This window comes from Cuculus canorus, chromosome Z, assembly GCF_017976375.1.
Source record: "Cuculus canorus isolate bCucCan1 chromosome Z, bCucCan1.pri, whole genome shotgun sequence".
Classification (NCBI taxonomy): domain Eukaryota; kingdom Metazoa; phylum Chordata; class Aves; order Cuculiformes; family Cuculidae; genus Cuculus; species Cuculus canorus.
The window spans coordinates 57,776,677-57,920,855 of NC_071441.1; the positions used below are offsets into that span (position 1 = coordinate 57,776,677).

General features: G+C 38.6%; 1 long non-coding RNA gene across 1 annotated transcript; it reads right to left on the reverse strand.

Annotated features, from left to right (window-relative positions):
- Nucleotides 1–21,995: 21,995 nt before the first annotated feature.
- LOC128850420 (uncharacterized) lies at nt 21,996–121,488 on the reverse strand. The gene is made up of 3 exons (XR_008447846.1): nt 121,350–121,488; nt 42,643–42,951; nt 21,996–24,322 (listed from the first exon to the last, which is right to left on the reverse strand). It is a non-coding gene; the product is annotated as an uncharacterized LOC128850420 (long non-coding RNA).
- Between the last annotated feature and the right edge of the window lie 22,691 nt (nt 121,489–144,179).

Genomic DNA, 144,179 nt, shown 5'->3' on the forward strand with positions numbered 1-144,179 from the left:
AATGGCATCATTGATACGGTGATTTTCTTGGGAAGGTCTTGCAGTAGGTTAGCAAGTCAGACAGAAGCTGTAGCTAGCAATCATTTGAGCAACAAATAATATCTTTAATGTCCAGAAATGCCAGTGCTTGATGATTCAGGAGTAGCTTTTGTCATTCTGTACACCACCTACCTACCTACCTTAGGTGAGAGTGTTAGCTGTTCTTTCCTGTTGAAATGCAAAAATAAATGTCTCACTGTAGTTTAGAGACTCTTCAAACAGATATTTTTGCATTGTGAAATCTGTGCCATCTTTAAAATGAAAAGCTTTCTGAAACAGAAGAGAGAGTGGACACAATTAACATTTGACATCACTTCCTAGTCAGTCAAAGTCTATAATCATAGCCACATTGTGCCATCTGACAAGCTTCATTTTATGTGACCTAACTTAAAGCTTGCAAGGCAACTGTCCCTGTATTCCTCCAGACAATAGAATAAGGAGTAGTGTAAAATGAAAGTGCAAAGGGATATATCGGTCACTGCATGTTCTCAGTTACCAAAGTTTGAACTACAATATTCATACGAACTGCATCAGAAATATCAAGTGGTCTGATCACACTGAGGCAAACAGATGTTGATCTTTTAGACCAGATTCCTTCTTTTCCATCAGTGGAAAGGTGACACTGGATGATTTACTAATCCCCTAATGATCCATGATCTTTTGTGCACCAGGGAAGGGGAAAGAAAGAGTAGAAATATTTTCCCAGAAAGGCTTCTAAAAGTATTTCCTTCACTCCAATTAGATCTTGCGGTATTTCATGTGATTTCACACTAGTTTGGCTAAAGATGAAACACATATTTGCGAGATTCACCTGTAGCCTACGAAGATGGGAACTGAGTCCCTGTGTTAGAGCTTGAGCAACAGATCAAATTCAGACTTCAGGACTTCATAGATGTGAGCTAACTGCAACACAAAAGTGTCACGAAGATCCTAACAACCAGAAGAAATCAGCGATTTGTTCTGTCAACATAAGCATAAGTAAAGGAATTGCAGCTTCTACTACTTTACATTGTGCTCCATTTGAAAGGCCATAAGAAAATGAATGCCCATTCAAATATCACTATGTAGATCTTTGACACACGACTCTCTAAAGCAATTTGCCCAATTCCCTCTTGTGTATTTTCCAACTGTACCTCAGACTACTCACAGCCACAATCTATGCTCCGAATTTATCACATCATGTGGTTCTGTGATGTTGTAAGTTAAGTACTTGCTAATGTAAGTTCTCCTAAATGAGGTCTCAAAAAGATAGGAGTCACTTCCTTAAAAGTCCTGATACTTTCCTCGAGTGTTATAGTGCTGTCCATGTATAAAATGTGCATCCGTGTTTCCTAATTTATTTTACATTTATTTTATTAGGATGATGCAAATGCTTCCTGTGTACTTTCAGATAAACTTATTCTGGATTTATGCTAATTTGTGAAACATAATTAAATACTAAGTTTTGCTAGATTTTTATCTAAAGAAATATGATCTTAATAAGCCTATTAACTGATAAATTATTTTTTAAATGGCAATTGCAGCAGTGCACCTTTTGTTTAATGTAAGACAAGATCCAAGTTAGGATACTTCTAGAATGTCAAATGGAAGCAATGAAATGCATATCCATTACCAAATTATCCCTTAGTTTTTTTTATCACAACTGTCTCTGTGTTAGACATTGCTATATTGTTTACCATAGAATAAGTGCATTCAGAGTGCAAAAGGTGGAAGTGTGTCTTTCTCAAATTCCTGTGCAATAATTCCTGTGTAAACTCTGAAAATGTAACCGATAATATGTCAATGATTGCTATACAAAGAAGTTAAATATTACAGCTAATTTTCTCACTGAAATCCAATCCAGGGATTAGCAACAATGGGGAATCTGTTTTATTTGCATTTAATTTGTACCTTCACACTATTATCTCCCATGTTTTAGTTTCAGGAAATGTGGTCTCAGGCTATTATAACCACATTTCATGCTGCAGTTGCATTGTTATTTGAGCTCTATGCTTGGAAATGACTTACTGAAAAAATAAAGCCAGCATACTTTATTTTAATTATACTGGAGCTGTGTCTAAATACAAAAAAATACTACAGTATATATTTAATATGGAGCACAGATTAACAGTTTTATGAGACATAAAATCTATCTATATCATTTCTATTTACAAATCAGTTATATATCTTTCAACAAAACTAATGCCTATAGTGTAAAAATGAATAAGGAGAGCGTCAAACTAGCAATCATATAAGCAGTAAATAACATCTTAATTGGCCTGGAATGTCGGAGTTTGATTTTTTGGGGACTAGATTTTATTCATTGATCTACATGGCATATTTATCTTTCTGGTGATTTGTACAAGTCTATACTCTTTCCTCAATATCGGATCCATGTATGGTTTTATATTGCAAATCCCATCAGGGGAAATAGCCAAGTAAAGAGAAGCACTGTTGCTTCTGGAAAAGCCATCCATTTAAAAGCTTTCACTGAGGCAAGGATACCTTTGCAGTTTTTACACTTTGTCTTCTGATAAAAAAGAAGGGGATAGAGGGAGAGGGAAGAAATGCTGCTATTATGCAGTTGCCACTCAATGCATGCTTCAGCAGTCCTTTACTCTTCACTGGTTTGGCAGCAGCGAGGAAGGATCCCGTGTATACTGGGAAATGTCTTTTAAATGCTCCTGCTATGTTCCATTTACCAGAAAGGCTAGCAGACAGAAATGGATAAGGTGGGCTTTATACATTGTGTGCAATCTCCTGATTTGGTTCTTCTCAGGAGCATTTTTGCAGACTTTTCCTTTGAACTCCTATCGTATTTTAAGCCAAGTGGCACTTCAGCCTGTGCCTTGTGCTCCGCTGTGCAGCTGAGAACTGGCAAACTCAATCATCCTCAGATGAGGGCACTGGCAGGGCATTCTTTTCTTTTCTCTTCTCTTCTAAAACATAGGTGTCTACTGCTGAAGTCAGCATTGGAAGAAGAGGGAAATCTATCAATGACTCTCTTGTTCCTTAAAAAAGTGTTGCTGGAAATGTCACCCTGGAGACATTGCATACTTGTTCTGCTTAGGACTGCTAAAGGCTGGCTCTGAAAAGCACTTCTGCTGTTGGCGCTGGAGGAGAAAGTTTACAAACAGCAGTGTTGCACTTGCCTGACTTCTGCTTTTGTGAAAGTGATTTTATAAACACAGAAATGCTCCGATAGCTGTCATTGCTCTGGTATAACCTTAGCTGTCTGGAAATGAGCTAATGAAAAATTTTGGTGTGTCTTTTAGAGAATACATTTGCATTTGACATAATTAGTGGTAGGCAGATCCAGCTACATCCAGGGGGAATCTCAAGACAACTGCTTTGCCGACTATTAGTGCCTAATTTCTGAATGTCAAACCCTGCACATCTTAATTTCTAGAGAATAAGCTCAATTGAACTCGCTCCCCAGTTATGCAAAAACTGCTCAGATAAAACCAAGTGGACACCAATGTAATGAATGTGGTTATTAAATTGTTTCAATTGAAAGAACCCTATTCTTACACCATCATAATGGGAACAATTTATCCCCACTGATCGGCCTGTCTCTTTTTTCTGAGCTCTCTTTGATCTTGAAGCATATTGCAGTGGTGTGTCCTATTGAAAAGCAAAACTGGGGCAATTTTAATGCTTTTGTACCTTACCAGTGCTCTATTTTTTCGCTGTTTAAAAATAGCTGTTAATTATAAGTGCAGTTTAAATGTCTCAAGTGACCCAGAAATGCAGGTTGGAATGAGACAGATTGTGTGTCTCATATAAAACAGATGTACTTTCACAGAGCAGTCTGAATTCAACCCTCAATATGTATCTTTCTCTAAGGTTATTTCAGTCAGGTATTGAGCTTGTCTGGCACTAAGCTATAAAATCCCACACATTTTGAACAATGAAGAGAAAACTGGATCTATATTTACCTCAAGAATAAAAAGCCTCTTTTTCTGTGTGGGTGTATTTTGCTGGTAGTGGTTGATGGGATGAGGGCATTTCCCTTCGACTTGGGAGACCCAGGAGACCAGACTCCTCGTTTAATCTCCACCTCTTCTGCCTCTTGACGTAATAAGCCATGCTTTTAAAGAACATTTACTGGTAATAAACTTTCAGGAGCTCCTCTTATTTCAGCTGGATTAAGCACTGCATGAGTACCAGTATACCTTGCAGATAGGAAATTTCAAGCTTTTTCCAGCGTTTGAGTGGCTTGAAGAAGTGGCTTTTTTTCTACACTTCTGTCAACCATCTCCTTTAATTTCTGTCTGTGATGAGGTTCATCAAGAGGAGTCTGAAAAGTAGCATGCAAATTAAATTAAGGCATGTTAGTGATTTACTGGAGGGCCTGAACAAATCAGTTATTTATATGTCTATTTATTTGTATGTTGTTAAACAGCAATTTGTAGACATTTCAATTCGGCAGCAAGACTCTGTTTCAACTTTCCGATTAGAATAGACTGTCGAGTGCAATGAGTTTGATGAGCTCTCCCCTGTCCCCAAAGCTCTGCAGTGCACATCCCAAAGCCACCACCACTTCAGGAAACTGAATGGTTTAATGGCAAAGGAAGCCAAGGGTCAGTCGAACTTAGATCGTACATTCAGATCTCCCTCGTTAAGAGAGACTGACATCCAGTTATGGGGTGGATGAGGCAGGAAGAACTAGTCAGAGAGTGTGGAAGGACCTACTCAGTGGAGCAGGAAACCTGAGCTAAAACATCCTTTGAAACATTTCCCTCTCTGCTTGGTTATTAAACATCACACACCTTTTCTTCTCCATGGCACCCAAGAATAAGGAAAAAGGGAGATACGTCCACACCTCTCCCCACCTCTCCCCACCCCCCAGTATGTTTGATTATTTGGTTTACTAAACATTTTGCTTAAAAAGCAGAATGTTGCTGTTCCTGCTCAGACATTTACATATTCACATGATTAGATACTCATGTGAAGAACAAAGAAATATGTTCATTCGACAGTGGGAGTAAGTGCAGTACTTTGTTTTCGATACTACTGAAAATAATTTTCAATAAAAGAGATTTTTAGGAATGAATTTTTACTTTTTTACTGTTTTCAATGCTTAGAAAATATCTCTTGAATCTCAGAGGATGTTGAAATTAAAAATTGGCTATGATGTATTGCAATACTCTAAGTCCAACTTCAAGAGAAGCCATAGGCCTCACTAGTTTCAAACATCAGTCCCCAAAAGACCACAGTGATTACCTCTGCCTTTGGGAACTTTCTAATTGTGGAAACAAAAGCGCTTCCTTTAACTATTCCCACATTAACACTTAACGCTATCACAATGGAAAACACAGATTTGGTAATAGCTGAAACAATAGCACATCTATATTTGAAACAAGAAAACTAGCATTTGGAAAAAATATTCATCAGCTATTGCTATCTTTCCACCTCTTGGGACTATATTTTCGTGCATAAAGGATTTCTCAAGACAGTGATGTCAAGAGAAAATTTTCTACTATGTCGCCATGGGCTTTGATTTAGCCTGTAAATTTTTGCGTTATTATTCAGTGAAACACCAGGACTGAACCTCAGTTTAAACATGTGCGTGAGTTAACCACCTCTTTGACAAAAGCAGTGCAAACCCAAGCTGAAACATATACTTAGAATTGAGATTTATTAGACATGGGATGGACATGCACTTATAAATTCTGCAGCACTGAGACCCCTTAATTTGAATTTAGGTAAAGCATATTAATTTCATTCATAAGAATCCATTCTAAACTGAGTTAAGAACTGTACTTCTAGGAGAATTTTGGTGGGTGCAAGAAAGCCTCATTGCAGTAGTGGTTTTGGCCCATTTTACTTTTTGTGTTTTAATTTTAAGTTTCCCTTCCCTACTGGGTGGCAGTGTCTAGGTTACTATCACAACATCAATGAAATAGATGATTGGATTGAGTGCACTCTCAGCAAGCCTGTGAATGAGACCAAGCTGAGTGCTGAGGTTGACACCACTGAGGGACGGGAAGGATATTGACAAGCTGGAGAAATGGGACTCTGCAAACCTCATGCGGTTCTGCAAGGTCAAGTGCAAGGTCCTGCACCTGGGCTGGGGCAATCCTCAACAACAATACAGGCTGGGGGATGAAGAGATTTGGAGCAGCCCTGCAGAGAAGGACCTGGTGTTCCTAGTGGATGAGAAGCTGGACATGAGCCATCAATGTGCACTTGCGCCCAGAAAGCCAATTATGTCCTGGGCTGCACCAAAAGAAGCATGGCCAGCAGGCAAGGGAGGGAATTCTGACCCTCTACTGCGCTCTTGTGAGAACTCACCTGGAGGTCCGCATGCAGCTCAGTAGCCTTCAGCAGAGGAAAGACATGGATCTGTTAGAGAAAGTTCAGGTTCTGTCCTTGCACTCAGCACCGGTGAGGATGCACCTCGAATACTCTGTTCAGTTTTGGGCCCCTTCCTATAAGGAAGATGTTGAGGTCCTGAAGCATGTCCAGAGAAGAGTGATGAAGCTGGTGAAGGGGCTCGAAGACAAGTCTTATGAGGAGTGACTGAGGGAAATGGAGCTGTTCAGCCTGGAGAAGAGGCGGCTGAAGGGAGACCTTATCGCTCTCTACAACTGCCTGAAAGGAGTCACTCTTCTCCCAAGTGACAGGCAATAGGACCAGAGGGAATGGCCTCAAGCTGCTTCAGGAGAAGTTTAGATTGGACATTAGGAAAAATGTCTTCACAGAAAGGGTTATCAAGCACTGGCAGAGGCTGCCCAGGGAAGCAGCTAAGTCACCATACTTGGAGTTGTTTAAAAGGTGGGTAGATGAGGTGTCTGGGGACATGATTTAGTAGTGGACAAGTATGGTTGGAGTTGACGATATCTAAGGTCCTTTCCCACCTAACGATTCTATGATTCTGTGATTCTGAAATCATCAGGAAAGACTGTACAGATCGTGTAAACAATAAATAGGTAGTAAAGGAGAGCAGGCTGCAAGGTTAACAGGCAACAGCAATATAGGACTTTGTTACTTTAGGTCTCCCTTCATGGCAACATTTCTCTGTGGAAAGTCGTGGCCTCTGTTGAACAGCTAAACAGTTTTTATGGGCTAGTAGTTATATGCAGACTTGGAAAAGTTCATGCAAGCATGCTGACTTTTTGTGTTGGTAACATTAATTAGACTGACTTTTTTTTTTTTTCAAAGTCTGATAAACAATCTTTTAATAAATTCCTGTTTGTCAAGGAAAAACCTACTGTGTCAGGGAATTCATTATGCTTGCTGGGAGTAGCTCTGTTATGATTTCTCCCCTTATTTCAGACATAAAACAGAACAGCTGTATGTTGCATATCAGACAGAACATACACATGCATATAAATGCTTTCTATCTTCAGCTTTTGTATTTCCTGTCATGAATTGTAATGAATGAACCTCAAATGTTTGGAGAGACAGTTTCAGGAAGGGACTCAATGATTTAACTATGATCCCTCCCATGAAGCTGTCTTTCCCCTCAGCATTAATGAAGCTTGTGCTGTCTTTCTTCATCTCATTTCAGATGCTACATGACTAAGGGCCTTTGGAGAAAGTCCAGAGGAGAGGAGCAAGAACAAGATCAGGGAAATATGATCCATGAAGAAAGCCCTAACTGAGGGTGTTCAGTCTACAGAAATGAAGACCGACAAGGGATGTCATCACAGTCTTACCCTACTGAAGAGTCTGATGCCAAAGAGCAGAGAGAATTGTCCTCCCACAACACAGAGGAGAGAACACTTATCAGCTGCAGCTGTGTAACCAAGCAGGGTACTGGGAAAAGGCCAGAATTTTGTGGATGGCTATGAGAACATACTATTAATACAGCCATAACATGGTGAAGTGGGCTAGACAGAAATAGAAGAGACATAATTTGTGCTACTTTGAGAACGCAATGCAATGTGTTTGCAAACCCTTTGACTTCATTCTCTTTCAACTGCTCTTTCCACTTCCCTCCCCAGTAATCTGTGATCTGTTTAATTGCTTCCTACTATAAGATTTCTAAATAAATGTTTCTTGCTTTCCATAAAAATGCATTTGCCAGCATGCTGCTCCTTCCCTCTCCTTCCTCTTCCATTTTGCAGTTTTCATCTTCCCATTGCAGCTATCCATGAAGATCTAATAAACAAACCAAAATAAACTGGAAAAACACGAAGTGAGGAGCTGAATGGAATTTTTGGTGACCCGCCAGCATCTCTCCGTATCTGTATTTACAATTTTTTCATAGTAAGCAAATTTATGATTTATGTTTTTTGTTTAAATCCAGATTGATGGTCCTAAAGTCTGTGCCAATCTTTCAGCTGAAGCTAGATGAATTCGAGTTTTGTAATTGTAGCTGCTCTAGTTATATTTTCCTAATGAGACTAATATTTTGCTTTCATTTTTGCCTGCAAGTTCCTCGGCGTTTACAGTGATGAGGAGCTTGCAGCCAATTTCACGCTTATGTTATAGTAATCCCAAAACTGTTTCATGTAAACTAAATAAGCTGTTCTTACAGGAGGGACAGAACCAGACAATGTCCTAATGGGCAAGCTTCTTTCGGCTGTCTCTAATTTTTCCTTTTTGCTTTCTTTGTCACACTTTGCCTCTTACTTACTCTCTGTTTTGATTAATTTTGTCCTGGTTGATAAACCTACTTCAACAAGAACAGATTAAATATTCTGAAAAAGTATTTGCATGAAAGATAAGGCACTTTTTCAGGGAAAAGGGCTTTGAATACAAGAGTCAGAAGACAGATTTTGCAGGGGGTAGGCTCTTCCACCACCAATTTATTGTAAAGAGAGAAGAGAAAACGAACTCTTCTCTGCCTGTGATTTAAAGGAAGAGATAAACACACATTACACTTCTGTTTTTTATTCAGATTTAGTTCCAAATCTGAGATACTTTTGCTAGTAAGTCCCATTCATAGAAATTTTAGGAACTGTAGCTAGAGAAAACCCCTTTCAGGAGAAACAGAGTGGGTGATTACTTGGTCCTCAGGAATCGCTGTCTTAGGCGTTGGATGGAGGCCAAGTCAATGAATCTGTAATATGCTATAATTCTGGACCATACCAAACAACATCTGGGGTTTGATTAAAAATATATTTAGTTACATGCACACTTTCAAATTCTTCTATGCAATGGATTTGTCATAAATAGCTCAGTCTCATCTCCCAGAGATCATGCTTTCTGCTCCCACTTGTTGCATCACATGGCTGCTACCAGCACTAATACCCAATTATAGTGCCCTCAGCCCCATGTTTATCAGGTGTTGCCTGTCACGGTGGAGAGTGCTGGGGGCAGAATTCCAAACAGATGCTGATCTTTTGCTGTATTTGCTCTATATGTGAGCAAACCTAAGGAAGGAAAACTTCAATAATCTGCATAATGGTTCTTTAAATTATATTCCATTCAAAACAGCCAAGCAATTTTTGTGCCATGTTGTCCTTTGAGACAAACTGGTGTAAAGCTAAGGATGTTTTACCAGGTGCTAAGTCTCCACTAATCACTGAGGGGGTGGGAAAGAAGAAATCTGAATTTCCATGATTCCTGACCCTTTACTCCAAATCCATTAACACACACGGATTTAGCATGATTAGACCTGCTGGCAGACAACTAATGGACTGACTCTGTAGTTGGTGATAAGCAAAACCATTCCACTACGATTCAAGCATTTCATTACCTCCTGCCCAAAGCCCACATTATAGATATTTGCTAAATGTTGAGATTGAAAAGATGTATCCAAACTAAAGACAAAGGCTTTATGCACATCTCTGTACCATGAAAATTGTAATACACTCCTTGATTTTTTAATGTACACTGAAATTAGAGGACAGTTTTCTTCTGTCACAATTCCTTGCTGCCACAGTTTCACAGGGAAAACCCACTGTATGTTTGAGGGGAGGAGGAGCCCAGTCTCAGATGTCAGTTTAATTAGTATATCATTGTACATTAATCTAGTTGATTTAGCAAAGTGTATAATTTGTGCTTTTTACCTATAAAGTGGGGAAGAAAAAGGAAATTTAGTTAAGTTTTTAAAAGAGTAGAGAAGAAGTAAGTCTGATGCAGTGCATTTTTTCCTATTTGATTTACCGACTTGCAGAGAAACTTTGGATCAATCCTATAACTCTTCTGTGCCTGAATTTCTTTTCTCTGAAATTATGATAATAAAACCCCAGAATATCTTGGAAAGGGTTCAGACAGAGAGCAAAATAAAAGCAAAGTGATATTTCTTCCATCAAATAAGCTGGGATTGGATTACTGAACCCCTACAATGTATAAATGGGGATTTTTTTTTTCTACTAATCACAGAGGCAGCTAATTACAACAAAGCTGTGGTGAAAATAATGAGAAGTTTGGGAAGATCTAAAGTGACAGTGTGAGGGGAGACTGAAAAGATCAATTAGATGAGAGGGAAAATGAATTAAAGTTTGATCTTGTTCTCCCTGGAGTCAATGGTAAAATTCTCATTGAATTTATGAAGCATAAAGATCCAAATGCAGAGGATGACCAGAAAGTACAAACGTGTATACATAAATAAACAGTGCAGAGGCATTCAATCCCTTGAGGTAAAGAAGCAGCCTGCCAGAGAAACTACAATACAGAAAACTTAGAGCAAACAAATAAATTCCTGACATTGTGCAAAACTTCTTACAGTTCAGTGCTGCAGAAAGACCAACAGATCAAAAAGGGAATAAAACTTTTAAAGGTAACAATATCCACTATAACATTAAATAAAAATGCTGAGAACATCAGCATAGTGTAGGACATGACTGAAGTCTAGAATGCTGTAGAAACAGCTGAGAATTTCATAAAAATTACTCTAGAGTTAATTGAGAGTTCATGAAACTTTAGCTGTCTTGTCACTATCAAGGGCTGAACAGACAACTTAATTTACCTCTTGTTTTCGTGCATCCTTGAAGTCAGTGGACAGTGATGTTCTTTTCTGTCCTTTTAAGACTGTTAATGTATAATGAATTTATTCCGCCTTAAGGAGAGCACAAGGTATGGTAGATACCAGAGTTAGGAATATCATAATGGGGATACTTACTATTTTGTTACTTTCTATGCATCACTGTTTGGCTTCTACAAAAATTTTTCAATTTTAAACTGAATCTTGAAAGCCATTGGTTTGTTCTGCCATCATGGGAATCTGGATCTTATATGTGCTTACAACCTCCCAAAGTGTATAGCACTGCCACACAACCAGGTGTTCCTATACAACCACCATTACATCTTTTCCCCATCATAAGGATAATAACAGCTGAATCAGACACTTGAGTCAGAGCACAGGAAAACAGATGTATCCTCTAAAACATTTTGTCTTTGGATTTTTCCTTTTTTAAATTGCTCAATAAAGTTTTAAAATATTTTTTTCCCTAAAGCATTTAACAAAAAGGAATGTTTTTCACATGTAATTTGTACATTGAAGAGGATCAAAAAAAGATATGTTTTGATGACACATAAAAGGGTGGTGATAATGCTTTGGAATTATATTTGTAAAAACCTTACCGTGAAAGTTTTTGAATTGTTTGTGTGGGAGGAGAAAGGAAGAATAGTAAAATTATTAGTTAAAGTGAAACTACTCAAGCATTCAAACTGTACATTATTTATCTTTATAACAAAATTGTGGAACTCATTGCCACTGAATGTTTTGTAGTTCAAAGTTATAAGAGAAACTAGAGAGGAATTGGATAAATTTTTTTGGATGCACTTGACAAGGGTTGAAATATACAGGTCTGAGAGTCACCCAGGTGATCCTGAAGGTGTATCCTGTGTGCACATGATTAACCAGCTGATGAGACATAAAATCTCTTCTTTAGCTGGAGATAAAGGCCAGTATTCTTACTGTTTCATCCAGTATGCTTAAAGTATGCATTCAGTCCTAGAACATGTAAAACAAAAGCAAAAGCAATGTTTTCCAGAGAGAGAGCATAGCAGCTAGAAGACAAGATCTTTGTATAATCAAAAAAAGTATAGACTGAAAATAATGTTATAAAAGTTGTCTTATTTTAACTGGCCCTATGGGAAATGATGGTAATAATCAGGAGTTTTTGACAACTGGAACAAATCACTGCCTCGTTTTGTAGTTTAGGTAGAGTGTTAACTTAGATCCTCCTAAATATGCTGAGGTAACCAACCGAGCATCCAAAAATACATGTTCTGAAAGTGAAAGCACTGCTTAAAAGTGATTCTATTATCTGCAATGCTAAATGATTTGTTTACAGAACTTTGCTTATGAACAAAAAGAGAGCAAACCCCACCTAGAAAAAATGGAATGCAGTAGGCACCAGGGGACAGATTTGGCACTTTTTGTGAAACAGACTTCTTTGTAAAGCCATGTGAATATGTGGAAGATTGCAAGTCTGGGTCCTTAGGGAGAATTTGAAAAGTAAGGGAGATCCATATGTAAAGGGTCCTCAGTGCAGTTCTCAAGCCAGAAAAATGGTGGCAAAAGAATTCATAACCTTTTTACAAATAATACCAAAGGAATTTCCTGGTTTAAGATTTAAACCGAGAGCCAGAATGAATATGATAGCTAGCCTGTACAAACCTGCTGAAATTCTGCTTAGTCCAATTGTTAGCCATTACACCTGATGAACTGTAGGATGCTTCACTCAGAAAAATGTATGGGCCTAATTCTGACGCAGAAAAAGAGTGAATTTCAGGGTTCTCAGGTTGTTTCTAAGGTTTATGTATGAGAAGAATGCCGTCAAAACTGTGGGGAGAAAAGATCTGTGTTATTTATGAGAGAACAGGTGAAGAAAGATGAACTCATCACACAATGGAACTTATGTCTCTCTGCTATGTCATTTCTCTTTTTCTTTGATAAGAGCACCTCTTCGACTGAAATATTGGCTCTGACTCTCAAGCACCTTGCTGCTATTCTGGCACACGGGTGTGAGTCGTCTGGGTTAGCCTGAGATCAAAGCTGGCCTCCTGACCTATCTTTTCTTCTATCTATTAAAACGAGCTGTTTGCAACTTAGACTTAAACATTGTAAGATTTGATAAATGAGCTTTAACCTGAGGTCTCTTGTTAATTGGGGTGTCTGAAACTTGTTGTTTCAGTTGAAGCAGCCATCTTCTGAGGGTATTTGGGGACCAAGTCTCATTCTGGGAAATATTAATTAATTTGGTGCCTAACTACTTGGAGGGTAGAGGCCCACTGGCCATACCATGGAAGTACAATAACTCATAAAAAAAAAAATCCCTGCTCTTTGGCACAGTAGAAGCCAACTCAAACTCTTAATGAATGTACTCTTTTATCACTACATTTCTTTACAAATTCTTGCTACCATTCAAATTGCAGTATTGCTCAGAAATGCTGTAGTTAAGGACATGGTTTTCCACAAGATGTGCTGGACAAAGGCTGGATCCATGCTGGGAGGAGGGAGGACCTTGTGCAGGGCCTAGGGAACCTTGTGGGTGGTAGCTTACTTTTCAGGGGACATCTGGGGCAAGGGACGACAAGTGATGTTGACAGCAGAATCCTGGCTACAGGGCAAAGTTTAGGATTAGGCAGAGACTCCATCTTGACTGTGGTGCTAAACATTGCCTCTGGATCTCCACTCTTACCCAGCAGTAAATGTGAGGGTGAAGGGTTCTCTTTCTTTGCTGGATAAGAACCAACTCAAATCACCCTGTATTTTATTCTGAGCACGTACAAATGTAGTTGTGATGGAGTGGTTGCTGCACTGGAAATTCACAGGAAAGTATACCTGGTGATAATTTATTCATACACTCAGGTCTTCAGTTGTCGGCATCCTGAAGGTGAAGATCAAAACATCTTAACACTGTAAATGTAATGTTTCAGACAAGTTAAAGGTGCATTTTGGGTTGTGTAAGATCCTTGCTTTATTTATTTGCTTATTTACCTAGCCACTGTTGTTTAGTATTATCAAGTAAATTAACAGACTTAATTCAACAGAGAAAAAATCCAAATGCTTCCTGTGAGATGGTCATTTAAACAAAAATTCAAGACTAGAAATCAGAAAAACAGTACTTTCTTTTATCCCTTTTTAGGAAATTTTAATTCCTTTTGGCTTTTGAAATGAAAGCCAAAATGGAACTGCTTGAAACAATATGAAACACAATTTGTTTCAAAGCTCTACACTTTCAAAGACACACTTTTCCAGTTCTATCTATGAGGAATTCTCCTCTTCAGAAATCTCTCGTTTTTGTCCAGAATTGTTGAATTTATTGCCAAGTGACCTGTAACTTTGTTAAGGATATGAAGGTAATTGGATAATACATTTACCATTCAATAAATTGAGAAGTGTATTTTAGCTACATAAATATAGCTGACTCAGCAGTTTCCTTCCCAGTTTAATAGCCTTTTCACTTGCAGTAAAAAAAAAGGAAGCCCTGGTTTCATATTATACCACAACAGACTTCTTGCAATTGATTTGAAAACATGAACCAGTGAGCCTGTTGCTGCAGGGAATGAGCACCATCAGCCCGTGTCCCCACTGCACGGGGATGCCAGGAATGCCAGCCACGCAATGAATGTGATTTACTGAGCCAGACCTGCCCCCAGACTGCTGTCCAGATGAAACACATCTGGAAGCCTGCCCACTGGAAAGACAGGAATGGGCATTATTTAATGCTTGAGATTTTTTGGGAACGGGACCAAAACCCTCTTCTGTGGGAGGAAATGAGAGAGGAAATGGCTTGTTATTCAGAAAAAGAGAGACAAAAAGAGAGAGAAGTGAGCTGTGAAGGTGAGGATAGGGTTGGCGAGGAAAAGAAGGTTCGTGCCCAATATTCTGGGAGGAAAAGATCTGCTGGAGTCAGAAGTATTAATGAACCAGCACAGATAAGGAAGAAACCTACCTGTTTGGAAGGTAATCAGCTCTTGATAGAAAAGTGCAGCCTTGCCAAGAATTATAATTTACAGATAATTAGGGGAAAGGGCTAACATAAATATGAGAAAAACTACAAAATCCTCAAAGCAGACTTAAAAAAAACTGTTAACCTTACAATTCAGCATATTACAGCTGACAGCAAACAGGAAGAGGAAATATAGGCATTACATAATTAAATCCGAGACAACATACCTTTTAATAAGGGTAATCAGTCAAATTTTTATGTTGACTCAGGCAGTAGAGGTTGCTTTCAGCCTAGAACTATATCACAAATTGTTCAGTGCTGGAAACTGCCCTTACCAGGAGAAGCTGCCGAATACCACTTGTTCCAAGGACCTGCATTCAGGGAATCAGCAAAGTACATCAAAACCCTCACAATTTTACACAAAAGAGATGAAATCACCGAGGTACTAAGGGAAGACAGATCTTTCCCAGAAGCATGTGTTCTGGGTCAATACTACAGTACTGTCAGAAAGCTTATAATATTGTATCCGATCTGTAGATGAAAGTTGTAGGATTTTATTCTCTAGTGCCCCTCCTCAAACACTGAAAATTGCAAAAATTGCAAGCAGGAAAAAAATAGGTTTTCATCAAAACAATCTGAAAAAGGCTGAAATGGAAGGGAGGAGTGTCAGGAAGCAAGTAAGAGAGCTTTGTATGTCTCAATACTCTCTACACTCTGTGATATCTGCTCTATAGGAAAATAAAGCTTTTACTATAACAAGTGGAATAAAACATGGTGCTTGGACTCAACACTGCTCCTCCGTCACTGCCTAGTGGCCAAGCCCTGTTCTTTTGCATCTAGAAAGTCTCCCGGAAGAAATAAATATTATCACACATGATTCCCTTAGGATGCTAACAGAACTAAACAGAATCGTTTTCCTTTCCAGCAAGAGAATTTTCTGTTGTTCACTGAAATAGCAGGAGAATGTGCATCCTTACAGCATTTTAACGGAAATAATGACAGAGGCAATTTCTGTTAATATTTCAATATACTGCAGGGTAACAAAAATCTGCAAAGGTTTGTGAGGCTGAATATATACATATATAATTTTTTTTAACATAACTTTTGACATGGAAAATATACTATTAGCAAATGGGTCTTTCTTCCTACACTTTGAGATTTCATTGGTGCTTAAAGGAAGGTTTAATTCTTTTATCTCTGGGGGATGAGGATAAAACCATTTCCTGACACATACATCATTTTTTGTGACATCTTAAAAAAACTAATGGAAGAAAATGTGAGAGTGTGGGCATTTCAGTGTCTTACCTGGCATGCCCCAAACCCCAATGTAATTGATAATTTCATATTAAAATAACTTGATAAAACCACTTATTTTTTGTGTGTTGCGGAGGGAAGGTTTGGTTTCATTAATATTTTTCTACTACTGGTCTATACATGCTTGAGTTGTTTCACAGCCTTCTTGCCTGTTCACTGGGATGATAGCTAGAGGCAATCAAACGGGGGCCAGTAGTACAATGCTCCTTTGAACAATGTTTCACAGAAAAGACATCTGTTGTGCATACAATCAGTCTTTCAAGGACTAAAAGAGGTGTTACCTACATTTCACTTCCTCATACAAATCTCTAGGTTCCTTAAATTCCACATATATGCCATCACAAGTAGTGTAGTTTTCTTTGTGAAGACACACAGCTTGATTTGGATATTAAAGGCATCTTGGAATTCATACATCCGGACTGGATAAGACATTTCTTCATCTGTAGGGCCTATATAAATATTGTTCTAGGGGAGATTCAGCTGAACCAGCAATCAGAAAAATGGAGTCCTCTGAAGGCAAATGTATTTCTTATTTCTTGGCTATGATATTAATAAGTGAGGTGTGAAATTCCCTTTTCATGACATGGTATTTGCAAGTAACTCAAAGCAAAATATTTGTGCTACATTCTGTTCACCTTATTCACTCCATTAGTCCTACCACCTTCAAGAAGGCTTGTGCTGTGCATACAGCAAGTGGGATTTGGCTCTTTATTCTACTTCAGCCCACTGCAGTTTGCTTTTGCACAATGACAGACCAGGGAGACAGATGCATGCATTAAATTTAAGTTTCATTAACTTCCCTTAGTCCTAACTGCTGCTGACGTTCAGGTTCAGGTTTCATGGGGCTGCAGGCTTGTACAGCGGTTTTGGCTTTGTGGTTACAGCTGGCTTTCTGCTCCTGAAACACAGAGGCATTGGAGGAGTCCTACTTTTCAACCATCTTTGGGTTCACGTTGTTATGGAGACAAAACCTGACTGCCTGGTTTCTGTGTGGACAGTGGTAAGATAGTGTGACAGTGATATTTAGGGGTCTGAAGGCTGAGCTAGACAGTAGTGCAAGAGAAATCAGAGAAGCACCCTCATTTAAATGGGCAGGAGGGAAAATGGCAACCACATACATAGCCTGGTAATGACAAAAAAATATATGTTTCCAAATGCAATGGTGACCACTGCCCACCCAGTCAGTCCCGCTGCTAAGAAGCACCCAATGGCAGCTGTTAACACAAACCTTGTGCAGAGAAAGGTAAGCGTTATTGTGAAGGCTGAAAGCACTCAACTATGTGTCTTGTGAGGAAGGAGTACTTATTTTGGAAAGGCTAGAGCCTTCTTATTAAATAATAATTTTAAAAAAGTTTTTAACCCCTGTGGGGTTTTGCAGCATCTCGACATAAGTTGCCAAAGATTTCTTTTATTAAGGCGCTTTCCAATACTAATCTACTTATTCAATATCTTACAGTTCTGCATATGTATGTGAGGGTTTGTAATTTCAGCTTTAAATACATATAAAATTTATTCTGATTTTCCTATCGCAATGTTCCTCTCTTCAATTTTCTGCAGAGTGACTGTGGTGGGTAACTACTGCTGGGGCATGCTGTGATAAGAACAACTGCTGCTGAGCCTTTCAGTGGCAAGAGCCTCTAAGCTGGAGCTGCACAGAGCAGCAGCCTGGATAGGCCAAGGCAGCTGATTCAGGCAACACAACTTGAAATATCATTATAATAATGAATTCACATCTTGAGCGGGCTGACAGTGCTTGGATTTACAGATTCCTTCTAAAACACACAAGATTGATGCTGTACTTTAATTAACAGCCTGGCTGATCCCGGACTTCCAAAATCGGTGATGCTGCAGCATGCACAGACGTTGCTGAATAAACAGCACCTTTGAAAGAGCCGCTTTTCAGCCTGGTGAACCTCCTTCAGGTTTCCAGGTTGGCTGTTTGTCAAGCTCACAGCATTTGGTGGCTGCTGGTAATTGATTTTTTGTTTGTTTTATGAAGAGTTTCATTCAAATGCTTTGAAGAACCTTGGCAGCACTTAAGTGATTGCAGCTAGTGGTGGAAAATGTAAGTCAGAGCAAGAAATGGTCAGGGTATGCCAACAACCCATGAGTTTGGAGGATTCAAAACTCCAAGGCAATACTTTGGTTGGTTCACTGTAATAAGAAATAATTCTGCAGATGTAATCCGAATGAAACATACTGAAATGCAAATGTGCCTTTGGGTCTGAAGAACTCACAAAAGAGTGATGCTGGCATTATGTCAGCATGACATTACCTACATTATGATTTTCACAAACACATCCAGGGGAAAAGAGAAAAAAATGATGAATTGATTCTTCTTTTTAGACAGGAACGGGCTGTACTTACTTACTACAAGTCTATAGGCATGTGAATAATCTTCCTCCTCTGATTCCTTATGCAATTTAGTAATCCTCATCTCCCCTGCCCCTTGAGCTGGCTGATCTGGTGCACTGTGAGCAGACTATATACCCTACCCCCACCCCTGTTTCCCAAATGTGCATGTCAAAACCAGCCACCTAAATTAATATTTAGACATCTAGTTTCCAAAGCCTTGGAGCCTCTGAAACATAATTCTGCAAGCCCAACACCAAATTGCATGTTTGACACTCTTCAACATAGAAATAATAATTAGAAGTTCACCCCATAGTTGAGGTAGAAATGCAAACTTGCCTGGCAATAGTTGTCAACGCTGACTACCAGCTGTTTCATGGTGAGAAAAAATAACATAAAGATGACAAAAATTGTTAGAAGTATCTACGATGTGGATTTTAATTATTAATTCAAGTTGATCATTGACCACATCCTCCTTAAACACCACCATTGACAGGAATATGTGCAATAACGGGGCACAAGCAGAGGTGGTTTTGGATACCACCCCATCCTAGGTGGTGCTCCCTATTACTAGGAGAGCAATTAATCAGAAGGTGATGCCTAAGGAACCCCTGCTGCATGTGGGGTTTCCTCTTCACAAACGTTTCTTTATCAGGGCTGCCACCTTAAAAGTTAGCAAAAGGACCAGTGAAGAACAGGGACTTTTTGCCAGAAAACTGCCTTCTTTCTTAATATATACACACGGCCCTTGACAGGGTGATGTGCTCCCCTCCAAAGGAGTTTCCGTTGTGTAAGCTCTTTCAGAAGTTTTTGAATAGGGAGGAAAATAGAGTCTGCTTGTCAAACAACAACTGGACCCACATAAAATACACTCAGAATTCTTTATATATTCACTGTATTTTATAAAGGATTTAGTTTCACACACTCCAAGAGGTCAAAAAGCAACATCAAAAGAGAAAACTCCTTCTGGGATCATGTCTTCTGCACTGAGCATTACCACACGCAGGCAAATAGTGGGTGACTCATACCTGCTGTTTCTTGACTCTGGGTTAAACTTGGAACATAAATTATGTCAATCTGCTCATGTAAATTTTCCACAAATCATGGCTGGCTTGAGTTATATGACACACTTTATTTTCCCCAACTGCAGGTATATTTGAATTCAAGTAGGCTGTCAAGTAAATATTTAAAGGTGAAACATATAAATGAGGACAAAGCACAGCCACTAAATGCTGATGATATGGTCCTTTTTCACGGCATGAGTGCTGGAAGATTATCCTGCAAATATAAAAAGATATCTTGATTAAAAATAGCATGTGCTACCTTAGAGTGTCTTGAGCAGTGAATAAAGATCTCACATTTGGAGAAGTTATACTTTTCAAATTTAAAATAAAACTTTTTTTAATTAGAGATTGTCTTCTTTTCTTCCAGGCCATGATTATATCATTATTGTTCAGGATATTACGAATGCCAGGAGAAACAAAAGAATTAAGAATCAATTAATTATTAATAAATTGTAATCATATTTGAAGATAGTGGATTATTGAATGTATAGAATAAGATTTTTGCTAAGAATAATGGTGGAGAAGAAATTGTTAAAAAATAAAATGCTTTTTTTTGCGACTATTTCTTTTTTTCTTTTTGATCATAGGCTAAGTTGCAGCCATCTGTCTGTTTCTGCACCTATCTAAATATATGCCTGAATATATTTTGGGGGGTTATGTCTAATTTACCAGGCCAGCAGAAAGCCACATCCACTCTAGACGCATTCTCTTCTTAAAGCTTCAGATAAAGGGGTCAAGGTCATAGCTGAGCCAGCTTGTAGAATAGGAATTGAATCACAGTAACTTTCCTAGGTTGAGAAATGTAGGCAAGAGTTTTGCTCTGTGATTCATTTCCTTTTAAGTGTATTCAGTTCCATTTCTCAAGCTTTAGAATATTTTTAAGCTATCCCTTTGTTTTAGATCTTCCTTAGCACAACTTTGTGCTAGTGCTGAGAAAACAAGAATAGGTCGGGTTTAAAAGTTCCTTGTTCTGTAGTTCGGGTGATCCAGGGAAAAATTCTCTCAACAGATTCTTGGAGGAGTGATGCTCATTCCAATTACAAATAAATCAGCTGTGCTTCCCAAGGAAGAGTGACTCTTAGTGCGTAGAGCTCAAAAGTCAAACATAAACAAGGAGTTTGGAAAAACACGTTCCACCAAACTGGTAGCCAAATGGTTCTTTTTGCATACTGTGTGATATAAAATAAAGATCAATTCTCAGTTAGGAAACCATATCATTTAATATTACTGTCTTTCATGACTAAAAATGAAGTACTGAGGTTCTCATGCCAGCTTCATTTGTAATTTAGTCAAATATATTACTTTAAATTGGAAATATAATTATGGAGATTAAAATTTCTCTTTTCTTGAAGCATGCTGGTTGGAAGTCATTCCAGGTGTGTGACTTAGTATCCAAACCTGATTTCATTAAAGAAAATGCCTGCACTATAAAGCTTCAACCATAACTAACATGGTGCTCCACGTCGTTAGTGATGGAAAAATTGCACAAGGCACAATTTAATTAGTAAGACATTCTTCTTCAATAGTTACAGGCAGACCACTGAGAATGAATAAAGTTGTTTTTGACTTCACAGGAGGATAGTATAAAGGACTGGGCACCAGAAGGTTGTGGGACATACAGATAAAACAAGCAATCAGGAGAATTTACAGGGCACATGTTATGGTATGGGAAACTCATGAAAACTCCTTGTTTGTAAAATCCGCAGTTTAGAGGCAGCCAGACCCCTAAATCTACCCTATCTGACTGTGGCAAATTTGCCAGAAGAAGAGTGTTGTAATGCCAAATGCCATAAGACACAACAACCTCCAAGAGGAGGCATCCTAAGGGTTGTGTGATTATTGTGGTGTACAATTTCTGGTCATTTGCTAGTGAAATTTGGCCATAGGCAAGCCAGTGGATTTTGAAACCTCAGTCCAGTGTTGGTAGAAGTGCACCTTAAAAATGAAGTAAGAGAGTAATCAGCTCATCTACAAAGCTCTTTGTTCACTGACTACTACATAATAGCATCTCCTCTTAAAAGAAATCATAGCAACTGAGTGTAAGAAGCTATTTTTATTTTGAAAAATGAAACATAATTATTTAGAACATTTTCTAAAAGAGCACTTTGTAACGTAAGAAGAATATAGTGCAGTAACAACATAATATCTTAAGATATTCTCTTATTCTGAGTAGTGCTGCCTCTGTGTATATTCAGAATAATATTAAGCAGAAATACAAGCGACTTGCAATTGTGTTTCTGGGAGGTAAAAAGACTCAGGGACCTATGAAAGAGCAGAAAGTACTCCAGAATTCATCCTGTTACTCCTGTGAGGCTTTTGGGTATGGGATGTTAGTTTGAGACTCCATTACCTTGCTTTATAACTGTTTTATAGCCCACATGCCAAAACAGCACTAGTTTAGTTTTGATATACATGTTTATGTATCTCTTTGGGAGTTATTACTACTTTTATTTGCTAAATTGGGGAGAATTCCAAATCATGTGACATTTGTTTCATATGTTCAACCTCTGCCTGAGTTGAGTACTTATATTTACAGTCTGTGTTTCACAGTGTGTGCTGTTGCTTCAACATTTTACTTAGCAAAATAGAAATAGAGGAACAAATAAAGGCACCAAATGTGAAGTATAGCCAGAAGGCTTTGACAGAAATAACAGCAGGGCTACTTCATCTTTACAGCATTTGATTCAGTGACATTGCAACTGACAAGGTTTCTGCTTTGAGCATTTAATTCTGTAATTTAAAGTACACTTCAATACAACATAAAAAGGAGGAACGTCCAATTCAGCTGCATACAAGAATCCAAAAGTTTAAAGTGATATAAACACTAGTGTACACGATCATATTTTTCATTTGATTATTTTATACACAAACCTGCTAACTTTGGGTAAAAAATAGTAGTAATCAGACACTAATATACTCTGCAGATGCCTGAAACTTAACTAGTACTTCATAGAACAATTGTTTGTTCACAGAATAGGGTAACTGCAATTTTAAATGAATGAAAACTTCATCAATTATATTGAATTTAAGAAACAGATAAAAGCATAAAAGTGAAATTCAAAAGTCATTCACAAATAGAAATATCTGTTTGGTCAAAGAATCTTTGTCCGGTGTATCACAATATTTGGTTTCATAAATTACATTGTAACCTTATAGAGGGAAATATCAAATTAGATAAACCAAACTAGTTTGAATGTAAGAGGTCAAAATTTCTGAATGACTTTTTGAATAAAGAGAGAACTATGACCTTCTTGTTGTTATCTATGTTTCTCTTCAGGGATACAACATTTTGTCACATTAGCTTCTGATTAGTTACACATATGGTGAAAAATTATTACCCTCAACCAACATTACAGTCCCCACCCCCTTGCAGAAGACATTATTATTATTATCATTATTACATGTGGTTTCACTTACCAACTCTGATAACATACAACCTGATGCTATAAAACCAAAATGCCTGGACAGTTTTAAAAGGTTTGCCTGCAGCATATTATGAATAAAGAGACAGAGATGATTGACTGGAAATAACAACTCAACAACTTGACTCCGCAGTAATAGGAATGGCAGTCATGAAGGAAGAGAATGGGGCAATATTTCTAGCCTGTTGCGCCCTGTGGTGTCTGCAGTGACATCTAATTGCCCTGTTTTGCTAGGTCTATTGTAACATAGTTTTAAAAATCAGAATAATTGGATTTGGTCATAGCTGAAGCTGGTACAGGATAAAAGTAAAATCCGGGTTGCATAGGTGCTATTTGGGGAAGATACAGTGGACATACAGGGAGTATCAGTTTCACTCTTTGTTGGGATGTCCTGGCTGTCCAATTCTGTATTCCCCAAGCAACAGACTATCTAAGCATTGCAAGTGCCTGAGCTGTGGAAAATAAATGCTTTTGCCAGAGGTGAATTGGTTATATCCACTGGGTACACCTACTCTGTGTCAGCTGCTCTGTGGGAGTTTATTTGTTATTAAATTCCTCCACCTTTCTGATATGGGAAGTAGGCATGGTCATGTTCAGTTGATCATAAAAACGATACTCAGGATTACAAGGCAACTTGGAAAAAAATCTTGCTTTGGAGTATGAAAATATTTCAGGCTGTTTACCTTAGAAATGAGAGACGCGAGAAGAGACACTGTACAAAAAAACAATGCAATAAATGTAGATCCATAAGTTTCCTAGCTCACCGGGAGAGTGTGAAGGGCATTTAATAAAACCAAAAGGTGGAAAATTAACTAATGATAAATTAGAAAAAAAATCTTTCACACAAGATGTATAAAAACTGTGAAACTCCTTATCATAGAGGCTCTTGGAGGACAAGAAAGTAATAGGATTTAAAAAGGATTAGACATTTATATGAATATCTGGAAGAGTCATGGGTATAATTAAAGATACCAAACATTTCAGAAGGGCTATTAAGCCTTGCATTCAAGCCTTACACTGGATGCTATTAATGAAGGTATTTCTACATGGATGTTTGCAGGCAGACATGGGCTGACTCTGCTGGTATTCTCCTGCCACTGGAGATGAAACATCTTCAGCTGCTGACCCTCAGTTAGAGCAGCATGGAGCCAAGTGAGGGAGATTGAGCAAATCTGTCAGCTTGCAAAAGGTGGTAAAACCTGGAGATCTGGCAGCTCTGACCACCTGCAAGACGTATGAAGACCACGGTTCTGAACTGCTGTAGCAACAACGATGTTCCTGAGTGCTACTATTCCGCTTCCCATTTGCATCTTTACGCAGACATCACTCCCATGACATTTGGTTTCAGCACCTGTGCAAGGTAAGTGCAAAAGTAGTGTTACCCCACACTTTAAGAAAACACACAATATGAAAGGTACAGAGCACCTGCCATATTTTATTTATTTTTCTCTTTATGCTTTAGCAAATTTATTAATGCCCCTTTTGTATGTGGCTGCAATAGTAAAACAGCTGCTACAGTAAACTACAACTTCAAAAGTTGGCTTGAATTTCTCAAAATTAAATTAATATTTACTTGCTTCAGTAATTTATTCTCAGAGGGATTTTTCATGGCTATTGTGTATTCAAGAAAGGCTTTTCCTCTCTCCTACTCACTTAAGTTTGACAATATGACTTTTGATACCCTTTCCAGCTGACTATTGTAGCAGCACACAGAGGATAAACACAGTTTTGTTGCTTTGTAGGTGGTGGGGAGTGATTATTTGTTTCTTTCCACCATCTATGTCTCATCACTGGGACTCAACACGACAATGGCTGAGCTGGGACAAGGAGGAACCATGTTTTCTCATGCAGTGCTCTTAAGGGTATGATAACCCATTGCAGAAGAAAGGAACTTATTGTAATATCTGTGCTGCACTTGTCTGAAGATATTGGACAAGACTGGTGGTTCAGATGTAGGATCTGGAGTTTTAGTTAAGGTGGACTGACTTATAAAAGCTGGAAGCAGAGTGAAAGACAATTTTTTATGGCACCTGTAATGTAGTTCTTGATTGTATTTTCAAAAGCAATTGCAAAAACTGGGATTTTTTTCATCTCTGGTAATTTTTGTGAATATGCTTTAGGTTTCTACACTGTCTCGGTTCCTTGGCAAGATGAGCTGACCAACTGGATGTTGCACACTCTCGTTAAAATGTGACCAATTCCTCGTTCACTCTGACTTTGACATACACAAGAAATATATATTACTCTGATCTCAGGTCTATTGTACCATGCTGAGAACACATGGCATGATGCTGTTGCTTGAGCACCTTGTCATTTTCATGATCATTCTGTATTGCAGTATTACATTATTTCATTCCATCACTGAAGACAGAGTATACACTTGATGAAGAAAGTGCTTTTTAAGAATTGCGCAATAACTATGCATTGAAATAGATGAGAGTTTTAATACAGGTGTCTGAATATACAAAGGATATAATAAAACATAAGGGCTTCTTCAGTGGGAACTATTTTTGGAGATAATAAGCCAGAAGCTGAGCTAGTGAATTAATGTGATATATTGAATTTTTGCCCGTTTACACTGCATTCAGTTAGACGTTCCAGCTTTAAACTGCCTAGGTTAGGATAGCCCAGTGGTTATGATATTAAAGTAGTCTTTTCGATTCAGTTCCTGGAATTGCTACAACTTCCGTGGTTTACCTTGGGCAAATCTCTTAGCTTTTCTGTGTTTCATTTCTCCATCTAGAATGTAGGAGTAATAATACCTTCTTGCTTCACAGAGATACTCTGTAAATGACTGTATGAGCATGCATATAAAAATGACCATGTATCATTTGAATACTGCACTGTATTCAAATGTTGGCAGCGAACCAACTGCTGGAGACATATTCACTCAAGTCTGCAGTGGTTGGTTGGCCACGACAGGAAATCAGTTAGCAAGACTTGAATAACTCAGCACAGAAAGATACCAGAAAAAAAAGACTTATTAGCGCTGTTTTCACAGGGAATGGTGATGGAAGAAGGCAAGGGACTTTCTCCCTGCAATTGAGCTAATATTTATATGTAATTCAAAAGAAGGCCAGAGCTGTGCTAGTAAAAAGTTCTGTAATGTTGAGCTGGTGATGGTTCTTCCATGCCTACCTGGATGACCTCAGCCTTCAAAGCTGCCAAAGATGAGACCTTTCATGAACAAGAACCATTCTATTTATTTTCCAGAACAGTCATATTTGATGAAGTTTTTCAGATTTTGCTTCCGGTGTGGATGTGATTAAACACTTTGCTTGTAGGTGAGGGTTACTGGAGGAACATGTTCACAATGAAGGTCCTCAGTGCTCTCCCAGGTGCCAGACCAGACATAGCCATACAGAGGAGTTCTAATCAGCACAGGTTAGAACCACTTGACATTTCAATCCATCAGCCTATGTTGAGTGCAACACAGCTATAGGAAATGATGGACTAAGTTCAAATTTTATGTGGGCCTCTGCCACTTGGTAAAGACAAAAAGGAGTCTAAAAGACGACGGAAGAAATTCGTACCAGTTACATAAACATCCCACCTGGAAATACTTAGCTTTAACAGCCCTCACCATGCTTCCACCACGAACGAATCTTGATGCTAAGGCCTGTGATTCCCATCTATCTTCTTACATATGAGTGTGTAACTACCGCTGTTGCACTGGGGGCCTCCCACAGCAACTGGGCAGAATTTGTTCATTCTCTTACCACGCTGGTTTTGTCTGTCTGTATTTTTACTGGATGACAGGTAAGCAAACAGCATGCCCATGCAGGTTAGCTTCTTACAGAGCAGTAAATACTTGCTGAAACAGTGGTGGCCAAGGCAGGCACAGCTAACAACAGCCTCTGATCCAGGTGACGAGTCCTTCATGCCAATTACCTCTTGTGGAGGTCTAAACTTCACTTCCTCCACGTGTACACCCGCTGCCAAAATTAGCAAGAGCTACTTGCATACAGCGATAGGCAATCTTTTAGTGGATTGGGAGGGTGATCCAGTTTACAGATGGAAAAGGAAAAGTGACAGAAACCCCAGAAAATCCTCAGATTGCTTAAGAAATCCCTTTTCTCCCTTTCAGAGTACTTATTCGTTTCTCACGGGTTGGTGTTTTTCTTCCTACTGATGCTGAATGCTGATAAGAGTGTTCTTGGTACAGCCTTCAGAACTCACTCAGCTGCTGAACAAACTCAGGGACTTTCCCTTACACTAGACAATAGCAAATTGCCTGATTTATACACACCTCTGGCCAAATACCTCCTCACTAACACCAGTATAAATCCAAAATAATTCCACTTACCTTGCCAAAACCAGCACAAATTTGGAGGTGGAGTGGCAGCACTAAAATAAACTGAGTTTACTATTTTAACATCATATTTAAAAATAAACTTGCTTTCTATTACTGCCTATGTTTCTGTTGCCCTCTATAGCATCAGTCATAAGTAACAGAAAGGTTCCTATATCTGCTTTTAATTAACATTCAATAAAGCAGATCTTGTGTGCCATAGCTGCAGCTACCTGAACTTAAGTCTGCCATCAGGCAGATCTATTACATGAAATTATTGTGTAATAATTATTAAAATATTTCCCTGAGTTTTACTATTCATTCATTAATTCTTGCATTAAATGCAAGCAAGAATTATGGCAGTTGTGAGGTGCTAAAGTTTTATGCAGGTTGGTAGTGGGAAAGTCTGCAAAAGCCTGGTGTTTAAAGGGGATTGGAAGACGTGCAGTCTCTGACTGCGTGGGATAGAGGCACTGCTTGCCCAAGGTCCAATAAAACTCTACATAAGCTGTGAATGAATCATACATTCGATTTAAGTAGAGACACCATTTTTCAGATACAAAAGGATTTACTACATCCTGATTTTGTACTGATCAAGACTTTACTGGCTTCTGTCAGAGTAAGACAGGGGATCTGAACAAGAGAAACCCACATAAAAGTAAATCTATCAGAGAGAATACATAAAATAAATGGCATGTTAGCTGAGTACAGTCCTTCAAAACGGATTAAAGGATCAGGTCACCCAGTGCCTCAGGACAGCTTCTCAACTCTGAAATACCCTGGTGTTCACTGTCAGTAAATGTCCGGATGGAGGCTTCTTAAAAAGCAGGAACCCTAACTGATCATCCCCTCTGGAAATGCACGTAAAAGTCACAGAAACAGTTAAAAAAATAATAGAATAACAGGTTATTTACAAACCAGTGTTTGACCAAAGGCCAAATCTCCATCTACTGATTTGGAGTGGCAGTTCTTTAAACCTTAGGCTAACATGTTGCTGTATTCCCAAGTTTTAAATAATTTTCCTTTGAAATGGGGATTTTAAAACACTCAGTAAAGTATGCATGTGCAGCCTTCTCACTGAAAACCCAAAATGAAGTGCTTGCTCTGCAAAGCATTTTGTATTACACATTTGGGGCATAACATACATAAAAGTCTCTATATGATTCACCTCACCTCCAAGCATAACCTTGTATTTTTTAAATTTTTTCATTTAGTGAGAACAGAAAGATCACTTGTAAAGATTACAGAAAAAAATTACAGAATCTGGAAAATGGCATGTTTTTTTGCTATAGGAGTAAACAGGGGGTGGTTAAATCTGATCGTTTATCTCAAACTTTACACCAGCTTTGCCATGAGCTTGTTGACAGATCTTCTTTCTGTCATCAAGTCAACCCAAAGATAGGTCCTCGCAAATAATGTCCCAGACACTGTAAATAGGACTAAATAGCAAAAGAATCTGACTCAAACTGATACAGGTAAGATATCAAACAGAGAACTGGAGAACAGGATAGACAATTTTCTACACAGACAGCTGATATCCTTTCCCAACTTAGAGCTAATGCTCATTGATCCTAAGAAAACCCTGTTGATGTGCAATTCATTTTGAACAGATATATACAATTTAATGTGGTTTGTTCTTTGCATTCAGTAGCAAATCTTTTTGGCAACTAGTTGCTTGTTAATGCACAGGTCCCTTTAGGTCCAGTAGCTATTAAGGGAACAAATAACAAAACTTTATTTTTCAACTGATGAAAAATATCCAAGTAAATAATGTTTTATCAGTAGAAGAATAAGTTATCACCTTTTAAAAAGGTAAGTGCATACTCTAGGGCATTCTTCACCTACACTTCAATTGTCAATAGGCATTTTTCCCAGTCTGCAGCTGTGCTATGATCAGTCCACAAAGTTGAAAACAGAAGGGGTGGTTATTGTCCTCCTCCCACTGCACGCAATGCTGTTGAGATGCCTTGTAGTAGAGAAACTTCAAGGCTGATTGTACAGTTGCCTTGTACAGTCATGTCAAATAAATAAATGAAATCAAGACCTGATATCACATCTTGTCTCTAACTCTGTTTCTAGTTACAGAAGGCACTGCATGGGCTCAGCCTTGTACAACACAATGTTGTACAAGTAAACTGAGGTTTCAGGGTGTGGTGCATGTGGATGAGTGGATATCAGAAATTCAGAATGCTGTTTATTTCATCCCGGGTTATTCTGCCCACGGCATTCTTTGCCAGTGGTACAGAAATTCTCCTACTCCTGGCAGCACTAGCACTGGGAATATTCCCCGTGCCTGGTAATGTTGCACAAAGTATTAAGAAAAAAAGCCCGAAAGGGGTTTTATATCCTTTGGCATTCCCTGCCAATGAGCTGCAAATTAATTTAAAAAGCAGAGACATGAGAAAAAAGACAAGCAACAGGCTGTGACCGACTGGAATTCAGTGAGGCTCAGGGGTGGGAATGAGATAGCTGTAAACTACCTTTGCTCCTCTCTTAATTTAGTGCTGATATTTTTCCAGTTTAAATTTTAGAATCCTGACGGCTGCTCTGAGTTATAGGAGTTGCCAGTGTTCTCAGGAGGTTTTCTTCTTTCTGCTGTTTGTGAAGTGAAAGTCACGCAAGGAAAGTATCTCGTGTCAATCACAGGCTGGGATTCCTTTGATGTCGGCATTTACTTAAACTTTCAGACTACTTTAATATTTCACAGCTAACTTGTGACAAGGGCAATAACAATTAAATCAAAGCAAATAAACTGGTTGGCTTTAGATGTACCTTATCAATCCCAGTCCTTCCACATATCTCTTAATGATTTTGCCACCGAACTGTCAAAGACATGATTAAAAAAAGTGCCTGCTAAAAGTCTTTATGCTGATGAATTTGATCCTCAGCGCTCTGTTACTACTCAAGACAATTAATTCTTGGCCATGACTTACACCCCTGACAATTAAAGTAGGGTCTGGCACAAGAATTTTTGTGAATAAAAAAAATACAGTGTCTCGTGGTGTGTCACCACACTGAGCTGTTTTTTGACCCAATAAAAATAGAACGCATTTAAGTGAAATGGGTGAGGAAAGGGAAGAAGAATAGATGTGAAGTTTAAGGAGGCAGTTGGTCAGCACGCTTTTCTGGTGACTTCTGTGTTATTTTTTTCAGATGACATACAATTTGCCCACTTGGTGCCCTAAGCTGTTAATGTGATCATCGGTGGTGCATGCAGACAAAACACAGCTTCCCCTTTGCTTATGCTATCCTGTGCCTTTTCTCAGCAATGAAATCAGTTGGTTATCCAGTTTCATGATTACACTGTAATTCAAAAAATCATGTAAGCAAGCACCTAATTACATCCCTTGTCAGAAAAGTCTTAACACCTCTGTGGTTTTAAGCATATTCAAAACACAATGATTTCAGTGTGGTTTACAAATGTAGTCCATGAAGTCTGAAGATCAGGGATGCCATCAGGACTATGACAGCTCCCAAATGGCATTGATGTGATGCTGGAGTAGCTGGGCACCAGCATACCCTCTAGTCAAAATATCAGTCCTGACTTCTAGACTTTTGACTGTTGACATGAAAATTGGATTACAGGATTTACCTTCAGTGCTACTGGTGATTCCATATTTTTTGCTAGATCAGGATTTCATCAAATCACAAGAAATATTATTTTTTAATTTCACAATTATTTTTGTCTTTCACAGTTAGGAACATTTGTGGAGACGGGGTGAGGCAGGAATCAGTTCCTCATTTGCGTGGTTGTTTTCTTTTAGAGATTAAAAAAGCACTTAATTCATCCTCACCAAACCCTTGTGAAAGGCTCTAAGAGTCATTCTTCTGGAACTTCTGTTCATATCTCTTAAAGAAATAATCATACTTTACACTTATATAGCACCCTGAATGTGAGGAAGTCAGAAAAGGCAAAGAAGAGCAGATTCCCGAGATTTTGACAGAAGAAACCAGAGAAATTCTCGTGGGACTCGGAGAGTTGCCGAGCAGGGATAGAAAATAAAAAGAGTGAGAAGATATTTTTTCAGGTTCTGCATCTTAGCGAAAATAGAAGTTCTCTTGGGGACTTCTCTGAAACTTGTCACAAAACTGCAATCTAGCCATCCTAGGCTAATGACAGTCATCAATGAAACTCGATTTTCTTTCAACTGTCAGGTTGAAGAAATAGCTAAAAGAAAGAGTGGAAAGATATATTCTTTTTTTATTTTCAGATTTTTGGGTTACTATTATCTGACGACGATCATTTTGTGGAAGATATTCAATTGATGCTATAACAGAATTTGCAAGGGCGACCAATCTGTCATGATTATGGTAGTTTCAGGCAAATCTATGAAGTTGCACAAAGAAATAACAATAATTTTTAGGATTCCTGCCTAGATGGTTAGGGGAGTTCTTTAATTACGGGAAACTCATGGCTTCTTGGATGTATTAGCTCTATTTTGACCCCACTACAAATGTAACTTCTACACTGACATAAAATAACATAACAAAATATTTTCCCTTTCCTAATGTTTTTATTTCAAAAAAATTCAGAGTTTACATATGCTAAGGAGGTTTTCAAATATTTTGAACCGTATGATTGTTATTGTGAGTATAATAGATTAAATTTCCTTAATTAGCCATCACTCTAAAGAGTTTACCATTCCCAAAACTATTTTATTTTAACATCACTCTTTTTTTTAACAGATGCCACAATTAAAAAAAAATCTATAAATAAATACACTGAGCAATTTAAAACTGAACATTTTTCTGAACCACCTGGTTGCAAAATAATATTTACGTACAAATGTGCAATTAATACAAAAATATTATCTTGCAGTCACGTTTTGTGTCATATAAAAGTTAAATTAGCACAATAAATTTTCTTTGTAAGACATTTTAATTCTGAACTTAAAAGAAAATGATAAATTATTTTAGCAATTCTATAACTTGCTGTATATAATGCAAAACATATGGCTCCTTAAAAACAAAGAGGCTGCCCCTGCGAAACACAGACGCACTGCTTGATTCTTCCAGTGTTAGCAGTGCTGGGAGTTGGGATTCGGCTCCAGCTGATCTAGCGCTAAACATAAGTTGAAATCGGACTCAGGCTGTTGGTTCAGAGCCCTGCAAAAAATTGTGTTTGGGACATTGGCATCCACAGCCAGAGTCACCGAGGGGGACTTCGATGCCTGCTGTGTACCGAAGTTGGTGTAAAATCACTGCGATACACCACTTGTAGGGAGCCTGGCCTGTCAGGATAGGCACAGAGCGCTGTGGAAGCACTCTTTGATTTGCTTCGACACATTAACTCCCTTTCTATATTTCTATAAAGGGGGATGAGACTTGATCTAGAACCTTGCAAACAATGCCAAGACAGACACGCACACCTTCATCCCAACAGTGGGAATAAATGGAAACAAAGCAGGGATGCATACCTCCAGTACAGCGTAAAGCATGTTTTCTTCAACACTGTTCCTTTGCTGTCTTTTTTTCCTTCTTGCCATTTTAGCAAACTGTCCCTCTTAATTCCTTTTCCCCGTACTAAACTCAAACATCAGTAACAACAGAGTGTCAGTCAGCCAAGGGAACTGGCTTTCAGCTCTACTGAAGTGCTGAACTGCCTTCTCACCCATTTCTGCTGGGCCTTTGTGGCCTCTGGAGGTGTGAGCTGTCATGGGACAGAAAGGCTGACGTGCTCTTAGATTTTACCAGTGGTCTGCTTGGAGACTCTCAAGTGAGTTTTCACACATACTGCATCACGCAGATTGGTGTAAGGAACAAATGGTCATTTCCCCCTCCATGACTGCTGTCTTTTTCAGTTGCTTTACTCCCAGGCCTTTGCCTTTGATGGGCGTACACTTTCAGCCTGCTTGCACAGTTGTCTTTGTCTCTTTCCATGTGTAACCCCATTGCAAAGAACACCCAGGCTTGTCCCCAGAGCTGTGAAAGAGGTCTTCCATCCTGGTGCACAGATCACTACCGTATGACCAAGGAACACAGATCTCAGCACATCCTTCATGTTGATTCATTACCACATTCCTCCCTCTCTCCAACACACCTGTGTCTAAAAGCCCTCAACTCCCATGACTCAGGGAGCTGATGATGCCAGGACTGTAATTTGTATCAACTTCTTCCTGATCAAATCACAGCTGGGCAAGACCACTGTGCTGCTAACAACTTAATAGATAAAAAATACTTGTTGCACCTACATGTAGTGCACTAAGAAATAAGAAAAACAGTTCAAGACCATGTTGAATGGGGCCTTGGGCAGCCTGATCTGGTGGGATGTGTCCCTGCCCATCACAAGGTGGTTGGAACTAGATGATCTTTAAGGTCTCTTCCAACCCAAACTATTCTATGATACTATGAAAAGTGACAAGTGTTGCTGCTCTGATACTGTTATTACTACTCTACCTGCTGCTGCTGCTACTACTGGTCCTGCTTTGGCTGTTTGGAGTACCAGGTACTCACAGACACCTCTGAATCTCATCCGACTTTCCATACCACAGCAACAGGACATTATTTGCATGAAGTTGAAGTTCAGAGACCAAGAAAATTCAGTTTGCAATGGTGGTTCTCAAAACTTTCATTCATTTATGTTTAAAATGGGAAATAGCTGAAAACTCAAAAGCTCTGACTTAGGTATGTACAAACAGACTCGCCTACTCCTTTTCTGAAAGGACAAGGCTGAAATGTAGCCAATGAATATAATGTCAAGCTTCAAAAGGACAATGAGGAACTTTAAGGGCAGTCAGTTTTTCTCTGCAAAGCACAGGTACCCTGGCTCTGAGCACAATCCGCTCTCCTCCGTGACTGCCAGGCAGATGCTTTCTGTGCTTTACTAAATTTCAGGAACTGGTGGAACATTGCTATATCTCCTCATGTTTTACTGTCATTTCTGCATCTCTTTCAGGCAGAGTATTTCAAAAACTGATGTTTCAGAGCAGGAAGTGTTGTGTCACGATTGTTTCACCAGCACTTAAAATGTCATTCCTGGAACTTGTTTCATGAGGCTCAGTGTTTCTGGAAGTAATATGTACAATGCAGAAGTTATATAAAGGATTCAGACATGCAATCAATAGTAAGAAGTGCAGAAGAACCTCAGACATGCAGATTTCAAATGCACCAGGAAAATAATTTTCCAATGTCATCCAGCAAAAGTTCATCCAGTGTCTTCCAGGGGTCTTAAAGCCACGCTAACTGAGATGTCCTGACAAGTGACATTAATTCCAAATGGACAATAATAACTCCCTTTCATCCCATTCTCCAGAACATACTAAGATCTTTGGTGTCGATAGTTTGGCCCCCAGAGGTAGGAGACAGATCTTGATTTTCTGTAACCAACATTGGTTTTATAAAGCTAAAACCTACTCAGCAAACATGTGCAAACCCAGTATCACACAGAGGTCTTTTTTTCCTTGAATGCCTTTTATGCCTTTTATGGCATGCCTTTTATGGCATGTTTGAAAGAGCATTGTTTTTCCTCCTACCACAGGCATTAGTGATAGTAGGTACATCCTGCAAGAGCTGAAGACCATTCATGCACAGACATGAGAGACCTCTCAAACAACTAGACTTACCTGAAAGTGCCAGCTAAAATACAAACATTTCCCAGGCATCAGAGCAAAGAGAAGAAAAATATACTATATCCCCTTTTAAAGCTTATCTGGAAACGAAACAAAGCTTTTATGCGAATAAATATCTAGTGAACCCAAAAGATGAAATGAAATTTTTTAGGTGACCTGAATAGAAGTAAAAGACTAGATCAGTTAAAAACTGATTAAGAAAAGAAAGAAAATAACCCCAAAATATCTTTCAAAACCCAGCTGAGTCCCTGACAAAGAGAACTGAATCAGTTAAAAATAATAATCTCATAAAAAATACAATTATGGTACCCCAAGGTTATCTGTTTATCAGATTTCTATTGTACACTTTCCATGTGTTCTTTTCCTTATACTTCTGCTGATCCTTCCCAATATTTTAGGCAATTTCTCTGAGCTAATAAGCAACCTTCCTGTATTTTTCTATGGCACAGTATTTCTTCATATTTCTGTCACAGCTTTTTAATGCCGCAGTCTGCAGTTAGAGCACAGAGAGCCAATGAAACTACTTCCACCCTCAGAAACATGCAGGTTCCTCTCATATTCTTGGAAGTTGTTTGTTTGTTTTTTTTTTTAATACAAACTTTTTATGATTTCAGGCCAGCAACAATCGTCTTCTATGGAAATTTCACCTGCCAATGTAAAATTATACATTCAACAAGAAAAAGTATAAATTGTTACTTCAAGTGTATATATATTTAATAATGTGCATTATTAAGAATTGTAATGGGCATGTAGCCACCTTTGCTGCTAATTCCTATATGTTATCCCACTGTTTGTATGCTGGTTTTATCCACGTAGGGAAACCAGTTAGGAGCTGTAAGCAGGTTGATGGTTCCAGCCCATTCAGGCTGGTGGTTTGTACAGAAGATAATGTGAAAATACCCCGCCAGAGAACCAAATGTTTTGTTTTTCTTCTCCTTGGGGTGACCATTGTCTCCAGCTGGTTCTATACTCAATGAGTCATTAATTAAACCCGAATTCTTTGCAAGTGGCCTGTTGCAGGGCTGTGGTTTATTCTTGCTTGTTCTTCTCCCTAAAACAATATTTTGGGGGATTTCAGGCTGACGTTATTTTTATGATTTCACATTTTCTTCGCTCTTCTTCCTTCTACAGCGAGTATTCCTCTAAGAGACAGAAAGTGAAAGGCTCGGTTAAGAAAAACACAGCCACCTCCGAAGTGCTAAAACTGCAATAAACCCATCATCTCTAACAACAGCGGAGCATGAAAAGATAAAAAACAGCCTGCCAAGAATGTAGTAACCACCCATTCACTTTTAAATGCTCTCCACACTTCAATGCACAGACCTAATTACTTTTCTGCATTCCCAAATCCACTTTGCAGTGCTGCAATCAGAAACCTGGCGTTAAAGTATTTTAGACTCTAAGGATCAAGACTAATTATGGGCCTAAGCTGCACCTTTTGGTTTCCTTATGAACCAGGCTGCCCCCCTCCCCCAGCCACTCCACCCCCTTCCCTTCTTTTGGGATGCTTTAAAGCACGCTCCACTAGAAGAAAGGCTGTCCAGTCTCAGTCGGGGGTGAAGTAAAGAGAGAATAAAACAAAAAGCGACTCAGTCCAACTCAGTAAGCTTCAATGAAGCTGGTATATTTAATGCGAGCCCAGGGTTAGCCTACAGAATTGTGGCAGAATGCAATATTCTCAACAAAAAAAGATGTGTTTAAAGTCGGGCAAGGCCCCATAAGGCTGTTGTTGGTGTTTAAGCAGTACACCGAGGTATTTAGCTCTGAGCGTTTCTAAACATTCCAGCTGAGAATAAAACCACAGCTTTACAGTAGCTTCTTAAAGGTTTGGGGGGCTGGGAATGTTCCCTCCCCCTTGCATTGAAAAGTCAATAAACAGTAGGAAAGATCATGTCATAACAAAGATGAAGCCATCTATTACAGGGTATAGTGATGGCTAATGGTGCTATCAGAAGGACTAATCTCGTATATTAAATGCTGTAATTGTTATAATAATATCATGGTTATTAGAACACCCAGGCGTGGGGCATTTTTCATTTTATGCAGCATGAAACCACTGCTGACCATCTGCCCTTCCTGTAGTGGGTGCTTGCTAAAATATGGAAATATTAGATAATGATGTCAGCCACTCGGGTAGCAGCCTGCACCCTGAAAACATTTTGTGATGTATGTATCTTATTTTTCAAGGCATTTACCAAGATGCTTTAGGTCATTTTGTCTGGAGCTACACTCCTAAAATGCTTCCAGTCATGCTAAAAAATTATCTGTAAAAGTTGGCACTGTGTAGAACTTTTAGTTCCACTTATTTAATAGTGGTTATTATTATTATTATTATTAATAATAATAATAATAGTAATGTAACATACTTGTTGCTTGTCACCATACAGGTGGTGAGCCACTATTTGAAATAACCCAAAGAAAATATTTAGTTCTCTGAAGTCTCCCTCTCTTCTCTCTACAGACAACACAACAGGCTCAGATGATTACGAATCCCATAGTTATGGGCACATAAATGTTTTAAACCCTTGTCTAGTTTAGGATAATCGAAATTAAATAGTCATCCGCAGCTGCTATTATGAGGGGAAGGGTTAAAACAACAAGGCGGTCTGCGGGGCGATAGTTCATGTGAAGGTTTAAGAAAAATAATAAGGGAGTTAGCAGAGAGCATGCACATTGGCTTGCAACTACCAATTAACCCTCCTTGTTAGATAGGTAATTTATTCCACTCAGCAGCATCAAATATCGGACAAAAAGGTGGCCAAAACAGTAATTATCTTCATGGAATTCAAAGGCATGAAAGCCATAATTCCTAAGAAATAAAAACAGAGTTCTTTTCATAGTATATGCTTCATCTAAAGACTGTAATAAGAGCCAGGCCCTAGCTGTGACCCTTTACACTTCAAGGTGAAAAAGTAGGTTAAAGAAAGTAATGGCAATAATCACAGGGCTTTTCTACATAAAATAGTCTCTGAGTGGAGGTCAAAGATCAAACACTCGGGGCACTACCTGCGTCACACAAAGATCTCTTCCACAATAGAAAGGAAGAGCAAGACTGGCAGGAAAGAGCAATAAGACTAATCAATTCTAAAATTATTAGAAAAAGAAAGAGACAAAAAAAAAAAATGGATTTTGAAAAGTCTGGATGAGATTAAGAGGAAATCTGTTCATTTTCTCTGTAATTAAAAAAAAAAAATATGCCTGAGGATTTCCTGCACTTCCCAGAGACTTTCTGTCAGGAATGAATGTTAAATATTCCATCTTCATCCCCACCTACCAGCGGCATTCTTTTGCACTATCTGAAATGGCCTTTAAAATCTTTTTTGTACCAGTTTGGATACTCTGACAGAGAACTGAAGACAACTATCTCTTGGGATTATATTATAATTTTTTGTTATTGTTAAGACTTTGAATGATTTTTACACCACAGCAAGTAAGATCCCTATAGTAAGATTGTGTGAGTTATAGGAACAAATTTTACATTAAGCATCACTAAGTGGAACACACTTCTCCTGCTCCCCATCACTCCAGCTATTTGAGAGTTCGAAGGTAGATCCCCACTATGTCATGTAAGAGGAATCTGGAGCTGCCATATCCACTGCAGTCTGTTGTGTCAGCTATTTCATAATAAAGTTATTTCATTTCCTATTTTTCACTTGAGAAGGTTAAGGCACACATCCAGTTGCATGATTTAAACTATACTTTATTTTATAACCAGCTTTAAGTCTTACAGGCTACATTTTAACACACAAATATCAGCCTATTGACTTTACCAGGCCTTCTTCCTTTCTTAAGGCTGGGCAGACATCAAGATTTTGTTGGAATAGGAGTGAAATGCTCAGCAGCGAGTATGATCCAGCACCAGCAGAGTGGAGGGAAGTGCAAGACATGCTTGCACAAAGAGGTTACTTGCCCGGCCAATGTTTTTGCCTTGGTCTTCCTGGAGTTTCAGTCATCTATGTTGCACCCATTCCCTCTGATAAATATTTCCTTACAGCTGAGTATTAATATGTTTATCTGCTCTGCAAGCAGGCTTGTGGGTTCCCACTCCACCATGGAGTTTTGCTGTGAGATATAAAGCTGATGGCATAAATGAATCCAGAACATGATGCTCAGGCACAGAATGTTTTCTTGCTAAAAAGGTTATCGCAAAGGTTACCTTCAAGACACGCAATTGTATACAAACAGCCTGTAGCATTAATTGGCCAGTCTTTTACTAGATGACAAGTTACTATGTTGTCTTCCTGACTTCCTAATGGGTAGCAGAAGAGAAAATTAAAACAGTAAAAATTAATCATGATGTTTCTGGCATCACAGTGTGGACCTATTTTATGGGAAACTTTAAAAGACATGCACCATGTAACTAATGCTTTCCATTCTCTAGGTAGAATGCAACAAAATAATAAGAATACACTGCATGGTTCCCATTTTTATTTATTTATTTAGGTTTTTTTGCAGATGGTAGTATTGACAAAAGACTTTTATTCTTTGCTGCTACTATGGAATAGTCAAAAACTCCTTGTATGTCTGAACATTTTATATCATATAATCTAATAATTCAGTATAGCATCAGGTCACAGAAGGCTGATTCATCTATCTGACACATTCAGCTATCTATTAGATATATGCTAACCCTTATGCCCATACTGTACAGAGCACATTCTGTAAAAACTGAAGGAAAATATGACTTGACTTTATTTTTTCTAATGGGTCAGAGAGGTCACAGGGGTGAAAGACAGAAACATAGGTGCATTGTTCATCTAATATTTATTATGTTGAGTGCATACAGATTCTGGTAGCATTTTCTGTTTGCTGAACTGCCTCCCCAAGATTTTAAGATAGGCCAAGAGGATCCAAGACACGAAATTGCATCCATTTCTTCTGCAGTGTTACTTCTTGGAAACCTGCTCTCAGAATTTTCTTTACATACACATCTTAAAGCATCCTCTAACATATGTCACCTCCGATATATGCCTAATTATTAAATTGCTTTTAATGTGCTTAAGTCAAATATTTGCATTCATTGTCAGATACCAGAATTCACTTCCTTGTGATGTAGTTTCAAATAGCAATTATTGCCTGATGACTCCTCAGAAAAAAAGAAGCCTTAATAGCCACCACACTAGAAGGTATAATGATGGCTACATTGGCCTATTTTTTGAGATCTTGGCCAACTAGCAGAAGGTCACTGAGTCTCATACCATTGATGTGATCTGACTGAGCATGAAGTTAAAATTATAGTCTCACAATGAGCTGTGATGTTTTGGGTTGCAATGTTTGCAATTAGCCACAATGTGACCTTCGTGTTTCATCCCTTAAAAGCAGAGTTACATTATTGATTATTATTCCTGGCATTGCTGTAGTTTATTAGTTTTGTCAGATTTATTTTATATTATTTGCCACATGAGAATTATGTGGCATGTCACAGAGCATGTGACACACTTTTTTATTACAGCAGATGTTCCTAAAATAGATGTAGGCATCTCTGCAAAAAGCAGCCCCTCTGTGCCAAATTCCAGCTTGTGCTAATGTGGGAACCCAGTAGGATGAGAGAAAGAGTATAAAGAACCTTTATCCATTGCTGCTGGAATGACAGTTTCTGAATTTTGAAAATGCACTGCAGATTGCAGTGAGTTGCGAAGAGAACTGGAATGGCAGAGGCCAAATGCTGGCTTTGCTCCTCTCTCTGCCTCTCTCCAGGGCACAATCAGTGCCACTTATTACTGCAATACAGCCCCCCCGAGAAGAATGCAGGAATATTTTGTCAAAATACAACCAGTATAAAGTATACAGAATTTTTGTCTAGTGTACATAAACCTCAACAAGAGGCTCTATTTTTTTCCCCAAACATAGTCTTTTGGGGTGTAGTGAAAGCACCAAAATCTGTGACCACATAACTTCTTCTGCCATATTTCATCCCATTATTCTTACTGCAGCCTGCAGGGGCATGGAAATTTATCGTAATTCTCCCTCTGTATTGAAGTTGCCACCAAACCATCTATTATTACCATACAACAAATTTTTCTCTAAACTTTCGTGAGCATTTTAAGTAAGCTTGTTCCTAAGAAAAAATCTTGAGAAACTTCAGTAACAACTTCCCTCCAAAATGATAATGCAGTTTAAATCATTTTAGTCTTGGAACTGAGCAGAGAGCAGTGTTTCTTAAAACAAATCCAGTCCCTCCAGCTTCCCCAATGATTTTTACATGTCACTATCTGGTACTTTGTTAATGCCTAGTTAGTTGTGATGTATCTAATTTCCTTTGTCCAAATGAGTAAGGGATCTTTTCCAAAAGATCTGTCAGTTTGCCTGGCAGGATCTTACTTTGGTTCTGCAAGTTGCACTTAAGTCTATTTTTCCTGTGGTATCTGATGAATCAGATGATTGGTCTTTAAAATCTGTTCTGATATATATATTATCTATATATCTATATATATCTATATATCTATATATATATATCTATATATATCTATTTTAAAGACTTCTTGATGAAGCAGAACTGTAGGGCTGAGCAGGGATAACATAGGCTGCTAATAAGACTAGTATGACTTGTAGAACTGGTAGGATTAGTGGGCTTTGCTATGTCCAGGTCTGACTGTGGAGGCAGAAGAACTAGTGTGATCTTGCAGAGAAGTTTTGGAGATGAAGTAAAACTTATGACCCTGAAACTATATAGAGGGACATAATTTGCTTGTTCCCTATATCCTGTGAGAGTGAGCAGAAACATAAACTTTTCTAATGCTAATTTGGCTACATTCCCCTGTTTTCCAAAATCTTACTCTATTGAGTACCATGTCTCTGGCAAGTTTTCAACATCTTCTGGGAAATGGTGCCATTTCCCTCAATGATGTGAAAGTTCTGTCCAATAGGACATGTTGTTATTTTTAGGAGAAACAGCCACAGAACGGTTAGGAATTCAGTCCAGCTTTTCAATTTCCAGGCCCTGGTTATAGAAACTGAGCATTCCAATGCAAGGCATTTGCTGTAACTAACTCAAAGTGAAGTAGAGGGAACGGTTCAAGGTAGAGAAACTGCAGGTTAAAACACCCACCCAGAATCCATATTTCAACTTGTATAAGAATAGGAGCTCATGTTGGAGCAGTTTGATTTTCATAGAGGTCCAGTTGTGCATAGCAAGCTGCAAAGAAAACACACTTACATAAGAGGGAGGTGGAAAGGTGTTATACTGGCTAAGGGGGTAATGTGGGACAAGTTTTACCAAGACTGAAGGTGTGGCTCAGACGTTCTGTGTAAACAATGGATTCAATAGAACATTTATGGAATTAAATGATTTTTTAAATAGGCAAATTAGTGCTGGAGAAGAAATGACACTGTGTATACATATATACACAGAGTAAACTATCTCTGACAGCCAACGATAATCAAAACCCAGAGTTTTCCCACCAGAGATTTCCCAAGTTTCGCTTGCACATTTCAGTTCTCAACAACTGAAGAAGATACCTTCAGGGCAGAAATTCTACCAATGAGGCTCGGGAGGTAAAGAGGTAATAGGCCATGTGTTGTGTGATGAATCAGCTCAGGTTGGAAAGCAGATATGATACGACCCTATCTGGCAGCATGGGAAGACAGAGAGTTTAGATTCCACCTGCTGTCAGCTAAGCCTTTGCACCACTTTGCTTGTGTTTGCCAGGATATCCATAAACCTATGCCAATAAAAAGAGGCATATGTGTTTTCTAAACTGGATTGTAATATTTTATAACAAGTTTATTAAGGATATGGTCCAAGTTCTTCAGTTATTGCTGAAGAGCATTTCATTACTGACTGCTAAATTATTCAGGTGGAATTACACTTACCGTCTTTCTTTGGCTCACAATATTCTTCTGCCTTTATAGTGATGAGTTCTGGGTGGATTCTCCAGGTACTTGTTCATGTTGCTGTCCCTTTTTGTTTCCCTTTATGTCATTTCCAGCTCCCTCTTCACACCTGTGTTTAGTCCATAGGCATGCAAATAAATAGACGTCCAAGTAGGGATGTGCTTCCACAGCTCTTTTTTTGGCCTTCTCACCTTGATGACAGCCTCTTCAGTGCCAGTGCTGAGCATATGTCTTTAGTGTTGTTATCCACAAACAGTTCCACTTGCAAAAGTCTTTCCAGTGCAACCTCTGTGAAAGGAAATTTTCAAACTGCATTCAAACGAATAATGAAATTCACCTTCTTGTATCACTTGGACACTTCTGTGTACTGGATTCAATACCACTTGTGGTTTCTCAGCTGCTCTGATAAACTGGTTAAATTACGGAGCATTGACTTATTTGAATTATAAAAGCTCCAAAGAGGTGCTCATAGATAGTTTGTGGATCCAGCTGTGAAATAAGGGTTATAATGAAATCTTAAATACAATGAGGCATTGTGTTCAACACAACAAAGGCAGCAAATTAGAGAGAGCCTCCACTGGTATGCAATATTCCACAGAAGTTACCACATCTGGCTCCCAGTGGGCATTGACTTTGAGAGGCTCAGGATTACTTTCTGCAAACTGACATTACTTGTAGTTATGTGCCACTTAAATTGTTTTCAGAATCCACATTGTCAAATTGTTCCAGTGATTTGCTGGAAGGAAAACTAAAACTTCAAGGTCAAGCCACCACTCTACCTCTTCTTGGAGTACCATGGAACCAGGTCTTTCCAGAGACAGGAAAAAGCAATATTTCCTGAAGCAGACTTGCCCGTCTAGACAGAAAAAATAATTTACCACCATATCCCATACTGTTTTCTAATTTCAAAACACATGGAGTCCTCTATTTTGCTGCCTACGCTGACAACCATGTCAGGCTGCAGCACCAAAGTGGCCACACTGGAATGTAGGAATCACATGCTATTGCTAGGATGCCTAAAGTAAACCACTGCCCTGTATGGAATTGCTCTCATATGGTTTCTAGGAGCTCAGAAAGCCGCAGTCCTAAGAAGTAAAACTAAAATCTAATCACTCCTCTGCTGACACTGTGGTGCTCAAGGGTTAATTGCTGCTGACAATATTCCTGGGTCATCTTTGCTGATCAGGTGTACTCCAAAGGGTTTCCAACCACAGCTATCCTGAGGATGCCTGGTGTCTGCACTGACATAGCGTTGGAGCAGAAGCAGCAGCAAGCTTCTACTTTCGCTATAGTGAGCCTTTTCCTACCCACAGTTACTCATGGGAGATGTGCTAAGTTTCAATTCTTCTGCCATGGGCAGAGGCACCTTACATTAAATCAGGTTGCCCTGAGAAGCCATGGACGTCCCATCCCTGGAGATGTTCAAGGCCAGGCTGGATGGGACTTTGGGCAACCAGATCCAGTGGAAGGTATCTCTGCCTATGGCAGGAGTTTAGAATTGGATGAGCTCTAAGGTCTCTTCCAGCCCAGATCATTTAATGGTTCTATGATTCTATGATTCTGAGAAGCTGATGAAAGATCAGGTGTTTGTTCAGCCTTGTTTGGAAAAGATGGGGGAGTTTTGCATTCTGCATCATTTTTTGGGGTTTTTTTTGCCTTGTTTTTCTGATGAACTTTTCATAGATGGGGTGAAGTAGCAGAAGGCCTGAGCACTGCTGTTCAATCTTTGTCTAATGGTTTGTAAAGGAAAGGATGGCACAAGAGGGACAGCTTTGTGTTGGTCTGATGCATTGCAGCATAGGAGGGCAGCCCTGCAAACTTGAGACCTCGGCATCCTTTTCATTCGGAGGCAGTTTTTCAGCTGGTGTGTAAGAAGGGGAAAATTCACACCTGTTAATTCATATTCTTATGTTTGATTTTTTAAAATAAACCTGTTTACCTGTACACAGGGGCTGTTTGCAGAACGAGCACCCACCTCATATATTTCATGAGTAACCTTGAGGGCTTCCAGTAAGGTAATTCTTATGCTGGGATGAGCTAATCTCTCACAAAATGCTACACCTGCTTCGTTCTGCTAACAAATAGTCCTTTGCCTGCCAAAGACTGCCTGACCTGACTTATTATACCTTCCCCATCAGCAGAAAGACTCATATCATCACTGGGCCAAAGGTGAATTGCCTGGAGACAAAGTTGGAATGAATTTTTTGCAGTCCCATTTCGCCAGGCATTCAAACCACTTCATCCTGAGGAGCGAAGACCTTTAACTCTGTCACATTTATATATGCTTATAAGGATGGAACAAGTTCTGCCCGCAAATCTGCTCTGGGTGAATGTATCAAAACAGGTAAGCTGGAGGAAAGTGTTATTGTCTCTCCAACCTTTTGTTCAACAACACTATCACCCAGAGGAAGAAGAGGTGTAGAAGTTCACTGCAGTGCTGATGCTCCCTGTGTCTATTAGCATCTCTGGAGCTAAACTTGCATACCATGCTGTAACACACGCTTATGCATGCAGATATTAAAATCCAAATACAGCGATGGATTGCATAGGGAGGTCGAGAAAGGGAAGTGAGGAACTATATTCTCATATTTGGCTTCTGGCCCAGAAAAACATCAAGATGTTTCCAGCTGATGCCATTTTTCCATTTGAAATGTTGCTTTGTATTTATAGTTTTCTTAATCCCTAAAGCAAAAGAGGCTAATATTCATTTAAAACCCAATAACAATTAAAATCCCCAATAACAATTAAAACCTACGATGAACAACTGCTCTAGCTTTGTTTATTGCACGCATAAATAATCATACTTCAATGAACATGTTAGTATCTATGATCTCTTCCCAGATTAAGGTTGCCTCAAGACTGCTTGCTTTGGCTACTGTAAATGTGACATGAATTACACTCAGGAAAATGTGTCTTACATGCTGAGTTTGAAGTAAATTATTTTCTTCTAATATACCTACACAACTGTCACAAGGAATTACACTGCAGATTTAGTGATGTTAAGTGTCAATTGTAATTTGGTGACAGCCATTTTATTGGCTATGCATATTGCTCTGCGAGGACCTGCTTCTCAGTATGGAGGCCACCGTATCATTAAAAACCAGTGATCCTTCACTGATGACATAATTTGACTGGCAGAGAGAGGAGCAGTGAGGGGCTTGCTTCCACCTGCATGGAATCTGCTGTGTGTCAGAGATGAATTTGCCTTCAAATTAGAAACAGCACAGCAGACTGGTGGCTGTGATTTTGCTTGATTTCTTTTAAGGAGTTTCACTGGAATGGTTACTGAGCAGCTGATAGGAGTCTGCTTTAATATGTCAAACTTATATATTATGCAGCCTGTAAACATCTCAAATATTTTTATCCACAGTATACAGTGAGTTATCAGTGAAATACTTTCAGCTGAACTGAGCCACATGCTTTTTCTTCTCCCCCCACCCTGCACACTCATCTATCCATCCACCCACCCATCCATCCATCCTTTTGTCTGCAAGTCTGCCTCTGCAATAGGCTTGGGATATTAAATTTATGTGTTAAAAAAGGAAAAAAAATGTGTTAACATAAAACCAGTGTTTCAACAGATAAAATAAATCATACAAGCTGTGTAAAAATTTAGAGTAAGAGCAGAACCATAATCATACATTCTGAAAATTTTATAAACTGACAATTCAACTTACGTGTTTTATGCTAATACACATAGTGGTAGGTTCTAACAAACTGTGATTCACACATAAAGAGTAGAAAAGTTGAAGGTATTATATATGTAATATCTATTTTCACATGTACATCTTTATATATACATTATGTACTTATTCTGAGAAACAGGAAATAGATTCTGAGACTTTCTTAGCAAATTTAAATCAATATAGCTGCCTTTCCATTTTCAGTATTTAAATTAAATTTTTTGCTGCAAGGCACTGCAAGGAACAAAGCAAAGTACCTTAAAAGAAAGTGTTTCCCTAGTAATTTCACCTCATTTCACACCTATTTGGCAGCTTTTCTTAGCCAATTGGTTTCATTGAAAATGCTGACAATGTTCACCCATTAGAATTGTCCGTATGGTAAGGTGTGCTTTCCCCTTAGATTCACTTTATTAACTTTAAATGCAGAAAATAACTTTTTTTTCCTTAAGACTACCAACATTCCTAAATATATACTTTTGTCTATCTCCCATTTTTTCACACTGTTTGTTCTACTTTTTTTGAAAAATCTTTACTGAACAATAAACAGCATAAATTATTCAGCCAATTTCAGTCCAGTGGCATAAATCATACTCTAGCAGACATGCTACTTATGACAAATGCTTTGTCTAAGAGAAACATACCACTGAAGGTTTAATCAGGAGCTCTAAACATTTCAGACTTGCTCAATTTTATTCTTGGCAAGAAGCACTGTTCTTTCCTATGTCTTCCAAAGCTTTGGGAGAATGCTCACTTTCCCATGAGATTACGGAGGTCATTTTTACCCGCTTCAGGAAAGGTGAGGGTGTTAATAAAAGAGCACTTTCCTCAAGAAAAATTGAAATGGGACTAGAAAAACTTCTTGCTCTTGAAAGCTCATTTCAGAGGCAGCTTTGGATGTTTTAAGTGCTTCCTATGAGCTGAAGTACCACAACTTCCACACTGTCCTGTTTGAAAGCATGAAGAGCATGTATGAAAACAGAACCTTTTATGGGATAAAAAGGTTTCTTAAGATTTTATCAGCAAAATTTGAAAAAAAAAGAAAAGTGACACCTTCTCTTCCAAACTAAAACCCATCTGTTTTGCCGTACTATTTAAAAAAGCCCATTAAGGGTTTGGGCACCAGTACCCTTCATCTGATTTAGAATCATGGTTTTATACAGTTGGAGTTGGAATAACTGCTTCACCCAGAACCAGACACTAGGTTTAGATATTAAATGGAGATTTCCATAGGTTCTGAGGGATTTTTAGCTTTGTTACTAGATATTCTGAAGATTATTTTTGAAGAATATATGCTTCACTGTGAGGATTGTCTCTTTTAGAAGCCTAGAGGCTTATGGAATAACCAGTCCATATCTCAACAGGTTTCTCATATTTATATATATGTTCTAATACAGGTCTTCAACTGGGACCATTCAAGGATTTATTCTGCAGATCCAACAAGTACGGTTCTGTTTTCTTGACTGCAGTACTTTTGTTTCAGCTTCTTCTATAATGTCAGCTGAGGTCCTGGAGTAAGGCTCTGCTTCCTGGATAGTTACCTCTCACACAGCCAAGAAAAACACTATGGAGTCAAACTTACATAAAACAATAACCTGAAAAAATGTTGGGATAACACAACAGCAGAAAGAGAATTGCAGATAAACTACTGTCGTCGGCACAGTGCAGAGTTTGTGCATAGTTGTTTGAACACAACACAAATTATGAGTACTTTTCAACTAAAATATACAGACTCAGGATCTAGCTGACCTTATCCACTAGATTAAAGCAACCCAAAAAGCAACCGTATATAGAGTCAAAACAGCTAACATGTCCTTTTAAAGAAAAGTTGTTTTTGTTATTTTTAAGTTCTGGCTGAAATGAAGACAGCTGGGTAGAGAAGGACCAGATGCAGAATGCCTATGCCAGGTTTTGTTATTTTAGATCATACTAGTCAGCAACAAATAAAAGGGAACATAAGTATTGACATCCTAAATCAAAGCGGTGATCCACTGAATCTTACAGATGCTTCAGTGTAAGAACAAGATGCACCACTAGACATCATGAGTGAGTGTGTTAGCTATTAGTGTTTCTTTGTGGTTCCTGAGAGTTGATGATTTGCATAAACCTTTGAGTTTGAGGCTGTATATTCATTTGACAAACATCTTCGAATTATATGTATTTAGATTGTTAGAAGTCTTGTTTGCCTGTACCCAGCCAGTCCTATGTGAGTCTTGTGAGATGCTTAGTCTCAGAGGTATCATGAGCTGAAGCTTCACAGCATCATCAGAGGCTTCTCTTTAATAGTTCACCTTAGTAACATTGCAAGAAGAAATCCAAAAGTAGCACAAAGCTCCCATTATAAACAGAAAAGAAAAACCACGTGCTTCTCTGCCTAAATGACTCTTATTTAATTTAAAAAAAAAACCAAAACAACAAAACAACCAACCAAAAAAAATGGATATATGGAATCTAAGGGAATGAAAGGGAGATTTTCTGCTACATTTTACTTCTCACTGAACACCATGGCACAGATAAGGAACACTTCTCTGATGTTAAAGCAGTGTCAAGAGCAAAAGGAAAGCAGAGTGACATTCTCTCTCACTAACTTAGTTGCTCATGCCAAGTCCATAACTTCATTCTGTCACTGTGACCTCTTTTGACCAGACTCGTATTCTTCCCTAGTCCTGTGAAAATCACTAATAGAACAAAGCACTGCATGATAGTTTCAAAGTGGATGGAAACGAAGAGACAGAAGCCCAGATCCTGTGGTTGTATAAAGGTCTGTAACCTGAATATTTTGGAATAACTTTCCCCTTTGGGGCATTTGGAAGACAGGCGGTCATTCGTCCTTCTCATAGCACTGTAACTCAGGCTTATCTGTAAAGGATTACTAGCCGGACTTTTTAAGAAATTTAGCAATGAATGTAAGAATGACATAGCAGATTGTTGTTGATGGGTCTGCTACCTAACAGTGAAAAAGACCAGGTCATAGATGTAAACTAGGAGTCAAAGATTTTGGGTATGGCTTTCAGACCATTTAACAAAATTCAACTGTATTTCTGTCGATGGTGATCTTGAATGTCATGGCGGTCAAAGTTTAAAATCAACAGGTGCAAAAAAGCCATAAATCACATGGAAGGGGTCAATCATGATTTATTTAGTGTATTATGTGTAGACTCATAAATAAGGATCAGTAAATGTGAGGTGCCTGAGTTGAAGAATACACCACCCAAAGTAGAATGAAATCTTAAGTTACACTTTCTTTACTATTTTTATATATTTTCCTGTGTATTCTTTTAAAATATTTTGGAAATCTGTTCCAAGTAGATGAGTTCACAGAAGCCTAACCTCTGTTAACATTAGTAAAGGCCAGGACTTAGAAATACTTAGGTATCAAACTACCTCTAGGATTAAAGCAAGTTCAAGCAAGGTCATACTTTGCTTCTGAAAAGACGTTAAGCCCCCCATGCCTTCCATGCTACAACGAACCATCACAAAGTTCACAACAACCAATTCTGTGTAATGAAAGCACACATTCACCATCTGAAATTCTTTGCTACCTTCTGTTGAAACCTGAACCTGAACTCACAAAACCAGCTGCTGAGGTATGCCAGTTTGAGAAGAGCTGTAGGATCACAAGGACGTATCACTTCCACTTTTCACAAACTTCTTCAAGATAGACTTTCTTCTGACTGCTTAATCATGACTTCAGTTAAGAAAATAGTTTTTTTTTTTTTTTTTTTCCCCAGCGATAAGAAATGTGGCTCCTGCTCAGAGCAGTGCAGTTTGTGAAGAATCATATCTGAACATTTTTCTGCAACAGCCCATTTTTCTGGGATGGCCAAACTCTACTTTTTTTTCTGTCAAGCCTTCTCTTTTAGTGTAACAAGTGATGAAAAAGTTCACTGCAGTCACTAGGAGGGCGCTTTTGCATACTTATACCAATTTAGTTCTTACTTCACTTTCTGTTTATATGTTAGAAGGCACAATTCATGACAGTCTCTTCACATCGGCAAGCAAATCACCTCTCTTTTCCTTGCGAATCTCACATTTGCCTCATTTTTCAGTGTTTTCTCAATTACAGCACCTCTCATCCCAGTAGATCCTAAAGTACTTGCCAGCTTAACACCCCCTGATGTACAAATGACTGCATTTCTCATAATAGTAGCATGGGGTTTTAACTCACTCTCATAACAACCTTGACAAGGCAACTTTATTCTTTAGCTAATGTCTTTAATTGGGCACACACTGGTTGTTAGGGTAGTATTAATTGTGAGCATCTGGGCATTTATTTATTTACTGTTTTTTTTTTTTCCCCCATACAGAGCAAGTACCGAAGTCTTTGCTATGAGAAAACTGACAAAAAGTCTTGGCACGTACCTTCAATTTATAAAGGCCTAAGAACCCTTAAAGGGGGATTACATTTCAGCAGCATCTTTTTAAATTTGTACAAGTTGTATACATCAGAAAATAGGTTAGTATGATAACTGGACAAATAAGAATGTGAAGCCTCGTTTGAATTCATGTATGTGTGGAAAGAAGGGGAAAAAATAGAAGTGTAGTTAATGTTAATTTTACTAAAAAGAAGTACAGCCTCCTGAAACTGAAGACTGGCCTATTGTTAAAGCTATGGCTGAAATGAAACCTTTTCATTATGGAGAAGAGTTGTTTCTTAAAGCTTCTATACCCCTTCAAGTACTATAGGGTAGGTCTGTAGGACAGCAAAAGGAACTCAGTGAGAGAAACCAGTTTCTGAGCTGTGACCAGCAAAAGGAGTACACGCACTTCAATTTTACTTTGTGTTCAATGTAGATTTCTACTAATGCAAGGGAGTCACCCAGGAAGTATCAGTGAATTACAAACACATGGGTATCAGTAATACTGTTGGGTGTGAAGAGCTGACTAGAGATACAGAGCATGAGGGAGTTTTTGGTAAGATCGTTGATGAAAACAACTTAAAATCATTGATAATAAGCCTACAGAGAGATACAGAAGGACCTGTAGGACAGGGAAGACATCGGTGTTTTTTCTTGAATGCTGACAGTAAGAACTTAAGTATATTCCCTTGGCAAAAAATGTAGAGTGGTTGGAGATTGCCATCCTGCCTGTTAATAGTCCTTTGCTGGAAGATGGCATTTGCAAGAGTGTGGAAATGTGTAAACACTCCTCACTTGTTTCGGCATGGAGTCAGTGGTGCAACTCAAACTCCTCAAAAAGGTGAGTTAACTCAGGGTCTGCTGTAGAGACTAAAGAATAATTTATCTATCCTAAACCTCTGGCTGACATAGAGAGGGAACTACTTCTAGTTTCTAGCTGACAACAATCACACAATTAGAGTGACACAAATATCTGTCTGTGTCTTGACTCCCATTGCAGATAAACCGGGAAACATTTTGCTCTGTGTCCTGTAAAGATAATGTTAAATGCCTAGTAAGTGTTTTGCAAGGACACTGATTGTTTTGAAGTTCTCTGAAGACATAAACTGCTTTGACTATGCTTAGAAGGTGTTCCAGCTATGGGTAGTAGCTAGACATAACAAAATAACACTTTCTTATAATGTACCAAAACATCGATATACATTCAGTAAACTTGTTCATAAGAGGAGCATAATTTGGATCACAGCAGATGATCCTGGGCCAGGAATATGGCCTGTAGAAGATAGCAGAATTTCTGGGGCAGAAAATCCTCCAGAACAAAGCTGTAGCTCTTTCAGTAAACCCCTTCCTTGCCTTCCATCTCCAGAGAGAAAGTTGCAGTGAGGACATGACTTTGTGTCCGTGCCAGGACATGGCAAGTTTCAGAAACTCCTACAAATAGACTAAAAATCCCACTAAAATTACAGATACCAAACTAATTTCTTTCAAGAATTAACTTGTTATTGAACGCATGAATGAAATGAGGCTGATGTGAATCTTCAGTGCACCTGTTGACTGGTTGTACTGTAGTGCCAAAGAGTGGACCGACATAAAGGTTGAAAACCCTGACAGGGATATTTTCCATCAGCATACCATAGATTTGCATACCTTAGTCCAAAACAATGGACAAAATTTGACTTTTCCGACAGAAACCTTGTGTGTCTCACCTTGTTCCTTTCCGAAAAGTCAACATTCAAGACAGAAACTTAACATCTCCTATTAAAATCCCTTGACCAAAATAAGAACTTTTTCAACAGCTATATGCATGTAAGTACATTTATTCACGTAATTAAAATTGCTTGGGATTAATAGAAAAAAAAAAACCACTTAAGCTTCCAGGGGACGCAGTCTAGCATTTTTTACGTTTTCCTAAACAAAGGATTTATTGTCTTTTATAAAACGTGAGATTATTTCTGCGAAAGTGGTTTGTTATATGTTCCCTCTATTTTAATACTCATTCACTTTGCATCGGGTGTGATATGCTCTTTTTTGATGAAACCTGGAAGTTTCCTTTGAAAAATGATGTGTCTTATAGATAGCATGGACTAAGCAATTTTAGCTATGGCAGAGCAATAAAAACCATTCTTACCATGGATTCATTGAAGGTGCAAGGACAAATATTAACCTTGGTAGGTCTATCATAGCACTTATTTAAAAAGAGAAGAAAGGAAGGAAAAGCATTCATATTTAAATTGTCTGTATGTCTTTGTATGAGGAAGCAGATTTATAAACATCAGCAAATAAAGATTTAGGAGTAGGATGCTGTTAATGTATTTTAAAAACAAAACATGAAACTAAATAGTAGTTTGCCTAAATCCCAAAGGTGGGTTTCTTGTTTGCTTTTAGTAATAAAAATACTTATGTTGTGTGTGCATATTTAAGTATAGATTTAGTTTGTTTAGCTAATTTGCAAATGATTCAGAAATTAATTAATAATGCTGATTCTAAATAAATAATGAATATAAACCCCATGCCTTACTATGTAAAATGGGAATATAATTAATTGACTATATCAAATGTAATACAGTAAATCTTTACCCATCTATAGAAATAATGTAAAGGCAAATTTTGTTCATTCTAAGCAAACAAGAAACCTATTGAAACCAATAGGTCTGTTCCTTGGATTAACGCAAAAAGGATTTGACCCATGCACGTTATTTAGGAATGAGCTGAATCCTGGTTCTGCGGGCAGGAGAGGTATGCTGAAATATACAGACACAGTCTAGACTTCACATCTCCTCCATGGCTTTTGAAATGAGTTATCTACTACTTAGCAACTTTTTAGGTTTTTAAAATCTTATTTTAGTATGTATATTTTTTGGGTGAGGGGCGGGGCGGAATGTTATGAATGTTTCTACACTGAGCTGGGGAATTTCACCATTCTGTCTTATGAAGTGAAGCTGTAAAGTTCACGCTGGCAGGGCCTGTGGGATTGGAATTTCTCAAGTGATAAAAACCTACAGGCCATGGTTTCAGATTTGTTTTCTCCAGGCCGGTCTCCTAGTTGATCCCACTTTTAGAACTGATGTGCAATATTTACAGCCTGGCACAGAGCCAGCGATATCATTAAATCCTCTCCGCTAGCTCTAGCAGAGAGCAGTTCCAGGCTAGGAGCTGTCTTCACGTCAGCACAACTTCTTAAATACCCACAAGATGGAAAAAGGGGAAGTAAATGAATTATTCAGGAGAAAGTTTGGTAATCAAAGACTGTGAGGTTTTATTAAAACAAGAACAAAGCTCTTGCCATCAATTAAAGCACTTCTGTCTTTATGTAAATGATTAACAAAAGAAATGAAGCTGTTTCTAGTCCTTCCTGCATTGGGGGAATTTCATGATGAGTACGCCAAGCTTTCAGCCCTGAGCATTGCTCTGCGTGGGTAGACACTCCTGCCCGAACAGGAGCCATTCACTCCCACCCTTCGGATTACAACTTCTGACTTTAGTACCAGTTCATCACTTCAAACTCAAGTTTGACCTGAAAACAACTACCCACCCTGGAATCTGGTCCTGCTTGTCCCTTCATCTAGGGGCAATGAACAGAAACACACACCATTTTCTAAAGAAAAGTGGAGCTATTTATCATTAGGACACTAATTCTGGTATCTTCTCTTGCTCAGTGCTTATTTTCTTAGAGTGAATTAAGTCCATTACATTAGGGGAAAGAATCACAAGATACTGTTTATATGCACACATTTTCTATGTACACGTGCTTGATAATACAAAAAATAATGGGCTAGTTTATCACTTTACATATGAACTTCACAGACTGGACTGAATTATTGGTTTCTGAAGGAAATAATATTATCAGGTCACCATAATGCTAAGCAGTATTACATTTTAGTAGATAATTTCTTAACAGTGCTTACTTCTGAAATTAAAAAAAACCCCAAAACAACAAAACCTGAAATAAAAATAATCCTGGCAACCGTGTTGACTGAAAAAAAAAATTATATTTATATTTAAATCCTCAGCTAGATTCTTAGACACATCACTGCTTAAAATGCAGTCACCTGACAAAAACAGTTCTAATTATTACCCCCTTGGGCTAACATTTTTCAGAGTGACTGGCTAAAATGCACTCCAGCTCATAATTTCTATCTCTGACAGTGGAAGACATAACCTAGTTTCCTCTAATGCAAAAGTCTCTAATCTAGAGGGCAAGACCCTGTTCCGTATAACACTGAAGGGAGAAAATGCAATTTGAGCACAAGGAAATTGCACACATAGTTTGATAGTTCTGCCATTCTCATTTTTTTCCCAGGATTAAATGTCTTGTTTTATTTTATGCTAAATTATGACCTGGCTAGGACTTGTGTATATTCTTCGTCATATTCTGGAAATTTTATACTCTACAAACAAAGGATATAGAAATGCCATCTAACAATCTTATTCACATTTTAGCCATTAAAATTCCAAATTCTGTATAGAGGGCAAGGGTATTTTTTTCTTAACGGATAGTTTTCGCTTTGGCAAGTGGCACTTGCAAACAATAAGCTTCATTCACCTCTGGGTTAATCCAGTTGTGTATCAGCACAACATGATTGATTTCATATTGGTGTAATGCAGTAGTGAATCAGGCTCCAAGGTTTGAAAACAGAGCATTATATTAACGTCTACATTTGTATACTGAAACACTGGGGAACAGATTTTCACATGGGCTTCATCCCAACATTGTTTCCTTGCAGCACATTTTTCACCACCAGAAATAAAGGAAAAAAGTGTCCATAATTTTGTCCTCGTGGACACCACAGGGAACAGAAATTAGAAAGTCTCTTGGATAACGAATTCCCTGAATTATACATGCATCTGCCTGAATTATACATGCAAGTGAGTAGTTAGATGCTTAACTACTAATATTTGCAATAGAGGGTACCTGCCAAAATCCGGGCCTCGATGTGCAAACTCAACTGCTAACAGCCTCTCGGCTGACTCGAGCAGATTTACCGGGGAGCACCAAGGGGGCTGCCTCACTTCAATTAACACCACCAAAATCGTACAGCCTTCCCTCCCTCCTGACATCAGGGACGCTGCTGCATCTGCCCCCGGCTGAGCCTGACCAGAAGGATTCCTGGCAAGGCTAGGAGAAATGAATTAACTTTTTTTCAGTTCATTTCATGTAGGCAGTGGCTGAATAATAAATTGACCTCAATCTATAAAGCCAAAAATGCTGAAAGAGTTTCAAGGACGTGAGTCAGGAATTCTGGAAGAGCTGTTTTTTTTGCTGGGGTTTTATTAACAATTTTTATTTCTCCCAGTCTAAGAACCACCGTTTCCTTTGTAGCTTGACAGCTGCTCCTTAACGCCTTTTTTTCCCAGCTGGCAGGGCATCTGGGTGAGCACGTTTGTGGCTAGTACCAGTGCGCTGCCTTTGTGAGCAGTAGGGGCACCAGTTCCTTCCTGAAAAAGCAGGACACCCTCATATCTCATGCACCTTCCATCACTTTGAGGAGTATCTAGAAATACTAATGTCAGAAGTACAGCCCTAATAAAGGGTCATCAAAGCTTTCTTCCACTGAAACACCCATTGCTGCAATGTTGATATTTAAAACTCTCTCTACAGACTTGTGCACCTAACTCAAGTAGAAGAAGTAATTGCATCACATTTTTCTTTCAATTGGACTATACCTCTATATTTTTAAATATCAATGCTTGGCAGAGTTTTCAGTGAATAATAGTACTTTGTGCTGGTGAGTCAGTGCTAGATGAATGTTCTCCTTTGCCTTTTTTTTTTAAGGACAGAGAGTGAGTGAACTTGAGTAGTGCAAACAGGGGCCTGAAGCTGTAATCACAAGAAAGCTTAAATCTATGAAAATCATTTTGGTTCACACTCCATGAAGAGAGTATTTTTTTGGTACATGTTCTTGTCTCCGTACGTGCATCTGTTTGCAGGATCTCGGCCCATATTTGCAGAGAAGATCACAGTATTTTCTATCATCCACCCTGCAGGCTGAAATTGCAAAGGGAACATCCTCTCCGGAGGGGGATTTTTGTTGACTGGCCAGGGCTTCACAGGACATGGTACATGGTACAGGAATTATTGCATGAGGCCATAGAATACTTGGTGGGTAGATTCTGGTTTAAATGAGTTTACACTTTGCAATAAGAAGAGACAGCAGAGATGTTCTGTATTGAAAGGTAAGCCTGGGTTTATCTGAGCTGTGCAGTCCCAGTAAAATGCCATCTCCCTAGATATTACACATTATTAGAAGGTTTCCCTGTATTTGTGTAGTTAGTCAGGCAAGCAGGGAGATATAAAGCAAACTATTTATTTGCTACTGTCAAGTATCACACTATTAGCAATTAATCTCTAAATTACCTTGTTCCCTAACTTTTTTTTTTTTTTCTGCCTGTGAGGACTTAAACTCATAAAACATCAGTAGAATCCTAAGGGATTTTCAAGAAAACTTATATTCTGAAACAAGCCTGTCAATATTAAACGTATCTTGTACTACTGCAGTCAGGCATATCAGTGACCCTTACTCCTGGCCATAGTGGACCACCTGCAAGGGTCAAAAAGTTATTGATGTCACCCTCAACCATCAGTCCTCAGGCAACCGGCTCAGACCTCTGTCAGCTTGCCCAGGGACAGGATATGCCTAGGTCCTCTCAGACACTGTAGGAGACACACAATTAAAAGCTTTTAGTCAGTCTGAAGGAATGAGATTAGAGTCAATGAGAAAGGCTCAGCGCCCATTCACAGAGACAGCTGTCCTTCAGTATCTGGGTTTTATAAAGGTCCATTCTTTGATGCAGATTAACTGATGGCTTGCCCTTCAACATGGCACAGCGTAAATACTGAAAGATTCTTTACACCACTGGTATTTAAATTCAGACTGACAAATGAGCCATAACCACTACCTGAGGGAATAATCCTGCAACAGCTCTAATGCAGCTGATGAATTGGTGAGGCAAGAGCTTCCTATGGGCAAGTCATGCAAATAACCTCTGCTGAAAACCAAGCTCTAAGCAGCAAAGGGTTGAAACATGACTGTACTCCTGGGTATAGCCAGCCAGACCCAGCTGGGCTCATCAGATCAATCATCAGCATTGGTGGGGCTGAAGAAGATCTGGAGGAAACCCTAGAAGCCAAGGGAAAGGAACAGGATGGATAGAAAGTGGATATCAACATAGAAACCATTTTTCAGCTATACGCTGCTTTAAAAGGGTGGAAACCATGGCCACCAGCACCTGACTGATGAGTCTTTTACTTTTCAGCTTTCATAAGTCATTAATGACTTTAGCTCTAGTGACATTAGCTTTAGCTCTAAATGACTTTAGTTTGGTCTCAGCCTGAGCTGGCTTATTCACCTTTCAACCACTCTTCCTTTATCTTCTGTCAGCTTTCACGTTGGGAAACACCAACGACACCATATCATCACTACTGACTAACTCCTATTTTGAATATAAAATCAAGATTTGGGGTCTATCCCTGAATACTGCTTTCCCAATTAAAACTGGTTCTAGGAAATTTTTAGTGAGTGCATCATCTCTTTGTATGACACTAGGAAAATTGAAACCTAATGCACAAATGAAAGAAAATGCTTTTCTACTTAATCTCAAAGCTAGAATTAGGATATTCTAGAATGGAGAACAGAAGTTACTAATCATCCATGGTAGGAGAACCACTAAACTAACTGTTACTTCACTAGGAGGGGATGCTGTAAGTGTCTGCAGCTTGTATCCCAAGAATAACCTACAAACAGCAAGAGTAGAATCTATCCAAAAATTGCCAGGGAAGTCCACTAGGCTGGAAGAGGACTTGATCCTTTGTGCATCAGTAAATTTGTAATGCAAAACACAGTATGGAACACATCAAGGATTGCACAGAAAGAGCAAGACATCTGTAATCAGCAAACTTGATGCTTGCAATGATTTCTGATGTTCTTTGGAAAGGACAGTGAAAGGCATTTGAATCTTCTTGAGAGGAACCCTGCACCCTTGCAAAAAGCCCCTACAGATGTGAACCTGCATGGAAATACCTTCTGACTCTCCACGGTTTGGCACTATCATGCACTTTCATGGTGCCACAGACTCTTGCCACTCCCTAATCCCACATGAGAAATGTTTCTGGTCTTTGTGAAAGCCTGATGTTTGAAGCCTGGCACTCCTCTGACATGACACTGTCTCACCCATGAAGGACAGCTGAACAATCCAGACCTAAGCTTTTGGGGAAGAGTGGCTGGAAAGCTGCCTGGCAGAGAAGAACCTGGGGTGCTGGCTGACAAATGGCTGAATATGAGTCAGCAGTGTGCTCAGGTGGCCAAGATGGCCAATGGCATCTTGGCCTATATTAGAAACATCGTGGCCAGCAGGACCAGGGAAGTGATTCTACCCCTTCACTTGGCATTGGTGAGGTGACACCTCAAATACTAAGTTAAGTTTTGGGCCCCTCGCTACAAGAAAGACATTGAGGTCCTGGAGTGCATTTAGAGAAGAGCAACAAAGCTGGTGAAGAGGCTGGTGAAAAAGTCTTAGAAGGAGTGGATGACGGAACTGGGATTTTTTCTCCCAGAGAAGAGGAGGTTGAGGGGAGATCTCACGCCCTACAACTCCCTGAAAGGAGGTTGCATTGAGGTGAGTGTTTGTCTCTTCTCCGAACTGACAGGTGAAATTTCTTCACAGGAAAAAGGGTCCTCAGGCCCTGGCAGAGGCTGCCCAGGGAGGATAGAGTCCCCATCCCTGAAGGAGTTTAACAGACTGGTAGATGAAGTCCTTAGGGATATGATTTAGCAGTGGACAAGTGCGGCTGGGGCTGATCTGGAAGGTCTTTTCCAGCCTAGGGATTCTATGATTCTATGATTCCATGGAAATAATCTGATAGAAAACAAAGATCTTGACAAATATCAAGCAATTTTATAAGAAAGCCTCACATTTCTCAGAGGAAATGAAAAACCTCCAGTTTTTCCATCTTGTTTTCATGAGATCCACATAGAACAGAAAGAACAAAACTACTATAATCATTGGGGCTACAAGTGGTTTGATAGAATAGTGAGGCTGAGCAAGCATTTTTGAGCCAAGCCTTAACAATATGCTGTTAAACGATTGCAGAGGGGAGAAGTGGGAAAGGGAGAATCTGCTGAAGTCAGTGGGAGATGGGCAATTCACTTTGCTAAAGGCAGGATTTCATCCAAATTCTGCTGCTGACAACATTCATGAACATCTCAAAGACATCATAGTATTCCGTCATTGTTTAGTTGGGAACTGAATATGCCTGTGCCTTGGGAGTAATTCACTATATCACCTAAACAACTTAATAATTTAAGCTTTTCATGTGTATTGGCAAGAAGCAGACTCAGACGTTTCAAAATGAAAAACAATCTAAATACATTTGAACATCTACTGGAGGATACAAAATCCCCATTTTTTCCTAAAGAATTCTTCATTTCAGCTGCACTGTTTTTGAACCATAACCCTGCCTTAGTAATTTTCAGCTTGCTACATAATGAAGTTCACCGTTACAAATTTTCATATTCAAGAGTGGAAAACTGTAAGTAACTGAAAAATGAAAGCAGTAACAGTTTATAGGCAGAGTACTGTAAAATTATCATATTTCTGCAGTAGAGTTACTGATTTGATTGCCCTTCTTTTAACCAGTTATCTACTTTCCTTAAGTATAAATTACATGCATATAGAAAAAAAGCCTTGTTTGTTTCTTTTACGTATTTACTGTCCATATTATCATGAAAGAACTGGAAAGGTCCATGAACAAACACATGTATTGAGCTTGACTCTTTCCAAAAGCCTGGAGAAACAAAACAAAAAGAAGGCCCATGCCTAGTTATGAAGAGTATGCTATAAACTGTTACTCACCTATGCAATCCTTATTTAGAAGTGCAGCGTAAATGGTTTTATAACACAATACTTAGCTGGGTATTTATGCTTTATGCTCTCTTCCACACAGACCCTGTGAAACTCTTTAGAGGGGTTTCACAGAGCAATCTCGTGGACTGCAATTTTTTTGAGCAGTCCAAACATTCCCATTAAACAAACCCAAACATGATTCAGAAAGTGCAGAATTCCAACACTTTCCCCCCAAGATCAGAGGACCGCTGTGCATTCTCACTCAATTTAAACAAAGTAAACGGCAGTTAGTATACCCTCCCCTAATGGGCACCCCCACTGGGGACATTGTTCAAGCACCACCACGGACACAGCCCCAGTGCAGCTGGATATGTAAACAAGGACATAATCCGCCTGAAAGAGTGCTCACAGTTTGGCAGAGCTCGCTGTGTTGTTAACATATTGTGCCAAAGCAATAACAAAGCCTTCATTTTAGAGTTTATTTGCAGGGTCTTATTAATCAGGAAATCTTCCAGAAATTAGTTCTAAACGAAGGACCTTCCAGAAAGTCACCATTTGGGGAGGAAGGTTTCCAGATGATTTTTTTTACTTATCTGTAGCCTGGTCCTCAGAATAAATCACAATTGAGTCCAAATTCAATTGAGACAGAAAACACATTGCTGTTAGACAATGTAGGGGAGCCTTCTGGGTTTTTAATTTGAACTCTCTCCATTTCTTGAAAAGCCAAACAGGCTCTGAGTTGCAGTTCTTCACTAAAGTGGAGATAGTCAGCATGCTGTACCTTGTCTTAGCAACAAATGCAAAACGTTAACAGTTATAAATTAAATATAATCATCCTGAGTGTGCACAAACCAGTATTTCTCAGTTAGGTATTCTGAGAAAAGAAAGCATGCTTGGCAATTTCTTGTAGTTCAGTTTCACTAGTTGGTTTTCAAAGTCTTCCTAGCATTTTAGGGACAGTCATAAAAATGGTGGAATAATGTGATAGGAGAAGATGTCATTTTGGAAATAAGCTCTCTGTGAGCTCTCAGTCTGACAAAATCGGTAAAACTGGGTAAAACTGTACCCAGAGATACATGCTGGCAACTTTTGTCATGGAGATGATGAATCAATAACAAATTCTAAACCTATTTTCAAAAATCCTGATTGTGGAAATTAAGGAGAAAACTGTTCTGGATATATCTTATAGAAAAGCCAGAAAAGAACAGTGAGAGTGACAGCTGGTTAATTTTACCATTGAAAGTCTTCATTATAAACTAATATTTAAAACCCGTAATCTGAAAAGGTTACTTTTTTTCCTATAGTCAGGTAGTGTTGGAAGAATTTATTTATTTGTTTGTTTGTTTACTTATTTAAAGCTGCACCACGTGTTCAGCATATTTTTGTGGCTCCGAAGGAACTGACTGATCCGTACGGCATTGCTGCGGAGAGTCGGACCTCTTCCCAGTCCTTGTTCTCCGTTGCATGCCGCGTTCGTGCTGACGACACGGTCTCTGTTTGGGTGCTGCTCTAGCTCCAAGCTCTTCCTTGGAGTGCTCTACGAGCTCCTCCTTGGAGTGCCCTGACTTTCTCCTTCTCTCGGCTGCTCTCTCTTAGAGCGCTCTCTCCGAGCTCCTCCTCTGAGTGGTCTTCTACTCCAGGCTTTATACACCCTTATCACCTCTTCAGCAGTGGCTCCAGTGATTGGCCACTTATTAGCTCAGCTGCCCCTAATTATCTCTTATCTAGCCTACACCGCATGTATACGTGTGTTTTCTGTGTGGAACTCCACCTAAAAATTATCAGTAGTCGTGTTTTCATGTATAAAACATCAGGTGTTTACAATGTTTCTGTGCTGCACAGTGGTACAGTCGTTTCACCGGGATCTCTGGATGTCCTGGATATAGGGTAGAATATTTGTACTTTGACAGTAAAAACTCTGTATGACCTTTGCTGCACGTGGGCCCTCAGTTTGCACCGTCCCACACTGAACTTGCTGCACATGCTTGGTTCGGCCGGACGTGTCTGGTAGGTCCCATGCCTCCACTTTGCTGCGCACTTGCAGGCCAGCTGCAATAGTTCAATTTATCACTTTGATACCTGTTGAGCTTAACAGGTCTGTGTTTAAGCTGTTTTTTAACAAAAATGTAACTGAAACCTCATATCTACCCTCTCAGTACAACCAGAACTATACATTGATTTAAAAAAAAAAAAAAAAGGTGTATTTCAGTCTAGCTTGCCCCTGATTTCTTTGCTGGAGCAGCTGAGGTCCTGCTAACATTACTGCATATTTAGCATACCACTCCTTTTTGTATAGCTCTGTGCTATGGGAAGGATCTGGCAGAAAATGTCGTTTGCCTTAATAACTTCTTTGACCCCAAAAGCTAGTGTTGTTGATGACTTTGATTTTTTTTTTTGCAGAGGAAAGTTCAAAAGCCACTACAACCCATGCTTTCCGACCTGTCTAGGAAGGAGTCTCAACCTTACTGCCCGTGGTCAGGCGAAGTAAAACCAGAACAAAGCCTTTAATTACTCAGATTTGTACCTCTCTGTGTGCCGAGGCTTATGCCATAGATGGGACTGATGAGCCTCTAGCTAAGTCTATACATGGGACTGATTTTTATAGCTGTCAGACCTGTAATTTGACCACCTGCCAGTTGACCTTTGTTCAGGTTCAAACCCAAAAAGCCAGGTATAAGAATTCTCTTTTGTCTGGGATGCTTTCTTCGTTTTTGAGATATATGGATTAAAAATATTGTTATCACTCACCCTAAAACTTAGATGTCCTTATGTCATTGCTGTTTTCGTTCAGTGATGACCGTGAGAGATTTATTATAGAATATATGCTATGACAGATGTCCTTTATGCGATATCCAGCACGAGGAGATGGTGCTCACTTCATATCAATTACAAACACCTCTGTCATTTCAGATGTTACTATTTTCGAGCCCCCAGATCTGTAGTAACAATTTATTATGATATTTATTACATTTAAAATTACTAATATTATAATTTTAAACTAAAGAGATTTTTGTTTTCAGTATCACTGACAATTTTTTCTCTTTTTCTGATCTGGTCATGGTTCCTCTTCCACCACAGAAAATCACTTCATAATATATGACTTAGATATGAACTAACAAAGCTGAATGAATCTGCTGATCTGCTGATAACCTGAAACGATGGTCTTTAATGCTGTGAAGTACCCTGTGTACAGAAATGAATCCCTAAGGCAATACTATCAGTGCCGTTCCTTTATTTCAATGCTGAACAGTACTTCTGTTTTGTTCAAAGAATGGAACAAAAATGGTTCATCTGATAGTAATATCTGATTTTGGATCAGGAACTTGAGAGAAGTTGAGCCATGAGTGATCCATAGCACAGAACGTATACTCTTTCCTTCTGTGTACTGCAGCAAGGGCATAGGCCAGGATTACTGCATTACCTAAACTGACCCTCCTGTACTTTGGAGTCAGCAAACATGATATGACAAAGTTAAATAGGGAAGGAAAGCAAAAAAAGAAAAAAAAGAGGCGAGGGAGGAAACATAACTTTAAGAGATCTGTGTTTTAATGCCTTCCAAAAAGCCAGAACTTAGTAAAAAAGAAGGAAGATTTAGGTTCAAAATGGGCCTTCCCCCACCTGAAAATAATTGGTGACTCTTGAATCTGTTACTTTTATCACTGGGTAGTGCGGAAGCCAAATGAAAATAGAACCTCAGTTTCTACAGCTATGTTTCTTCACTGTCAGTCCTTGATGGATCAGATGAGGATTGCAGTCTGACTGTTTTGGATCTCTGAACCAGAATACTTGCAGATGCTTATATGTGTAAGACTGCATATTAACTGAATATGTGCCTGTGTTTTTTTGCTAAAATTGCATGCCAGGAACAAGGATTTAATACTTTCTGTTTTCCGTAAAAGCAATGGCTGGGTCACACATAAGCATTAGAAACATACCAAATTTCTGAAATAACATGTGCCTTTTATTGAGATTTTCTTTATGTTGGTACCACAGAAAAGAAACAGTTAAACTATTTTGCCTTCCGTTGAAACAATATATAACCTCTTCTTTATTATGCATAGCTTCCATGCATACTGTTTGAAGATATAGTGATTTATCCAACTGGTTCCTTATATAATCTTGAGGTATAAATTTATATAGCGGGAGTTTTAGTGTATTTATGATGCATAGTAAATTGTATTTAAAAAGTAACTTGTGCAATATATTATACAGTCTTGCTTTAGACTGTTCACTCAATACATATACAGAAGCTTAAGAACTGACACAGATTTTGTGTTCTGAACTTCAAAAATGAGTGGAAACACAAGACATTGTAAAAGTCCCTAATTTCTTCTACTGAAGACTTAAGTTTTGAAACATTTTAGTTCTCTATGAAAAAAAACCCAAAACTTTTTTAGGCCATGCTACCTGAAAGTAATGCTAAACTTTGAAAGTGTCTACTTTATGTGTGAGAAAGAGAGCAGTAAAGGAGAAGAATTTGCCATATTGCCTAGAAGCAGAGGAGCCTTTACCCTGCTCTTGCAACAGCACGGCTCTTTTAAATTGTCAAGATTTCTAGAACAGAACACAGTCCACAAAACAATGCAAAATTCAATCTTAACTTACACACATTTCCATCCAATGGCTTATCTTACAAATTTCAGTAATGGACGTGAGAAAAAGAGAGAAATGAGCCAGGCACTCATGTTTAAATTCAAGATATAAAGATACAGAGTCAGCAAAAATGCTGTTATTAAACTGCTGGAGTGTCATACCTGCTGATGAAGAAAACTTGCTGGCATGTTGAGAAATCCTTACTTATATTTGACTACGTTTTATATTTGAATACATTTTCTATCACCCTTCACTGAAGACCTGTTAGAGGTCTGTGACTCTCATTTCTGAGCAGGGATGCCTGTGAGGGTGAAAAGTGGTACTTTTTGCTCTAAGTGAAAGGGCACAACTGGCAGATCCTAAAATACCTGTTGAATGTCCTGAAAACCTAATTTACAGGAGTAATTGTGCGGTTCAAAACGAGCTACAGTGAGTGTGATGATTGGAGTAGTGCTTGGAAAAAGCTGTGACAAATCATCTGTGTGAGCTAACTTGTTCAGATTACCTTGGTTTTGTTTCGCAGGCTGCTAAAGTAGGCAGCAAGTAGCACAGTCAAGTGAGAATTTTGGGTTACCTTAATTTTGTGTGGGATGAGCATTTGCAGAGAACTAGGTGGGCAATTCAAAGTCTTTCCTTGAGCCTTTATGGCATAAAGAATGAATTGATTGTGCGTGACTGTAAGTTATCTCAGTACTGTGAATGCACATCCGTAAAGGTGGTGTCTGCACAAATGCAAGTCTTTTGGTGTTTCAATACCAGTGCAGAAAGGTTTGTCTACTGTGAAGAGGTTGAGGCAGCTGTATATACTGAGACTCTCCAGTATAAAAATTTAAAGATTTTACAGCAAGTTTTTATAGTTTGTGCAGAGCAAAAGTAACATTAGATTTCAAGGTGATTGAAGAATTATGTGTCTGTCAGACTTGAGCCCCATTTAAAGCCTTGAACCCTTGCAGTAGGATCCTAAGAGTTATTTATTTTTCTTTGATGTGAAGCTATTGTGTGTGGCATTGCAATATAAGTGATTAACAAGAGCTGGGAATAACACGATAGATTGTTTCATGTGAAGTTTGGGCTTGTTTGGCCTGGAGAAGAGAAGGCTTCAGGGAGAACTTACAGCAGCCTTCTGGCACTTAAAGGGGGGTAAAGGAAAGCTGGAACCAGGCCCGTTAGCAGGGAGTGCAGGGATAGGATGAGGGGGAAGGATAGAGAGGAGGTTTTAAGCTGAAAGAGGGGAGATTGAGATGAGATTTTAGGAAGAAAAGTTTTCCTGTGAGGGTGATGAGGCCCTGGCCCAGGTGGCTCAGGGAAGTTGTGGCTGCCCCATCCCTGGAGGTGTTCAAGGCCAGGTTGGATGGAGCTTTAAGCCCCTGATGAAGTGGGAGGTGTCCCTGCCCATGGGTGGTGGTTGGAACTAGATGGGCTTTGAGATCCCTTCCAACCCATACCACTCTATGATTCTATGATTCTTTCCTGGACCCTCTAGCCCATGCTTTTCTCATGTTACCTCAACCCATCGCAAGCTAAGGGTTCTTTCTGACTGATTTCATAAAAATTCACACTTAGTTCAAATATCACCCTCCCTTCTCTGAAATAGAGTGACTAAAACCACATCCCTCAGCTGGTATACTAGTCGTTTAGAAATCACACGTACACTTCATTCTTTCTCTATATAGATTATACAGCTGTTTTATTTTAAGACTTTCTGGAGAATAATTGGATATACAGGGTCATTTTCTGTTACATTTTGAGCAGGCATGGTCCTAATTTGGATAAATGTATCTTGATGAAAAGGATGAACAGATGTATAATATCCGTAGCTTGGTAAAGTGATAGTGATCCTCTGGGTTCAGGAAGCTTTTGCTCACAAATTACTCCAGTACTATTTTTTAACCACTCAAAAAAATTTTGAAATCAGTCATAAATGTTGTAGTCTCTCAATTAATAACCATGTAAAGTACAGCAACAGAAGGGCTGAATATTACAAGATAAGCAAAATATGCTGACAAATCCCCACAAGAATGAATTTACTGGGAGTCTTTTATTCCTCCTAAATAAATCTTGTAGACTAATTCTCCTGAAATATAAATAAACAAACAAATGGAGAGGGAGAACTTCCACCATTCCGGCCTCCTGCTGGGTTATGGCTCAACACTATCAACAATTGTAGCTGGCCACAAAAACTATTTCATTGCACAGGAACGTATTTGTCAGTATTTCAAATAAATAAATACTTGCTCTCAGTCAGTGGACACTTGTTGGAAAATTTCTAGAGCTTTCATTTTCAACCTTTTTCCCATGCCCAGTGCAGCCTTTTTTTTTTCTTTTTTCTTTTTTTTTTTTTTCTTTTTTTTTAGGGCTCATGCAGACTACTTATGTGAGTCTTCTACTGTTTTAAAAGAGCTAAATTTTTACTGACATCGTAAGCTGCCAACCTCGTATCAAATGCCTTTTCAAATTATATTTGGATGAAAGGCCATAGCTTAAAATAAGTAATAAATAAAAGTTGCACAAATGTTCACAAATTTTAGGAAACTTTTCTTGGTGTCTCCATGATCCACCTTATTTAACATTTACTCCCAAAAAACCTGGTGTTGTCACTAAGCACATCAATTTTTCACAGGCTGGAAAGGGCAGAAAGTCATGAAGGTTTATTCCATTTCTAATTTTTCATGAAATGCTTTCTGTTGTGATCACAAGGTCATCTTAAATACCTAGGACAGGGAAGCAGAAAGAGAAAATAAAGATAAAGAGTAGGGATTTAAAAAAGGAAGTATGACCTTGTTACTGAGGCCAAAGACTACCTGTGAAAACTTGTGATGAGGGCTAATTGTTCATCTGATTGAGTGCCTTTGCATAAACTCATAAAGATTCGTATTATGGTGCTTCTTTGCTCCTGCTGCTGTGATTGGAAGGTTAGAAACCTGTTTTCCAGCAGTCAGATACTCGTGACATGCTTTGTTTCTCCTGTTATTTCTCTACACCATGTCATGTGTGAACACATTTTGTTCCTCTGTGACGGCTATGCTTCAGATGCCTCTTCATATAGTGAACACTTTAATATCAACTTTTGTCAGCCTTTTCCTTGCTATGGGAACCAAGTAAAACTCTTTTGCATCATCTTAATCTTTCACAGGTTTGTATTAGTTCTTCCCTTTACTTCTACTTGTAATTGATCTTGAACATGAGGTGACTAAAATCATAATGGCATTGTTGAACTCTTCCACAGTGCGTTGTGTAAATAAGGTGGTTATGATATGCTCACTAATACTTCCCTCAACACTCTAAAGTCTGCTTTTGTCATGATAGGGAGTGTTTAGATTTTCTTCATGGCTGTCTCACATCCAGACCCACCTTGTGATCAACTAACTCAACCCTGTTGATGAAGAAGTGACCTTAAAGTATTTGTCCCTCAGCACATGACACTGCATTTTTTCTACTGCATTTCTCACCATTGACTGTATCCCAGTCCTCATAGCAGAGATATAATGCGGACAGTGAGAGTTCTTTCAGCAAAAGAGGAAGAGAAGATGGGGACCAAGATAACTGAGTCCTACTGTCTGATGCCTTCCTCAGTCACATTCTCCTCAAACACACAAGACCACAGCATGTGAAGTGGAGGAAAGATTGGGGAGGGCTATTGTTTGTTTGTTGGCTTGTTTGCTTGTTTGTTTATTCCTCTCTTTCTCCCTCCCTTCCTCCCTCCTTCTGTCTCTGCATCCCTCCCTCCCTTTCTCTCTTCCTTCTCCTTGTATCCTATCAAGCTATATTTAATCCATGAATATTTTCCAAAGTTTTGATCCCAATCTACCTTCAGCTTTTCTTCCATTCATATGGTCATTTCCATTGCTTTTTCACTTGGCATCTTCCATTTTTCCCCTGGCATCTTCCATTTTCCCTCTTCCCTTTAGCTTTAGGTTATTGCAAGGTCAACAAAATCCTGCATGGCTTCTAGTGAAGCTGTTGTGGGTCTGTCAGTTAATTGCCAGTCAGGATGCACCAAAGCTGGGAGCTTCCGTGTGCTTTCAGACTGCGCAGATCATCAAATCCCAGTTAGGAGACAGCAAAAATAATGCACTTCTAAAGATTTAGGGTTTCATCCCCTCTAATGTCTCATATGGAACACGTTTGTTGTGGTTCTTTTAGATCATTAACACACTACAAAGTGATTAATGTGCCTTCTGAAAACATAGATGCATTTAGACTATAATTTTTATACTTGTAACTTGTCATTAGAACCATTCACCATCTTTCTTCAAAATAAATATGTAGAAGTTGTGATAAAATGTTTAAAGAGAGGACCAGACCCTACGTGTAAGTCAGAAGGAAAGGTGTAAGAAGTAACTGATTAGTACATATTGAAAATATCCAGAGAAAAAAAGAACGAAAATTCCAAATACACTTTTTATTTGCAAGATACTGGTATTATATGAGAAGACAAACCAAATGAAGTTCTAAAATAATAAATCTGTTCCACCCTCTCCTTCTCTTTAGGCTATAGTCATGGAATGTGATGGGTCACAATTTAAAGGCGATCAAGCAAATTGGCAGCTTTTAGGGGCATATCCAGTTGCTGGTGGTTTGCATGTACAATGCCTGACATATGAGGACTCTGGTGCTCTTCTGCAAATAGTAGAGGATGACGAGAAACACAACTAGCTGTATTATTGTTATGTGCAGTGTACACTTGAACAGAACAGAAACAGAAGAAAACTAAGCAGATGAGGTTAAGAGAAGTCCATAAAGAGAAGCTTTTTACGTTAGAGGTTTCCATGCTGAAGGTATGTGGGCACCAGCGTGATGGTTTAAGTAACCATTTCTCTGACTTTTTAGTCCAAAACAATAGTCTGTAGCCTTAACCTTTGATATCTGATATTTAAATATCTTGGGAATTCTTTCCTTCCAAAATAGGTACTAATTTAAATTTCTCCCACAAGCCCATCATTCATGCTTCCTAATCAAAGGGTGTTAAGGTTGTTATGTTGCTGCTGCTTAAACATTTATCAGTATTACAAGTCCTTTCCTGTAGAATGGTTCATTTCTTTTGTTACTTCTCTATTTTGAAAAATGAAATCACTATTTATATTATTTTATGGAAACTGGAGAACATATTACTCGCTTTCATTAATAACATCCCAGATGTTAGAGGTTATGCTGCACTAGACTTGTAATTCTCAAAAGCAAAAGACTTTTTATAATAAATATTGAGTAGATAGCAAAATCACAATTCACTTTCCATAAGAGTTATATACTGACTTCACAAAAGTCAAAAAATAGAGCCGTGAACACACACCTTGGAATAGATTTTCAATATTTGAACAGCATCATCATATAGAGAAATATATTTTGACACCCAAGTTATTTCCTATTAAATAGAAGAATGAAGAAAATAGGAAAAAAGGAAGAAATAATATATAATAATTAAACAAATTCTTTTTTTTTTTTTTATTTTAGCCAAATAATCCACAGTACTGTGGTTAGGTTCATCTTTTCCTTCAAATCTTCTTTTATCTGAAGCCATGTATCTGAATTAAAGCAGAATGATGAACTCATTTCTACTAAAGGAACTATCAGCAGCCAGCTAAAAGTTCTTTCTTCTGTGTTAACTCCTCCCCCTCCTCTGTCCTCAACTACTGTTACTATGAAGGTTGTTGTAAGGTTTCTACATGAGAACGTAGCTTGGAAGCGAGAATTTTATGCAAAACTTGTGAGAAATGGAAATAAAATCTGCAGCCCAGCTTATTCATGCTGTTATAGCTGAAGCAGTGTCAGCCAAGGTAGGAAATGTTATGGAACCTGCTCTGCAAGCTATATATCTTTATTTCTGTTATTTCTACATCCCATTCAGACTACAGTGTTTCTTGTGTTTCCATATATGTTGGTTCTACCTGGGCATCTAAGTGCCCAGGGAATAGAAACACTTGCTGTAAATCCGAAATGAATTCCTTGCTACTGCATTTCATAGCTACTCAAATGTTATTTTGTTGAGTTTGTTAATTATTGTCAATGAGGCTATTTATAATGCACTAATTATTTTTCTGTCTGAACCTGCTGCATTTGAATGTCATTGCTTGGTTTAACTGCAACATCCAAGTCTGCCATTCAGTCATGAGCATTATTTTTATGTGGGAGGTGACATTGAGCCACGGGCCTCCTCTTGCTGTCACATGCATTATAGATGAAGAATGTGTCAAAACTTCTCAGTCTCCACTGTCTCTGATCTGAATTTAAGAGATATCACAACACACAGGAGCATAGAAACCATATTTTCCAAGGACTTTCCCATCCTCCTTGGTAGAGTATCACATCTTCAGAAAAAAAAAAAAAACCAAACAAAAGAGAAGAAATATTCCCATTTCTTCCTGGCAAACAAAGGCTGCTGTTGTGGCTAATGGGTACCAGTTAGACACTAGTGGAGTGTGTCCACTTCACACCCTTCTTTAAGCCTCATGAAGCACAGTCTCAGACAACAATTCTCCATCTGGAAACTCACACACCTTGCAAATTATCAGCTGATTGGTACTTCTGCCTATATTAGAAAACATTAACTCAAAGAATTTTCAGCCCCTGCATCATATCAGCAACACCTTCCCCTGTGGTTTTAAAAGAAATCTTCAAAAGGGTTTTCTATTTAAATTATTTATTCATTTAATTCCCATTAAAAGGTAACCCGGATTTATCCCAGTTGCACTTAACTTCCTTTCTACTTACGATAAATTCCATCTGTATAAACACACCTGTGTGAGAGCAACAGTATACTTAGGACTACAGATGTTAAATAAAGTGCAAAAGGAAATGTTTCAGGTGGGTTTTATCTTGATGAACTTTAGAGCAATATCACTCTCTCAAGGCAGTTCCCCCATGCCAGCTGAAAGCATCATGGCTGAACTTTGTTTCTGTAAGAGAGACCTTTTTTGAGTCAGCTTTTCTTATATATACACCCTCACATTATTTATTTGACCTTTCAGTAAACTGTTGACAGCATGTAGTCTCAAGATTTTTTTTCAGAGACAAGGCTCTTCCTTTTTCTTGAAGAAGTATCATGTATGTGATCCTGCTTCATGTTTCAGAGAAGGAGAGAGAAGAGGAGAGTCTTAAATTTCCACTCTTTGTGACAAATAAGAACTGAAAATTTTGTAAAACACCTGATCAGCGTTGAATAATACTTGGTAAAGTCTCTGGTTCACCATAACCTGAAGAGGGACTACAGGAAAACTGGGGAGGGACTTTTTACAAGGGCATGAATTGATAGGTTGAGGGGGAATGGCTTTAAATTGGAAAGGGGAAAATTCATATTAGATATTAGGAAGAAATTCTTCACGATGAGGGTTGTGAGGCCCTGGCCCAGGTTGCTCAGGGAAGTTGTGGCTGCCCCATCCCTAGAGGTGTTCAAGGTCAGTTGGATGGGGCTTTGACCAGCCTGATCCAGTGGGAGGTGTTCCTGCCCATGGCAGGGGATTGGAACTGGATGGGCTTTAAGGTCCCTTCAAACCCAAAACTTATGTGATTTTATTCTATGATTCTATAGCCTAATTAAATTCCAATCAGACCACAGTGCATGGGTCTCAGATAGGCCAGGCATGCAAATACACGAGATGAAGTGAGGAAGGTGGCTATGAAAACCAACTGGTGAATCTCACATTCTGACTATGAGAGTTGGCAGGGGGCTTAGTTTAATATAAGGGGTTTTCTGATGTTAGAGGAAAAGTTGAATATCATATCAAAACACTTTGCATTGTAGATCTATACTGGGCTTGCTTTGTTACCTTTTTTTTACAGGAGCACTTCTGGATTGTTTTGCATCAACATTTTAGCCAAAAATTTGCAAGACTGCAGAGTTTTATTTTTTCTCTAAGGAATGTATGCTCCATTTTCCTATTAATGAACATGTTGATAAACACGGTTATCTTAAAAATGTCACAGGTATGGAAAGACTGCAGTTCTTCCATGGACATTATAAATCCTTCAGAACCTTAATTTGTGTTATGAATCATGGCAACTTCTTTTGAAACAATATAATGTGGCTGATGAAGTGAAAAATTGTTTTAAAGAAGTTCTGCTTCAGCCAAAGCTTAAGGAGTTGCTCATACAAAATAGCAAACTTTTGAAGATGACAAAATTAGAAGTGAGCAAAACCCAGGAGAAAAAGGAATACATTTCCTTTCTCTTAGCCTAATTCTTAGACATAAATATCTATTTTAGCATGACATAGCAATATAAGAAAATAATCTCATGATTATTTGTAGTATAAATTCATTTTTCTCAAAGTAATTTTTGATATTTGGCATTAATCAAATTTTTGACATCTAAAAGTAAAATCTGTAACTGGACTTGTGGCAAATTTGTTTCCATTGAACTCACATAATGTGAGATTTTTTTTTTTTGCAAATGTATTGGTTTCAGATTTGTTTAATAATGAACTAGTCTAGAAAAAATAAAAATCCCATTCAGTTGTTTTAAGACTTTTTTCTGAATAGTTTCCTATCCAGAGATCCAAGGTTTTCTAGTGAATAGTGACAAAAATTTACTTTAAGAGAAAAATTTCAAATTATCTATTAAACTGTGAAATGTGATGTGTTGTATTGGGATGTAAGTATTTAGGTAATTTTTGCAATTAACTTTGCAAATCTTTGCAACAGTTTTTCCTGTACTGTGTTATACTGCAAAAAGAAAATGAAAGGTAATTCTGAGCAAGATCAGGCTAAGTTATCAATGCACATCAGTGAGCTGCTATTTCTTCAATAAACTAAGAAATGGAAATTAATTACTCATCTCCAGTTCTCAAGCTCACCATCAATGTGCACTTACATGAAAAAGGCAGTGTTACAAAGCTTAATCTCACATATTTTTCTTATGTGACCTTCTCATGTATCTCTTTTTGCTTTATATTTTACAGACATTGAAGCCTATAGATGGACATAGATGTTAAATGATTGTTAACCATTAACAATTTTGGTTTTGGTGATGACTCTTAATTACCATTACTACATAAATCATCAAAGCAGAAGAAAAGGGCAGATTTCATTCCCCACATTTTCATATGGGGAAAATACAGGAAATAGGTGGGAAGAGAAATTTCCTGAAGGCCACGTACAAGATCATGATTTGAATGCCTTTGCGATGATGAAAATTAGTCTTCATCTTTAGTACAAACAGTTGCCTTTTCAGAGCTGTTGAATGCTTGGATTTTTTCAATAACCTCAGAAAGAGCTGAAAGAATCCAGGCCCTTTCAAACCCAACACCACAAGAGTACAATCATACCCTCTAGAGGAATGGAAAGCAACATGCATACCTATACTATTATTGTTTATTTGATGTCTAGCATCTGCTTTGTTCCGAACACTTTTTTGAAATTTATGAATAAAAACAATAAATAGTAATACAAATATATTGTATTACACTAAGCATTTTTTTTTTCTCCCACCTTTCCTTCTTTATTTTGTAAAATGGCAGAGTTTTTTGCTTTGGTGAAATTCTAAATGGTGGATTTCAACTACTCTGGACTTCTCCTTTATTCTCACAATATTTAATTAATTCCTTTTTGATGGACTTAACTCTTGTTACGAGTCAAGGCTCCTGTATGATCAGTTTGGATTTCTCAAATTGGTATCCTGCTCTACAGTGAAAAAATAACCTACACTTTCAGAACTGTAGCTCTTTTACCTCCAAACTCCATTACTTTTCGCACTGATATTTTTCTTAACCTCAAGAGTGATTTCTCTTGAGATGTGTGAAACTGCACAATCAGAGCCCGCATAAAGCCAGAGGCACACTTTTTCTGAGAAAATACTAGCTGATTTTTCAATCTTCTCTATCTTTCCATATCACCCATTCTACCTGCCATGTAATTCTTGTTTCTTTGCTTTACATGTTCTGCAGTGAACTTAAATACACCTTATGCAGCTGAGTCTGAATTCTTCTTGTCCAGCAAGAGTCAGAGATAAGATTTCCCCACAGACGTGTGCTCCTGCACAGGCACTAACAGGAATTTCATTGAGGTTATAAGTCCTTGCTGGTTTTCTACATTACCATTAACTTGCGCTTGACACAGGCTGGGTCCATGGCAGCAGCAGAATTACCTGCCTAAGGATTACCTCCTCAAGGATGATTTTAAAGTTACAACAGTATAAAACATCTGTGAAAATTCATCGGGAGTTCAAACCTCGCACTCCAGAGATGCAGGTCTTTTGCACCACTTTTACCTCTCCCTGTACAGGCTTATTATCTTCTCAGACATGACCTAGCATAGTCTTTGAATTCACATCTATCGTATAGTGCACGTAAATAAAATATATTCTGATGGTCCCTGGTATTAAGTTGGCTAAGGAAAAATATTACTACCTGTTTCCTTGCAACATTGACCAATATCCTTTACTGTAAGTGGAACAAAGGGGTTATGTGAACTTACATTTGGTCAGACAAAGCCAAGCCATTTGCCAGCCATATCCTAGGCTGCACGAAAAGAAAGATGGCCAGCAGGTCAAGGGGGTGGTGATTCTGACTCTTGTGAGAACCCACCTGGAGTCCTGTGTCCATTTCTGAAATCCCCAACTTAAGAAGGATATGGAACTATTGGAATGGGTGCAGAGGAGTGCGTGGGGATGGTCTGAGGGCTGGAGCACCTCTGTTATGAGGCCAGGCTGAGAAAGTTGGGGTTGTTCAGCCTGGAGAAGAGAAGGCTCCAAGGAGACCTTATAGTGGCCCTCCAGTACCTGAAGTGGGCTACAAGAAAGCTGGAGAGTGGCTTTTTACAAGGGCATGGAGTGATAGGATGAGGGGGGATGGCTTTAAACTGGAAGATGAAAGATTTACATTAGATATTAGGAAGAAATCATTCATACTGAGAGTGGTGAGGCCTTGGCACAGGTTGTCTAGGGAACTTGTGGATGCTCCTGCCTTGGAAGTATTCAAGGCCAGGTAGGAAGGTACTTTGAGCAGCCTGGTCTAGTGGGAGGTGTTCCTGTCCATGGCAGGGGAATTGGAACAGGATGGGTTTTAAGGTCCCTTCCAACCCAAGCCATTATATGAGTCTATGAAAAAGAAAAAAGAGAAAGCCAAAGGATCTAGTAAGGCAGAACACTGTCATTAATAATATCTGCATAGGGTTGGATGTATTCCAGATGGAGAATGTTATGCTGAAGCTATGACAGTAGGTGTCTATTTCTATTTTTTAAAAACAGAACAAAGAGAGAAAGGAAAGAGTTCCATGAAAGACCAATGCACAGATTCAGAACTGATGAAAAACTGGTTTATTATTCATATGGAAACATTGTGCATTTCTCTGTGTTATTTCTCAAATTCCTTTCAACTAAATTACTAAGTGTTGAGGTGAACGAGGAGAGCTTTAATTCATTTGGTGACTATGAGTACCGCAGAGACTGTAATCTAGATGTTTGCAATTTATTTATTAGAATAAGCAGCAGCTAAGAAGGCATCATAAGCAACATTTAGGAGACAAAGGGACTGAAGGCAGAGTGAGAGGGTACACGCAAACCAGAAGCTGTATGCTCACTTGGGATAATCCATCCAATTTATGATTATGTTATTATTGTACACTTGACTACAGGGGAACTCTTGAGATATTCTTCAGGTTTCTTGACAATTCAAAATAATGGAGAAAGGAGAAAAATCTCGAATTATCTGACAATTTCTGCAGATGTTCAGATGTATGCCTTCTGTGACGCAGTAGTACATGAAAATGTTGGTTTTAATTTTAACTCCTCCATTGGGTGCCAAACAGTGACTGATTCAATTCATGCAGTTTCTCAGACTTCAGTAGGATTGCATTTCCTTACAGGAAACCATAATTCAGCTCTGTTTTTGTTTGGGCTGAAATTAATAAATAATTTTTATCAAAGCATCCTGAAATCTCATGTCAACAGCAAAAAACTGATGAATTTTGGGTGAGAGATTTTTGCTGAGATCCACCTTGTTAAAGCAAGAATTAACAATTGACAGTAATAAAGTACTGAAGACCTCTTCCCAAACCAGGCGTGGTACAGTTACTGTTAGCCAATTCTCCCTTCTTGTCTTGTCAGGAGAAAGGAAAGAAGGGACATCAAGTAGACTCCTCAGTCTTTCCTGCCTATCGCTACCTTTGTGGGACAGCAGATGTGCTGAGGAAAGTTGAGCTCATATTTAATGCTAGTTATGAATACAACATTTACCAGCTAAGCAAAACAAGTATTAGAGGTGTCCTGCTTCACTCTGGACATCCATCTGGATATCTCTAGTGGAACAGGAGCATCTCTTCCCACTCATAGCCCAAAATGTGGATGCTCTTTTACAGCATCTATGACTGTTTCAGGATGATGATGGGCTAAATGTGTCTGAATCAATGCCTATTTAAGATAGCTGATGATAAGTCTCAGGCATATTGCTACATATTGAAGGCTGCGCTCGATCTTTGTCTCCTCTCCCATCTCAGCATGACAGAGGTAAGATGGTTGAGAAAGTAACTTCAGTCTGGATCCCTTATGTGGTAGGTTTGGGAAAAGGCGGCGTTTCTGTTGAGATGTCCTTCATCTTCCAACTGAGTGGGACCACGATGACCATTGGGAAATGCATGGGAAGAAAATTTCTACATAGTTTGATCTGGCTCATGGATGACTTCAGAAAAGTTAAAGTTTGAAATGTGGTCTTGCTATGGTGCCAGTTTCATATATTGGTATCTGCATCCATTTTATTTTAAAATAGAGGTCACGGTTTCCTATCAGTATTTGAATAAAATGAAATCAGAAGCTAAATATTTTATCATCTAATATTATCCATATGACAGAGATTTGCCATTTTCAGCTCAAACCTGTGTATGAGTTAAACTTGTGCCCTAAGTTTCAGCTCAATGCAAAGAGCAAGTAAATACTGGAAATCAGGATTTGTAATGGCTAACCCAAGCCATCCTTAACTACCTACACCACTATAATGTCCTTTACTGGCTATGCAACTGTAGAAATACACTTAAAGAAGTAATCTGTCCTTTAAGCTAATAACATCAAAATGAGACCTTTTTCTTCACTTTGCCTGGACCTCTAACCTTTAAAGGTGAGTTAGACAGCTGCAGAAAAACCTGATCTCATTTTCTGCCCCTGGCAAGATTTTTTCAAGTTCATCTTCTTTTTTTTCCCTTCTCTCAAAATCTGATGAAAAATGAAATGTCATGAAAACAGGCTCTGAGGCTAAAAAACCTCTGTCTGTCTCTGTGACAGATGTCAGTTTGAAAGGTTTCAGGTCACCTGTCAGAAGTATGTCAGTATGATCCATACAAACATCTACTCAACCTCTAACACTAACATTGAGTTCTGCTTTTTAAAATACCCCTTGAAAAAGAATCAAATGATTTCAAGTCACTGCCTTTTCCCCTTTCTTTTAACTCTGATTAATGAGCCAAACTCTTAGGCAAAAAAAAAAAAAAAAAAAAGAAAAGAAAAAGAAAGGAAAAAAAAAAAGCTCCTTTAAAAAAGGACAGCTTGACCTTTTTGTGCCCCTGGCAGTGAACCAATCAGCATTCTCGTAATCCAAACACAGATGCCTGGAGCTAAACAAATCCTATACTTGTGAACAAGAATTCAGTTTGCTGTCAAAATACAATGACGAGTAGCAAAGTGCTGCTCTTAAGCAAAATATCCTGAATTAAATTAAAATGTTTTTGATTAATAAAAAGAGTAACGTCAGTAATGTCATACATCACTAATAGCATCATTTGGAAACAATTATGTTGAGATATTAATGCATATATATTACATATGTACATTTAAAGCACAGTACCTCATCTCTACATGAGACATAATCCCATAATATTTTATGTCACCAGAAACATTGCTCATCTAATGCAGCAATTCAGTGTTTTGTAATGATTAATTAACAGGCTTAAACATTATTTTGTTCCTGGCTTAGTGTCATAATGTTTGCGTTATTTCTCACAACTGAGTTCTGCCCTTTTAAAGATTGAACCTCCGTTTTGTTAAAAAAATTAATTGCAGTATTAAAGAGAAGATCCCAGCTGCGTGACAGTTTTCATCAGCATGTTATTTTAATAGTCTACCGGATAGATATGCTCCGAGCTTGCTGCCAATTTCTATTTTCAAATGTCCCACACAGATCCTATCGAGTAGGTTCTTGATGTCAATGGACATATTTCTGGCTGTTTCTTGAAAATCTGTAATAACAATTTTAGGGTCCAATATAACAGTTGGAAAAAAAGTTCTGGACATCACACTGGTAGACTAAAGCTGCACCAGATCCAAATTTCAATGTAATCGCAAAGCAATTCAGAGCCTACTTTTGTTTCAGGGCTAAAAACATCATTTAATTCATGCATGAAACAAATGAGAAAGCATAGGCGGTGTTTCTATGCTGCATTTCTGTGAAGCACTGTCCTTAGATGTAGACTCCTCCTTTTAATATATTTCCTAATATATTGTATGCTGCTGTTCACTAACTGTCCGTAATCTCTCCTTTTTCTCCTAAGTCCGTATAACAAATCTGGAAAAAAACTGCATCAGATTTCAGTTCTATTTTTTTTTTTTTTTAAATAATTAATGATGGCACTGTGCCGCTCCCCAGGATTTAATTTCATTAACATTTAAACTGATTCATATGACAGGAAAACAGTCAGCTTGGTATCAAAGGGTTACAACTCTTACAAAACAAGTATCAACTTCATTTTGGGCACTCCTACAGAGACTTGGGAACAGTTGGAGACAGAATCATCTGCAGAAAAATATCAGTATTGTTTAGATGAAGATAACCACAAACATCCTGAAATACTTAACCATGTCTAATCTCTTAGTGACTCATGTTTACATTATTTTTACTTTAATGTCTATTTCTTTCCCTTTTTTTTGATCTTCCAGTTGAAGATTATTTTTTAATACAATCACAGAGTGGAAATGAAGAAGTTTGCATGTCGTATTAGATTACAAAATGGCCATTACAATTATTTCAAAGCTCTGATGGGAATGGGTAGTTTTACTAAAAAATGTCAACTGCACAATTTCTCTGGTCACGGTGGATGTAGTGCAGACTGGACTGGGACTGAGCTCTTTCTTGAATACTTACTGATGCAACTCCAAGTCCACCTTGCAAATGAGGATAAACCATTTCAACAGGCAATATTCCATGTGTCTGCAGGATTGTTAAAACTAGGCAATAATTACAGAAATTTCCTTTCTAGTGTTCTCATAACTTCAAGGTTAGCAAATAAACCTGCAAGATATATTTTTTTCTTGTACCAAAAGGCTTATTAATTCTATGGGTTAAATGCTAAGAATTTTTAAACAGATGATAAACCATTTAATGTAACTTTCTTGCCTCGAGTTATTTTCTGCACTTAGGCTGTGACACTCTGCTCCTCAGAATAAAACCGTGAACTAAAAGGTATACACATTCCTTATCACACAGTAAGCCCTTTTAGAACCTAATAAATTAATTACATCTCCAAAGAAAGTCTTTCACTTGCTTCCCTCTCTTAGCACTGCCAACTACATCTGGCCAGCCAGCCAGATGCTGAGAGGGCATTATTTCAGATTACAATCAGAAATGTTGAAGCAGTTATTAGTGTCACACTGGAAGAGCATATTAACATTGCCACAAACAGTCTTTCCCTTGTAAGAAGAGTGCTTTGATGTTCCAACTCCTAGCAAGAATATTAGGAAACCAAAAAAAAAGAAAAAGAGAGGAGAGTGAAAACAGCAATGATTGTGAAGACAGCTTTCCCAGCTGAAATTAATAATTCTGAGCAGCACTAAAATTAATTACTCTGTAGTTGTAAGCAGGCAGCGGATTTATGGTAAATGACAGAGTGTTTGCAAATTTTCCTGACTACTCGATTAGAAAACGCACCAAGTACAGGCGTCAGCCGAGCATGCATTATTTAAGTGGTTGGTGTCTGGCGACAATCTGGAAGCTGCAATTGTTGTGGTTGCCCGTAGGAAAATTTGCACTTTCTGGGAGAAATTCTTTCACCTTTGTGTGCCCACAGCACGGATCTCTCCTCATGGCAGCTGTAGGATACACTGGAACTTTGTGACCTGGAAAATGTGGGACAACTGACACAAGGTGACCCCCTGAATGCTGGGGTAGGCCCAATTAATTTAAAATTTTGCTTGGCCTTGTCTCTTCCAATTTTCTAAATCCTCTGGAAAAATGATTAATGCGTACACTGCCAATGCGAAAATATTTTTGACCCTATTAAAGTCGACCAAGGGTAAACCAAGTGTAGGCTGGCATTGTATCAAACTAGCTTTATTAAATTTGATTGGAGGTTTGTATGAGGAAGGGACAGACAAGGACATTATTTTGCACAGCAACTCCTTTTAAATGAAAATACTGGGAAGAATACAAAGTACTGGTGTGCATTTGTACAGAGCTGTGTTTAACCTAGCAAAATCTTACCCAAAAAGTGATTATTTCTGAGAAAGCTCCCTGTGAAAGTGTGTTGTCAGTGAAGTTGATTCATTATATGATGAGTGTTATTTCCTTTGCAGAGGAAAAGGAACGATTCAAACCTTGCAGAAAAATTCAAACCTTGCCTTGATTCTTGCCTTTTTTGATTTATATTCCCCAATTTCTTCCTGTCCTGCCAACTCCAGCAGCTGAAGACACACTTGAAAGAGTGGGACTAGGATAGGCACCCAAGTCACAGAAAGTGGTGTTTTCAACACTTTTACAGATTTCTACAGAAACACAGTTGTGGGGGGCTTTTTTGTTTGTTTGTTTGTTCTTTTTTTTTTAACTGGTGAAGTGCTCAAAAATTCTGCACAAAGCAAAAATACCTAAATTTCTCAGCATTTACACCAGTCCATTTTTGATCCTCAAACACAAGACCCTGTTCTCAGTTCCCAAAAGCCTTTTAAGGCTGAAAAGGGCACATTTTCTGAACCATTATAAAAAAAAGAGAGAGACAAAAGTGTAACACAAATTTTTAATTCTCTGAATAAGAAAGAGGAATGGCTTCTCCATCTTTAGACTTCTTAGAACCTTACAGAGAATTCAAGTACCCTGTTGGCTAGCTTGGCTAATTCTAGGTAAGTTTACATGAAGAGGGCAATCAGTCATAAGTTTGACTGCTCCCAGTCCTCTTGCCTAGAATACCCTAACTCCGGATAGGAAACTAGAAGACTGTTAATTTAACTTGGTGTGATTTGTTTGCAAGGATTGCATACGAGTTCAAATGAAGGATGTCCAAACCTGGGTCTTGCCTGTTCAGCTGCTGTGCTGAGACACGTGCAGGACTGGACACCTTTTGATGTTGTTAGTGTGCAGATTTTTAAGGTTAAAACATTAAACCACCCATCAGAGGGGTTTTCTGCTTTGTATCAGTTGACAGTAAATCACAAGCAAAATCCTTTAAATGGAGTGGTCCAACTAATGCAGAGGAGAACACTCAAAGCTTTCAGCACTTTTGAGTGGTATAAGACTCATAATTACAAAATGTTCTCTACTGACAACCCTAAATAAGCCTTCAACCACTCAAGACAAAGCAAAACCAGAAACTGTTCAGCCTAGACAGCCTTACTTAGAGGTGTAACTGCAGTCGAAAAATAACTAGACTACAGTCTTTGAGGAGGACATAATGCTGCACATGAATGACAGCCTGGTTTTGGTAGGATATGAGCTCACTGGAGCCCACCAACAAGCTGTCAGCAGATAAGCATTAAAAGATTTTGATGAAATGAGTGAAATTCTGCTTGAATTAAGCTTGATAAACTAAAATGAAGAGGCCCCATAACATCCTTATTGAACTTCCCCTGAAGGCAAATTTAACATCTTCAGAAAATATGCCATCACATATAGATGTAGTCTAAATATAAATACATATATAAATGCATATATATGTATAAACACACATAAAGTTTTTAGTTGGAGAGATACAGACAAATTGTTTTTGTCTTCACTAGTTTTAACCTAGTTATCAACAGTCTGAGCAAAGTGTTATGTTCCTCCAAACCTGTGATTTGGCAGTTAAAGACAGCTAGAAATTAAGTGTGATAAGAAAAGTAGGTATCTGACTATTGAATATTTTTTACCCCAAAACTCAAGACTCATCTACAGGCCTAGTCCATTTATATAGAATCATATTCATAGAACCACAAAATCATAGAGTGGTTTGAGTTGAAAGGGACCTTAAATCTCATTCAGTTTCACCCTCTGCAATGGGCAGGGACAACTCCTACTGGATTAGGTTGCTCAAGGCTACACCCAGCCTGGCATTGAACACCTCCAGCGATGGAACATCCACAACTTCTCTGAGCAAAACATTAATATAAGAAGATCTCTGAATGTCTACTTATTGACATAAATTTGACTCGGCTGAAATGAAACAAAAACCAGTGTAAACTTGATTTGAGTGAGCTTAGATTTAGGCATGTGAAAGAGAAACATGATAATGGCCCTTCTCAGTCTAAGAAATGAAAGAGATACAAAGACTGTTGAAATGAAAAATAGATTTAGGAGTGCACCACTGTTTTACTTGTATTACCTCATAGTTTTCCAGTGAGTGGACTTAGTAACTTCTCCACTCAATTAGTCTTTCTAGCACATCGTGGAATGCCTACAGCATTTCTGAGAACAGTAGCAGATCCAAGAACAACAACAAAAATTATTTGCATGATTCTTAGCTACTTTTAATATTAAAACTTCAAAGATGAGTTCACCAAAAGGTGAGAGGAACCATAAAGTGTGCAAATCTAATTTGCTGAAAAGATGCAGACAGTTTCTAAAATGGCTAAATAAATTGCAATTCATTTTTCTCTTCTATTTTATCTCTGTTCTTTATGTATTTATAAGGCATCTATAATTTTGTACTTAACTACGAAGCATTTGAGTCAAATTCTCATTAAAATTCTCCCTCAGCAACTAAAAACAGAACCACAGAGAGACACCTGTAAGCCGGTTCAACCAAATATTTTACTCATTTGTAATACGAACCCCTGAACATAGGGCAACATCTGTGGTTGATGTTTTGCAAATGCTGTCTTGGAGATACATCAAAAGCATCTTGCTTTAGGTCTTGGGTCTGGACTGTTCTAGCACTCCCACTGCTCTGCGCCCTTTGCCACCACTATGCTATTTTACTTCTTTTTTCTCCATTTTCTGGAGAAGTCAGCCCTTCAGTGACAAATATCTGTACGAACAAGAGCTATGGTGTCATGCCAGGCTATTTCGATCTTCTTGCTGTTATTGAACTACGTGCTTGAGGGTTACCAGTCAAATCTGGGAGACTTGGGGGTAAACTGGAAATGAAGTGGAAGTTCCTAACACCAGTGTACACATGTGGCCAAGAAGGCTAGCAGCATCCTGGCCTCTATCAGAAACAATGTAGCCTTCAGGAGTAAGGAAGGGATCATCTTTCTGTACCTGGTGTTGGTGAGGCTGCATGTTGAATTCTGCTTTCACTACAAGACCCCTCACTACAAGAAAGACACTGAGGGGCTAGAGTATGTCTGGAGAAGGGCAGCAGAACTGGGGAAGGGTGTGGAAGACAAGTCTTATTGGGAGTGGCTGAGAGAACTGGGATTGTTTAGTCTGGAGAAGAGGAGGCTGAGAGGAAGTGTATTTCTTTCTACAACTACTTGAAAAAAGGTTGTGTTGAGGAGGGTGTTGGTCTCTTGTCCCAAGTAACAAGTGATAGGACAAGAGGAAATAGCCTCAAGTTGTGCCAGGTTGAGGTTTAGTTTGGATATTAGAAAAAAAAAGTCTTTACTCACGGAGTGATGAAGCTCTGGCCGAGGCTGCTCAGGGCAGTGTGGAGTCACTCACCTTGGAGGTGTTCAAAAAGCATGTAGACATGGCAGTTTGAGACTTGGTTTAGTAGGCACGGTGGTGTTGGGTTGGTGGTTGGATATGATGATCTTAGAGGTCTTTCCCAACCTTAATGGCTTTACGATTCTATGATATTTTAAAGGAATTATGAATTGTATTGAGGAGGACATCTCTATTCATTCCAGATTTATGCAATGGTGAACATTAAAGAAGAAGGCTCTGCATTTGGCTGACAAAGCACTGTGGGAACTGAAAACATAATGAGCAAATGGTTTTCTTTCAGAAATGGGAAATGAAGGAGCAGTTCTATATTGATAATTCTATATTCTAATAATTCTATAATGATTGTGTCTTCCTGAATTGCTATAACCTCTGGGAGAATTTGTGCTGGCTCCCCTCTGTGGTGTGTTAAGCACAAGCACTAGACTGGCAAGTTTTTGAAGAACAGAGAGTAAGGATAGGAGAATGACTGAACAACAGTTTGCTGAGAAAACAGAGCAATTTTCTTGGAAAAATGTAGTAACAGTTCATTTCAGCACCTGGCTAAATGTAGAGGGCCAATTTGCTTGATGAGATGTTAGAGATATGTTAGATGTTTGCTTGATGAGATGTTAGAGATATGTCCATGGATAACTGACCAAACCCATTGCCTAAGTGGGAAGGCATTCACTGTTCAAACCGACAGCTGCTGTGGGGTGAGGTGAGACCTATAAAAGATATGATAAGGAGTAGATCGATGGTTTTCCTGTGCCAAAAGGCCTGACATAAGCCAATGTAATCTTGAGATCAGTCCAGCTTAGCTGGACATGAGAGTTTTCAAGGAAAATCTTGTCTTTACAGTAGATGAGTGGAATAACTGCAGATAATTTGATAATTTTCTCTTTTATGACTGAAGATATATATATGTTCTATATTAACTACAGCAGCAGTACTGTGGCTATAATGGCAGATTTAATGGTTTCTCCTGCTAAATGTTGAAAAGTTTTCCAGCTGAGGGTTCTGCAGAGGCAAAACCCTCACAAACTGGTGCCCAATTAGTGTTGTAATTCCCATATTTCCAAAATTAAGTATAAAGGTTGAAGTAATTAGCAGTTATTTCCTGTATTAGGCACAGTAGAAATTTAGTCTTTTGTAACACTGCAATTCCTAAGTGACTGAGGATTACCTTTTATGTAACATTTCCTCACAAGTTTTACCATGCTACCAAAGCTGTACAGTTCAGTCAAGTTAGGGCATAAATTCTATACAAACCAGAGATCTGATTGCAATTACAGCATCTTTATGAGACTCTTTTTTTAAACCACAGTTAAAAAAAATGTTAAATGTAGCTGAGTGTTTGGTTCTTGCTCAATAAAAGTTGCTGAGGGAGATGCTATCTGGAATACAGTTTTTTAGGACAGGGATCTAGTCCACAGCTTCTTTCTGGTAGAATTGACTTAGTTTGAATCCTTTCTCCTGGTATATATCTCCATCTGAGTGTTATGACCCTTCCCATTTATTATTCTTATATACACCATGAGGGTGAGCCAGACTTCTAGTCAAATTATGCCAACTTCAGGATCACCAGCTGACTCCTTTTCATCCTCAGCTACTGGTCAATAACTTTTCCTGTGAACTACCATCTACTTATTTTAATCATCCCAAGAAAAGTCAAAGGATCAGTAGAGTATAATATCCTAAAACTTTGTGTTTATTTTTGAGGTACTGCACCATGCCAGTGCACTTCTATCATGTCACATTGTGTTACACAGACTTACAGTGAGAAGAAATTTAATGGGAAGTGACATGGTGTAAGTGATGCACTGACATGTATAATTTAAAGACTATACTCTTGTTGGAAGCAGACACCTGCAATTAATTCAGATATTGGGAATTCAAAATTAAACTGATGATTAAAGCCAGAAGGGACTTAAGATGCATATTAAGCTCATGGACTAGTAAATTCCTCTGTTTATCCAGCAGAACAACACAGTTGCAGTCACTAAATTTCTTCTAAGAACTCATCTGCAGGGCACAGCTGCTGATGCTTAGATGAGGTGTTATTAGTCTACAAAATACACAGGAATTCAAGTTTCTTGAAGTCTCATCCTATCCATGAGAAGAGACTTGAAAATACTTCAAAAAGGAGATATCTTTGTTTTCTGTTCTCTTCGTATTTTTTTACTAAATCAATATCTAGATTGATGATTAATTTCATCTAGGAAATTTCAGTTACTTTCTATGGTGCTACCTTGGTAGATTTACTTAATATCAAGCAGAATTACTGTTTCACAGACGTCACCAGAAGTCATAGGTCTGTAGGAGCAATTTTGCAAACATACGATGTTACCGCTTATAAATACAGTTATTAATGCAGCAAAACATGCTGGCCCTGAAGTGTACCAACTGATCCTTTAGATTCTTTTTCTATAGTTGCATAAGTGCTACATGAAATTCAGTATTTTGATCATCTCTGATAGTGGGAAAATACTGCTTTGTTAAACTGTGCTCTTCTATGAAAGCCCTACATAAGCCAAAAGCTTGAGTCCTGCATACTAATAGTAATGAACATTGGGATCTTGAGATTGCGGAAATACTGACTTTCTGTCTACTGAAATAGTTCAACGCATGAAGGCTATAGAAAACTTTGCATCTATTTACTTAAAAAGACGTTTAAGAAAGCTACTCGAACAGCTTTGAAACATAATGTGAAAAATATCGAAGAAGATCATCATCAGCAAAATTAGTCCTATGACAACATGAGTAGTTTCCATTGTAAGTTTATTCTTACTGATTTTATGGATAGCTTATCACTGATTAAATGTTAACTTGTATTTATTTACAGCTTGTCTGTTATTTCCCACTGGACTACAGATAATTCTTCAAAAAGACACTGTTGAGAGACACCTAAATTAGTAAACCAGAGATTAGGATCTTTGTTTAAAATAATATCATGTGAGCATTAATACTTAAGGATTTGTAAAAAGTTTTGACTTTTTCTTTTAAGAGTAAACTTCTTTTCCTGAGACCATGGGAGCTGACAGAAAAAAAAGAAATAAAAGTAGAATTTGGAGTGTGCCCTGGAAATGAAAGATGACTCTGGAATCAAGTTCTCACATGTGTAGAGAAAAGCTAACAATTAAACAATAGTGTAGGTACATGAAATGCATAGCAAACTCAGGGGAATATCGTAGGTGGACCGAACGGGTCAAGAACAGAAATCTGTGTATTCATTGTACTGCGAAGTGGAAGCAGCATCGCCAAGATCCGCCCTACTCAGCTGAGACAGCCTTCACTTGCAAAACTGCTGGAAGATACATTTCCCTGGCATTGGAAATATAGATATTTATATTCCTAACAAAAGCCTTCAGGTGCAGGCAGTCTGTCTGATGCCCCCTAAATTGCTGATCATTTTTTTTTCCTGATCCTGCCATTTTTTGGGCTATTTGATTAGGCAAGTGTTCCTCTTTTTTTTTTTTTTTTTCTCCCTCCCCCTTCTCACTCTCTTTTTTTTTCTTCCTGGCTAGACTGCTTCTAACAGCCAATAAGGGGGGCTTGAATTGTGAGGCTGGCCAACCTCGTACAACATACTTTTCATTTTCCCTGAAGAGTTTGGCAGTCCTGAAAGACATGCTCAGTGTAAACGAACAACTGAGAATGTAATTAAGAGGTATGTTAAACTATAAAAAAGGGGTAGTAACCACAGTATGCTTTCATTAATTAAAGCACTTTCTAATATCAGCCAATTACATCAACCTCCTCTGGCCCTTATATTTCTTAGGCTTTGTGTAACCGGTCCGTTTATCTCTAATGGGATCCTTATAATGCTGACCATGTGGCTTTAGAACAACACTAAAATGCTAATCTAATCCCCAGTGTTGCCCAAAGGCATTACAAGGGCCCTGACATGGATCCAAGATTGGTGGCACCCTAATTCAAATAAAAGCAAGAATTAGGGCTGATCAGGTGTCTCGGTGACAACAGTACAATGAGCGACTGGGGGGAAGGTGGGGGCAGGTTAGGGAAGGGGGAGATGGCAGCAGCAAACGATCAGGCACATTTCAAAAGTAATTGGTCTCCAGGGAGGGTGTGGGTTGCTTCCTAGACCACTTCTACAGAGCCCTTTGCACCTTGCCAGCTGGAGGGAAAGTGCAGCCACTTCCAGAGAATAGCAGTGGGGCTAATGGAAGTGCATGTACATGTGAAAACAGAGAGCGGGCAGCCTGAAACCGGAGTTGATTAAAGTGTGACTTTCTTCCAGATTTTCCTTTTTTTTCTTTTTTTCAAAATTCAGTCTCATCATGACACTGATTTAGCGGATAGCTAGATTAAATGTGGAAAGTTAGGATGCCTAAAAGGACTAGTTTAAAATCACAGGACTACAGTTCCACCCCTGTCTTGCTGTGTATGAGGCATGAAATGAAATGACTTCAAAGGCACAGTAAGGCTTTTTGGAGTACCTTTTGTGTTTCTTTTTTTTCTCTATTGTCAACTTTCATGGGGCACTTTTATTCTGTGGATATTGAAGCATTCTCCAGTTGCATGACTGCACCATCATCCCTGCCTGGCTTAAAAGGAAGATATTGAGGAAGGTATTGAGGGTGTTGTTTTGTACCCAAAGGCAGCAAATGCAACCTCCTAACAGGGTATCTTTGTATGCGCTTGCTTCATCAAATTATGGGCATCTTCCTGAAAACAAACAAACAAATAATTAAAATAAAATAAAATAAAATAAAATAAAATAAAATAAAATAAAATAAAATAAATTAAAATAAAATAAACCGTCTACTGTGGCTCTAAATGGAGCAAAATACAGACAAGGGAATGAGAAGCCAAACAACCCAGGAAATATTTCAGCTTGTTTTAGATGTTAGAAACTCCCCAGGAATCCTTTTTATCAATTTTGCCCTAACTTCTCCCTCTGCTAAGTCAGGTACCAGCAAGTCTCTAACTTTAGCCTGTAACCACTATTCAGGCATGACTAAGCTTTTCCAATGCAACTAAAACACAGCATTTAGTCAGTGGAATTTAACACTCTTTCAAGATCTGCCTCTGTGTTGCTGTGTCCCGGGCAGCTTGTCCAATTCAATATGTACTTCTGGGCATTAAGGCAGAAAATTTCACATCTTGTTGGGAAGGTGATTGTCAGGTTTCCTTCAGAAAGCTGTAACGGGACCCTAAATTTTTATTGTTTTCTCCTGTATATTCTTTTTATGGTTCTGCAAGTGACAGAAACATGTGACAAAGCTCTGAATATTTTTTCATCTGCTGGAAATGTATAAAAAGATCTGAGACAGCATTAGAAGACAGGGATTGCTGATAGACTAGATCAGCCTCTGCAAAATTATTTCTGAGTGGGTAGCATAAATACATCTATGTACATAATTTTTGTCATTAATTTTCTTTTTATTGTTTGAAAATAAAAAGTCTTCATTTATTTCACTACAACTTTACCACATGAAGTAAAGTTGTAGTGAATTTTGTTAGTTTACCTGGAAAGCCACACCTTAATGCACAAGGTTCTAGGAACAGCCAGACTGTGGGTTTTGTGTGTTCTTTGTCATGACCCATCCTCTACAAAAACAAACTATCTGTCATTAGAACTGTCTGCTTAGAACCCTGTGAACACCATCTGACTCTTACCAAAATATTCCAGTCTTACAGCTGAATTTGCAGAATGCTCTTGTTTGTGTCTCAGGCTACTGGGATGAAGGTTTATTCTACTTTTCTAATCTCCTTGCTGAAAGAATTTTGGACTATGAATGCCACCAGGCCATGTATTTCTTAACTCTGATAATAAGGCAGGTTAAAACCAGACACAGTGACAATAGAGAGACTTGGGATGAAAGGAACAAGTTCGTGGTAACAGATCATCCCATGGTGTCTTCCCACTCCTACAAAAGTCGATGAGGTGTCCCTTAGTGCAGTGCAGAACCTCAGGCTACCACATTGTCGCTTTCTTCAGGCCTTTCCCAGGAGATGGCATCCAAAAAGAAGGCACACCAGAGAGTTAGTCGCCTCATCACCTCGCAAAGAATGGCGCACCCGTTTCATGGAGAAATTAAGTGGAGTATTACCATGCACATGCTGAACTTTTGCTTTTATCATCTTCTGAAAGCATTTGCCTGTTGTTAGTGGAAATATATTCTCTTAATTCCAGAGAGTGTAACAACTCTGATTATATTTTTAACTGCTTTACGGATCACACAGCAGACCTATAATGCGGGTTCTCAAGAAGACAACTAATTTTCATTTTCAATCAGCTTCTCCACAAGACTTTTCACATAGCCTCCCTCCACACCACTAATTTTATTTTAGACCCACCATCATATCACACATCCCTTTGCCTGCTGTGCTAACATGTTTTCACATGCTTATCCTTTACTACTGCAAGAGAGGCTAGATTTGTAACAACACTCACCCCTGTAAAAGTTCTGGGGCAGGGCTGTGGCTCCAGAAGAACAAAAAAGCACAAAAAAGCAGACAGAGAAAGGATTTAAGGATAAGTGAGGACAGCAGGAGAAAACAATTCAATTAAGACTAAACAGAAGCTGTAGCCTAAGCGTATTTGAGGTGACTTCAGCAGCAGAAGCGAACCTGGCACTGCATTTCTTCAAAATACCCTGTGTAAAGCTGCCAGCTTTGAGACTGGGAAATTTTTTAGTTCATATTCATATAATCACAGAATCATGGGATGATTTTGGTTAGAAGGGACATTAAAGATCATCCGGTTCCAACCCCCTGCCATGGGCAAGGACAACTCCCACTGGATTAGGTTGCTCAAAGCCCCGTCCAACCTGGCCTTGAAAACCTCCAAGGATGGGGTCACCATGACTTCTCTGGCCAGCCTGGGCCAGGGTCTCGCCATTCTCACAGGAAAATATTTCTTCCTAACATGTAACGAAAACTTCCCCTTTTTCAGATTAAAACCATTCCCCTTTGCCCTGTCATTGCACTCCCTCAGAAAGAGCCTTATTTAAGCAATTTCTGTTTAGTGCAGGGAAGATTCCCTTGTTACAGTCCAGTAAGACTTTCATTTGAGTTGCTCTATATGAACATACGGAGGCAGCTTTCTGCATTTCACATGCAGTGGATGGTGCTGGCCCCAGCTCAGTGGCCATATAACCTGTGCAGTGAAAATGGCTGGTGGAGGGGAAGGGTTTTGCAGTCAGTCAACTTCTGGCCACAGATGTGCGCTGCAACAATCACCAGCAATAAGGAGATTAAGTTCATCTCTCTTTCCTTAACAGCAAAACTGAGGCTTTCGTGTTTTATGGGAATTAGATGTGCTGTGGTGATCTCCCAAGACATCTCCTTTCTTTTAACTAAGACACTTATTAACTTTTAAATGCGCCCCTTGTCTTCCACTTGTGAGGATGGAAGCAGCAAAAGGAGCACTTGGAGATCAAGGTCCATCACACAGAGAAAGTGGTTTAAACACCAGTGTGGTGGATCCCATATCTAGTACTCTTGCTCCCACCTTGAGTGCATCATCACTGAATCTGTACCCAACAGCTCCTGGTCTGTCACTCTAACAAGCTATTATTTTGCTGAAGCCATTCAGTCTAATTATCCCTTGCCAGGAGCAGTGACACCTCTGCTGATGGCCGGTTCTCCCCTTAGGTGTCTCACTGAAATGTCTGGCTCATTCCTCTGTGTGCAAGTGGCTCAGAGTGATTGAAAACAGTGCACAGTGCTGGGTCGCTGGGGTAAGATAGGGATGCAAAATATATTAGAATTTCACATAATGGGGACAGAGAAGTGTAAAGAATTGATCTACTGTTTTTACAGCTTCATTGAGATTAGCTCAAGTGAAGGCCCTCTTCTGCTCTTTCTCTTGAATGTGAATTGGAAATATTTCTCATGTGTGCATGAACACTTTTCTCAGATGAAACAAAATTAATCCAGAAGAGAAGTGGGAATGAGCAGATTTTTTTTTCTCTTAATATTGTTGTTAATTAAAAAAACAATTACCAAGGATTTCTAATTACTTTACAAGTACACTGTAGCCTGTACCTGCTCCTCAGCAAATTAGAGAGATAATACTTGAAACTTTCTTATTAAACAGAATTACTCTTCCTCCAGATCCATTCACGCTTCTGCTTAATAGTCTTTTGAAGAAACATCTCCATGAAACATTTATGTCCATTAAGGTATCTTACTGATATTATTATCATTCAAAATTTTCCATGTTTTCCTGTTGAAAATGCAATAAAGAGGCAAGACTGGGATAAGGAGCAGTGTTGGGAAGACCTTAAAATATGTCTAACATATGGCCCAAGAAAAGTAACATGTTGAGCACCGCAGTAAGAAGGTGATAATCACTTAGAAATTCTACAGACAGCCTTGAAAGACAAGCACCAAACACCATGGATACAGAGAGGGGATGAGGGGCAATAACTTGACATAGCCTTTGAGAGTTAATAAAGTTGGAATAGGCCGGTGATCTGCATTACAGTGGTCGAAAAATCACCCAGAAATTAGAAAGTATAAAAGCAAAATATTGGTGATTTGGGACAGCAAATACATAAGCATCACGGTTTTGCCCTCAATGGTGTTGGACTTTCTGCAGAAATACTGGATTTAATTCCCAGCAATCAGTAACAGAAAAGCAGTGACCTTACTAGAGGAATTCAGCAATGAAATAGCGAAACAATAGAGAGATTAATGGTGATGGCAGTGATTTGCCTGTACTGCAGCAACAGAAAATAATTATTTGATAACTGCTTTGAACTATTTAAAAGACATGGACAGAGAACTGTAACACGACCTCAAGAAACCATATTGCTACTTAGACTTGGTGAAAAAATACGAAGGCTAAAAAAAAGCTTCTTGACAAAAATGTTTTAGAGTTTTGAGTGGTTTTCAAAGAGAAGCAATAGAATCCCATTGATTTAGGTACTGGACTTTAGCTAAAGGGCAAAGTAATAGCTAGTAAAGCATATAGGCTACCCTGCTCAGGACTTCTAATGATCTTATATTCTTTCCCAAATGTCAATGGTGTAATTCTTTGTTTCATAGCCTGAAATCCTTGGACTTCTCTCAATTATAATGAAAGCAACTGAAGTGAAATAGAAAATATGTAAGAAAATTTCACTGTGATATTTTGGAGTGTGGAGTTTACCATTTTCAACTCAATATAATGCCGTCCACTTCCTTTGTTCATTGCAATTAATTGGTCAGTTCCTGAAATTTATGGATAGTAACAAACACTAATTGGTTGAGGTAATACTTTAACTTCTTCACCTCTCCCCAAGTGCAAGTGGGGAACCAAGAATTTGCTTGCATTTGGAAAAACTAGCTCAGGGGTTTTAGATTTTTCTTTTAAAGACAACATTCACATTTGAAATTCAAATATTGTGTGAGATTTTCTTTTTATTTTTTTTTTTTTTAGCAATGGATCAGTTACTGTTTGATGTGAAAATTCTGTCTGAATCTTACTTTGACAAGACAAGTATTATTTAGGTAATTATTTACTGTCAGTGTATACATTTTGTGTTTCAGTTAAGTATGACCATGCCAAAATGTAACATCTGTTTTACTGTTTATTAGCAAACATGTTCAAAAATCAGAACAGAAGGAAAACCCCCACACTTACCTTGGTAAGTACCAAGTACTTACCCTGTACCTTGGTATACTCTAGAATTAATTTTTATCTCACCTTAATTCTTAGCCACCATATAAGGTAAAGCTGTAAAATATGTGCTATGAATGGAACTTCCTGAGTGTTTAAAACAACTTTTTTTGCTCTGTTTTGTTTTTTCCTTTTCACCTTCCCTGTGTGGATTTTCATACCTTTGGGAGGAGAAAAAGGCTTTGAAAAATGAAAGGTCAACATGGGCTTATAAAACACAGCATGCAGTTTGGTTACTCCATTTTGCTATTTGCTTATGAATCTCATTTAACCATTTATGTTGTGCACAGCTTTGTATTTACATTCAGCACATGGTAACAGTAATGTTAACTTATGCAAAATACAACAGAAGGAACTTTTTCTGAAATAACCAGTTAGTCTTAGAGTTTCTATGCAGTCTCCCTCTTGAGTAGGTAATAAGAGCAAAATCACACATTGAACGATATTCTTAGGAACATATGTTTTAATTGGTTCCTGTGCACCATCATGTTTTCCAAGATGGCAGTACCACAAAGCAACATTAATTTCTATTCAAAGCAAAGTAGATCACAGCTGGCAGGTAGATTTTATTAGAGTCTTACGAGGAAGAAATAAATTAAGCCACAAGGGATAAAACTGAATAGGTTGAGGGCTGACTGAACCCAGAATGTTATCCAGCCTCCTATGTCAAATTTATCTGGCTTGCAAACTTAACTATGTTGTCCTTGAAAACAATAAAATGAGGATCTGTGTTTGTTGTGTAGGATCTCTCTTCCAGAAGGCATAAATGGCAACAGCATTTGTTCAAGCTCCCTGTCTCTGCAAGGATCCCACCTCACTGGTTCATCTTTCCATGATGAAAAGAAAGAGATGAGTTTTCATCCCAGTAATGGTACTGTAAATAGAAATTAGATCCATAAAATCAAAGGTCTACCCTGGCTCTACATATGCCTCAAAGCTTTTTTTTTCCTGCTGTATCAGTTCTTTTAAAGAAGCCCAGAGCTTTCAGTTAATAAACTTTCTCCAGTTTGCAGTGCATGTAGAAACTGAGGTTGAGTCATTCAAATTCAGTTTAAATCATAACTGACCAGAAACTACTATCATCTGATAAACAGTAGTATGTGGGTCTTGTTAGAAAAAGGATGATTTATAGCCTATGAGATGCAGCAAAGCTCTGGATGATACTCCTGTCATGAGAAGGACCAAGCAAGCACTGGTACTGCAGTTTGATGCCCCTGGTAATGTCCTCTGCTGGTCAGAACATAGGTGCTGGGTCAGAATACAGCATCAAGTCCTGCAGATTCTGATTAATTTGATCATATTATACTGCTGTGCACACCTCTGTTTCTGAGGCTACAGGCCCCAACAGGTCTGGGTAGAAACCATGGAAAATTTGGTGATGCAACAGCTGCTGGTTTGATGAAAATGAAATATTTTTTTTCAGGAAGGTGCATAGATTTAATGGAAGGTCTTCAACGGGATATATTTCTTTCTAGCAATATTAAGTATTTTGTTTAGCCTTAAATTATGTTAAAATTAAGAAAAAAAAAAACAAGGGAAAAACCCTTGTGTAACATGCTTAGTTAGCTGACAAACACTGTGACCTCTGCAAGTTTTATTGCAGTTATTGCTTTTACTAGGCAATCATAGAATTATGGAATCATAATAATCATATGGAATGGTTTGTGTTGGAAGGGACATTAAAGGCCATCCAGTTCCAACCCCCTACCATGGGCAGGGACACTTCCCACTGGATCAGGGACCAAAAGCCCCATCCAGCCTGGCCTCAAACGCCTCCAGGGATGGAGCAGCCACAACTTCTCTGGGCAACCTGGGCCAGGGCCTCACAACCCTCATCATGAAGAATTTTTTCCTAATGTCTAGACTGAATCTTTCCCCTTCCAATTTAAAGCCACCCCATCTCATCCTATCCCTGCACTCCTTGATCAAGAGCCCTTCCCCAGCTTTTCTGTCACCCCTTTCAGCACTGGATTCTGCCCCAGAGCTTCCTTTTCTCCAGGCTGAACAAGCCCAACTCTCTCAACCTGTCTTCATAGCAGAAGTGCTCCACCCCTCAGACCATCCTTGGAGCCTCTTCTGGAGCCATTCTAACAGTTCCACATCCTGAGTATTCGTACCCAAGAGCAGTCTGAGACTTTGTTTTTATTTCAATTCGTATAGGTGAGCAATGGAAAGTTCTCCAGTACTGGTGAAAGGAAAACCACAATGCTATTGCAAAAAGCCTTTTTTGGACATCTTTTTTTTTTTGTTGTTTTCCAGAAGTTTTTGCAAATCCAACAGAATTATTGTTCAAAAATATTTTTCATTTTCTTGGTTTTAATTTGGTTGTGTTGTATTATCAATCAATTGTAAAACTTTGAAAAAGGAAGTGGGATATGTGCACCTGAAAAGAAACCCATGTTAAAATATTTAATATCTTATCTTTGAAGAAAATTATTCTTATTATTATAATGAAAAGTATTATTAAATTATATCTATTAACACTTTAGTTTTCTTGTACCTCAAAATACTTCTGTGCATTTCATCTCTTCCCTATAAATATGAAGCTCATTTGTCACACTCACCTTCTATTTATGCAGGTCTCCCACAATGCAAAAGTGAAGAGATAAACATTTATCAAAAAAAAGAAATGTCCTTAAAGTAATGGAAATTGGTGGGCAGCTTAAGGGACAGATCTGATTTCTTTTACAACATTTAAATTATTCTTTAAAATTGACTGCATTTCAGGTTGCCAGTGTCCCCTTAACTTTCACATCTTTGTGAGGACAGAAGTGCTTTATGCAGAAGCTGACCTGTTTTTATTTCCCTTTTCATGTATATTCCAGCACAGGAAAGTTAGTAGCATCCTAATATATTATATACTGTAATTATGACATGGTATTTGTGTAGTTCCAACGCAGATGCATTTTTTTTCATGTTCTGCGTGAACTGGTTGCCTTCAATAAGAACTGAAGTGACCTCTTTCTTTCAAAAACTATTTATTACAGTTGCAAGACCTACATATTCTATTTCCATATGCTCTGCTGCTGGTTCCTGGAATATGCCGGTAGCAGGCTGTCTTTCTTTAGTTGTGATAGTAGCCAATACAAAAACAAGCACTGCTATAAATTCATTAAATCAGCAAATAAGCATTAGCAAACTGGACAATAAAAGATTACATAGACTCTTAAATTTATGGGAGAAACCTTTGAAAGATTAATAGTCTTCTGGATATAGTGGTACAAAGATACAAAAGAAAAAAGAGAGAAACATAAAGAGAAGTGATATTTTTATTATTCAACTGATAAAAGTTGGAAAAAACATTTCTGAAGGGCTTATGAGTTCAAAAGCACATCCATTTTTTCTAACCATCTGCCTGACAGGTCCAGCTTTCCATGTCTGAAAGTTTCCTTAGGCTTTCCAAATGGATGAGTTACAAGAAGAAGCACTTTGTTTCTTTACATACTTTTCCTTCCTTGGGAACTTCAGCAAGTTAAAAAGAAGGAAAATAAAATTATGTCAATGGAGGTGATATCCCACATATAAGCCTGCAAAAAACTCTGTTTGCTATCTTAGGTACTCATCTTTTATCTCCCTCACACCTGATACACCATTTCTTCCCAAACTGCCTCTTTGTTGCAGGAATCATTCCAGAGGTTTCAGGTCTTTCGCAGTTGACATGTTTGTAAAGTGCTAGAACCTCAGAAATATTCCAGCTCTTCTATACTAAAATCTCCCCCTGTTAAGCTAACTGTTCTCTTGATCCTCTGCACTTCCTGCTACATAATTTCCATGGAGTGGTAAGCAGACACTAACAGAGGTGTTAGGAAACCAGATGTAAAAAAATGTCCTGATTTGATAAAAAAATTAAAATTCTGTAAGAAGTTTTTCCTCATAATTCAGGTTTGCCAACAGCAATTTTCTTTACCACAGCTTTTCTGTGCAATCTCTAGACACACTGGCAAAAGTTTGCTGAGGTTTGACTTTATAGTCTTTTCTTGGTGTCACTTATATCTGAATAAAGTTGCAAAAATCCTATTTCAGATGGTTCATTTTACATATGCACAATGTAAAAATAACCTTTTAATTTTAACTTTTATAAATCTAAAATGCTTGTGCTCCTCACAAGGGTGATAGCTCATCACCAGGGCAGAATTAGGCTGTATTTCTAGTCAGACAAACAGTTTAATAGTTAGTGAGATTCAGGCACTGAAAAAAATGGCCTCATGTTGTCTCTTCTTGATTCCTCCTCCTTTCTAGCTAATGATTATCCCTACTTCCTTGGGCTGATCCTGGACCTTACTTAAAGCTGAGCTAAGGAAGTTACTGGTCAAGGAAAACATGCATTAATAATATGTGAAGGACATACAACTCTCTGTAGGTAGTTTATGTTTTCTGAATCTGTAATTTGCAATACTCTCCAAGACCGTATTTGAGCAGGGGCTACCCATGGATCATCCGTCCTTCAATATCTCTTGCTTGCAACTACCTCATTTGTTCCCTGAGCTTTGTATCTGTGTCAGCGTCTTCCTGGTCTGTCTGAGGAAGTTGATTAGATGGAAAGAAAATGCCCTGTGCCATGGCCACAACCAAACCAGATACAAATGGAAGAGAAATCAAACATATAAGTGACCGTCCTCTTGCAGGATGATGAGTAAATGAACTAGGAGATAGATTTGCATGACTGATAAGGACAGTTAACCAGATTTTGTAACTTGTTTTCCAGAAAGTTATATCTACGAGTGCTTTTGCTTCAGTTAGAAGAATAGGAAGATAATATACTTTTTCTCTGGTTAATTAAGCCTGAGAGATCCCGTGGTCATGACCTAACACAGGTAAAACTCATGTATGCACTGTTTTTAACCAGTTTGCAAACACCATGTTCCTCTAGTCTTTGCAGATCCTTCCCTTACATATTGAGTGGTCAAGTATTTGTCACCTGTACAAATAACATTTTTCAGTAAATTTATTTAGTATACTCTCAGAAACTCAATAAAATGTTAAGAAAACTATTTCTATAACATCAGTCAATGAAATACTGAATTCACCAGCCTTTAAAAAATTCCCATATTTAAAAAAAAATTTAAAGTGTAAATTTTGTTCTAAACATAGAAGTGAAAAACTAGAAGATGATACAATATTGTTACTATTTGCTCCCAGCTTAGTTAACATTTTTTTTACCTCTGAAACCAAGTTTTATAGGAAAATCACCTGGACCAAGATACGCATTTTGTAGCTGGTTATATCTTTTTATTATCTGGGAGCTGGAACACAATAATTATGTTACCAGTGGGACTCTCTCCTCAAACTATGGATCTTGCAACCTTCTGAATAAGGAACATTTTAAAGTGTTTTTTGACATAAAATATGATACCTGTATACAGTGATCTGTGCTATTTGATTTTTACAAAATGCAAGGTGTGCATTTGATCGTGTATGTGAACTTCGAAATTATGGGTCTCATCTATCTTAGATATTGCTCTGGTGGTAATTGTCCTCTGGTTGGAGGGAAAGCTGCCCCAAAAAGCTCCCCTCTGCCATCTTAGTTTATCCAAATGATAGACTAAGTAGGTCAGAAGTGACTGTGAAGGACAATGAATAGTAGAAAGGTGGCACTTTTTTCATGAATGTGTAATGTAGTTTGCTGCCTTTTGTGAGGAATTTTAGTACTTCTAGTTGAAGTAAATACTATAAAAGCAGAAAAAAAATCAATTAGATAAATGAAGGGATTTAAAAGTATTACTAACTCAAAAAAACATGAAGCCAATGCCCAAAATATACGAGGGTCAGCTGAAGTAAAAACGTTTAATCTCTGTACTGTATTATTACTTTTTCCCTCGCCTTTTCTGGAGCATGTGTACCTATAAGAAATGCTATAGCCACAGATAATAATCATGCTGCCGGTTGAGGTATCGTACCTAGGATTAGCCGGGGCTTAGGAGAAGGACAAGGTCATTGCCAGAGCTCTCCAATTACTACGAGTATCACTACCTTTTCTAACGTGTCAAACAACGACAAGCTTTTGAAGGCTAAATCCAGCTGCAGCAGCTTCTAGATGGGTTAGCGGTAAATGAGTGACACAGAGTCTGAGAGTTTGACATTGTTTGTCAAGATAAGTTCACAATGAAGATGACTTTCATTTCCAATATAAGCTATCATAAATAGGATTGCACCTATAAACTGTGCTGCTAAATGCCTGACCCTGACAAGAGAGAGGTGTTAAGGAAAGTTAATGACAGATTCCGAGGGCTATTTGGGATAATTATTAATTGTTATTAAGTCATATCTTTAGTTGATTTTGTTTCAATTTTTTAGAGTCGTAGTTGAAGTTACAGTGTTTCTTTAATTAACAGGGCCTTGGGGTTGCTAACCTGTCAAAGGGCTGCACTGTTTGTTTCCTAGCAATGTTTTTCAACATTTATGCAATAAGATTCACTGGGTGGAGAGAAACCCTTTAACTAGAGGGCTCACAAGCTGAATGTTATGTGTTTACTCTTTAGCATAATTTGATTCCTGCTTCTCAGATAAACAAAAAATGACTTGATAATTCTCTCTCTCAGGGGCAGGGAGGGTAGAAAGGGAAGAAAAGAAAAGTCTGAGCTCAATATGGCAGCTTCACAGTAAAATTCACAGGATCCCCTTGAATTTGGCTCAAAATGCTTAAGGAAGCTCTGGGGTATTCTGCCAGTAAGTCATGGAACAATTAGTTGCTTCTGGAAACTCTATTTCTTCCCCACTGTTCATTAAGCACATGGGCTCCTTTTTCTTACCTACCCCTAATTATCAGGATCTGGAAAGAAGCTGATGAAATCCAGCCTTTTCTTGCTTTAATCTGGGTGCAAATCCTGTTGCAGGGAGTGAATCTGACTGCAGGGCATGAGCCTCTCATGCTCCTAGACACTGTAGCACATGGCTAGGTACCCTGCCAGGGAGCACAACATTGCATGGGTGGGGTGCTCCAGCCTGGGATGCTACCAGGCTGTAGAGATCGCTGTGAAGTGAAGGCTTGGAAGTGAAGGTCACTTTTTAAAGTTATGGACTGAAACTTTTGGGGTTTTATGTCAAAAGCAGTGGGACCAGCAGGTCAAGGTAGGGGATTGCGCCCCTCTACTCGGCTCTCATGAGACCTCACCTGCATTTGATTCTGGAGCCCTCAGCACAGGAAGAACATGCATCTGTTAGAACAAGTTCAGAGGAAGCCGCAACGATGATCAGAGAGCTGGACCATCTCCTATGCAAGGACAGGCTGAGAGAGTTGAGGTTGTTCAGCTTGGAGAAGGGAAGGCTTTGGGGAGGCCTTAGAGCAGTTTCCAGTACTGAAAGGGGCTCCAGGAAAGCTGGGGAGGGGCTTTTCACAAGGGCCTTAATTGATAAGAGGAGGGTGAAAGGCTATAAATTGGAAAGGGGGCGGTTTAGGTTAGACATTAAGAATAAATTCTTTGCTATGAGAGTGGTGGGGCCCTGGCCCAGGTTGCCCAGAGAAGTGGTGGCTGCCCAACCCCTGGAGGTGTTCAAGGCCAGGTTGGATGTGACTTTGAGCCCCTGATCCAGTGGGAGGTGTCCCTGCCCATGGCAGGATGTGGAACTGGATGGTCTTTGAGGTCCTTTCCAACCCAAACCATTCCATGATTCTGTGATTCTGAAGGAAATGCAGCAGCACAGCCCTGTGGATTTGGTAGCAAATTTGGCAAGCCCTGACTTATAACATGCAAATGACTGGAGAAGAGTACGCAACAAAGTTAGCATTTGTAAGCTTTTCTTCTCAAAGGAAACTGAAACTTATAAAACTAGTGTAAAGTATTTACATCTCCCCAGAATTGTAAATTAGAGTCATTTACTCACAGTCCTTCAGAAGAAGCATCTCAGTACTGCCTGAGTCCTTATCCTCCTCTGCCCAACGCTCTGCCTTTTTGCAGTACATACAGTGAAGTGTCTTAAAAAATTTGCCATTAACCAAATGTCAAAGTTGCATTTCTTGCAAAGACTTAAACCAACGGATCAAATAGCCTTCTCATCCTCTCTTTAGCCCTTTGGTATCAATAACTTTGGATAATTTCTTACCTTGTTTTTCTTAATGGTCATGTAAATAATTTTCATATAAAAAGGTCCCAATAGGAATACAACATTGTAGAAGATGTATAGAGGATACTAAAGTCCTTTGAAATAAGACTGTTCTCAAATGTGCATCTGACTTATTTAATATGATTGGTTGGTATTTAGATTTCAAAAAATCCACCTCCCACCCAACCAAAAAGTTCATTTTTTTCCTTTCTGTTTCAGAAGCTGATTTTAAAAGTGAGAGGTTTTTTTGTGTCCTACAGGAAGGGCTTTTAAAGAGAAATTTATACCCTGAAGTTGATGGAATTCTTACCTTGGTATTACTAACTAAACATGAGAAAGACCCAACTTCCGCCAAGAAAAGATAACACGCCAGTTTTACTAATTACATATTTTGTGTAGAGACAGTGATTCAGAAGAAGCAGCTGACTGTACTTTTACCTACTAGGGATACAACCTGCAATCAGAAAGTTAGTCTTGCAGACAGGGTGGGATAGGATTGTACCCTTTCCTATAATACTCAAATAGTACAACCATAACAGTATATTGGAGAATTCCAATGTGAAAAATTCAAATTGTGTTTTGTTATGGTGTCCAATATCCTTCTGTTATCAGAAATCAAATTTAATCCTTTAAGGCTGCATTTCACAGAGCTCATCACGCAAACGCTTTTGCTGAGTCACTCAGCTCTGAAGTCTAGACACAAACATGCAAAAAAACTCCATAAGCCCCTCCTAATACATACTTTCAGTCTGAGTTTCTGCTCTCTTGACAGCAATCCTGTGTGACTCAGGTTGGTTCTTTTTTAGGGAACTCATGGTTGTTTTCCTTCCTGGGGAATTTGTATACCTGTGAAGCTGTGCTGAGATTTAGCTGAGAGCAGCAATATTTTCCAAACACAGGCACAGGGAGAGAGAGAAAAAATGTGGGGGCAGGGGCTTTACTGGCATTTTTTTGCCTCTCTACTTTCAGACAGTTTACTAATTATATGTACTGTGAATTTACTGTGCTGTTAGCAGATTCTTTGTGGGATTATGTTTTTTTTTCTCATGATCTAAGTTATTCATTCCCTACAACACAAAGTTGAGTCTTTCTTTAAGGGAAGAGAATGTGCTTTGCATTTATTCTCTTTTTTTATCCCCTCCTTTTTTTCTATAAAGGCTCCCATAAGCTTTAAAATTGAGACAGTCCTGACAGAAGTGGTACTAATTCCATGCTGATCACAAACCAAATGAGAGCGTGTTTACAGGAGACCACTGTCCTGGAGGCACTCAGCTTCGAGATATCTGTTTTCTGCCTTTCTTGGAGATATTCTGACCCCAGGTAAATTCTTTTCCAGGAGATACAGTATTCTGCCATTACTGATATCATTCCAGCTTGGCATAGAAACAGATGTTTGGTCCAGAAGCTCGATGTATGTGCCCTCATTGTCCATAGCTCTTGCATTTTTTTCTCGCTTTTCTTTAGCATGTAACAGGTTGTTGCATGTGCTTCATTTTATAGTTCATTAGATCTGCGTGTAGCCTCTCCCAAAAACTTGTATGCCAGTGTATATTCATGAAATTTGCATAACAAATGAATAATATACCACATCAGGGGAGAACATCCTGTATCGGAAAGATATTAAGGTGTTCTGGATACTTGTCCTGATATCAGTAGCCTTTCACCTCATCTAACAATGGCACTGCTTTTTAATTTATGGTCCTTCAAGAATCCAAACTAATAATGTGCTAGGCAAAAGTTGCCATAGGTGGACATCTAACCAAAACTCAACAATGGATATAAATGATAAAAATATTTATAATAACTCCATTGTGCTCAAGTACTTTTTTAACTGCCTTTATAGGATTTATGAGCAGCTACTCTGTTGGGTGGGTTGAGAAAAAGTATCTGCTTCCCCCTACAGCGTGATCATTTGTTTAACGACTTGTTCACCACTGCTGTTTCTGTAAAACCTGAACTGCTGCCCTCCCTCTTACACTAAATAGTAAACACATTTCCCTGCTCAATTTTCATCATGGTGACAATGAGCCACGATGCTACAAAACTCGAATGACCTCCTCTTTTTTAACAGTGTCGCAACATTTTTTTACCGGTAATGAGCAAGCTCTTGATTGTTTGCCTTTGGGTCTAGGCTGAGACTTTAAAGTTCAAATTTAATGCAAAGCCACCTTAAGTGAGCTTTTTATGAGTTTCTGCACTATTTTTCCTTTTTTTTTTTTTTTTTAATGACTTGGACATCTCACTGCTACAATTATTGAATGGTAGGAAAGAATTCAACCGCATCAGAGGTAGGGAAATCAGAGTCGTCTAATTCAAATATTGCACTTAAACTGAAAGCAAATTAAATAACGGTCTGAATTAACAACATTGAACCTAAAATGCAGAGGAGAGGTACTTTTCTACTGAAAGTGTGTAATCAGGATGAAGAGACAAGGTGAGGTGTATACTGGTGTACAGCAATACCTGTGTAATAAGTAACTTTTTTTTTTTTGAGTCTGTTTTTGTTTTGTTATAGTTTTCTTTTTAATGATTTTAGAGCAGTTAGATTCTGTCCTTGTGGAAAGGGCACAATTTTCTCATCTTTTCTCATTTGGGTTTATGTAAGCTGACATTTGCTGTGCCATTTCTCTCACTCTTAGCTATTTAAAGGTGCTTGCCCAAAGAATCCTTTTGGGAACTGGCTTTCTAAACTCAGGGCTGATGTTGCTTTCTGGGTGAAACCTTCTAACCTCTTCAAAGAAACGACAGGTTTGACCCCCAAAGCCCTTATTTATAAAAACTGTTCACAAGGTGACCATCCTGCATGACCTGTGGAATATACCATGCACTATTTTTAGATGCTACAGAATGCACTCAAGGGCAAATGACACAGTTCATGATTAACAAAGGATTCTTGTAGAAGTATCATTCAATATTAAGCTGTGTAAATGGACCCAAAGGAAAGAACATCAAAAAAGGCAGAGGTTTGAAGAGTGTCCAAGTTCTTGGGTGCCATGAAGTACTGATTTTTTTACCACTGTAACTAAACAAAAGCAATTCTAATTTTATAGGTTAAATTAAATGCTTTGGTTTTACAACTATACAAGTGTGTGTGTATGCACACACATACATAAACCTAAATATCCTAGCTTGTACACACTGTAATTTCATGAAAGTCTAAATGTGCTTCTTTTTCAGTCAATTTTCCACAGAAAAGGGTCATCCATATGTATCAACTGACTGTTAGCATGATTTAAGCAAATAAATACACACCAAAAATCAATGGTCCAAGTGTAAATTGGGAACAAACATAGAAATAAATGCACCTTGAAGATAAAAAATGACAAAGAGCTTTTTGGTCTGCTGCACATGGGTTAAAAAGTCTCTCTGTAAGTAGTTAATAAGAGCATAAGTTAAACAGAAAACAAGACTTAAGGGTCTGTGATCAGGACAGAGAATCAGAAACAAATCCTGTATTTCAACATGGCCTTCTCCTGAGTTAAACAAATGACTTAAATGGTCAAATACAAATATCTTAATAACTGGATGACTGTTAGACAAGAGTACTAGAAGAACTTCAGTATTTAAAGTGGTTTAGCAAAATCCCCCCTCCTTCTCGAGATTGTTTAAATTCCAAGTGATATATTATGTGTTTAGCTATTAGAAGAACTAAGAAATACTTAGATGATCAAATACAATGCTGTGTGGCTATTTAATCTAAAAAATGAGAAACTCAGTCATTAATCTAACTTTTTTGCTGGTGAATTAGTACATTAGGACTTGAAAAACTCACAGTGCTTTGCAAACAGTGGTTGATATCTCATGATATAGCTCTCCAACAGTTACTAAACTTGCAGTGCCTTTTTATAGCATTGTGCAACTGGGCAATTTTGTTTTTTTTATCTGACCTTTTAACTTTTGCTTTGATCTGGAGAAATTTGAAATGCTAGGCAGGCATTTAAATACTTTTGTGATGAAGAATTATAATGCTTTGTTGTCCTTTGAGAGTTTTGATATTCCTATTTTAAACATCAGCTTTTAAGAATTTAAACTCACTAGTAGAATGTACTCCTTTACTGAAATTTGGCATAAGCATCCCAAACTAAGACACCGTATGTTTTCTTTTTATATATAGATATATAGACGCACTGTACAAATTGTAATAATATAAGCATAATCTCATAGATTAGAAGTGTTATTTTTAAATAGAAATGCCTCCACCCTTAAGTTAAAAGCAAAATTCAGAGACTTACCTAAAAGGTTTAAAAGTAATTATTTCCAAATCTCTCTCTCTCTGCACACATACTTCCATTTTTTTGACTATTATCAGTTATTCTTGCATCAGCTGCAAGAGTTTTTTCTGGAAATTTTCAGTTGTGCTGGCCTATGCTTTCAGCAGATCTCACCGGTTAAATAGGGTCAGCTCTGTTCTTTCTACGGCCAAGGGAGAAATAATGGTGCTGATTCACCCTTTCCTCTAAATCGATATTAAGCTCAGTGGTGTGTTAGAAGTGAAGCTATTCTTTTTAAGTAGGTCAAAACAAGATCTTGATTGCTTCTGACTTAAGGAATCCTTGATACATTTTGGATGTGGAAGGCTATGTCTCAAAGCCAGATTAAAATTTTGAGATAGCTTTCTATTGCCTTAAATTATCCTTATGGAATCAATTAGCCCTGATGCTCTGTCCTAAAAGTTTGACAACAGAGCCATGTGTTCGTATGGATGTTACAATTCACCCTTAGGAAAGCCCTGAAAGCTGGTTTTTTTGGTACCTGTAACATTAGTTTTGATTACTTTTTTTTCAAACTGTGATACATTTGAAGAAAGCAAACACTGCTTTGAAAATGTAAAGGAAGTGGTGAAATTGTCACATTTTTAGAAGGCAAGTCTTTTTCAGCAGTTTTCGCTTTTACAGCTTTAATAATTTTACATGGGTAACCCTCTAGAAAACAGATATCTTTGAAAGGTTGGCTCATTTAGAGATACTGAAATGCAAAAAAAAGTCTTTTTCCATGTTCCATATATTTTTTTCATAGTTTTCAAACAATTAATTGACATGCCACTGTGTATGTCAGTGATGCAGTATGATTAGGAATGCGTATGTAGCCTCAAAAACAAGACAACAATGAGAAGGTGTTCACAGATGAGACGAGAAAACAAGCAAATCTTCAGAAAAATCTTGGTTAGAATAACGTAAGTAGATTTTAATTCTTTGATTAAAGGAAAGGTAACTTGGGATTTTTTGTTTCTGCGTATCTCCAAGAGAGCACAGCAGCATTCAGTGAAATCAACAGGATTTGAAGCAAACCATTTAATGGAGTATATACCTAGTTGAGGATCCAAACTGTACAAAGCAATGATTTAAAAACTGAAGATATTTTTGAAAATCTGTCATTTTTTCTCGCTTTAGCCAGGGACCAGCGTGAAAGGTGAGTGTTTGTTTCTCTGTAGCTGAGTTCTCGCACCTTTTTCACTTAAATCAATGATAGTTCAATGATTGATGTCACTTCAAGGGACAGAAAACAGGGCTAAATGAGCCTCTCATGTAATCTGGTATGACATCTACATTTCCTTCTTGGAAATTCTCTGTCATGGTAAACAAAGTTTTCCGACACTGTGTTTTATTCTAATGGTTTCCCTGAGGTTGTAGGAGTAGGGCAAACATGGTATTTGAAGAGAGAACTTTGCTTTACATGATGAATACATATAAACTGAATAAAAGTCAGTTATCCGTTATTTCAGATACTTTATATATTAGTGTTTTTTCCAAAATAAAGCTGAAAACCCACACATAGCTAAGGGAGAAGTACTAGTGAGCCAAAAAATTCCCTTAAAGCGTTGTTGGAAATGCACCACAGAAATAATTCAAGAATTCTGTTTACATTCAGGAGCAGGAGTGGCAGATATTTCATGGAAGATATTAATTTCTGCATGGTATTTTGTTCATTCTTGTCAGCAGAAGTAGGGGCAAGCAATGAGAATTGCTAGATAGATCATTAATTCTAAATGCAAAAAGGTAAGTCTCCCCCCCATGTGAAAGATGGTCTTATTTCTTAGAAAATAATTGATCTGTACAAAAAAGGAAAGTTTTAACATCTCTTTTGCCCTGTCCAACTTAGGGCTGCTAATAGGGGAAGAGACTGTTATGTGCAGAAGGATGGCTGTGCAATGAAATTTCTCTCCTGTAATAAGCAGTCCTAAACAAATTCAACAGGAAATTAGTCCTACCATACAACACACTCAGAATCTATTTGTGAACAGTGCTGGGCTGCTCACTTTGCAATGATTTCATTCATTTAACACTACTCAACATCTTGCAAGACTCAACTTACTGCAAGATCAGGCTCCAAGTTCTTAAAACTAATCTTTGTAAGAACTTCTTACAGCATATCTTTGGGTGACAATGCAGGAAAAAAAAATCACAGCCAGCAGTTATGTTTTGCATACGATTCCAAGGAACTGCTAATGAGCTACACAACTTTCTTTGGAAGGAAAAAAACATAAAAGATGAAAAAGGGCTTATGAAACATTTTTGGCAGCTTCTTCAAACTATTTCAGAAAAAATGCTGGGAAAGGTTAAATGCCTTAGAATGGGTACTTTTGACATTTGCCCTTATATCTCGCTGAAATTCTATCAACGTTTTTTTCATGTTTTTAACCTCATGTGTCAAACGCGCAACAGAAGAAAAGCCCTGCGAGGAACCCAAGATATAGCAAAGCCTTAGTGGCTGCACTACCCACTATTTTTGAAAGGCTATGTAGGTTTGGATCCCTTCTGGTGGGTTTGAGGAGGGGGGAAGGTATTTCTCACATTGTTTTGAACTACAAGCTGGCTGTAGTACTCCATGTTTTCTTTAAGTGTGATTTCAACGAGGTCTGTGTTCTGTCTGCTGTGATGTATCTCAGTGCAAACAGCTCCCTGTTAGCCATTATGTACCTATTAGCACTGATTACTTTCTGATAGCTCTTCACCAGTTGGTTTCACTCACTTTGACAGATTTGGTGCTTTGTTTAACCTTTAAACTAGTGGGGCAATAACATTGCTGACAGAATTGGAGAAATAATTAAGGAAAACTTAGCCAAGGCATAAGAAAACAACTGTAACAAGGCAGGTCTTTCTGGTGGGTTTGAGAAGTTGTCAGGTGACATGCAGGAAAAGGATGAAACATCTATTGCAATGGCAATTGCACAGTACAGCATAATTATGTGTATTTCCAGTTTAATCTACAGGAATCCAGTTTAAAGAGATTATTACTGCTTTACTAATCCAATTTTTTTTCTCTCTATAGGCCAGGAGATAATTTTTTTCCATGTTTGTTACGGAATGTATAACAACAATGAGAATACTAATAATTTAGAGAGTACTTCTGTTTTGATTTATAGAGGAAAAAGAAAGCCTCAGTATTTTTGAATGCTGTCTGTAAAACTGTTTCAAGAAATGACAACTCAAACCCAAACATTTTATCTGCTAGTGTTACAAAGCAACTTGAAGATTAACATGTATAAAAGATCAGATAATAATAATAATAATAATAATAATAATAATAATAATAATAATAATAATAACAATAAAGTCCTTTTCCCCAAAGCTCTCCATCCACCCAGTTTATGTTTGACAGTGCTTTGGAGGAAATGTCTTTGGGTGAAATTCACTTCACTCCCACTGAGCCTTTACTAAGATATGAAGTCCCAAGCAGGAATGAATTAAAGCTGGAACATTTCAGTCATTAATACATAGGTAATACATTAGAAACAACTTCTAAACTGATGCAGTTATTGGGTTTCTGTATTGTCATAAACAGGCTTAAACCTCACTTTACATTATTGCACCAAGCTGCCAACTGCAAAGCTTCGTCCTGAAGTTCTGCAAGATAATCCAAGGGCTGGAGTACCTCCCATAGGAGGACAGGCTGAGAGAGTTGGGGTTCAGCCTGGAGAAGAGAAGGCTCTGGGGAGAACTTATAGCAGCTTCCAGTACTGAAAGGAGTTCCAGGAAGGCAGAGGAGGGGCTCTTGATCAGGCAGTGCAGAGACAGGGTGAGGGGGAATGTTTTTAAGCTGAAAGAGGGGAAATGTAAGTGACATTTTAGGAAGAAATCTTTTCCTGTGAGGGTGGTGAGGCCCTGGCCCAGGTTGTCCAGAGGAGTTGTGGCTCTCTCATCCCTGGAGGGGTTCAAGGCCAGGTTGGATGGGGCTTTGAGCAACCTGATCCAGTGGGAGGTGTCCCTGCACATGGCAGGGGCTGGAATTGGATGGGCTTTAACATGCCTTCCAACCCAAAGCATTCTGTGAATCTATGATAAGAGTAGGACATCTTGAGAGAAAAATAAGCTGAAGGGAAGCTGATATGCTAGGTTGGTAGTAACTGCATAGACAAGTAGCTTTAAATTATTGCTGCTTGGAGGAACAACACTCCTCTCAACTTTGAGAGAGGTTGTCTTTCCATGAAGGACTGTTTGTTGGGCAGAACAGCATTTATTTTCCTCTAGCTCTTGAGACATTGCATGCCAAACGCTCAGAGGGGCTTCTTCCATTAGCTGGAACTTGCCTATTTCTAAGGCGTCCTTGCTCTCTGCAGCCCTGCACAGACTAGCAGGACTTCTCACATGGCTCAGACCTTGTGTGGGAGTGGCAGTGCTCACATTGACTATATCAGAGTTCTTTCACTCTTCAAAAATTTGATGATTTCCTCTCTTTAATAAAGTAAGGAGCTGTCTTTTTCATTTGAAAGAATGTTCTGATTCGGCAGACTCTTAACCCAAAGAAACAAAGAGGGCATTCACAGCAACTGTTGTACACCTTCAGCTACTTCAAAGACAACCATCTACTTTAAATCTAGTTAATTTTCACAAATGAGTTTTTACGTTGCCACTCTTTTTTACTGAGAGTGATTTGACTTGTTTTGAAAGAAATATAGTGCTCCCTTTTATGATCAGCATATGTTCAGGTTTATGATCAGCATAATTTTCATGACAGCTTAGTGAAGAAGCAGACTTCTGAAAGGCAGCCTGGTATTCAGCAACTATTACAGCTCATGAAATCCACATCTTTAACTGGCTCAAGATAGGCAACCTCCAGCAGAACCTTTTCTGGACGTTTTCTTGTGATCATCTTTTTTTTCCCCTTCTTTCTTGTATTTAAATAACTCAGTTAAGACTGGAATTAGTCATAATCTTTTTGACTTTCTATCAGCTGTGCACTGGCATGTAAATTACAGAGCCTGGAAAACGTGTTTTATTGCTTCATGCAGATAATTAAAACCTAAATAATATTCCAATACAGTAGCCAAAACAGTCTGCATGATCATTAATATTTGAAGAGTTTGTAAGTAATTAAAATATAAAACATTCATTATTTTCCTCAGGTTGACTAGTGCATTACATGATGTGATGTATTTATGATCCATATCCCTTGCTTTAGTTGTACCTTCTTTGTCCGTGATAATAACTAAAACAGGCTATTTACCCTTTTTGTTAGATGTAGGATACTGACATCAAGCAAGCAGCACAGTTGTCTCTTAATTAAGTGTGGTAACCAGTCTAATTTAGTATCCTTTCATCAGTCATTTATCATCACTTTTACTGCTCATAGTATTATTTCTTATGTTAATTGCCAACTGTAATGCTTCTAAACTACATAACTGCATAAATATTTCCTAGCAAAGAGGTCAGCGTTTCTCACAGCTCATTTTAAAAATATTCCATAGCGTGCATGGCATCAGAAACCTAAAGTAATGTAATTTGTCTCTAGCCAGGTAGACACGGCATATTTCATGGGTTCTACACTTTATTAGCTTCAGCAATTGGAGTAGTCAAGAGAAGGAAGACATTAAAGATAAGATAATACCCAGGCCCAGTAAAGAGGGAAATCCTGAGCTCTCCCCTCATTCTTCTATACAGTATCTGGAAACTAGAAAGGCTTTTGGCATTACATTTTTCACCTTGGTGCATTAAGGTCTCTTGACGAATACAACATCATGTAAAGGAAATGAGAATGATATTTCCCCCACTACAGTATGCGAATTTGAAATCATCTTTATCTCATTGTGAAGTGTACAACATGCTTGACACCTCAAGAGGGTGCGCTTATAATGAGGGTAGGGATAAAGCTATCAAGAATTGTGTTAATTAGGGGATTATATAGCAGTTCTTGTAGCAAGAAGCAGGAGCATGCAGAAATACATATTAGACTGGTTTAAAGAGAGCTTTATTATTAAAGATGCAGGTACTATTGCTCGTGGTGAAAACCAAAAGTATTTATTTTGATAGAGCAGATCAGAAATATGACAGGAATAAATGTAATTGGGTCATTACATGTAAACTAAAATCCCCTTCCCTAACTGCAGGGGTAGAGCACTTATACAGGAATTCATAAACCACAGACCAAATGGAGTGGTTAGAGATCAGCAGCCACATGAATTTCTCAGTAAATGTCTCTCACCTCATTGCCACTTTTTTCAGTACTCCATATGCTAGATTGCAAACTACAGATTTAGCCCTTTTGCCCAAAGGCATCCGAACCTGTGAAAAGCCTAGCTGAAGCCGTGTCTATTGTTCATTGACAGCTTGTCAATTTACTTCCAGGCAAAATAACTCATAAACATGATAAGTAAGGCAGATAAAACAAGAATTCTTTCACACTTTACAACTTTACTGCAAAAATGCCTTATTTTTCATAAATGTGTGAAATCTCCCCTCAGAATTGTGACTGTGCATTGAACTTTAAAACTGTGTGGAAACCGTGCATGCATCTCACGATTTCTGTCTATAATAAGATGAATGTTAAATATTAAAGATGCATTAAAAGTGATAAAATGAAAGATATTCAAAGGTTCAACAACATTCTCATATTGCTAGCTATTTTTCCTGAGTTAATAAAAGTTCATTTTAGGGAAAAATAACTCCAATAGACAAACGTGTGAATACTCATCTCTAAACTGACATTCGTATGTTCCTTTAATGGCTATTATATAAATCTTTCCACTTCTGCAACGATATAAAATTCTTTTACTTCATAGACAGTGGCAAAGAGCATTAAATAGAAATCAATGACTTGCCAATCTAAAATATGTTCATACAAATAGCTTCCTAGTGTTCAATAACGATGATGATATTTTTCACAAAAGATACTTAGATACATTAATTTTTTATGCATTGTCATACAGACAATTTCGCAATCATACACTCAGAGTTTATCTGACTGCACATTCGTGCACACAAATCAGTTATTCGCAAGGAAAATTTCAGTACAAGTTGCCAAAAAGCAGATACCTAAATGATGTTATTGCACATGCCATTAGGCATGTTTATAATGTTAACAATATTTTTTTTTTTTACTGAAGACAACTAGCTGTTTTCTCTTCTCCTTTTGTCCATTTCTTTGCTGTCTTTCACCATGTCCTAAGCTCATAATCCCATGGGAGCAGAGATGGTCTTTCATAGAATCATAGAATTGTTAAGGTTGGAAAAGACCTCTAAGCTCATCCAGTCCAACTGCCAACCCAACCCCACTGTGCCTACTAAACCAAGTTCTCAAGTGCCATGGCTACACATTTTTTGAACCCCTCCAGGGATGGAGACTCCACCACTGCCCCTGTCAACCTCTGCCAGGGCTTCACCACTCTGATAATAAAGAAATGTTTCCTAATATCCCATCTAAACCTCCCTCAGCACAACTCGAGGCCATTTCCTCTCATCCTCTCACTTGATACTTGGGAGAAGAGACCAACACCCATCTCGCTACAACCTCCTTTCAAGTAGCTGTAAAACACAATAAGGTCTCCCCTCAGCTTCCTCTTCTACAGACTAAACAGCCCGAGGTCCCTCACCTGCACATAAGATTTGTTCTCCAGATCCTTCACCATCCTCATTGCCCTTCTTGTTTCCCACATGAACGTGCACGTACACCAGCACATGTTACTGCTAGCATCCAATTCAGCATTGCCACGTGTGCAGTAAGTGGTGTAAAAGAGTACAACTAAAAATTTAAAAGTAACGTGCTAATTTCATAGTAGATTGCTGTTGGGTCAGTCACTGGTTCATCCAGCCGGGTGCATTGGGTCTTCTTGCTGGAGTGGCCCAGAGCCTCCCAAAGTCTTAAAAAAAGTTCCTCTGGGACTTGTTCCATTACAAAGTTTGTTCTCTGGACTCCAGTGGCTGATGGCATGGCCCATTTATATAACCCAGGGCCTGTGGTGGCCCCTGTTTTCTGAGTAGCCAGAGCCCATAAATGAACACGTGATTTTTTTTCCTGTTTTCCAGTTACGCTTTTTCACATGTGACCATGAATTATACCAAACTTCCATTTCAAGTAAGGAATTAGAGTACCCAAACATTAAAAATGCAAACAAATATTTGTGAAACATTTTCTTTTAATCCAGTCATAAAAAAAGATTCCAACTTTAAAAACAGTATTTGCATATGCATGTCTTATTAATATTAGATGATTTTTTTGCCACTTATAATTAGAAGAAAAAAGGAAAACAGAATTATGAATACATCATCATCTATTGATTCATTACAGAAATTCACTTTCTGTTTACACATCCTTTCAGGTTTTTATTACACATTCATTTTAACCAATTACAACTATAATTATAATTTACACAGCATAGTTAATCCTTTGTTTTCAGTGTTATCATTGGGTAGTATAAATCATTTGTCATTGTTTTTCAAATAACTTTATTTCACTATGGTAGAAATAATGGAAGAGAGAATTTTGGGGCTCTAGGATTCCAATAACTCTGATATACAGTGTGTGGAGTGACTTAAAGTTTAATGCTCTCTAATATGCAAACACCCACACATATTACTTTTCTGCATATATGCATTCACAAACACACACAAATTATATAGTCATAATGCTCATCACTTTCATGTAATAATACACAGAAGGTCCTCTTTTTTTTTTTCTTTTTTGTGCCTGTGTGTGTGTGTGTGTGTTAAGAGGTTGGTATTACTTGGCATCACATACCAGATGCAAAGCACTGTGACAAATGGGAAATAAAGATACACATCCCTGTTTGTCCATTACAGGCACAGATTTTACCACTAATGAAAGTACCAAGCTCCTTGGAGTATGCTAGATCATCTTACTTAACATCTCCTTTCTTGCCAGACTGCTTTCCCCATTTTACCAGACCATTTTATGAGTTTCTGGTAATAATTACTTGAAGGACGTGAAAAGAGTGGTTGGGGCTGGAGGATACTTCAGCAAAATGTTATACATACAAAGACAGTAAAAAAATGCAAAAGTAAACCAGTTTTAATTCATTTGGGACAGAGTTAAGGCAACATAAAACTTTATGCTGGTGATACCTATTGATCACCAGTCACATCTGTTAATAGTGACTTCACAAGAAAGCCAGGGAAGGACAAAGGCATGTAATGATAGGATGAAGGGGAATGGCTTTAAACTGGAGAGGGGCCAGCATAGACTAAATATAAGGAGGAAATTCTTCACTGTGATGGTGGTGAGGCCCTGCCACAAAATGCCCAGAGAAGCTGTGGGTGCCCCATCCCTGGAAGTGTTAAAGGTCAGGTTAGATAGGGCTTTGAGCAACCTGATCTAGTGGGGTGTGTCCCTGCCCATGGGAGGGACAATGGAACTGGATGATCTTTAAGGTCCCTTCCAACTCAAATCATTCTATGATTCTATGATTCTTTGATTTTATGATTCTACGATATACAGAAAGTAGAAGACTACTATTTTATAGATTTCACCGGCAGTATTTGCATGGTGCTATGTGTGCTTTCTTCTAAGAATAGCATACCACTGTTATTGTCAATGTCACCTGCAGAAACATCTTTATTAAACTATCTATTTACATGTGATCACAAATGAAGATTTTTTCATTAATAAAAGTTATGCAAAATTTTTCTTAACATCCGTCTCTTTTCATTAAAATTTTCATTCACTGATTAAAATATTGGACTTTGCCATGGGCAAATTGTGAATGAAACAACACAACATATTTGAAAAAATGAGAGGCAGAGAGATGTATTTTCATTTCACAAGCCAGGAAATAATCAGTAACCAACTGGTTGGTTCCCTTAAAAAAAAAACCAAACTCACAAGTGAATTTCAAAAACATTTTGGTCATTTGTAAGCCATTGAAAGGATTTTGAGGATGAGATATTTTTTCAAGACTTTAGTACAATCCTAAATGACAGCATGTGCTTTAAATACTCAGGAACTGCAAAATAAATAGGGAAGTTAGCACTAGTCTTTTGTACAATATGAAGAATAATATGAGTTTTAATTAAAAGTGGTTGATTTGGCATACGACTCCACTAGTTCAGAAAAGAAATACATTTATTGTAAATCAAATGACATAAGATTGATGACGTTATTGCTTTTTCATTTTTTGTTTTGTTTCTCACTAACACTTCAAAATGTCATTTAAAAATGATTTTGCTTTCACCCAAAATGTGTTTCTTAATGTTATGTAAGATGCATTTAATTTAATTTATAATTTTTGATCCATTCAGTTACAGTCTATTAGAAAACATATCAATATTTTTCAAGGGCAGTGGTAGCTGTTGGATAAATTCTATTATAAAGGGAATAGAAGGATGGAACCAAGGTATTTTTAGTTTCTTTCTGGTCTGAATGCACTGGGAATATGGAGCCTTTGATGCATCTATCTGCAACATCAGGATGGAGAATTAAAGACCTGTTAAAAGCTGGCCAAAATTCAGATTAGCGGGCTGCCTTGTAAACAACAAAGAGGAATGGCAGCTCTGGAAGACTTAGAGCTGAAATTCGGTACTAGCGTGAGTGTTGCAAATCTACTGTCTATAGTGTGAGTGTCGGTGTCAGTGCCATCAGCTGGTTCCTCCTAGACTCTGGACACTACCCTGCAGCTTCCCACCACCTAGGGCATAGGAGTAAAGGCAGATGAAAACATTTGAATTAATTACCCTCAATTACAGTTTAGTACATTGACTTTGGGGATTTTTTTTTCTTTAGTAAATCAAATTATTAAACTGCCTTATTATGACTCCCAGCGTTAATTATGTGACACTTGACAGCTTAAGCTGTATGAGTTTGATGTTCTGTAACCAACACCAATCCAAAGGGATCTCTGCTTCAGAGGAAATTTGTTTTTGTAGAGTTCTAGGTAATGGAACTTCCATGTTGTTGAAGATGTGGATAACACTGGATGGAACCCCAAACTCAGAACAATTTCAACACATTCATTCTTTTTTATTTAAGTATCCATTGGATAATGTTGCTTCTTTTCCTTCCATTCCCCTTGTGACCAGATAAATCACAAACTGTAGTTAACTGTAAGGAACTGCATTTAACTGTTTTCATGACCATTTGATTGATAAATGATAGGGAACACAAAGATTAGATATTACAGTTAATATTTTTAATAAATTATTTTTAAAAACTCATGTCTAGGTGATTCAGACCTTGATTTCTGGAAATAGGAAGTCTAAAAACAGTAGTTGACATCAGAATTATTTACAGAATTATTACTGGAAAACTTTCTAAAATTCTTACTTGGACTTGGCCTGGACAACATTGAGCTTCATAGAACTCTACTGGGCAACTTTACAAAATATTCTCCACACTTAAATCAGCACTGGCAAGGACAGAAAGCAAGATACATCCCTGTGATAAAAGTGCTAGGGAAAATAATGAAGAGGAAGGGCAGACACAGAGCAAAAACGATCAGTTTTGTCCTCTGTGTTTGACTCCACAAATATATGTCAGAGTTTTGGTCAGTTTCTGCTCCCACCTAGAAATTGCCCAATAATTCTTAAGAGGGTAGCTTAGCTGAGAAGCAGTTAAAGATCTTCTGTTAACTAAACAAATGTGTAGATTAGCTGTTGGTTAAAGTTTAGTTCATAGCAAACATTCTCCAAAATTCAGTTCTATTACCATCGTCAACGCTGTCTGCTAAAAAGTCCTTTTTTTCCCCAAGTCATATACTTTCCTCATACACTCAGAACATAGGTAAGCATTAAGTTTTGGGCCATTAATTTCCTTCTTATAGTGCATTGTGTGGATACATGGCCACCACTCCACGAAGGAGAGAAAATTACAACCTCAGCCTATTTGCATTCGGTTAGTCTATGGCACAAAGCTTAGCCACACTCCCAAAACTGTACTGCCATGGAAAAAAGAGAGGAATGAATCAGCTGGGTTTTTTCCTCCATCTTTCCCAAGTACTTTTCTATGCAAATTATTCCAGCTGAACTGGTGCATTATAAGACACTTACCCTGTAAATTTACACATTAATGCTTAATAGATAATGTAATGTAAAACCATTTATTCAGCTTCTCAGTTAAAATATTATAGCTTAAATAGACTTGTAGCAATACCTCTATTTATTTATTTTGCAGTTTTGCTCAGCCCTTTTCCTCTATTAATCTTTGTTTCAGTCAAGTCCATTTACAGAGGCTCTGGTGCTACTTCCTCTGTATTCAAACTAAAGACAAACTTCATGGTTGCAAAGAAGAGAACCCCCTAAATGTATGTGTGGAGCAGACTTTATTTGCAGAGGTAAGAGCTACTTTGAAACTGTGGTTAATGAGAAACGGAAGCTGGCATGTACAATGGCAATAAATCCTTAATGCAATGGGCAGGTTCACAGAAGTGATACTATAAACAGCATGCAGGTAAGGAAAAAGACCTGTGATCCTCCCTCTCAGCCAGGCTGGTGTTATCCACAGCTTGCTCAAGTCTGGCTATTTCTCATGTCGCAAAGAGCCAGTAACAAGCATGAGGACTGCTTTGTAGGCTATCCCAGGTACCAAAAGCCACTCTTGTCTTATCTCCAGCTGGTGTAAATCCTCTAGACCCTTTGAAGTTAGTGCAATTATGAGACTTTACTGCATCTGAGAATAAAGCTCTCTGCTTCTGATGCTCTGGAGGTCACGCAAGTGAAGGGAATGGAGATAGCAGCAAAATTACGCCAGCTACCATTCCACGTATTTGGTGCTTGTTTTGGGCTTCTCTCCCAAGCATCCCTACAAGAATTAATAAAAATCACAAAAAACTGATACACTTTCATGAGTTCTACACATTACAGGTGGGTCTTCCATGACTACCCCTTAAATATCTTTTCTCAGAGGTGTGGTAGGATGGAATAAAATCCTCAGCAACTGAAGAACTGAGAATTTACCTTTAGCTTCTCTCCAGCATGGGGAAAAAAGTAAAAATATTACTTCAGTAAACGTGCAGTTTGTCATCGCTTGAGATAAAACTTGCTGGAATTAGCATAACACTGTCTCCGCCTAACACCTCAAGGTTGTATTGTACTTGTGTCAGGGACCATGTCTAACTCACAATTTCTTCCATGACCTTGTTATCTACTAAGATATGTTTCTATGTTAAAATTTAAGATAAAAATCGCATCCTCATGGTTCCTTTTTTTTTTTTTTTTTTTTCTCTATAGCACATGGCAGGTTAAAAGGGCTTAGCTGTGTTGATTAACTATCCAAATATTTAATCAATACGGCAATAGCTAGATGCATTCTGGCTGTGAAAGACCTTGGAGAAGTCCCACTTGCCTTATTCCCCACCCCCAAGTGGGACATCAATGAACTATTACATGGTCCTTGCATATCAATGCAGAGGGGCTTAGACAAATACAACACTAATGGATAATTGTGGGTCACCTTGTCAAAATATGTTAAATGTCCCTTAAGTATTTTTTTTTCCCCTGATTAAAAAAAAAAAATGACAGTAAACTGACCTTGTTCGTATCATACAGCCTTTCAGGAAGCAAATACTACTCATTCTGCAAGTCTCTCATTGATTCATGGGTCAAAAATCCATTCCAACTAAATTACGAAAGACACATCCTCGTGGATTTATACAACCCACGGTAACTGCCTGACAAAGTGTTAAACAATTGTACTCTTTAGCGTGGGCAGAACACTTTTGCTGACACTTGTTCAGAAAATACACGCAGGGGGCCCCCGAGTGATTCATAGGCAACGGCTGAGGATCCCCGGGTGCACTGGATGTTAATGCATGGCAAAGTCAGGGAAAGTTCATCCTGTGACCACGGTGCCTGGACTCGCTCCAAGAATATGCCATTTCCAGAGAGGGCATTAACTGCGAGAGGGCCGTTGTGGGATTTGGATTCCTGCCCCTGTATTTATCTACTCACAATGTCATTAACACCCACATTGATCCCATACTGCTGCTGGTGCCGGGGCCGTGGGCGGGATTGCTTGTTTGCTGGTGTCACAAATCACAAACCAGAGAAAATCGTTCTGATAAAGATAACAACTCTGCAGCTTTGCATTGTTATAAATGAACCAGAGGAACCCTCCATACCTGCTAGCAATGCGCTATAATAAAGCTATTATTTAGAAGCTTTACCTTTGCTTTGGATGGCAGAATTAGTACTAGGAAGACTGTAACATGATTTGCACTGGGAATGTCACAATGCATTTGTCATTATTTTTCTGGTCTTGGTATGCAGCCTAAGACAATGCTGTAGGTTAAACCAGCAACAAGGACAAAACATAATTAATTAGCTAAGTATTGTCTTCATCATGAGGCTTGTTTTGAAAGGGTAAGAGAACTACACAGAGTAGCACATTTGCCTTAAATTCTAGTGTACTACACAAAGGTTACTTGAATCTACAATACAGTGGCATTATCTGCACATGAAAATATAGCTACATAAATATAGAGGCAGAAATCTGTACATACACATAAATGTGAGTATATAAAATATACATGCGGCATACATATTTTTATATTTACACACAAGCACGGACACACTATTCACAAATAACCTACTATTGTGTAGTTTAATTACATCAAACATACCAAGAAATCTCACAAGACTTACTTGTTTTGTGGTTGCACCAGGCCAAGTTGGAGGATCTAAAATAATAATCAGAAAAATAGTCACTTCATCTGCTATAGCAACTTTCTGGTCTGGATTGGTGTGGCACACAGAAGAAAAAAGTAAAATGGCTTGAAGAGGACCACACAGCAGATCAGTAGCAGTGAAACAAAATCCCATTTAGCAATGTCCCTGTCTAATGTGTAGTGGTGCTTGTGAGTGGAAATGGGTGTTCCCCATCACTCTCCTGCATCAGCTTCAAAGACTGGGAAACACTTATCTATGAAAGCTTTATGAGTAATAATTAAAAAGTCAATTGAGGCTTCAAAGAACCTGAGCCACAGGTAATATTAGGCACTAAAAAGCCTAGCTATTCATGCATGGAACATTATCCCTTTAAAACCCTTTATTTGTAAGGAATGGAGAGAGATCAAGAGAAGATTGTTTACAGCCTTCATGAAAATTCTTAAAAGCACTTAAAATCCTGCCTCCATGCTAAATTTGTCCTCAGCTCCCCTTTACTGACAGGTCCTCAGAGCCAAGCACTGCTGCTTGCCACCAGCACTGTGGATTCTAGGCAGGAGGCAAGAGGAGGGGGAAGTACTCACTTTGAATGGATCTGAAGTACAGCAGTTCCAAACTCCCTAACTTTTAAGTGCCAAACAAAATATTTCTGCAACCAGTTCAGTTCCCCTTCCCCTCCAGTCTGATATTTTCCTACCTCTTTTAGTCTTCTTGAAATATTCTTGCTAGTCCAAAACGTAGTTTTGACCTGGATAGTGATTCCAGTTTATTTTTTCTAAATGAGTCTGCGTTTTGATGCGATTCTGTATTTTAGCCTTATTGGTGAGGCTTACTGCCTGTGAACAGTTCTAGCTGCTTAAAATAAAAACAAGGAGGTTTTTACACTGTATCTCAGAGCAGCGTTTCATCTCAAATTGCCAGCTACAAGCGCTGATCTCTCTGGAGTCTTCATGAGCTCAGCAAATGCATTTAGCTTCCTCTAAGGATCTGCCCATGGAACGATTTTAAGAGCTCAAGCCGTTCAAAGTGATCAGGCACTGAGTATGCTGAAGGTTTGTAAAGTACAAATAGGCTACTGACAGAAGACAAAAATCTGTAAACAGAAATGCAAAGAGGACAAGCTTTAATGTTGTCCTCTCAGTGATATCTAGAAGTTGCTTTTTTAAGTATACTGAAATCTACATTCGTCTTCTGCTTACATAAATGAAGTGTGCTTGACACTTTGAGGTTAAATGCTCTCTTGCAGATGAAATGGAGGAGTCTCCTGTGCTTTAGTTATCACAGGGTCTACACCAATGGTAGCAATGCTCACAGTGAGAGGTGCTCCTGTGTTGGAGACCAAGCTAAACAAAGTTTTGGAAAGAAGCCAGTTCATGGGTATTTGACCGGTGTAAACAAGAAAATAGGACTTGACTCACTTCTGCCTAGGTTGTGAGTCCTTCTGAGGAAAAGAAAAAGTCTTCTCCTTTCAATCATTGTGGTCACATTGAGTCTGTCAGCCAGTCATCTCACTATTTTGCAAGTGCCGTGCTTATTTTCCGTTCCCAGTTTTGCGGAGCTTGCTTTTGGACTTTCGTGCTGGTCCATTCTCTCCTGTCTGACACATGGTGGGAAAGTGTAAAATCCATCATTGATTTGTGAAATACTCATACAAAGCGGTTTTTGGGTTTTTTTGGCTTTTATTTGTTTCCCAGTGACCAAAGTCCCCCAGGGCATAGATCCTTATGAAAGTATCACACAAAGAGGCTCAAAAATACTGTTTAAAATATTGTGTGAACTGTAACCATATCCTCCATTGCACTGTTAGTCATAGGACTATTATACACAAAAAAATGTTTGTAATTGCTGCGAGGGAGATCTATTCACTTTTTTACTGAAAGAAGACAAGATGATTGTCTGTCTTACTCAATATGCATCAGTAAAGAAATGTGGCATCCTTTATGCCTTTACTGAATGCAAGAAAACCACATCAACTGAGTAGGCTTCAAATAAATGTCTTTGATGGGTTATTCACAAACGTTCAGGCCCTAGTTAGTCTCGTATTCCGGCTGTTTCTTGCCTATAGCAGTGAATGCACAGTTAGAAGGCTCACAAACAGTTTAAAGACATACTAACCTATTCATACACAGAAGGACATGAAAAAGCCCTTTTGTATTCTGGACAACTAGTTCCCCACCACTGAAAAAGGGCTTTGTTTGGTGTGTGACAAATGATAGACTCTGGATAACTGATTATGTGGAAGTTTTGCACCACTTAAGTAGACACAGTACTGGAAAAGCTGTGAAATTCGCTGTTCATTGTGTCGTACTTCGATAGACTCATGCTGTAAACATCCTGTGTGATCTCGACTGCAAGCCACCACTGCTCTGATGAGCAGAAGTTCCTGTCATTGGGTTCTGTCACTCTTAGAAGCTTTGAACAAGTCAGGGATTGCAAAGAGATCATGTGGTAAGATTTCACCTCTGGTCTTGAAGGTCTACACGGCAGTTGAATTGAATGAAATTGAATGTACAACTCATACAGGGATCACAAGCTGGGACACCATGCTATATTAAATATGCTGTCTTTCCACAAGCACCAGACTTCTGGTCTGAAAGAAATGATGTATAAAAATTTTGTAGGGTCACAGAAGCACATCATGCTTGTGCTCACCTTCCAATAGGGTTTTACTCAAAAAGGGGAAAAAATAGGTTATAGTGGATCAGGAAAACAATCTTTAGAAACTAAGGTATATCGACAGTTCTGAAGAATTTTATTCTGTGATCTGTTTGTCTGCTTCGGGAGCTTTCACTGTTCTATTGAACCTCCCATGGATTCTGATGTGATAAATAGTTGTGAACTTTTATCATCACACATTGCCCCCACCATAAGGGGAATGTTGATCATACTTGGCCTTGACTCTTCTTCAAAGGATGGTCTTCCTTGGCCTGACACAATTTTGCCTTCTGGCCATGAGCTGCCATTGCAGTGCCATGCCTGCTGCAATGAGCAGCTCTTTTCCCTGCTGATTTTCCTTTTGGTATTTCAGAAATAATATCCATGAGAACCAGCTTTTTATTCCAATGTTCACTCCTCCTTTATACAACTGTAACATAAATACATAGCAAATGTAGGAGTTCCTGTGAGATTTTCTTCACTGTTTCAAACTCCCCTGCTCTAAGGCTTGAATGCTATTCTCAAAGTGACTTTGGATGACCTTGTAGGTGTTGTATAGTCTGTTCAAACAATGTGATAAAAAATTATAACATCTTTGCATCATATATTACGGCTATTTTCCAGGCTTGATTAAGTCATGGTCGTAGCAGCTCCTTGAATTCTGATATTTTGGCACTTCTGCCTGGCTATTCCAGTACAAATCATGATGTTTCAATACAGAGAAAGATTAGAAAGAATACATGTACTTTTTTGAATCTCAAAAAAATTGTTTTGAATCTCAAAAAAATCCCTGCTGTAGCTTCTACTTTTTACTTTTACCATTGCATGTGAATTCTTAGGAACAAAATGTAGTAATTAAATGTAATTAAATTTAGCAACTCACATTGCATGGAATCAACAGATATCAACAGGTTATTTTGTGACAGGAAAATAGCTGGTATTACAGACAAGAAGTGATATAAATAGAAATACTCACAGATCTAAATTTTTTCCCCTCAGAATCAAAACAAATCAGTAATGGAGGACATGCATCAGCAGTGTTAGGGAGAAAAAGACAAATTATGGGAACTAATCATATCTCAAACGTACAGCATATGACTATTGAATCACAAACCGACCACAATAGATCTCAGAAGAATGTCACATATCACAGGAAAATAAATGTAACTTCTGCAGACAAAATGGATTAAGGACGGAGTATGCTTCACCAGAGACTTGGATGCCAAGCTCGCTTTAGCACTGGTTTTATAAGCATGTTGTACATGCTTTGCTCAACAGAATGAAAAGCAGCATTAGTAGAAGCAATGACAGCACTAAGCAAAAAAACATGTCAGGTGAGATACTTGTAAAAACAATGAGAGTCACAGCAATAGAGAGGTTTCAAAAAAGCTTAATGTTTCACAATTGTTGCCCCATAGGGTGTGTGATAACACTTATTTTCTATTCTAAAAATTATGATCACAAAAATACCACTAATTTTATTTAATGCGTGCTATTCACATGCATCAAGGAAGGCTCTTAATTTTTAAGCAGGAACTGAAAACACGTTTCTTTGGCAATGTCTTCAATTATTTATTGATTTAGGCACTTTGATAGTTTTGGTATTAATATTTTATCTATGATGTAATAATTGGCCCAAGCTATGCAAATCCTTATGAGTTACATTTTTGCTTCCGGTTCAGGCCAATGCCTGCCACACTCACCTGATATAACAACTAGCCAAGCAAACAGTTCCACATATTTTAAGGAAATTATTCTTGAGGTCTAGGCAGTAGGAATTGAGGTACTTAACTTTTTTTCCTCAGTCTTCACCTACAACTGCTCTCCTCACCCCTTCTAGGTCATGGGACAGCAAGATGGTGGCCGGGGGGTAGATCCCCTCCCACGATAGAGGGGGATCAGGTTGGCAAACGCCTGAGGAACCTGAACATATATAAGTCCATGGGACCTGATGAGGTGCATCCCAGAGTCCTGAGGGAATTGGCAGATGTGGTTGCCAGGCCATTCTCCATGATATTTGAAAAGCCATGGCAGTCAGAAGTCCCTGGTAGCAGGGACTGGAAGCAGGGTAATACTCTGCCCATTTTTAGAAAGGGTAGAAAAGACAAACTTGAGAACTACCGACCTGTCAGCCTCACTGCTGTGCCTGGGAAGATCATGGAACAGATCCTCCTAGAAGACATGCTAAAGCACATGGAGGACAGGGAGGTGATTCATGGCAGCCAGCATGGCTTCACCAGGGGCAAGTACTGTATGACCAACTTGGTGGCTTTCTGTGATGGGGTAACCACAGCAGCGGACACAGGTAAACTGGACTTCTGTAAAGTCTTTGACATGGTCGCTCACAACATCCTTCTCTCTAAATTGGAGAGATATGGATTTGATGGATGGGCAATAAGGTGGATGAGAAACTAGTTGGATGGTTTTATTCAAAGAGTAGTGGTCAATGGCTCAAAGTCCAGATGGAGATCCGTGATCAGTGGTGTCCCTCAGGGGTCTGTGCTGTGGGTGCTATGGGTGCTGTTCAATATCTTTATCAATGAGATCGACAGCGAGATTGAGTGCACCCTCAGCAAGTTTGTGGATGACATCAAGATGAGTGGTTTAGTTGCCACACCGGAAGGACAGGATGTCATCCAGAGGGACTTAGACAGACTGGAGAAGTGGGTCTCTGAGAATCTCATGAGGTTCAACAAGGTCAAGTATGAGGTCCTGCACCTGAGTTGGGGCAATCCCCATTTTCAGTACATGATGGAGGGTGATGTGATTGAGAGCTGCCCTGCAGAGAAGAACTTGGGGGTGCTGCTCGATGAGAAACTTGACATGAGCCATCAGCGTGCGCTCGCAGCCCAGAAGGCCAACCGTATCGTGGGCTGCATCAAAAGAAGCGTGGCCAGCAGGTCGAGGGAAGTGATTCTGCCCTTCTATTCCTCTTTAATGAGACCTCATCTGGAATACTGTGTCCTGTTCTGGAATCCTCAACGTAAGAAGGATATGGAGCTGTTGGAACGGGTCCAGAGGAAGGGTACAAAGACGATCAGGGGGCTGGAGTACCTTCCCTACGAGGGCAGGCTGAGAGACTTGGGCTTGTTCAGCCTGGGGAAGAGAAGGCTCAGAGGAGATCTTATAGCGACCTTCCAGTACCCGAAGGGGGCCTACAAGAAAGCTGGAGAGGGACTATTCATAAGGGCTTGTGGGGATAGGTCTGGGAGGAATGGGTGCAAACTGGAGAGGGGCAGATTTAGGCTAGACATTAGGAAGAATTTCTTCACTGTGAGAGTGGTGAGACACTGGCACAGGTTGCCCAGGGAGGTTGTGTCTTCCCCATCCCTGGAGGTGTTCAAGGCCAGGTTGGATGGGGCCTTGGGCAGCCTGATCTAGTGGGATGTCCCTGCCCGTAGCAGGAGGGGTGGAACTAGATGATCTTTAAGGTCTCTTCCAACCCTAACTATTCTATGATTCTATGGAACAGTTTGTAAATATCTCTACATTGAGAAAGTTCTCCAGCTGTGTGTTTGTGTGTGTGTTTAAATTTAATTTTCATTTCCATTTCTGTTTCCGTGTTCAAATGTAAAACAAGCATTTTGTTTGACAGAAAAGTTTTGTTTGTGTCCAGAGAAGCTGGTGAAGGTGCTGGAGAAGAAGTGTTGTAAGGAGTGGCTGGGGGAACTGTAGTTGTTCAGCCAAGAGAAGAGGAGGCTGAGGGGAGACCTTATCGCTGTGTACAACTGCGTGAAAGGACCTTGTAGAGAGGTTGGTGCTGGTCTCTGTCCTGGTGATAGATAATAGGATGAGTAGGAATGGACTCAATCTGCTACATTGGAGGTTCAGATTAGACATTAGGAAAGAAGTCTTCACTGAAAGGGTTCTCAGGCAGTGCAAATGCTGCCGAGGGAGGTGGTTTAGCCACCATCCCTGGAGGTATTTAAAAGATGGGAAGATGAAGTGCTTAGGGATATGATTTAGTAGTGGACAGGTACAGTTGGACTTAATGATCTCAAAGGTCTTTTCCAACCTAGGGATTCTATGATTAATGGGTTGTGACCCTTACTGCAAAATATCCCATTCATTAAACACTACACAAAGTGCTTATTTTATTTTAAAGCTTTTAAAATAAATAACAACTCTAATGCTAATGCTAATGCTAATACTAATACTTAATGCCAGTGCCCGTATGAGTACTAGTACTACAACTACTAATAATAGAAACAATAATAAACAAACAGCCCAAAAGGAATCAAGTCTTGATTTTCTGTGGCACAATCCCACAGCCCAATTGTATCTGATCACTATTTTCTGAGACACTGTTCTCAGCTGTGAGTGATAATGTCTGGTAACTCACTGAGGTGAAACATTGACTTATTCAGAAAAATAATTTGGGCCACTGCTGTAGAAAATGAGTGCTACATTCTTTACACAGAAAGAGAGCATGGGATATGATTTCCTTTATAAGGAATACTCTTCTGCAATTCATCAAATTTCTTTTCTCCTGTGTGTGCAAATGCTCTCTCCTTTGTTACATTATAAGAGGGTGCATAACTCCAAAAGAAATGGAGTTAGATGAAAAAGCGCCATTCCAAACTCTACTGATTAAAATAAATGTGCTCATAAAAGAGACAGGAGAGTAAATTACTGCATCCCCAGAACAGCAGTAACTTACACACCAACAAGTTATTTTCAAGTTTGCCAGAGGAAATAATCTGCTATCAACAAGGGGTAATTGCCTGAGCAAACTAGTCTTTACATCTCACACATGCTGTCACCTTGTGTAAGAAAGAAATATACCACATATCAATTCAGGAAGAAAAAAATTTGAAACATTCCTTTAAAGGCTGCTTCTCTCAGCCGTTTGAAAGAGAGAACATATACACCGCTTGGAACACGTCTAATCTCTGCTCTTTTCTTATCACTGAAGAGTATCTTAACACACCACAAAATTCATAACCCAAGCAGCCTCGGGCAATATTAGAAAGGATCCATTTTAGATTGGAACAGAAATTTTAATCTGAGATTTACCTGTGTCTGTCACAGGTGAAAGCAGGTTAGTGACAAACCCCTTCAGGAATAAATGAAGGAACTAGTAAGTAAAGGAGTAAAATTTTTCTGATTTTTATACCAATGTGAGCTGCTTGGAGAGCTAGGTGAATACTTATTCCAGTGAATATGCACAGGCATCCACTGCTTTTGTACTCCCATTGCACATGTATTCATTTGACTAAAATGCTCCTGACCCAGGGCTCACAGAAAAGGAATTTTCAGCACTTACATGGATGATTTTTTTGTTGAAGCAAGGTGCAAGATTTGCCTGTGCATAAGTATTTAAGGTGCACTTTGCCATGAAAAACAGACTGCAATGTGCATTATGCAAATATAAGTACAATGAGCAGAAAAAAAGAAATTGTTCATTCCTGAGACGATCTACCCTTTTTTTTAAGCCTTGTATTAAAAAGGCAGCAATTGCTAATGAAAAAAAACCCACAAATGCTGGCAATCACTTTATCAATATTCTGTGAAGTAACAGATGATCTAACCGCCATAAGCAAACAGGGTTTTTGTAAGAAGTAGAAAAGTATTGTCCATTTTTCCATTAGCATTGTTTTATCTTAAATCAATCTTGAATGATATTTATTTATATTATTAATGAGGAAAATGCATTATTCCTCACTCTTCCTTCTCAGCAGAGGAAACTATAATTGCCTCAGTTTCCTCCACTCTATCTGTTTGAATTTGTTTAATTAAATTAGCTCTCTTATGCTACCTGTAGCACTGTCAGTATGAGGCCCTGTAGCTAAAAATGAATAGGAACAGCATCCCCTCCCTCCCGGCTTGAGTAATCGTGATTAATGTTCTGGCATGATCATATTTTGGAACTTGGTAGGATTGCCTGATCAACAGAGTAAGCAATGCAATAATAGAGTCGGAACAAGAATTTTCCTAAACTAGAGATTATGGGGCATATGGGAGGATTTCTGTCTTCCATCCAACCCTTATGATGTTCTTCCAACAAGAAAAATGGAAAGGTCTTAAAAGATTTTTGGCAGCATTCTGGCAAAAGATATAACTACTGTCAAGCATAGTATGGAAGAAAAACTGTCTCAGTTGACAGAAACAATATGCTTCCATGTTTCTGTTGGTCATGTTTTTGTTTTCCATTGCTACTTTGAATTCCAAATTAATCACTGGGGTGATTAACAAAAAAGAAACCTCCCCTAACCACAGTGAAAGTCATAAGTGAGATCTGTCAGTGTAGTTGGCAATCAATTCTTTGGTCTCCCTGCCTGTCTGCCTGCACATATTGAATGATAGAATCATAGAATGGTTTTGGTTGGAAAAAACCTTTAAGATCATTGAGTACAACCATCGATCCAGCCTTGCTAAGTCTGTCAGCAGACCATGTCCCCAAGTATGACATCTTGTCATCTTGTAAACCCCTCCCTGGGCAGCCTCTTCCAGTGCTTGAAAATACTTTCAGTAAATAAATTCCTCCTAATATCCAACCTAAATCTCCCCTGGTGCATCTTGAGGCCATTATTGACCGTGATTGGCAAGGTCTGAAGTCTGGACTGAAGGCTGAAGAGCTTGTGCTGTAGTTCTAAAACATCAGTTTCAGCTGAGCAGGATCTGACGATGCAGTAATATTTCCTCCTTAACTATAAAGTAAAGAAAACCAACAGGATTTAAGTAAAGGCAAAACCAGCTCAAATCAGAGTACGTGGGCTGACATTTGCTCTCAAAAAATTGAACTCACTGTGCCTTCAGTGCCAATTCATGTGAATTTTGTGTATTTTATCAATGATAATTCCTAATCCAGGATATACAACACCTACAATGGTTTGCTGCATGCTAGGAAGAAATATATCACCAACACCTGTCCCTAGTACAGTAATAAAATATTACAGATTTCAGAGGTAAAAACATCACAATAAAATATGCTCTGTATGCAAATAATAAGACTACTTTTTGAATTGAAATAAAGATGGAAACTGTTCTCTGAAGTGGGAAACCAGAGGATTAAAATTGAATCATTGCTTCTATCCCTCAAATGAAAGAAAATAAAAGATTACAAATATCACTCAACTTTTATTAGTGCATGGCAGCCATCAGAATGGGACTATTCACCCTGGGAATGAAGCTGGTGATATTTCTTTGCAGTGAACAGTCTCATTTTGTTGTACAACAATATTGAGACCGAAACTAGAAGTCAGCTGCCAGGGCAGTCTTGGCTTAGTTTGAAGATAGAATTCAGACTGTATAGACTTCCTTGATGAAGAAAAATGGCAGCAGTGAGGTCTTCCTACCTCCTCTTGCCTTTGTTTACTTCATCCTTGACCATTAAATCTTGCTTCATGTTAGTTTTAGTCAATCACAACGCTTGCTTCCTAAGAATATTTTTCTATACTCAACTATAGACAATTAAGTAACACAAAAGACATATGGTATCATGACATCAGATTGTTCAAAAAGCAGTCTTATTCATTGCAGAAGGATGCATAAGTTACAGCTGCCACATCTAGCCGTAGCTCATGCTCAGAAACCTATGCCCAATCATGGATCAGTTTCCAGTCTTGTCAGCAGCTTTCAGAACATAAAGGGAGTTTTCCTAACTGAAGTGGGTGTTGGAAACACGCAGAAATGTGACAGCACAGACATATTCCCTGTGCCACATCCTTTGAGATGGAGAAAGACTTGCAAAAATTGAAGGGATACAACAAATTACAGTACTGTATACTTCAGGGAGTTTTTCCCACATTTGTTTACACTTTTCGTAATAGTTCTAGAAAAGTGCACAAGATGTACCTAAACAGTATTCTAACAATTACAGCTCCTTATGAAAGAGCTGGTATTTCAAAACATTGGAGTATGTGTTAGATATAACATGGAAGTTAGGATAGGAGCCCTTATAGCAAGTGAGGAAGCCAGAACAAGGGATACAGATCAACCCAAACAGATGCCAGTGGGATCCACAAAGGCTTTTGTGTTTGCTGCTTGTCTCCTAACTATGGCTCAAAATGTGACAGCATGTGTTTAAATATATATATATATATATATATATATATATATGTACACACACATATATATTTACTGGGACTCTATTGCAGAGTCAGTCTTTCCTCTTCATTCACTGTTGAATCTCCCAACTCAGGCTCTCAGCTTTTTCTCTTCTGAATTACAATACTCTGTGCTCTACTTGCATCTTCATTGAGCTTAAGTCATCAATAAAGTGGAGCGCTGAGAACAGCAGCTCAGGAGGTGCTCTTGGGGGTGGGGTCTAGGCTGGCATAGCATATATGTGAAGAAGCATGTATTTGGATTAGTGTGAGCTGAGATGAGTAGAAGATATTTTACTCCTCTTCCTTCTCGTAGGGCACCTGCAATGGAAACCTCTCTTCCTCAGTCTTCTCTGCTTACAAGGCTTGGGTGGCTAGCAGCCTTCCAATACTTTTAAGTAGGGAGTCTACAGGAAAGCTAGGGAGGGGCTCTTTGTCAGGGAGGGCAGGGATAGGACAAGGGGTAACAGTTTGAAGCTGAGAGAGCAGAGATTGAAAGGAGATCTTAGGAAGAAATATTTTCCTGCGAGAGTGGTGAGACCCTGGCACAGGTTGCCCAGAGAAGTTGTGGCTGCCCCATCTGTGGAGGTGTTCAAGGCCAGGTTGGATGGGGCTTTGAGCAATTAGATCCAGTGGGAGGTGCCCCTGCCCATGGCAGGGGTTGGAACTGGATGATCTTTAAGGTCCCTTCCAGCCCAAACCATTCTATGATTCTATGATTTGTTTTGTTCATTCTCTACTTACTTGTGCCAAGACCTGCTGCTGTGTTGGCATTCTCATGCTGCTCCATAAAGGAAATAAAATGGCACAATTACGTGACTCTGTAGTTCTGCCCCACTCATCTTTAATCAGTAGGAAAGCAGAAAACATGACACAAAAGATAAATGAGGATGGTGCTTGATGACGTCAGTTAATCAGTTAGCTATTTCTGAGTACTGACTGACTTGCCACTAAATTGCAGGCTGAAAACTCCTCTCACATAGACACACACCCATCTGACTGATGTACTCTGGCTGCTGAATACTGTAGCATTTGAAAGCAGTTGAGCACTATATACCTAATTTAACAATTTCAGTCTTTGTCAAGATTTTACTTAAAAAATTACAGGAAACATCATGAAGCTACTCAAGAGAGATTGAAGTAAACATCTGGTTATAATTCTGAAAATGTGCTCCAAAGGAGCATTTTAAAATATGAGGCCAGTGCATAATACTCCAATTTTGCATCTGTTTTAAACAAAATTAAACAGATGCAATTTTAAAATATACATAGCTGTACAACTGTTCCAGTTATTTATATAGGTTCTAACACACCTGAATATATTTTATCCCTAAGCTTGTCTTTGGTCAAAACAATGTAAAGTGTGCTGAGATAACTGTAAACCTACAACCCCTACAAGTCCCTATTTGTAAACGATATATCATAAATATCTATTACAAACATATTACCAGTGGGAGGGGAAAAATCAATAAAAAATAAAAAAGAAAAGTGTGCATTGTAAAAAAGACTGTCATGAGTTGAAATATCTTCTGTTAAATGTATGTATAACATACATCACATATAAAAGCTATTAATCTAATTTAACAACATCGAATGCATTTATGCTAAGAAACTGCTCAAAACCACTAAATGGAATTTACTGAGATGAATAAAAAGCACAATTACCAACTAGACTTGGGAGATTCCAGTTAGTAAATGAGGCTGCAAAATTGCTTTGTGTTAAAAGAGTATTAATGGCTATGCTAGCACTTGACTAATATTTTATGGTGCAGGCTGTTAATAAATTAGACCCTTTGCATGTCTTCCTGTAAAGTCTTTTAGTAATACTTGGAATACTTTTCTTCTTCACAACATTTTTTAGAGTTTTCTGAGTTTTGGAAGTTCATAATCCTGAAGACTTTTCTCTAACTGAAGCTATCCATGTTACCTGTTCCTTGCAGAGAAGTTGGTGGTAAATCAGTACTAAGTGTGCAGTGTTCTCTTGCAGGTCCTGACAAATGCTCTCTTTTGGCAAGTGGTGCAGTCATCATCTAACTCAGAGAACATCATACCAAAGTAGAGCACGTTCGGTACCAGAGTCGTGTATTTTGCTGTGTCAGTGATGAGAACAAATGTGAATCATGCCCTAGCCTGAGGAGTGATGAAGTATAATAATTACACTCTAGTTCTGTCCCTACTCCAAGCCTGAGACTGTGAACAGGTCAGGTTTTCTGTGGCTAGCTCAATGAAGGCAAGGGACTGGTTCCCAGCTCCTTGCTAGAGGACCCAGTCTGAATAGCACTACTTCTTGCTTCAAATTTGCAAGTAATTCATTTGGTCTCTTGCAAATTTCAACTTTTGTTGGAAAAACTTTATGGAAGTAGCTTTTATTAGTTGTCTATAATCCTACATAAGTGAAAATGGGCTGGCACTGTTATTTTGAAAATATTTAAAAAAATTATGTACCTAGGAGCTGAAGCAAGAAAAAATTTTTTTTTTTTTTTCATAATGGAGGAATGCAGTAGGCCTTTTCCTTATATTTATTGCAATCTTATAAAACACTGGATCACTTGGGAAAATAAATAATAATTAAATAATGGAGCAACTCACTTGGGAAAATAAATAAAAAATTAAAGCACCCAAAATTCCTACTGTGCTCAAAACTGCTTGAGTATCTAAGTAAGTCAATGTTAAATTGTATGCAGGCAAGTGTGATTTTAAATAATACATAAATTTCATACAGCAGAGAATTGCAATAATAAACATTGTTACCTTAATAACAATGACAAATAAGCAAAACCAAATATCTACTGAATGAGGATTTTAAAGTTCTATGAATTTGTGCCATATTTAGTGATATCTGAAGGCTGTATCACCTTAGCTGTTGCCACCATGCTGCTCAGGTAAACCCACTATTGTGCACTGGAAATTGCTCTGGATTCAGCAGACCCAACACGTAAAAGAGTAAAGTCCCAATCCAACTCTAATACACCTACACGCAGTGAAGGTTAAAAAAATGATTAAAAACTGATTAAGATACAAATTCTGTTTGCAATTAACCCTGACCTGGAGTAATAAAACTTGGCATAACATTCCCCAAGAATGTACAAACCATGGTGAGGAGAGTGGCAAAGTGGGCAGAAAACCTGACTGAAGGTACTATTGACTGCACAACAATCTCTGAACTTGAAGGAAAAACAAAATCCACCATAATGTACTGAGTCGTTATTGCTAACAGAAGCATAGCTCTTCTGTAACAGCAGTAACATCGGTCTCAACTGGGGAAACACAGCGGGAGGTTCACGGAGTGCTCTTCCAGCATGCTGGGGAAATGATCCCTGGTAAACGCCCAAATGCAGCTTGAAACATCAAAAGTGCTGGTACTCAGATCATCTGAAGCACCAGTTACAAATATATTACAAGGATGTATACGCTCAAAGCTGCTGTTATATGAAGCATGTCATCTGTATAGCCCAGAGGAGAAGAATTAAATTGTGCAATCCTAGTTAGAAGCTGAATGGATGCACTAATACACGGAGCTGAAAGGGCTAAAATGAAACTGCAAGCAGTCAGAAAGAAAACAAGCTTTGGCCTTTACAGGGCTGTTCCTACACCCTAGAATAAATCTGGCTTGCCACCAAGGGCTAAGTTAGCTTTGGCGTGGGAACACTGATGCCCAAAATTAGAAGGTGCCTAGATCAATTGATTGAATTTAATATTATGAACGACGATCAATAAACTCAGTGCTACAGGGGAAGCTGTAGCTCCAGTTTTCCACTACGAAAGATTCTTGTAGCTTGAAAACATCCACGGCTTGAGCTGTCCGAGTCTCCTGGGTGGGAGAAGTGCTCTATTATTTGTCCCATGAAATCCCATTCAGGTTCTGCTGCCATATGAATAGCTGATAATTGCTATTTCCTTTCACTCACTCATGTTCCCCAGGAAATCACAGCTGGCTGCCAACCCTGCCGAAGGCTAGCAGGATGGAAAGTGGTGTGGCGGCAGCTGCAGGCAGCACAGCTGCCCCAGCAAGGTCTGGGAGCTGCCAGGTCACCTGTACGGGATGTGAAAGCTCACAGGGACTAGGCGGTGGAAGACCAGGGTGAGTAACTTCAATACCATTGACCAGCTCAGTGGCTAGTCCCATTTTCCCTCCTTTTTCTTGCAACTGCAGCATTCATCAGCTGCCAACCAAAGTAAAACTTCAGGGGTAACAAAGCTCAAGGGCACCTGTTTGATGTATAAACAAAGGAATTTTTTTACTGTTGTGCAAAGATTCTGGGACTGGGCGAAGGGATATGGTTTTTTTTTTGTTTTTTTTTTTGTTTTTTAAAGCTGTAATAATGTAATTTTTCTTTATTTCTGTTGAAGAGGATACTTACATGGCAATGCAATTTTGAAAAAAGTTAGCAGCAATGCTTGGGTGAAAGTGAAGCACTTGAGAAGTTAGGAAACTTGTTGCTTTCCACCGTCCAAAAAACTTCGTAATTCATTGTATCTATCAGCTGATTAAAAAATTGAATTATTTGAGCACACTTTTCAAGAAGTTCCCTCTTCATCACTAAGTAGATACAGTGGACACCCTGGGAGTCCAAATTAAGTTACACTGGCAGCAAGATGTCTGGCATTTCATGCATCACAGCTTTCACGCGCTTAACTGAACATGGTGTCATTTGCAAGGCTAACATACGGGGATTTGTAATTAATGTGTGTATTTCCACACACGCACATTCAGACACATATAGATGTAAATGTTTGGGTGAACTTTGACTATAAGTGATGTCTGCCATGCAAAGGAAACTTCACTAGGGCAGCATGTAAGGTAGCTTAACACAGATGAACAACAATGGTGTAACATTATTATTACAGCGTGTGCATTGCATGATAGGAACACTGTATAGAAAGCATCTGACACAAAGGTCTAATGGCACAGTTTCTGCTCAGGCAAAATTTCCACTAATGCTTTCAAAACCAGAGGGAGGCATTGACCTGTTACTACTTACCACTAGCAGAGCTTCAAGGAACAATTGCAGGACTGGGCCATTATGCAGTACTCTCCATCCCACAAAATCCCCTGCTGCTTTCCAAATTATACCTATTTACAGGTAGATAGACAATAATTTATCCATGACAAACCTAGTGACCTACAGGGTAAAACACAGCAGAAACCCTGCACACCAATTCTGAAGGGCAGAAGTGATCCTGGATCAGTGTGTGTTCATGTCCATGGACTTTAGTGACTCATTCCTACAACAAAAAAAAAAAAAATCAAGCAGAACTTTAAGGAACATAAACATTGCCTGCTTTTATCCTAGCACAGACTTGGCATCACCATGCAGGAACATTCATCTGCCTCTGTTCAGGAGCAGCAATGGGAGCCCAGTTTCCCCCCAGGTTGTGTCACCCAGCTGCTGGGTACGACGGACGCAGTGTTTATGAGATCTGACAAGAGATCAAACCAAGGTGACTCTGCAGTGAAAACACTTGTGAACCGGAGCTCCTACACGGGCAGCCTGCATGCACTCAGGGCAAGACCATGAAATACTTCTTGCAATTAACATTTTAAGAAGCAAATAGTCTCAATGAAATCAACAAGATGACCCATGGCATTAAAAAACCCTTTATGGGGTTTTTTACGGGCAGGAATATCACCACTGGGCTTTGGCATATTTTTTTTTTGATACAGTGAATCCCACAAATTACAAACAACAAACAAATCCAGGGATCATATTCACCTAGAGCTGAAAATGTGAAACGAAATCCTGATGAGCAACAGTTTTTTTCCTGTTTGAGCGTGCTGCTGGTACAAGTCTGATGCATTCTTATGGATAGAAGTCTATTTCAGAGCTGAAGCCATGTATCCTTCTGGGTTACTGAAAAACCTCAGACCTAGGTCCGTTATAAAAATGCTGAGAGGCACTTCACCATGGCAGCCTTAGCTGTTCAAACTGGGATGCAAGAAATCACTAAGCATTATGTGGTAATGCTGTCAGTGACAGAGAGCAGTCTACAGCCTTTAGATTTAGAAATGAATCATTTGAATTTTGTCATTATCTCTGGAAAGGTTTCCAGCATGACAGTGGTGATTATAGAAGGAAGAAAAAACAAATAGCATTCAAAACTATGAAAAGTAAGACTTGATGGCCATTAACTACTAACGGAAAAAGTTCAGCAGGGTCGTGATGTAACCAGCAATTTGTATTTTAACATATTGGTAATGAATCCCAGCATAACCATTCAAACCAAAGTCAGTATGTTTTCTTTTATCCTTATAATAATTTGAGTCAATAATGTTTGCATTATCCATATATACCTATATGTGTAACTATGCATATATATCTCTGAATTATAAAATGCTATTGCATAATTTCACTCTTGTTTCCAATTTTTAACACAGTGATGCGCATCTCCATTCTTCCAATCAATTTATTCTGTTAGTGTTTTTCAGCATTTTAAATCCCTAAGCTAAGTCAATAATCTTGATTACTTACCATAAGCACTGTACATGCCATTCTAATACAGGTTATTTGCAATTTGACATTCTCATCTATATGCATTATTCAACTCGGAAAATTAAATTAAATCCTTGATTCAGAATCTGAAACACTTAGAAGTAATGATCCTGTTTACGGATTGACTGAAGTTGTGATTTTTAAGCACTATTTAGTAGAGGAAGCAAAAAACACTATGAGGTAAAAAGGGAGCATCTAAGTTACTTTAGGAAGCTTTCCTACTGTATGAATAATAGACAGTGTGTTTTTCTTTGTTCTGTACCTCCAAGACACTTATCTAACACTAGTAGCTTAATACTGTTTCAGATTTCTTACAATTCAGAACCTGAACCTAATAGACTCAATGTATAAGAAAATCTAGAACTCAAAAATGTTATTCTGTCAGAATCCCTCTACAGTATTGTTTGCTTAATACTATGTAGCTGGTAATAGCTGTATTTTAGTAATAACAATTAAAATAAATTGAAAGTGGAGCTAGAGGTTCTTAGGTCCATTGTGAATCACAAACCCAAGCAAATGCAAAAAGTTGTTTCTAGACTATTACTATATACCTCTCAATGACAGCAGTAATGCACTAATGGGCAAAGCTTCAGAGTACGGTGAGTGTAAGAATGATATTATACAGCACTGAAGAGAAGAACTTGGAGATGCTGGTGGTTAAGAATCTCAGCATGAGCCAGAAATTTGTACTTAGGGCCCAGAAAGCCAACCATTCTTTGACCTGCACCCAAAGAAGTGGGACCAACAGCGCAAGACAGGAGGATTCTGTCCCTCTGCTCTTCGCTGGTGAGACCTTACCTGGAGCCCTGTAGTCATTTTTGGAGTCCTCAGCACAGGAAGGACATATATCTATTGGAGTGAGTCCAGAGGAGGCCATGGAGATGATCCAATCGCTGAGGCACCTCCCATATAAGGACAGGCTGAGGCGGTTGGCATTGTTCAGCCTTGAGAAGAGAAGGCTCTGGGGATATCTCACAGCAGGCTTTCACTACTGAAAGAGGACTACAGGAAAGCTGTGGAGGGCCTGTTTATGAGGGAGTGTAGGGATGAGGTGAGGGAAAATGGTTTTAGGATAAAAGAGAGGAGATTGAGATGAGATCTTAGGAAGAAATGCTTTCCTGTGAGGGTGGTGAGGCTCTGGCACAGGTTGCCCAGGGCAGTGGTGGCTGCCCCATCCCTGGAGGTGTTCAAGGCCAGGTTGGATGGGGCTTGGAGGAACATGATGCAGTGGAAGGTGTTCCTGCCCATGGCAGGGGTTGGAACTAAATGGGCTTTGAGGTCCCTTCCAACCCAAACCATTCTACAATTCTGTGTTCTGCCTGTGTGCCCAGGTAAGGCTCTGCTAAGAACCACTTTAAAGAGAGTGACCATCTTGCAGTGACCATGCAGGTACAATGAGGGGACCACTGGGAGGCACAAAGTCTGGCCTGTGAATCACAGGTGTAGTTCTAATATCAGGTGTGAAACAAATAACGAATTATGTTGTGCTTTGGGTGGCATCATGAACAGAAGACAAGCTGTAGACAACATCAAGGATATTTTGTTGATACTTAGTAAATGGTAGTGAATAACACTGAAATGAGAGAAAAATGGATTTTTGAGGGCAGATGATTTGCTTTTTATTGTTTCCTCCTTCTACTAGAATCCAATTTGAAGTCTTGGTGAATGTGTTGCTTTTAAGAGGTTCATAATATCGTTCAGATGATATTATTTCAAATGCAAGTTTATAAGCATAGATTTGGGAAAATTCATTCTTGCATATCCACTACCTTTCAGAGATTTTCTCAGCCATTACTAAATTGCAGAGAGTCAGTTTACTTCCTGATCTAAACCTTTTACTTGAGATTCTAAATGTATTATTTACCATAGAAGCATCAGGAATTTAGTGTTCATGCTTATTAGCATAAAGTTAGAATAAATCTGAGGAAAACAATTGAGCGAATTAGAAATACATTGCATACTAACTTTAGACAGTATAATGAGGAGATGCCGAAAGCTTGTTTGATGGCATATTTTTATTCAGAATTATTTTAGGGATTATCTAAGAGCTGTGCTGTGGATTAAAAAGAAAGAGTAATTTCAGTTTAATTTAGTCCTATGAACATGTGAAAGTGTTTCAGACAGGTGAAGTATACTGAGGAATGTCATAAGCTACTACTCCAGGGACTATGAATAAAAAAAGTCAGTTGCCAAGTGGAGTTGGCATTTTACTAAATCTGGATATAATTGTACTAGAAATCTCGAGGATACTTTGAAGCAGTCTTAAGAGGGAATATTGCCTACTGGAATTCCTCCTTCGTTCAAGTTTCACTGCAATTCATTTTAGATCAAACATACTCGTGACATAAGATTATACTCTTGCTCTGGATATGTATATTCATTTCATCAACTGAAACTGTTGGGAGCTACATGCACTCGCTTCTATGCCAGCTGACCTACTTTATGGTTTCATCTTTTGCTACTGGAAAAGAGTTGTGAAAGCCAAACCAAGCTTTTTACGGTGGACGTGCACTGAGCTGCTGGTCCATTTGAATTGAGTGCCTACCAGCTCATGTGTTTTCACTAGTTCTGTTAGACTTCAGTACTGCCTTTCTTTGGTTTCTCTGTCTCAGTTTCTGCACCCAGATCCTAATTCATGCAAAGCAGAAGTCAATCCCAACACCAGCATTAATCCTTCATAATACCCCAGCAGCACATTTGTGGGCACTGGGACTTATAACAAAGTGCAGCCAGAGCACGTAGATATTCTCCTCTGGCTCAGTTCCCTTCCATAAACTAGTAATAAAAACTCTGTAACCTTCATTTTTTTTTCAGAAAAACTCCTATGTCTGTTACCACCCTCCTCTTCCCCCCTCTCCCCGTACCCCAGGCTTTCTGTTTCTGACCTCTTTCTTTTGTTTAGTTGTCAATGGGACAGCCCCCTTTCTACGAAGCTGCAGTCCCCTTTGTCAGATATCCCTTACTAATCAGCCTGTTGAAAGCTCTGTCAGTTAGCTATCAGCCTACTTGAGCAGACTGATTCTCCTGCTCTGACCAACTATTTTATCCCAAGAGACCCTATCTGAATCAGTTCTAATGATCCTCTCTTATTGACTGTTGATCTTCCACGACTGATTCTCTGACAAGTGCAATAATTTCTCCTGATGCCTCTTAAGCTTATACCACACAGCATAATCAAGTTGACTTGGAAAACAGGAGCTGAAATCTGAGAAAGAACATATGCAAACATACATCTGGAAGAAACTGATCCTGCTGTTTAATCATTCTGTGATCTGAGTCAGAAGTAGCCCTATATGACTGGAGAGCACCAAACATGAGAAAAAAGTGACCAGATAAGAGATTTGTCAGATCTTAATGGTGTGAAAACGTGCAGAGAAAAATCACACTGTTGAGGTGCAGGAAAACCCATGACAGAATACCACTATGATTTACAGGTAGTTATTTCTAAATTACAGCCATGGGCTGGAGGGGAGGTGGAGTTCTACAAAAAAACCCCTGTCTTACTTAATATTTCACTAACATATTTACTACATTGAGAAGGATGTAAATCAGTGTATTGTGAAGTTTTTGGATCATGCTCATAAAGGATGCTGAAAAGAGACCCTGCAAGATGGGCAAGTTAACACAAAGTTTACTGAAGGAATATGCAAGAGGTTTAAGTAATAACAGACTGGCTTTTCTTTTTCCTTTGTTGTTGTTGCTGTTTGTTGTTGTTTTTTAATATGACAGAATAAAAAACATTCAAATGGGTGTGACAGTATTTCTAAACCTCTCCATCTTCCTACTTCTCTCAAGAAGAGTAAGATCTCCTAACTCACAAATGATTTCTCTGGCCGCTAGGTTAGAAAACTTAAGGAGATTCTCAAGGTATTCTACTTTCATAAAAAATATTTTAAACAGCATGAGCTGCTTCCAACCTAAGCTGGAGCAGATGCCAGAATTTGTGTCTTCTACATGAGTATCCCATCCACAAACCTGAAGAGTCATACTTCTTCCCCTATGCACTGACAGTTTTGAATTTTGGTGCAACTTGCAATTACAAGAGGTGGTGCAGTATTAATGTAAAAGACTCAGCATCATCATTAAAATAGAAATTCTCAAGTACCAAATTTTCCATTCTGAATACTTAAGAAAAAATCCAGATAAGGTTTTAAGACCTTATCATCATAAGTGTGAGCATCTTTGTGTTATGAAAATGTGTTTGCAGCTAAGCAGTCTCCAGCTAAAAATAATATTGAGAAGCATCTCATGAAACCTTTCAGAGTGATTACATCTGCAGAGGTTCCTCCTCCTGTTAAATACTTGCAGCTATCGACACCCTAGAATGAGATAAAGAGCTGATTAAATTCTGACTCAAGCTCTTGCCTTGCCAGGACAGCAACACAGACAAGTGCTTTCTTAGGCTTATTCCTGCCTGCCTATCAATGGCATAAAGCCACATGCCATCAGTGGCACTGTTTTGTCAGATACTTTACAGACACTCTCTAGGATTTACTGTTTATAAATTAAGTATTTGTTAAAGTACAGTATGTAACTATGCACTTCACTTATCTTTGCTTTAGAGAGATTGACACAGTGAATTATGAAGTCAAACCCTAGGCTGGAAGATGCCTATAAAGATTAAGTCATTTCATTCTTTTCCAAACAATTAGCAGCACTAGACTGCTAAGCGGAGATCAATCGTAATTGGGGAACTGAGAGAGGGCAATAAACAAATTACTAGTGTTTTCTCTGAAGCTTGTTGGTTTACAGACTCACTGTTATTTAATCCAGAAGCTCAGTAGATTGTAAATTATCCATTAGAATTGTCATTGGTCTCTTGAAAAGTATTTACTTTATGATAAATGTACAAGAAAGGAAATCTGCCTGGTAGTTTCAGGTGAAATAGGATAATGGCAGCTGATTCATCAACATCATTGCATTTGTACTTCTAGATAACAATCAAGAGCTTTAAAGGTTTTACCAGACAAACACTTGGACTTTGCCGGTTTAGCTGGGAGGCACCTAATGCCCTCTCCGTCTTTCATTACTCATTGTGTTGTTCATTGCAAACAAGAATGAAAAACAATCGGTGGACTTACTCACCAGAAAAGTGAGATAAAAAGCTAACTGCAGTGCTAGAAAAATAATTTCTTTTCCACAACCATACTTGAAGCTTTAAGGGTCTCATTTCTGGAGATTATGCTACATGTTGGAAGCAGTCAAAGCTACTTTACTGTATGGTCACAGCTCATGCACAGAGCACATTGGATGATACTAACAGAGTTGGAAACACCTAGAATCCATCTGCAGAGTTTGCTGCAGCCTCTGGAAAGATTTACAAGTATGTTTTGTTCTGTAGGGTTTTTTTTCCCACTTAGCTTGGGTAGCAAGGAGCAGGAGTGCTGTTTTCGCAGCAGGACAACTGTTCATGTGCTGGTATATTAGGATATCTGCATACTGCAATGAAGTCTGAAGTATAGACATGCACAAAGATAGTTATTTAAATGACAGAGATCTTGTTCTTTGCCTATCCACTATCCCAGTGCAATAGCTACAAAGCAGAGGAATTAATGTTTTTCTTCTCTTCTAAATCCCCTCACTCAAAGGATGAAAGATGTTAAAGAGACTCTTTG